This window comes from Macrotis lagotis, chromosome 5, assembly GCF_037893015.1.
Source record: "Macrotis lagotis isolate mMagLag1 chromosome 5, bilby.v1.9.chrom.fasta, whole genome shotgun sequence".
Lineage (NCBI taxonomy): Eukaryota > Metazoa > Chordata > Mammalia > Peramelemorphia > Peramelidae > Macrotis > Macrotis lagotis.
Genome location: NC_133662.1, coordinates 235,911,261 through 236,055,439, shown reverse-complemented (window position 1 = coordinate 236,055,439; position 144,179 = coordinate 235,911,261). Strand labels below are relative to the sequence as shown.

The window sequence follows — 144,179 nt, the reverse complement described above, 5'->3', positions numbered from 1 at the left end:
GTACTGGCCCTCTAGTCAGGAGGACTGCAGGGGTCCAGCCTCTGCAGGGTCCTTGGAACCTGACAGGAGGGGGATAGAGTTGGCAAAATGAGTTGAGTCAACACAGGGGTTAAAGGCAGGAGCAGGTTGACTGACTGTCTGTTGCTCAGATCTGTTTTTATAGTCTCAGAATCTTGTATGCATCAAGCAAGCAAGTTAAAATCATTTCTTTGGTTGCAAAAGTATACAGTTTTCATTATCAGTCATATAGTTCATATGGTTATAAGTGTGACCATGTAGTTAATTTTTATCCCTGCTCAGGCCATGATGACTTCAACCTTTCTGCTACCTAGTTTGTTGCTGAATTGTAAAATTGTTAATTCATTTAAAGTTGTTAATTAAGCAATTCATTTAGTGGAAAGATTCTTTCATATCTTCTGTGTAAGTAATGTTCTTTGATACACTTCCTTAACAATCTATAGTGAGGGTCTTTATGCTTGTCCACCCATCCATTAACTCTTACAATAACCAATTTTCCTTTCAGCCCTTGTTGGTAGAAACCACGGTTACTGTGAGTCTTTTATTCTTTTCCATGAAACTAAGGCTGTTAGAGTTCACATATTGGTTACCTATACTAACTATTCTCTCACCATCTTTTTCATATATTCTTGTGTATGGTAAGGGGGGGGCAAAACTGTTAATTTCCCTGGAATTCTATCTGACCCATCTTGTATCTGTTTTCCCTGTATATATTCTGACATTCTCCTTGGAATTCCCAGTGTTGGGTTTTCCAGAGATTTCATAATGTTGAAGCATTCTGTATGCCTCAGGGAGAGGCAGTCCTGTTAAATTTGGACAGAGTTGACAATCTGTTTTATTCAGGAAATTTCTCTGGAATCCTTTTATAGTCATTCCACTATTGCAATCAGTAATACACCTATAAATTCTGGTATGCATGGAATCCCTATACATATAATATGAAGGAAATGTTGTTCCATCAGGTGCTGTGACCGCCTTGAGCCTTCTTGCCTCGACTGTGTCAAGCATCTTAGAGACCCTGGCTCCCACCAGAGGACCTGAGTTCAAATCTGATCTCAGACATATAATGTGTGTGACCTTGGGCAAGTCACTTAACCTCACTTCCCTGCCCCCCAAAAAACTAAAAAAAGCTACTATAAATATTTTGTATATATTGGATCTTTTCTTTTATCTTTTTGGGGTTCAGACCAGTGATAAAATTTGGTCAAATAATATATACAGTTAAGTTACTTTTGTGGACATATATTACATGTTGCTTTCCAGAATGACCATACTAGTTCGAAGCCCTACCAAGAGTGGGATTCGATCTCAGGGCCTCTGACTAGAAGGCAGTTAGGTGGCTAGAGTTCTGGGCCTGGAGTTTGATCTTTGCAAGTTCAAATCTGACCTGACACTTACTAGCTGGGTGACCCTGGGCAAATCAATTAATCTTGTTCACCTCACTTTCCTCATCTATAAATAAACTAGAGAACGTAATGACAAATCACTCAGTGGTGTTTCTGTCAGAAAACTCCAAATGGGATCATGGATGAGCAGGACAAAACTGACTAACATAACATTCTGATTCCATGCCAAGGTTCTATTCATCGTGCCAGCTGTTCCCAGAGATGGAACACTGAAATACAAGAATAGAAATGTAAACTTTCTTTCTCAAGCATACCCACAAAGGCACAATATCTTAAGACAAATGATTAGCTTTTTTTAAAAAAAAGCTTTTGTTCAACATGCAGCAATAGTTTTCACCAATCTTTTTTTTTTTTTTTTTTTTGCAAGGCAAATGGGGCTAAGTGGCTTGCCCAAGGCCACACAGCTAGGTTATTATGAAGTGTCTGAGACCGGATTTGAACCCAGGTCCTCCTGACTCCAGGGCTGGTGCTTTACCCACTGTGCCACCTAGCTGCCCCTCACCAATCATTTTTTAAGAATATTTTTTAAAGGTTTTAAGTTTTAAATTTTTCTCCCTTCTCTCCCTCTTCTCTTCAGACAGAGCAATCTAATATAGGCTCTACATGTGTAATTATACTAAACATAGATTCGTATCAATCTTGTTTTGAAAGAAGAATCAAATCTAAATGAGAGGGGGGAAAAAAACATTATGGAGGAAAAAAACCGGCATAATATAAGACAACTTTTAAATATTGAAGCTAGTAAGCTTGGGTCTGCAATCAAACTCCACAGTTCCTTCCCTGGATATGGATGATATTTTCCAAAATTATTAGCTTTTATGGTACAAATCTGATCCATAAGAAGCTGAACTTTATTACTATAGAATTTGATCTCTGGGGCCTTTAGCCAAGTGAAGAGTCTATCCCTAAGTAGGACTACTGACATCTAGTGGTCAGTTCTAGAACCTCCCTTTGCTTAATTATGGAGTGGGTAGGATCCAGATGAGCTGTGCTGCTTCCAGAGCTTCCCCACTGGAGTTGCCCAAAAGTTAACCCTTTGGCACCTTTTGAGAGTTATTATTGTAGATCTAGACTTATAGACAGGAAGCACCTTGGAGATAGGAGCACAGTTGGAATCCTTTCTTTCTACCTGTGTTAGGCAGGTCACTTTATTCTCTGGGCCTCAGTACCTCCTCTGCAAAATGGAGAGAGGAACTGGACTAAGAAGATTTCTAAAGTCCTTTCCAGGTCCTGATCTGAGACTGTGTGATCTTGGGAAATCATTTTGCCTTCCCAAGAGTCAGTTTTCCTATCAACAAAATGGGCGATTTGACTTGAATGACCCACTAACTCGGTTCTTTCCAGCAGCAGAGTTTCCCCATTTGACAGATAAGGAAACTTGGAGAGGAGGTAGATTTCCTAAGGCTGAATAGATGGGAAATAGTAGAGTCGGGAATGGAACTTGGGTTCTATCTTTCTCTATCCCAAATCCCTTTCTCACTTTCTATCATTCTTACTTTCTATCACTCTATCATAATATAAAAGAAATGATCACAGGAAACTTCTTTTGTTGGAGCAAAAGCAGAGAGAGAAAGTACTATCAAGAAAAAATGGATACAACTTGATTAATATGACTGTTTTTGGGGGGAGGGGTTTGCAAGGCAATGGAGTTAAGTAACTTGCCCAAGGTCACACAGCTAGGTAATAAGTGTCAGAGGCTAGATTTGAACTCAAGTCCTCCTGACTCCTGAGCCAGCGCTTTATTCACTGTACCACCCAGCTGCCCCAACATAAACCTGTTTAGCATGATTATATATGTAGAGCCTATATTAAATTGCTTTTGGGAGGGAAGGAAGTTGGGGAGAAAAAGATTTCTCAAAACATTGCCAAAAAGTGAAAAATATCAATGCATGTAGTTGGGAAAAATAAAATATTTAAATATAAAAAAATAAAGAAGAAATAGGAGAAAATGTGACTAAAACAAGGATTAGAGAACATTGTGAGATGTGAAATGGGTAAAACTCTGATTACATTAAATTAAAAGTTTCTGTATAAAAATGTAACTAAGATTAAGAAGGAAAGCAAAAAACTGGGGAAGATTCTTTTATAAGAAATTCCTTGGATGAAAGTTGCAGATTTCAAACATATATAGAAATTTGTCAAATGTATAAGAATACGAGTCCTTCCCAATTGATGAATGGCCAAAAGACATGAACAAGTAGTTTTTTTAATGAAGAAATCAAAACTAAAATATAGTGTAAATCATTATTGGAGAAATACAAATTAAAACTACTTTGAAGTATCTTATATCTATAAGATTGGCAAAAATGATAGGGAAAAAGTTGGAGAGAGGTGGAAAAATTGGAGCATTAATTCACTGTTGGTGGAAAATTTGGAACATTAATTCACTGTTGATGGAACTGAATTGATTCAACTATTTTGGAGAGCAATCTGGAATTATGTCCAAAACTTCTATAAACTGTATATATCCTTTAACCCAGCAATATTACTGTTAGGTTCATTCTGAAGGTGATCAGTGAAAAAGAATCTGTATGCTCTAAAATATTATAGCAGTTCTTTGTGGTGGTAAAGAATTGGAAACTGAAAGAATGTTCATCAATCGGGGAATGGCTAAACAAGGTATGGTATATAATTGTGATAGAATTTTACTGTGCTATGTAGGAAATGATGAGCTGGTTGATTTTAGAAAAAACAGGGAATGATGAAATAATAAAAAGTCAAGTGAGCAGAACATAGAGAACATTACCATGTTTTAACAATAAGATTGTTCCAAAGAATAATTGTGAACAACCAAATTATTCTGAATACTAAACTCAAATCAACTGCAAAGGACCTAAGAAAGAAGATGCTGTTCACCTCCAGAGAAATAATTGATAAATAGAAGTATGCATAGAATGGTTTTACATATGTTTATAACTCTACATAAAATGGTAATCTAGTGCAGGGTGTGAGGAGTGATGGAGAGAGTGGAAATTAAACTGTAACAAATTAAATTAAATAAAAACAATGTAAACAATGATCACTAAAAGGAAGTTGTCATTTGGGCAATGGAAAAACCAATGAAGATCCTAAAGAAAAGAAAATGACACAAATTTCCTCATTCATGGCAAAGAGGTAGGGAGCTACTATGACCATGTGTACGCTGTCAGATATAATCCTGCATTAGCTATTTTTGCTTAGTTATTTTTCTTTGTCACAATCTAAGGAGTAGAGCATTTTGAGAAAGAATATGATTAGAATCAAAAGACCACTATAATGATTTAAAAGGAGAAATGTGAACTGGTGATGACCACTCTGTGGGCTACCAGTTCAAGGTAGAATATATAGTCACTTTTTTTTGTTGGGTGGGTAGGTATATACAGAGTAGACTTGAGGCAGGTAAGATGTTGAGTGCCACTTTTGAGACTGCTTGAGTGTATGGGCAAGAAAGTATTTAGACAAGAGTGGAAGTATGGATTTACTGTTGAGAGTAGGATTATCCCAATAGTGACTCACAACTCTCTTCTTCCAGCCTCTCCCCTCTCTAATCCCCATTTCACATACCTGCCAAATTAATATTTCTATAGCATGTCATCTTATGTCACTCCCCTGCTCATGTAGCTACAGTGACAATGATACTTAATGTATGTAAATTCCAACCTCATCCTACTCTTCCCATTCTAGTGATTCTCAGCTCCTACCTGACATTTTTAACCCCCATTTTCTATCTTCTCAATAACTGCCCCTTCATTCTTATCCCTTCCAAATCCTCTCGTTTCTCCATTGTTTCATTTTGAAATTATCTACTGTGCTCTCTGGAATGTCTTATCTATAGGTAACAAACTAGTTTTGTTAACATTTTCTTTTCTCACTCCATTCTCTTGATTTACTCCTGATGACATGAGTTCTCTGGCTACCTTTTCTATCACTGGTCACACTTTCACTCACTCTGTCTCCCAGTCCTTGTGGGGTAATTGGAACACTCCTTCCTCCTATGTCACTTCCAGTATCTCCTTATTGTCCCTATTGGCATTATCCTCCCTTCTGTTGAGGTATGCTTAATCCATACTTATCCCTTAATCGAGTCTGTTGTCTACTGACTTCCAGAATACTCTTTTCTTCTTTGGTGCACTCAGCCCTTAGCTCACAGTCAGTCCCATACTAGAGATCTCTGACATACATATTGATATTTCAAAACCCTCACCTTCCAATTCTTTGATTTACACAGTCATTTCCCATGGGTCATTCCTCTACCCCACCCCAGTTACATATAGAGATGGTCATAAGAGTGATCTTGTCATTACCCACCCATAAATGTTCCACTTCCATGTTGTTGAACTTTGGAGTTCCTTAATCTGATTGCAATCTATTATCATTCCTCATCCCTCTCAGCCTTTTGTCCCCTAAGCCTGTTCTTGAGCCTTGCTTTCAATTCCTCCTCTAAGATATTTCCCAGACTCTTGCATTGATTATATTCTACTCTATTTTATCTGGACCCTTTGATGAATTGGTTCTATACACTGTCCTTTTCTTTCAAACCCCTTGGCTCCCTTCTTATTCTATTAAATATCTTTACCTGCCAAATATCCACCTTGGATTATTTTTGCCATTCCCTATATCCTTCCTACTCATGTGTTGCTATATGAAACTGTGCAGAGGTCACTATAAATTTGTTACATCAATTCAAGTGGGCTTTCACAATGGCAAGGCAATCCTTTTACATCTCTCTAAAAGATTGACTTGCCGTCTTTCCATTGAACATCATCCAAATTTTTTCATCTCTCCTCAAACTTCCCATGGCTCCTTTTCCTGCTCTTTCTTTTTATTTTTTAGGTTTTTTGCAAGGTAATGGGATTAAGTGGCTTGCTCAAGGCCACACAGCTAGGTAATTATTAATTATCTGAGGTTGGATCTGTACTCAGGTCCTCCTGACTCCAGGGCTGGTGCTCTAGACACCCCTTCCCACTCTTTCAACTGAGAGCTTTGACTTAATTTTTCACTGAAACTATTGGGACCTTTTGCAGAGTTCCCTGTTCTTCCCTCCTCCTTTCACATATGATCCCCTTCTGCCACTTTCTTCTTCATTCCTGACTTACATATAATGAAAGAGGAATATTACAAGTGTTGGATTTTTCTCTTGCCAAAGCAACCCCCTTTACAAGCACAGATGATCTCATTCCATCCCTTCTCTAACAGGTTGTCTTTTGCATCTCCTCACCTCTCTTCAATCCCTCTCCTGTCGACAAACATGCCTACATTTCCTCATTCTCAAAAAATCCTCATTAGACCATCCCTCCCCACAAGAAATCGTTCTATGTGCCTGTTCCCTTTCATGGTTAAACTCCTCTAGAAGGTCATCTGCAGTGCCTCGCCTTTCTCTTCTTAATTTTTTGGGCTAAAGCTTTCAGCTGAATTTGCTCTCTCTAAAGTTACTAGTGATCTGTCAATTGACAGAACAAATGACCTTTTCTCAGTTCTCATCCTTCTTGCTTTCTTGGCAGCCTTTGACACTGTTAATTACTATCTTCTTGATACTCTGATTTTTCTGGTTCTCTTCCCACCTGTCTGACCACTCCTCAGTCTATTCTATTGATCATTCATCCAGAAGTGTCCCCAGGGCTCTCTCCTGGGTCGTCTTCTCTTTTTCTTCTCTCTCCATAAAAAAGTATTTTTTCTTGGTGATCTTAACAGTCCCCAAGGATCCAGCTGACGTCTCTATGCGATGACTTCCAAATCTATTTCTCCAGCTATAATCTCTCTCCACATCGCTAGCATTACATATCCAGCTGCTTATTGAGCATGTCAAACTGGATGTTTCACAAACATCTTTAATTCAACATGTCCAAAACAAACTAAGCAGCTTTCCCATCAAACTCTCCCCTCTTCCTAACTTTCCTGTTACTGTTGTGGATATTACCATTCTTCTGGGCATTCAGGCTCAAACCTAGATGTCATTCTTAACTCCTTAGCCTTTTCTTCTCTCACCCCCATATCCAAACAGTTGCTAGAGCCTGTTATTTCTCCTTGTAATATATTTCACACATGATCCTTTTGCTCCTCTGACATTACCACCACCCAAATGCAGGGCCCTCATCACTAATAGCTTGGTTAGTCTCCCCAAATCATGTCTCCCCTATTTCATATATTTAACATAATACACACATAAGAACTGGTATCCAAATCCCTTAACCATCCCAACATCTTAACTCTGATGGTCTTAGCCACTTCACTCCCTAGCACTCAGAATTGTTCCAATGATGGTGCTATCCTCTTATAGTAGTTACCCCCCCCCACCAAGAATGGAAAAGAACCTGGGCTTGTTGGGGAGATTGTAACCGTGGACACATGTTCCACTTGAGGGATACTGACAAGTTCTTTCATTTTTACTCCCCATGCAAGGGATTTTCCTTTGGAAGCATCAGATTTTTTTTTTCCATGTCATTCCCCCAAAAGGCTTCCTATGCAAGCCCTTAGTCAAACTAATGAAAGACTTTCTTTTTTAAAATGGTAGTAGCATTACATATGGATGATGAAACAGCTGAAAATTATATATATACTCTCATTCAATCTTTTTTATTTTTTTTAGGTTTTTGCAAGGCAAATGGGATTAAGTGGCTTGCCCAAGGCCACACAGCTAGGTAATTATCCGGTCTGAGACCAGATTTGAACCCAGGTACTCCTGACTCCAGGGCTGGTGCTTTATCCACTATGCCACCTAGCTGCCCCTCATTCAATCTTTATGATAACCATGAAGTAAGTGCTATTATTCTCAGTTTCCAGATGAGGAAACAGATTAGTAGATTAAATCATGTGCTGATTCTCATAGCTGGTAAATGTGGGATGTCTTGCTGGATCCATATCTAATGCTCTATCCACCATGAGACTATGTCTCAACCTAGTACTGCTTCCAAATGTACTGGAGATGAGACTAAAGTGGTCCTTGGAGACTGAAGTTACATGGTTGATGCCTGTGCCAATGGCAGAAACCCCATCAGAGATTTTGTGTAGAATATTGAACCTACCATCATGACTTTCTACAAGTGAATGATGGATTATTAACTGCAGAGTCTGTACACATGACCTTCCTTTCTACAGCATCCCTGGGGGGGGGATTAGAAACCCAGCAATTTGTCAGAGTAGGGAGGTAATGCCATGGCTTGCAAGAGAATTGGATTTAAATGAGGAAAGGGCTGTGCAAAAGTCTCACTTTTTCCTCTGGAGCTAAATGGTGTCCAGTGGCAAGATATAGATTAGGACAACTGGAGCCAGATGTAGGGGGAGATGTTGGTCTTTTTAAGTTATTTCTCAGGTCTTAGTTTGTTTGAGTCAACATCCATTCAGTGAAGGAGGCTAGGTAAGAAATGAGGCAAAGAATGACCTCTTTTACCTGGTCCAAAAAAATCATTCTGGGGGAGATTAAGACCCTCAGGGTTTTTGGCCAAAACAGAAACAATTGCTATTTACATTCACTCTGAGCCATGAGAAAAAAGATTCTTTATCAAGCTTAACATTGCTTTGTTGGCTATTTAGTAACTATGTCCTGTTACATAATAATTAAAACCATATTTTCTGCTTTGCATTATTGTAACCATATAGGATTCTTGAGGAGGGGGAGGCTTGCTGAAACTTGTCTTGATATGATCTGCATTTAGTAGATTTTCAAATTCCAAGCATGGAGCACACTCTTGCTTTGCTTGCATACATGAGAGAAAAGTTTACTGTCTCAAGAAAACTCAGTTGCAGCAGTGGTTCCCCTCACCTCCAAGAGGTATCCCAAGTCCAATTCCAAATTCTTGGGGAAGCAATGGTGCATCCTGGGGAGGTTGTTTCTATATAGAAATGTGTATCCACTGGAGCTAAAGAATCCATAGCTTTGATCTATGTTTTGTGGCTTACATAGGGACTATTAATCAAGGATCAAGTTTGATGGATATTGGCTTGAAGGAATTCAGCCTGGTCTAGATGCTTCCCTCACTCAGTGTTCCTCTGCTCTGGTTTCAAGTAACATTTAGTTTCCTTTGGGAATGTCAGTTTTTTTCATGTTCTCCTATGCAAACACTCAGACTAACAACCTATAGAACACAGGATGGATTTTACTTAACACAACAGAAAACATAGAGGATTCATACCCAAGTCCCTAAAATGTCATGCTATCTGAATTCTCTGGTTCAAGTACTCCTTGGAACCTATAGAAAGTATTATTGTTCCAAAGACAGTATTACTCTCTTGTCAACCATCCCTCCTCCCCCTTCCTTCACTTCAAATGAAAACGAACCTGGGCTTGTTAGAGACCTAATCTACCCTTCTCTGTGGAAGGTTCCATCTTTATTCAGGACCTAGATAGTCCCCAGGACTCACAGTACTAACAAGGGATGGATTCGGGTTATTCCCTCACAGCATAGCTTCTGCTCTTTGGATCCTTCCCTTGCATGTAGACTGATAAGTGTATCTTCTTCAGGTTGAGTGACATTGGTCTTCTGTTCCTCTTCTTTCCCAGCTCTAGAAAAGATTTTATCTTTTTGAGTCTCATCTGACAATAGCTCTTCCCCTGGGAGATTGTGCATCTGCAGGGGTCCCCTTTCAAGTCCTAGAGGATGTGCTATTCCATCTAAATCCCCATTAGTTTGTGTTTCCACATTGATAGAGAAAGATCTAGCATCTCAGATCTGACTTTGACCACCAAAATTCAGGCATCAACTTTAACTGGCAGGTATGAAATGGAGTAGAAATGAGGCTCAGAGGATACAGAATTTTAACAACAGGTGCAAGTTGGAAGCATGATTTAGAGTCAGAAAGATGACCCAAGTCCAAATCTTGGCTCTGCAACTTATAACATGGGTTACCCTGGTAAAGTCACTTAAATATTATGGTCTCAGTTTCTACATCTATCTACTAAATGAGAGAGTTGAACTGGATGCCCTTTAAGGTCACTTCTAACTCCTAAATCGATAAGTCAATCATAACCCATTCACTCGAACTGGACTTCCATGTTTATTCCTCCTATGACTCATTTTTTTTGATAGCAGCCTGGGACTCAGCACTGTAGAGAGCACTCTGTGTATATAGGGGTGTGTGTGTGTGTGTTTGCACACACTTGTATATGTTCAAATACTTATGTATTTTTCAGATTGCAATTTATTGAATAACTCATTCACTGGTAGCTGATGGCCATATGACATTTGGAGAAAGAGATCCCTGGGACCCAGAACTATGCTCCTATTGCTAAACTATTGATGCTTTGGCCCAGAGGTTTCCCTGCCTGGACCAGATTAAAACATAATGAGGAATAGTTGACAAAGAATGCCCTTCTGTGCTACATACCTTTTGCCTTCCTCTCCTCAAACTTCCCTCCCCTCTCCCATTTTGGAACTCCACACAGGGACATTGATTAGAAAATCCTCAAGGATTTTGCTTATGGGTAGCTAATAGTGGTGATGAAATCAATCCTGTGTTGGGTTCTAAGAATAGAAATCCAAAGGATTTTTCTTTGTTTTGATCATGGAAATGCTTGTAGCATTTATGTTAGAGTCCATATTGGGGTTGGAGTCAGAAAAACCCAAGTCAAAATCCCAACTTAGACACTAGCAGTTCTATCTAATGCCTTGGATTACTTTGGGCAAGTAACTTAAACTAGGCCACAGTTTCCTGTAATGTGAGAATATAAATAAAAATACAAAGAACTATAGATAATGGTAATATGTGGTTTTCTAAGTATAAATATGCAGCCTGCAAGGACGTTTATTTATAGATCAGTGGCCCCTCATTTCTATGTGATCCTGGTACCACTGCCTTGGCTCATATCCTGAAACTTAAACTACTTAGGGGAATCCCAAAGGTTCTCTTGGGATAAGGCCTACAATCATTCCCTTGGATATCTGCTTTGGTTAGAAACAGAGATCTGAGATTTCCAAATAGATGTGGTCTGGGGGCTCTAGGGCACCAGGATTGAACTGAGATCTTCCAGGACTTAATTGTCAAGTTTAAGGATGAGTATTTTTTTTTTAGGTTTTTTGCAAGGCAATGGGGTTCAGTGACTTGCCCAAGGCCACACAACTAGGTAATTATTAAATGTCTGAGGCTGGATTTGAACTCAGGTACTTCCAACTCCAGGGCCAGTGCTCTATCCACTGAATCACCTAGCTGCCCCTTAAGGATGAGCAGTTTAAAGATACTCTGGATTAGAAGTTGATCCATCTTGGTGAGAATCCCTGAGATTTCTTCCCAAATTCTACCAAATACTTTGGGGACTGGACTTGGTTTTGGGACCAGGAAATGAAGTATCCCTTTGTTTAGAAACTTCTAGCAGGAAATTAAGTTCCTGAACTGCATTGGTTAAATACCTGCTATCTAGAGCAGCTGTTTACAATGGTTTTATGAGACCAGCAAGTCTTGTTTCAAAGTTCAAGTATGGAATGGCTGAATGGGCTACGGAACATTAGTCTGGGAAATATAAACACTGGGGTGGGGCAGGGTGAAAGAACTGACTCCTGAGACAAAGGAGTTAGGTGGGAGACTTCCAGCTTCATGGTCTTTCCCCAATTCTCTCTGCTCCATTGGGATGGGTTTGAATTTGAAGAACAGGGTCTTGGTTGACACATAAGGGATTAGAGATACATGAAGAGCAAGGTGTGTATACCCTCCTCCCTTCTGCTTTGGACCTGCCCATAGGAACAGTGTTGGGAAAGTCTTAAGGAGCCTGCTTGTGGGTGGTGATGAGGGTAATGAAATGAATCCCATGGGTTGGGCTCTAAACTGAAACCCAAAGGATTTTTCATTATTCTGGTCATGAAAATGCTTCTGGTATCCAGGATCAGATAACATGTTGCAGCTTGGTGAAGTAGATAGAAGAGTTGATGATGGAGTCAAAATAACCCAGGTCTAAATCCTGACTTAAACACTTATGATTTAATTTACTGCCTCAGAAATCCTGGACCATCTGAATCTGTTTCCTTATTGGTAAAATAAAGGTAATAATATCCCTTTTAGAAGGTAGATTTTTGGTTAGAGTCAAGTGAAATTAGGTACATAATGTACTTTACAAATTTTAAAACACTTCATTATTATTTTAATAATAATTCTTGTTCTCTCTACTCCATTTCGATCTTCCTAAGCTACAGAGTCTTAAACTAGGGCACACAGAATCTCCAGAGATGTGGGTCTGTCAACTTGGATGGGAAATAATTTCATCAATAATTGGTTTCCTTTGTGATCTTGTGTTTTCTTTTGGATGCTTGTGTTTAAAGATCTTATTCTGAGAATGGAACCATAGTCCTCACTGGGCAGGCAAAGGAATCCCTGTCCCAAGTTCCTAACTTAAAACAATAGAGGTTTCTGTTGATTTAAAAGACTTTGCCTAGCAGGTTGAGGAAGTTGGTGAATACCCCCATGATAATAGCCAACACTTGGGTAGGGTATTAAGGGTGGTATTGGACTTCATACCCTTTCTCTCATTTGAAAGCCACAAACCCAAACCTGGGATATTGTCGGATCATGGATCCAGATCCAAAATTCATCTGGCCCAACCTCCACATTTTAGAGATGAGGAAACTGAGACCCAGAAAGATTCAATTATTTGTTCAATTTAGTGACATAAGTAGTTTTTTTTTGGGGGGGGGCGAGATATGCAGTCTACAATCTCAGCAATACAGGGTGTAATAGATGGTCAAATATGAAGCCCATTGGCTGAATGTAGCCCACAAAACTTCCAAAAAACCAGATTAAAATATACTTGGGAAATGGTTAACACAATAAATGAAACTAGAATAAAACAGATATTGTCTAATTTGAAAATTGTTGTTTGGTCATTTTTTAGTTGCATCTGACTCTTTGTAACCCCTTTTGGGATTTTCTTGGCAAAGATAATCAAGTGATTTTGCCATTTTCTTTTTCAGCTCATTTGACAGATAAGGAAACCAAGGCAAACAGGGAAAAGTGACTTGCTCAGGGTCACAGCTATTAAATGTCTGAGTCAGGATTTGAACTCAGTCTTCTTGACTCCCAATCTTCAGGGCTCTATCCCTTGAACTTTTGTCCCCTCAAGAACAATAACATACCTCATGGTCCAGCTGCCTTTAGCTATATCAAGATGATTTGTTGGAGACTGAGAGAAAATGAAACCTTTGCATCTCTCTCTAGAGATCAAACTTTCTCCAGTAGTGACCCAAGCTTGTTCCTTCTTACAGACTTCTTTCTAGATCTTGTCTTTCTATTTCTTGTCTTTTACTACCAAAGTTTTCATAGCAGTGTTTGCTGGTAGATAATAATGTTTGTCCTTCATTTCCAAAGAAGACCACGACATCAGGGAGATGATACCAATGTAAGCACATGAATGGGATTTGAGTGTGTGTGTGTGGGGGGGGTTGTCCTAAGTCACCAGCCTCACTTTCTCCTCCAGAACCATCTAGATCCAGTGGCCAGATAGGAATCAAGATGACTGAAGATGGCCTTGGATGTGAGGCAATCAGGGTTAGCTGACTTGCCCAAGGTCACACAGCTAGTAAGAGTTAAATGTCTGAGGTCAGATTTGAACTCTTGTCCTCCTCTTTCCAAGGCCAGTGCTCCATCCACTGTACCACTAAGCTGGATGTTCCTGAGCAAATTCATTTGATTTGAATCTAGGCTGTCTGTTTTAATTTCAGACCACTTCCTCTTATTTAGTCTTGCTATTTTTTATAATAATTTTAGTTTTAAGGTCACATCTTCCCAGTTCCCTCATCCTAATCCTTCATAGACTTTCAGAGAGTCATTGAGTTAACCACTTTAGCCCTCAGCCTTCCCATCTCCAGGCTAAAAAACCTAAAGCCTTTCATTTTTCCCCAGAGGATCAATTTTCCTTGCTGCTCTCCACAGGTCATTCAGGATTCCCATCCATGAACATTTTTCTCCTTAGGCCATCCTGATGATCCAGTTTTGAAATATAATTTGGCCCTTCATATTTTGCTTTGCTGCCCAAGACAGTTTCCCAAGAGAGCAAGGCATGCTGGGAAGTAAGCCATACTCTCTGGAAAACCTTGAGATGAGATGATGGCTGGGTTTATTTGGCAACAGGGGACATGGCAGAGATGCTGCAGAGCACCTTGTTTAGGCTGCTGGTCCCTGGGCAAGTCCCTCTTTGTGCTTCAGTTTCCTCATCTGTAAAATGAGGGGGTTGGAAGTGATGACTTCCAAGATCCCTTTCAACTCTAAATCTATGATCCCATGAAGTCTTTACTAAGCCCCCTTTGTGGGCCTCTAACCTCATCCCAGGAGTTTTTGCTTCAGTCTTGGGAATTTATCATGATTCCTTCTGTCAACCCAGCTTACTTCCCAGCATGCCCTGCTCTCTTGGGGAGCTGCTGCGGGGAGCAAAGCTCACAGCCGACTTTTCTAATCAGTCTGGCGTCAGTTTGGAGCCTGTTCACTTTTACTCTCTAAACACAAGATCCAGGAATGAATCCAGGAGCCTGCAGAACTGGGGTAAGGCTCCCCTCCTCTGGCTCTGTCTTAGCCCCATGGCCCAAGAGGGCAACTTCACTTTTCCTCTCCCCCACTCCCACCAAGGGCTTTGATGAGGGGACTTGTTCAGGGAGCTTTGCAGAGGTGAGCACCTTTTGTGGGAGACTGTGGTTGGGGCTGCTGCTAGTGAAGGCTGGGGAGGGCTCCTCCTCCTCCTGCCTCCCTGAGGGGGAGGGGGAGCTTGGCTGCTTGGTTGGATTGCTCCGACCCTTCCTTGCCTGGCACCATCGGAATAACTCACATTCCGATCCCACAGTGGCTCTTAAAGAACCAATCTGCCAAAGGAACTTCTGGGAGAGGCCAGAAGCTTCCCTGGAGAAGGCCAGGGATGGGTGGGGGCTTCTGGGAGAGGCCCCTCCTGGCTGGGATTTGATTGAGATGTTAGACATTCCAGGCTGTGGGGTCTGAAGTGGTCTGGACACTGCTGCCCCCCACTTCTACCATTTTTCCTGAGGCTCCCTGAGTCTTGTGGGTGTTCTGAAAAGATAGAAGCTTGGGGATATTGTAATTTTGCTTTAAAAAAATTCCAAAGTGGGAAGGGGGTGGGGAGAGAGAGAGAGAGAACACAGAGGAACAGAGAAAGAAAGAGTGAGAGAGATAGAAAGAGTAAGGGAAAGAAATGAAGGACAGATAGTGGGAGGAGAGAGAGAAACACACACCCAGAAACAGAGAAACAGAGGCAAAGAGGCAGAGACAGAAAAAAGTAGAGGAACAGAGAAATAGAGGGAAAGAGACAGACAAAGAGAAGGGGAGAGATAGAATCAGACAGAAAGAAAGGAAGAGAAGACAAAAAAGACAAGACAGAGACAGTGGAGGGGGGGGGGAAGAGAGAAAGGAAGAGGAGAGAATGGGAGAGAGAAAGACAAGACAGAGAACAGAGAGACAAAGAGAAAGATGAGGAGGGAGAGAGACAGACAGAAATAGAGAGGAGAGAGTGGGAAGAGAATCACACAGAGAAAGAAATAGAGACAAAGAGAAAGAGACAGAGAGACAGTGGAGAGAAAGAGACAGAGAAAGATAGGGAGGGAGAGAGGGAGAAAGACAAAGATAGAAATAGAAGGAGGGAGGAGAGAGAAACAGAAATAGAGACAAAGAGAAACAGAGGCAAAGTCAGAGAGTGAGAGACAGAAATGGAGACAGAGTGGAGAGAGATAGAGGCCGAGAGAAGAGAGAATCGGAGACAGAAAGAGAAAGGAAGAGAAAGATGAAAGGAAAGATAGGCAGAGAGAGAGAGAGACAAAGACAGAGTGGGGGGAGAGAAACACAGAAACAGAAGTAGAGAGAAAGAGAGACAGACACACACACAGAGAGAGAGAGAGAGAGAACACACTATAGACCACACTGGCTAGTTGGTCTGCTCTTTCTCTTTGCCATGGGGAACCCTCCTCCCCCACAGGATGAGGCATTTTGAGACTTAGGGCTATTACTTTCCTGGATGTTGGAGACTGACAGATTTATCTGAAGTGTGGGGGGTGGGTGGGAATTGGCAGCAGCTGGCCCACCCAGAGCAGAGCACAGAAAGTTGAGTACAGTTATGGAAGGGTTACTTTCAGTTATTCACAAGAGCTAGAAGAATCTTTCAAATAGGAACATGAGGATTAGAACATTTAGACCCTCCTGGAGCCAGAAAGACAAGAGTTTGAATCTCACAGTAGCTATGCCATCCTGGACAAATCACTTGACTACTTTGTGCCTTCATTCCTGATCTGAAAAATGGGGATAATAAATAACACCTCACAGAGTTATAGTAAAAATCAAATAAGATCACATCAATAAAATGCTTTGTAAATCTTAAAGTGTCATATTAATGGTAGCTATTATTAGTTGAAACTTTTTGATTTACAGAGGAACAAACAGACCCAGACAGGGCAGTGGCTTGCACAAAGTAACAAACTGAGAATGAAAAAGCACTAGGGAAGGATGAAATTTTAATCCTGTCAAGACCCAGAGATTGAGTTTGAATTCCTGGCTGGAAGCAATATCTGTTGCCCCTTTTTCTCCTGAGTCTCTTCAGCATCTGGTTTTGTGTTTTGCCTTTGCTCATGGACAAATATATGTTCCTTTAGTGTGGGGAAACATGTCTATAAGTTTTGACTTTTTCTCCTATTCTTAGGGTATCAAGCAAGACCAGAAAAAGACCAATCACTTAGGGTATCAGAGGCCTCTCATCAGTATTCCTAACAGTGTGGATTTCATTTCCTTTCTCTTCTTTTTTTCCCCCTTCTACTTCTGCCTTCTCACATTTTTCTTCTCTTATTCTGCTTTCCATGAGGATCCTATAATCATCAAGGATCATAGAATATTAGAGTTGGAAGGAACCAGAAGGAATAATGTCAGAATTAGAAGAGATCTCAGAACTTAGAATGTGAAAACTGCAGGAATCCTTACAACATTTTTTACAACATGCTGAAAATGAAAGAGACCATAGAACATAAAAGTTTTAAAACATAGTGTCAAAACTGGAAGAGAAGGGGCGGCTAGGTGGCGTAGTGGATAAAGCACCAGCCCTGGAGTCAGGAGTACCTGGGTTCAAATCCGGTCTCAGAAATTTAATAATTACCTAGTTATGTGGCCTTGGGCAAGCCACTTCACTCCATTTGCCTTGCAAAAACCTAAAAAAAAAACTGGCAGAGACCTTAGAACAAAGCAAGTCAGAGATGGAAAGGACTAGATTGTTAGAATTGGAAGAAATTGGAAAAGGAATGAGCACTTATTGTATCTTTATTGAATTATATCTTTATGACAATCTGGAAGGTTAGATTCTATTCTTATTCCCATTTTATACTTGAAGACTGAGGTAGATAGAGGTTTAGCGACTTTGGCAAAGGTCAGAGGTTAGATTTTATCTTCCATCTTCCTGATGAATCTATCCACTGTCCTATCTAACTGCCTAAGAATGAAAGATGTTAATAGTGAAAGATATCCTAGAAGACAGATGGTCAGAAGAGACCTAGATCAGAGGATGTCAGACCTAGAAGGTTTAAAATATTGGAGCAGAGAGGGCAGAGCTAGAAGAGCCCTTGAAACAGAGAACATCAGCTTGAAAGGATCTTAGAACAGTCTTACCACTGGAGAAAACATTAGAACATGGAATGACAAAGTTGGAAAAGATCTTAGAACACAGAATGTCAGAGATGGAAGGTGCCTTAGAGTATAGGCTATAAGTATATCATCCTGGTCAGAGTACAGATTGTTCACTGCTCAGTTCTGGACACTATTTTTAGGAAGGACATTGGTATTCTGGAGGATGGTGAATAGAGGGATAAATGCCCTCAAGTATGCCATACAAAGAGTTGGAGGAGTCACTAATGTTTTTTGTTTGATTTTTTTCCTTTCATGTGCTCCAATTGTTTAATATATATTGTTCAGTTGTATCTGATTCTTTGTAACCCCTCTTGGGGTTTTCTTGGTAAAGATACTGGATTATTATTTCTTTCTCCAACTCATTTGATACATGAGGCAAACAGGGTTGAGTGACTTGCCCAGAGTCACACAGCTAGTAGGTGTCTGAGGCCAGATTGGAACTCCAAAGATAAGTCTTTCCTGACTCCAGTCCTTATCACTGTGGTGCCACCTAGCTGCCCTTAGTATGTTTTAATTTAACACAGATCCTCTGCAGAAATGCTAGAAAAACCTGCCTTTGGACCTTTTTTAAAAATCTTCTTTGAACACCACTGGAACACGAGAGAGCAATCTGAAATCCTTGTTTGTAAAGACTCATTGATCACTTGAAAGAATAGACCTTAGAGGTCATCTAGTCCTAATTTGCCGATGAGAAAACTGAGGTCCAAGGAAGTTGTGATTTGTCCAAGGTCACACAGATACAAGAACCAGAGGGGATCTGAACCCTGGTCCAATGATTCCAGAGTTGGTATTTTTCTACTGTACTAGGCTTCTTGGCGTGTTCTTGCATATATATATATATATATATATATATATATATATATATATATATATATATGCATGCATTGCAATATAAGCATTGCAAGACTGACCAAACCCTTTGACTTACTGATTCATCCTCAAAGTTCTCAGACTGAAAGATTACCTCAGAGGTCATCTAGGCCAACCTTCTCATTTTACAAAAAAAAAAAAGAAAACTGAGGTCCAGTGGCGATGAATAACCAACAACTAAAAATGTAAACTCAAGTCCTGTGACTCCCACTGCAGTGATTTCCATGACTTTGGCACTGAAACTAGAAATTATTACCACTCTGAGTGGCAATTTCCCAGATGATATTTTTATTTTTTTAAATTATTTTTATTTTTATTTTGCAAGGCAATAGGGTTAAGTGACTTGCTCACAGTCACTCTGCTGGGTAATTATTAAGTATCTGAGGCTGAATTTGACTCCAGAGCTGGTGCTCAATCCATTACCCCACCTCGTTGTCCCGTCCCCCCCCTTTTGTGTACCTTTAAAGTGATTTTTTTTCTAGACTCCTGGAGAGTAGGAGGAGGTGAGATCTGAGAAGCAGAATTCACTTCAGTGGAAACATTTCAGCTCTGGGTAACACATCCTTTCCCACATTTTCATTCAGAGCAGTGTTGCTACAAATAAAATTTCCATTCCAAGTATGAGGAGGCAACCTAATTTAAGGAGTGAAGGACACTGGTTAATAAAGGGGAAAAAAACAACAGATTTTGACCCTGATTTATAATAAACCCTGTTTTCCCAGACTCTAAGGTTTTTCTGGAGGTCTTTAGGTTGATGGAACTAAACCCAGCCTGGAAAGGGGTAAGATGACAATATGTGGCATCCCCTATGATGCCATATCATCTGGAAAATATGACTAGCTATCACATTCTTTTCTAGAGCCGGATACATTGTATGTTCTTGAAAACATGTTTTGAAACCTTTTTTTTTAAATTACCTTTTGTTCTTATATCCTTCTCTATAAGAATGTAGCTTTTCCCTCCCATTCCTTCCTCCCTCCCATTCCTTCATACCTCACCCTGTAACATTACAAAAAAAACCGTGAAAAATAAAAGCATTTCTATAGAACGAACCCCAAACTGGGCAGCTGTCTCTGATAATCTATAGATCAGTACACTTTCATTTTTTTTTAATGAAGGGAAGGAAGTGAATTTCTTTTCAACTCCTCCCAGGACCAAGCTCAGTAGTTGTAATTATAAGATGCTAAGTTTCAAGTAATTTTGTTCTTTTGATCATTGGATATTTTATTTCTCTGGTTATACTTTCTTTACTCTGTGTAAGTTCCTACAAGTTTCCCCATGCTTCTCTGAAGTTTTCATTTCCATTGCTTTATACGATGCCATGATAATTGTCCTTCATTTTTGAAGAAGACTATGACATTAGGGACATGATATCATGATGTGCACATGAATTGAATCTGAGTAAAGGGAGTGTTGTACTAAGTCTCCAAACTCACTTTCTCCTCCAGAGCCATCTGGGTGCAGAGTCAGTGGCCAGATGTGAATTAGGAAGACTAGAGATAGCCCTGGATGTAAGGCAATCAAGGTTAAGTGACTTGCCCAAGGTCATGTAGCTAGTAAGTGTCTGAGGCTGGATTTGAACTCAGGTCCCCCTACTTCAGGACTGGCACTCTATCACTGTGCAGTCTAGCTACCCAAGGATGCCATAATACAGCATAGAAAGGACTGCTAAAAAGAAGTCTATATAGAAACATTTTTTATATATGCCCATTTGTCTTTAATAGTAGTCATCTCTAGAGTGGGGGAGGGAAGAAAAAAGAAGAAAAATGATCATTTTATTATGTATTTAAAAAGATGTGCAAGTTGTACAAAATAGATTTGCAGTTTCATGTGGAATTATTTTTTTATCATACTATGATATAGAAATGCTTATTTTATTCCACAAATTGAAAAATAAAAGTAATTACTAGTATTTAGATATTTATTAAAGTCACAAAATATTTTACACTCCCTATTTCATTTGATTCCCGCAACAACCCTGGAAGGTAGTTACTATTATTATCCCCATTTTCTAGATGAGGAAACCAAGGCACAGGGAGATTAAGTGACTTGTCCAGAGTCACACAGCTAGTAAATATATGTAAGGCTTGATTTGAACTTGGGTCTTCCTGATTCCAGGGTTGTACTTTATCTTTTGAACCACCATTTCCTTCGCTATTTCATAGTCAATGGGCTTATTCCTTGTATTCTCTCCTTTTCACTTAACTTTGGATTTAATATCTGTGCTTTGACTTTTTATTTGCTGTTATTTGATTTCAGAAATCTAACATGTTTTAGAGGAATTCCAGTATGTAACTGGTCTAGGACGTGCGACTTACAAGCATGGAAACTGTTGTGATTGTCGCCATTGGTGTGCTGGCCACCATTTTTTTGGCCTCATTTGTGGCCTTGGTGGTGGTTTGCAGACAGCGCTACTGTCGGCCCCGTGACCTGCTCCAGCATTATGACTCCAAGTGAGTGCCCTAAAGGGAGGAGAGAAGGATCGGAGATGAAGAGTTGAAAAATACCTCAGAAATCATCCAGTTCAATCATGTCATTTTACAGATGAGGAAACTAATCTTAGAGATTTAGTGAGTGGCTCAAGGGCATACAAGCTAGGCTATCTCTTGGTTCCTGGAAGAAGGAATATACACTCAAGAAACATCATGTTGCATCTATCCAGCCCAGAATTACACATTTCAAAGTATTATAAAAATATGTTTTCTGGCATATGATTCATGATGATAATCTACACCGATAAAGGATATATTCTGAGTCAGAGGATCTGGATTCAAATCAATTTGGCCATTTCCTACCTGTGTGACTCTAGGCAAGTCATGTATGAAAATTGAACTAGGTGGCCTCTGAGTTTTCTTCTAGCTGTTTATCTTATGGTTTGATTCACTTTCTGGGCCCCAGTTTCCTCATCTGTAAAATAAAGGGGTTGGAATAGGTGATTATTGAAGTTCTGGATCCAGAACCTATATTCTTTCCTTTTTCCTTTAGCTATCCAAGATTTTCCTACAAGATCAAAAACCAAAGTGAATCCAGTTTTTATCCAAACTTACGGGAAATTGAAAGTTGACTGTGGGATGGAGATAGGCAAAGGATGGCAAAGTTCTATTGCATCCTATTGGAACAAAACCCACTCTAATAGAAATATTTGTTAGACAAAAAGATGTTGGAACTTTGGTTAATGGACCAACTGAAGCAAGAACTACCCAGGACAACAGATTCCCAATGCCTTACTTTATACAAGTAAAGAACTCATGAAAAAGCACATGTCAACTGACTTACATGATCAAATTAGTGACTTACTATCTTTATTTCTGAAGATTTCCCAAATCCCAGTGGTGCCTATTCTCTCAATTCTAAATTCCATTCATTGGATCAGTCCCCAGGGGAATGTTGGAGTAGATTGTTACAACTTCAGTGTGAGATTTGCACCTTGTAACTCAGCAAAGGTGATTAAATAAATCAGAACTTGGTTTATTATTTTTCAGATTGTTTAGACTTAAGAAAGTAATGGAGAAAATGTTAATAATGCAGATTAAATTGTAAAATGTAACATGTATACATTTTTTCTCCTAGAAAACCAGTTGTTAAACATTCATCAGCACACCTGCCAACCCCCATTCTCCCAGCCTCTTGTATTATTGGTTCCTAATTTATAATTTAGCTATCTCTTCACAATCTCCAATTGGGGTTTTCTTGGCAAGGATGTGGTTCATTATTTTCTTTTCCAGCTCACTTGACAACTGAGGAAACTGAGGCAAACAAGGTTAAATAACTTGCCCAGGGTCACACAGCCAGTAAATATCTGAAGTTGGATTTGAAATCAGGAAGATGAGACTTGACTCCCCACCCAGTGCTCTATGCACTATGGTGCCATCTAGCTGCCTCCCAATTTATAAACAAACAAATGAATAAACAAAATGTATTATGGGAATCCATTTAAGAAATATTTATCACAGGAGTTCAGAGCTGGAACTAGAAAGGATCCCAGAAGTCAGCTACTCTCAACTCTCATTTTACAGATGAGGAAACTGAGGCCCAGGGAGAAATAACTTCCCTAAGGTTTAAACAGTTTGTGTCAGAGGCAGAGTTTGAACGCAGATCCTGAGTTTATATATAGGCAGAGAATATTTATGTCAAACACTAATTTATTTTTCTGAATGTGGATTGTCCCTTGGGCTTCAATGTAAATGAAATTTGCCTTATGTAGCTACTCACAACAGGAAACATAAGATTTCTAGGTTGAGGTAGAGAGGGACTAGCACAAAATGGGGTAAGTGTTTAAGAAGACAATTTTGAGGTCAGAATTAGGTGAATGTGAAAGTGGATTTAGGGGATTCAAAGAGGGCCTAGGAAAGAGAGAAGAGAAAGGGGAAGGGGGAGAAGGTGGGCAGAGAGGCCGTCGGAGTAGCATTTGATGGTGGTGTACAACTACTTGATCTGCTTTGGGGATTGTGAAGATTTTTGAATTAACTGTGGGTTTATGAGTTTCAGGTTTATCTGTCTGTCTGTCTGTCTGTCTCTCTCTCTCTCTCTCTCTCATTGCTATCCAGAAGGGGAGTTCCCTGTAAAGTGTGAGGCCTACTCTCAGTGGGATAACCAGATCTAGGACTTAAGGCCTTAGCTTTCTGTCTTTCTTACCTGTTTCCTTTATTCTTTCTCTGGCAGGTGGTCAGCACAAACCCTCTGCAAGTCATTTAACTATGCCCTTTCCTCATAGACCAATCGTGGATCTAATTGGTGCTATGGAGACCCAGTCCGAACCTTCTGAGTTAGAACTGGACGACGTTGTCATCACCAACCCCCACATTGAGGCCATTCTGGAGAATGAAGATTGGATTGAGGATGCTTCGTAAGATGACTTTTTCTACTAGGTTCTGCAGAGGTTAACCTCCCTGCCCCCTGGGGTGGGCTCCTGCAACTCCAGGCTTCTGCTTTCTCATTTATAAAATGAGGTGATCGGATTTGATGTTTTCAAAGATAATACCCAGCTCCAAATCCGATAAACTTTTCATCCACCAGGGAACACCACTATTTGATCAGCAACCCATCACTTTGTGATAGGTCTTTGTTAGAGGACTTAGAATCAGGTGTTCCTGGTTCTAATCCAAGCTTTAACAAGTTCTAGTTCTGGGCTCCTGGGACAGGGACTTCAATTAATCAAGCCTTACTTTCTTTTTTGTATATTCCCCAAATGAAAGCAATATTTTACATACTACCTATTTGATAGAATTATATGGAAAATACTTCATAAACCTTAAAGTCCCATAGGAATGGTATTCAAGCGAGTTCTGCTCTTGAAGTCAGATACCTGGGTTCAAGTCCCATCTCTAACACTCACCAGCTGTGTGACTTTGGGCAAGTCATTTAACCTCTATTTGCCTCAGTTTCCTTATCTGAAAATAAGAACAACTACAGCCTTGGCCTCCCAGGGTTCCTAGGAAGATCAAATAAGATAATCCTAAAGTACTTAGCATAGTAACTGTCACATAGAAAGCACTATATAAACATTAGGAATGATGATGATGTTAAAAGGGAAGAGACTTTATAAACTCAGAGGAGAGAACACGGATTTCTGGGAGGTATTATGTTGGGGAGGCATGGGAGGAGCTTCCACAGATAAGACCACTTGACCTTAGTCAATTAATTTATTCCATTTTGAATATAAGTGACTATTGCTGATAAGGGCAGTGAGGGGTACAGAGGAGAGTGCCAGGCCCAGATTCAGGAAGACTCATCTTCCTGAGTTCAAATCTCACTTCAGACATTTATTAGCTTCATGGTCCTGAGCAAAGCATTTAACTCTGCTTTAGTTTCTTCATGTATAAAATGAACTGGAAAAAGAAATGGCAAACCACGCCAGGATCTTTGCTAAGACCACCCCAAGTGGAGTCACTAAGAATCAGACACAACTGAAAAATGACTAAATAACAGCAATAAATAGCTAGGGGAAATCTGGCTGAAAACCCCATCCATGGGTCAGAGGCAGAGGAGGTAGGGACGCCTGGAGGGAGGGAGAAGGGAAGATGGCTTCTCTCTTAGTTACTGACAAGCTCTTTTTCCTCCCCCAGGGGTCTCGTATCTCATTGCATTGCTATTCTGAAGGTAATCATTATTCATTAGCCCATCTTGACCACAAAGACCACACATCATCCATGGAGTATAGTATTGCCTTTCTCAAAGGAATGCTTTGGAATTTGGGGAATGGCTCTGCAGGATTGAGCTATACTTGACTGGAATTGATAGAAGTGATCCCAGGTCTGTCTTCTACCCACCATAATTCTTTATGCCACCCATTTGCCCTTATAAATTAAAAAGAAAGATCTGCTCTCTTCTAAACCTCTGAGCTATAGCATGGCAGAGTAATTCTGGATACAACAGACCTGGTTTAAATCCCCCCTCTGGCAATGATCACTTGTGTGACCTTGAGCAAGTCACTTTACCTCTCTGGACCTCAGTTTCCTCACCCATAAAAAGACAGTTGGATTAGATAGACGCTGAGAGCTCTTCCAACTCTAAATCTATGATCCCTGCTCTGTCACCATCTGCCTGTCTATCCTTGTGGAAATCAATTAACCTCTCTGGGTCTGTTTTCTCATCTGCAAAAGGAGTATATTAGATTAGAAGATGGTTTTTCTACTGAGAGAACAAAGATCCTATTGTTTTTGCCAGTCCTTCCTATCTCTGGGATGGGGCATGGGGTGGGGGATTTGGGTATGGACTTGGCTCTTGGGTCTTGTTGATAAGGTAATAGAATGTTTATGTTGGGGTCTTGAGGGAATATAAGGTGGGGTTGGGAGTTAGGGAAGCTTTTGCTGAAGGTAAAAGTGTGGAGGAAAGATAAGGGTGAGGACTTTTTGGCTAAGCTCTAACTCTAAGGAGAAACTCAATCATATGATCTTTCTCAGTGTTTTTATTCCAGATTAGAGTTCTTTGGTCCAAAATTCCAACCCTGATCTCTGACTCTCAACCCCACCCTGTCTCACTTTGCATTTGATTCTTTCTGTTCCCCAGTAACATGCTCATTCTAACATTATGGCAAGCCTGAGGAATGTATAATGAACCAAGAAACCTAGTTAGGGGTTAGAGGGCTAGCCTGGGTCTTGATTTATATCTTCAAAGGAAGACAGAGATCATTGAGATGGAGAAATCATTGTCATTTCATAACCTCCTGCCTTCCTTCTCCATCAGATCTGCCATACGCTGACAGAAAAACTTGTTGCCATGACGATGGGCTCAGGGGCAAAGATGAAGACTTCTGCCAGTGTCAGTGACATCATTGTAGTAGCCAAGCGAATCAGTCCCAGGTAAGAAAGAAATAGGCTTTGGCTGTGTGTGTGTGTGTGTGTGTGTGTGTGTGTGTGTGTGTGCGTGCACGCGCACGTGCACGCACACGCAAGTAAGAGGAATAAGGGAAGTCCTATGTGGAAGGTGGGAGAATCTGGGTGGTAAAAAGGGGAGGGATGAGACATTCAGCTCTTAGGCACTCACACTAATGGAGGCATATTTTGGCAAGGAGGATACCCTTGTTCTTTTTTCTCCTTCCCCCAAATAAAAATCAATAACAATAGATTAGCCACAATTCTTTGTTACCTTTATGACTGTATCCCATGCTACAGTAGTAAAAGCATCAGTCTAGTGACCAGGGTTTCAGCCCTGTTTCAGTGGCAGCAAGGTGGTGCAGTGGATAGAGCCCTGAATTTTGGAGTCAGGAAGCTCTAAGTTCAAATTCAGCTTCAGGCACTTATTAGTTAGGTGACCCTGGGCATACCACTTCTTTGCCTGTCTCAGTGTCTTCATCTGTAAATAATAGCATCAACTCTTAAGGTTGTTGTAGGGAATCAAATAGGATAATATTTGTAGCATGGTTTGCAAATCTTTGAGGACTATATAAACGGCTGTTGTCATTTAAAATAATATATACAATATGCCATTATACATTATGTTAAATATACTATAATCTATTATATAATATATTGTGATATTATATTTGATATATATATAGATACCAAACAATATTATATTTGTATTGTAGAATGTACAAATTATATTTTGATGTTTACAATGCATAGAACACATATAAATATTTATTCACGATGTATGTATCACATATATGTGAGTGTGCTTATATACAGTTTAATATATGTATATATCAAATAAATATAAGCATGTATTCATTTAATATTACATGACAATGATGATAATTCTGATACTATATATAAGCTGTGTGACTATGGGTAAGTTACTTAACTTCTCTGAAATGAAATCAAAACACTTGGTCTGATTATATCAAAAGAATGTTATAAGGAAGGTGCTTTGTAAACCTTAAAACACTGGTTGCTAAGATTTTAAGACTTTTCTCCCCCCCTTTGAAAAAATAAATATTTTTCTTTATGTCCTCATATTTGGCCCTATCAGTTGATGCTCCCTAAGTTCTCATCAATGCCTTAGAAGCAGTTTCAGAGAGAAATGTCCTCTGTAGCTGTTCTGGCTGATTCATAGACTTGTGATTAAATTCAACTTTTGGTTAAATTTTTTTATGATGGACATTGTGTTGGGGTGGATGGAACAATGGATTTGGATTCAGGTGGGCATGGTTTCTAATTCCGCCTTTCCCTCTTAGTAGCTGTGTAACCTCAGATGAGTTATTCAACCTTTCTGAGTCCCATTTCCTCATTTCTGTAATGGGTCCTCTAATACCTGAAATAAGTATCTCGCACAGTTGTTGTGAAACTCTAATGAGCTAGATTAATTTGATTTACATACATGATCTCATCTGATATCCACAATCACCCTGTGACATAGGTCCTATTATCCCTATTATACAGATGAAGAAATTGAGTTTGAGAAAGGATTTTTCTTACTACTTCTATGATCTTGATCTGGGCCTTCTCTGACACCCAGTTTCAATTCTGTGAAATGGAGATCATTAGGTGGGAAGGGGTTAGATTAGATTGGGTTAGCAATCAGAGTTTCACAATCCTCCCAGGGATCCATGGATAGATTTTCGGGGATCCTTGAAATTGACTGGGAAATTTTGCATCACTGTTTTGACAATCCACTAATGGAAATTTGGCCTCTCCTTCAATTATGAATTTTTAAAATCCCCATCCATTATTTCAAATAGGGATGTATGAGTTCCACCTAAGTGATTGACAAAAGCTCCAGGACATAAAAATATTAGAATATCTGGTATTAGAGATACTTGAAGGTCTCTCCCATCTTAAACTTCATGATCTTAAGTGATTATGCACTTCTCCCTCCCCTTTTCTCCTGTATATATTCCATATGAACTCTCTTTGTTCCTCTCTGTCCCAACTTTCAAGGTTAGAAAAATGAATGGATAGGAAAAGGTCCAATACCAGATACTGAGACATCTGCTCTAGCTCTACGTTTGTTAACCTATGGGGTGACTTGACCTCCCTGAGCCTCAGTTTCCTCACCAGTTCAATAAGGGAATTGAATCACTTGTGGGTTTTCTTCCCTCTGAATCTATGATCTCTTCTGCCTGCTTTAAGCATCATAGAACCAGAGCTGGAAGGTCATCTACTCTAATTCTTTCATCTTCCAGTGGAGGAAATAGAGGCAAGGAGAAGTTAAGTAAGTCCTGCCAAGAGATGGGCATTTGAACCTAGATTCTCAGATTATGGATCAACTTCCCATGATACTATGCCAACTCCCTGCCCATTGCCTCAGTGGGGGTGGGGAAGGAAGAGTAGAGTCTGAATGCAACAGGAATTCCATAGATCTGGTGCCAATTTGATCTCAGTTACCAGCAATGCCCCTGATTAGCACCTGATAATTTGATGAAAAATGAAACCTGCTTCGTCCATGAAGCCTGTGGTGGCACTGCCACCTAGCGGTCATTTTGTGGATGTGCTTGAGTCATGAAATGCCTCATCCTGTTCTGTTTTGGTGGTGGAGCATGAACTTGGGTGTAAGAAAGCCCCGGTGGGAAACCAAGGCAGACCAATAACTGTTTGGCACTCAAAGTCCCTTCTACTTTAGTACCTGTCTCAAACTCTACTACAAGAGAGCGCAACTCCGATAGACTGGCCAGGTTGGCAAATCTATGCTTCCCCAAAAAGCTATTTTATGGAGAAGCCACATAGCACAAGTGTTCACATGGGGTCAGAAAGATGAAACAAGGTTACTCTCAAGATCTCTTTTGAGGAATTGATTTGCACAGGGAGACATTGGCACAGGACAACCCAGTGTGGAGAAAAGTGCTATGAGCAAAGCAGGATTGAAATAGCTCAAAAGAAATGCAAGGTGTGCAAATTTAGAGAATCTACCCCAAATGCTCACATGGCTTATTTGTGTCTAATCTGTACTAGGGCATTCCTAGCTCTTATTGGTCTGACCAGTCACAATCGGACACACTGTAACTTAACTCTAACATAGTGATGTCATTTTGGTCGTCTTTGATAATGAAGGACAATGACCAACCAGTCTTTCCAGTCTATTTACATCTAACTCCCCAACATGTATCCTTTCCAGTGACATAGGCCTCATGGTAGTTCCACAGACAAGATCCTCTATCTCTCAGCTCTGGGATTCTTGCTGGCCATCCCCTTGCCAAGAATGCTTTTTCCCTCCTCTCTGATGACTAACCTCCCTGATCTCCTTTAAATCCAGACTTAAAATCTCAGCTTCTGCAGGAAGCTTTTAAGCCCAACTCTTCTTAATCCCAGTGCCTTATATCTATTAATTATTATTTTTTGTAATATATGTCAAAATTTTCTTTATAAAATTTTCAATACTTTTTATAGATTACATTTTATTTCTAAGCTGTTTCTTTCCCTTTTTCCCAATCCTATCCTGGAGAAGGCCAACATTTGATACAAATACATCTATGTGTGAGTACACACATAGATGAAATTAAGTAATATATATATATATATATATATATATAAAATTTAGTATATCCATTCTTTTTCCAGAGGTCGGTAGCATCTTCCTTCAGAGAGCCTTTGTAGTTAATTTGAATTTGTTAATTATTTCCTATTTGTCCCGTCTATAGTTGTAAGCTCCTGGAGGGTAGAGTTTATCTTCTGCTTCTTTTTGTATCCCCAGCCTGGTACATGGTTGGTGATTAATCAATGCTTCTTGATTGATTGAATCTTTCAGAGTTGCCTGATCACTGAAAAGTTAAGTCATTTGCCCAAGGCTCATACCACCAATATGACTCAAGGGATGACTCCGACTCAAATATTGCCGGCTTTGAGACCGTCTCTCTAACCAAAGCTTCCAACCTCTTTGCTTTCTGCTTTGCCAGAGATAGAAAAACCCCAGTTCCTGGGAAAGATGCAGAATGCTGTATTTCGGTACTCTGTGTGAGCGCCAGAATTTCATTTAATCTTCTTGCCCTAGAGAGATTAGATAATACAGTTGAGAGACTGTTGAATTCACTGTCCAGGAAGACTGACTAAATCAAGATGACCAATTTTCTAGTAGTCCTTAACATTGACTGAGATTAGTCTCATGGGGGGAATATCAAAGGATTTGCCAGCCTGACTGCCTTGAAGGGGCTTGAGGAGGGTCAGTGACCATAGAGATGGTAAATAAGGGCCTAGAGACTGTAAGGAAGCAAGGGAAGAAATAGAGATTTTCCCTTTTGGTGTTGTCCCTAGCTCATGGGTTTCACCTTGCCCCCTAACTCCAAAGTGAAGACAAAGTCAACCATGGGATTCCAAACTGGAAGGAAAGTAGTAACTTGATATAGTCCAATCCCATCCTTGTCCTTTCACCTCTGACCTTGGAGACTCAGCTTTGCATGGTCTGCTCACTTATTTCTTTTCTTTCTATTTTTTTTTCTTTTTGGCTTTTGCAAGGCAATAGGGTTAAGTGACTTAGCCAAGGTCACACAGCTAGTAAGTATCAAGTGTCTGAGCCTAGATTTGAACTCAGGTCTTCTTGACTCTAGGGCTGGGATGCTATCCACTTTGCCACATAGCTGCCCTCTCACCTCTTAGTGACACTTCTCAGGGATAGACGATTCCCCACCCCAATCTACTTAAGCAGGCCAGGCAAGTTTCTCCAATACCATTACATTTGGCAGATAACACTAGGCACTGACATTTGCGTGTATAGAGTGTTTTAAGGTTTGCCAAGCATTTTACAATATTATCTCATTTCCCCCACACACACAACAATAACCCTAGAAATTAAATGCTATTATTATTCTCAATTTTATGGATGAGGAAAGGAGACAGGCAGAAGTTAAGTGACTTGGGCAGGAAAGTAAGTGTGGATGAGGATGAATTTGAATTCTTTTCTCAACTCAAGGTCCAGTTTTTTATCCATTGCACTGCCTTGGAATTTACTGTTAGGTTAGCTGACTGATGAAGATGAGTAATTCTAGGAATACATAGCATATTTGGAGATGACTTAGGGGATAAAGCTGGGATTGAGTTAATGAAGATTTCAGAAGTTGGCTTCTGCTCTCTCGATCTCCTTTCATCCTCTCAAAAACAGTAGAGGACACAATGGGATGTCCCCTGCTTTCATTCATATACTTACAGCTCTAGAATTGAAAGGCACCTCAGAGACCATCTAGTCCAACTGCCTTCATTTTACAAATGGGGAAACCGAGGCACATAGCAATAGAGTAACTTGCCCCAGGTCACAGAGACTATTAAGCATCAGGGCAAGGATTTGAAATGACACCCTCTGACTCTCCTCTTCACCAGTCCCTTTCCCTTTCTTCTTGTTGCTCAGTTCCTCATTCCTCAGCCTCTCTTCTTTCTTTTTTTTTTAAGGTTAAGTGACTTGCCCAAGGCCACACAGCTAGGTAATTATTAAGTGTCTGAGATCGGATTTGAACTCAGGTACTCCTGACTCCAGCACCATTGCTCTATCCACTGTACCACCTAGCCACCCCCAAATCCTCTCTTATTTCTATTCTTGTCCACTTACTCCAGGAATTGTATTTATCTTTTGTTAGATGGAGCAAAGTGGAGTCAGATTTGATGGCCCACAGAGAAAGCAAGGAGCTGACTAGCTTCACATCTAATTTTCTCAGAGGATGGTCCCAGCAGGCTGGTTTGAAGGCTCAGTGCTTTCTTACTCACCATTCAATAGCTCCTGGAAAACATTTGAATGGAATTCTTCCTCAAACATTTCTTGGAAATCAAACAATCAATCTTTCCTCCCTCCTGTCTGAGTTGACATCAAGGTGATTGTGGAGCAGAGTTTGGAGTTAAAGCAGGCCTCAAAGTCAACACGGACAACGTTCATTTATTGAACCTATTTCATTTTTAAATTGAACCCACCATCTGAACCCAAAGAATCATCAAGTGATATGAACTAGGATTTAACTTGCATTACACTCTGGTGCAGTGAAAAAAGAAACGCCCATTGAATCAGAGAATGTGCATCTAAATCCCCTTCTCTGATGTTGACCACTTGTGTGAAATCACTGAACCTCTCCTGGGGCCTTGGTTTCCCCAAATGTATAATAAGGGTATGTTTAACCTAAAGGAGTTCCAAGGTCCCTGCCAGCTCTAGATTGATTGTTTTTTGTTGTTCAATCCTCTCTAACTCCTCATAACCCCATGAATCCTTCTACTCTCCACTCTCACCTGAAGCCTGTCTATTGTTGCTTTCTTTACACTATCTATCCATCTCATTCTCTACTGTCCCCTTTTCCTTTTGCCTTCAAGGTAAATCCTATGATTCTAGAATCTGGGCTTTCATCAGCTTTTCATCATCTCCATTATTGCGGAATGCAGCTTCTCTTTGCTTAAGAGTTAATGTGGCCCCAGACTCCTGACTTTATAGATCCTTGATTTAGAGCTGGAAAGGACTTTCAAACTCATCCAGTCCACCCCTCCTCTTCATTTGACATTTGAGTAAGCGAAGACCCAGAGAGGAGAAGTGGCTGGCCATTCAGATTCATGGGCTTATATATTTAGAACTTGGAAGTAGCCTCAGAGGTAATCAAGTGCAATCTCTCACTTACCAAGGATATATAGGAAGTAATTAGTGGAACTGGGATCCTAGATTTATAGTTGGCAGGACCCTGAGAAGCTGTTTAGTCTGCCTCTTTATTCCCATATTTTACATGTAAGGAAACAAGCCCAGAGCAATGGAAAAATTGACCAGAAATTGCGTAACCATCAAATAATGGAATCAGGATTTGAACTCACGACCTTTGACTCCAAATCTGGTGCTCTTTTCAACATACTGCTTTCTCTCCAGCTTTAAATTTGTTGGACAAGCTCCTGGTGATGAGCCCTCCTCAAGTCTTTTGGGCTGGTTGTGGACAACCAGCACACGATCCAAGGATCACTGGCCTGTACCCAAAGCTCTTTGGCAGAATAGGACCAATCAGAACTGGCACAGCTTCAGAGCAGAAGACTAGGCTGGTCAGGGTACTAATGGGGAGGTGTACAAGTAAGATATCAATGGGTCAGTAGGAAGTTCAAACCAAAGCAAAACCAGGACACTAAAATAGTATTTGAACTGAACCGTACTACCTTTACAGTAGTAGCCCCTGATCCTGTGGATAAGCCTCCAGTGGATCCCCCAAAGATATATCTAAAATTAACAATATGATGAAAAAGGAGTTGACTTTAGATTCAGAAGTCTTGAATTCAAATTCTGGCTTTTTGATTTTTTTTTATTACTTCCATTATCTAGGCTCAGTCATCTTATTTCTCTGGACTTGTTTCTCCTTGTGGCTAATGAGAGAATTGAAGTTGGTGACCTCTAAGTTTCCTTCTATTTCTTTATGTGATTAAGCGCAACGTTGTAGGAGCATAGATTTATAACAGAAGGGACCCTGGAAGCCACTCAGAAAATGATCTCTAAGTCAAAGAGTAGCTGAATCCCAAGAGCTAAAATATAAGAGAGTAAAGTAACAATGAATTGGAAAAAATCAGAGGACTCAGTTCAAATTCTTCCTCTGAGGCAGGACCCTTTATTTTCATGGGTCAACTATCCTCTTGTTTTATAAATGAAGAAACTCAGGCTCTGAGAGGTTGTTTTGCCCAGGATCTCTCATGTAATAAGTATCGGGGTGAGGTTCAGCATAATTTTGTGAATGGTTGGAGTAATCAAGGGGGTTTCCACACTGGGAGCTCTTTTTGCTGCTAACATCCCAAGTCTGGGTCACCTCCCCTTCTTACACCCTGAAAAGAAATGGAAGTGCAGGGTAATGCCATAGGGCCATCAGTTAGGAGCAGGAAAAGATCCAGACGCCCTCTAGGTTAACCTCATTGTATGGATTAGAAAATTGAAGCATAAGTGGTAAAGTGACTTTTCCAGAGTCACACAGTCAGTGAGGGTGAGTGCTAGGACTCGAACTCGGGGATTTCTGCTGCCAAACCCAATGCTCTTCCCTTTGGATAATCCTGTATCAGCAATGGGTTAAAGGCTTGGGGGGGATAGAATGACTGTCACCATGAAAGCTGCCATTTATACTATGTTTCTTATAAACACGATCTCATTTCATCTTCATAATAACCTTGGGATATTGTGGTTATTATTATTGTCTACATTTTGCAAATAAACCTCCTCTCAAATGACTTTGTATGTTTCTTTAATAATAATCTCTCTCTCTCTCTCTCTCTCTCTCTCTCTCTCTGTCTATCTATCTATCTATCTATCTATCTGTGTTAGTGTCCATGCTGTTATCCACAACAGATTGTAAGCTCCTTGAGGGCAAGACACTGTTGGTTTTTTGTCTTTGTAGCCCTTTTGTTTTGCGTATTACCTGACTCATATCCAGGACTTGATGAATGCTTGTTGATTGAATTTCAAAGTTAATAGAATGTTTTTAAAATGTTTTCTCTCCATAGAGTGGATGATGTTGTGAGATCAATGTACCCTCCGCTGGACCCTAAGCTTCTGGATGCTCGGTGAGGGAACACATCATGACTTTTGCCCATTTACCAAAGATGGAGGGAGGTGAAGTAAACATTCAGGCAGTTGGGAAGTGAGTGAATCAACTACCCTGTAACACAGACACTGACTGGTCAGTTATCTAGTAACCTCTGTTCTTCCTAGGTTTAAGCCCCTCCATGGGAGGTAGTCATGTTCTTAGTCTTGAGTCAGGAGGGAGCTCCTTCAAGCAATGTGCCAGCAACAGGAATGACATCTTGTGATATTCCTAAGGCCACTCCAGCTCTTTCTAGATTCCATGGGACTATAGGTGTTTTTTTGGAATTTGGGGTAGCATTTATTAAACTTGAGGTTCTTGCATATTCCAAACCTATTGGGGCTAACCAATATCTCTTGTACTGACTTAGGGGTGAAATAATTCCATTCTAGGTTCCTTGGCAGTAGAAAGAGCCAGTCTGAGATTTAAATATCTAAAAATAAAATCAAGCCAGATCATGTCCTTATCCCTATCCCAACTATCCAATCTATTATCAACCCAGGACTTAACCTGGCACAAAGGAAGCACTTAATAAATGATTATTGATTGATTGATTGAACTTCATTGGCCATTCCACAAAGACTCACCTTCCTTGATTCTGGCCCCTGATACCTGACAATTTTTGGCATATAATCATAGGATGATCATAGGCTTAACAGTTGGGAAGGACCTCAGAGGGCATCAAGTTCAATGAGGGCTCAGAGAGGTTGACTTGCCCAAGGTCACACAGGCAGTAAGTCAAACTCAGACCTGAAAACTCCAAATTTTGCCCTCATTTCATAGTATCACACTTTCTCCCTTTGGGATTGGGACAAGAGTTTGACCAGGTCAACAATGAATGGTGGTAGCAACTGTGTCTTCCATATTTATCCCTCCCCATAACTACCGTTGTTGTTCTTCAGTCATCTCAGTTGTGTCTGACTCTTCCTGACTCCATTTGAGGTTCTCTTGGCAGAGATACTGGAGTGGTTTCCAATTTCCTTCTCTGGCTCATTTTACATATGAGGAAACTGAGGCAAACAGAGTTAAGTGATTTGCCCAGAGTCATACAATTTGTAGGTGTCTAAGATCAGTTTTGAACTCATGAAGATGAGTTTTTGTGACTCCAATTCTGGCACTCTGTACTTTATCACCTAACTATGCATTCTAAGCCCCAAAGTTAGACACTGCCTCCTTCTGGCATCCTGTGGACTTCACTTATGGCAGAAGCACCACCAGCTAACTCCAGGTCAAGTCATGGCTAGCTTGCATCCTTCTGTAACATCTATAAATTTATTTTAAACTGCTAAATCCTATTTTTCCCCCATTGACTTATCATGACCTCTTCAGAGATGCTTCATTTTCATTTTTTGATGGATCTTTAGGATACAGTGCAGAGGAACTGGGTTCAAATTCCACTTATTAATTGTGGAAAAGTCAAGAGAGCTAGCCAAGTGGTATCATGGATTTGAGTATTGAATTGGAATCAGAAAGACACAGATTAAAATCCTCCCTCAGACATTTACTAATCATGTAACCCTGGGCAATCACTTTACTATTACCTGCCTCAGTTTCCTCATCTATAAAATGAGAATAACAATAAATAATACTTATCTGCCGGGATTATTGTGAGAACTCAACAAGTTAACATCTGCATTTTACTTTGCAACCCTTAAGTCTCAATATAAATGATAACTAATCATTTTAATGACAACAATAATAATCTCATTCTCTTATTGGTTTTCCCCAGCACAACAGCCCTCCTTCTGTCTGTCAGTCACCTGGTGCTGGTGACCAGGAATGCCTGCCACCTGACTGGGGGTCTGGATTGGATTGACCAGTCCCTGTCAGCAGCTGAGGAGCACATGGAAGTTCTGCGGGAAGCAGCTTTGGCCTCTGAGCCAGAAAGGGGTCTTCCAGGTGCTGAGGGCTTCCTACAGGAGCAATCTGCCATCTAGCTGTGGCTGACTGCCCACAAGAGGGCAGGCCTCTGGCACGCCAGTGAATTTTCAATCTTTTTTTTAAAATTTTTTTCAGTAGGATTAGTTGATTTTCTCAGCTTGCGTGGTAGCTATTTGTGCATAGATGAGTAGGGCAGCGTGACCCACTGATTCTCGGCTACAGTGTACATTTGTGGTCAGTGGCAATGTGTTAAAGAGATTTCAGTGTCTGACTTTGGCCAACTCAGAAAATGATCATTTTTCTCTTGGGCCCCATCATTTGTTTGTTTCTTGTTTGTTTTTTGTTCTTGAAAAGGGCTATATGGTATCAGGAAGGTGATGTCATGACTTGCAAGTGAATTGGAACATTGGATACTCTGCTACCGTCTGAATCATCATACCTAGGCAATGGGCTGGTGGTCTGCACCATGAGCTTTTGCCTAAGTTCAGTTAACTGAGTTACATGAATTATAACATAAAATTCTGCAATTATGAAATGAGGAGTTTGGAAAATAACAAAAGAATAAGTTGTTAGGAGGTGTGTCTCTGTGTGTGTGTGTGTGTGTGTGTGTGTGTGTGTGTGCGCGCGCGCGGGAGGGGTACTTCTCAGTAGAGGACTCAATTAAAATTGGAAGACCTTGGTGTCTCAAGGACATATAATGGAGAATCAGTCATAAAAAATGGTTAGAGTTGGCTTTGGAACCAGGAAGAGCTGGGTTCAAGTCCCACCTCTGACATTCTGTGGTATAGTGACTCTGGGCAAGTCACTTAGCATCTCATCATCCTTGGCAATTCTCCAGTACCAAAACTTTCAAAACAATTTCTTTTTTTTAGGTTTTGGCAAGGCAATGGGGTTAAGTGGCTTGCCCAAGGCCACACAGCTAGGTAATTATTAAGTGTCTGAGGCTGGATTTAATCTCAGGTACTCCTGACTCCAGGACCAGTGCTCTATCCATCACCTAGTCCTCCCCAAAACAATTTCAAACCTGGTTTGAGGAGGGAATTTTTTCACAGTGAATTCCCTATTCCACCAAAAGAAGGAAGGGACAAAGTTTTTATTACACACCTAACTGTGCCAGTGCTATGCCAATGAAATCATAGACTTGTTAAAAGTTAAAAAAACTTTATTCAAAACCACTAAAGCAATAATTGATCAAGATAGGTAAGTAATTGGGAATCATGTGCATGACACACCTTTGTCTGCTGTTTGCTTTCCCCAGTCACTCTGAACACATGTCTGAAAACTGAGCTTCTGAAGACTTTCTCCCTGCTCAGAAATCCAGGTGAAGGTATAGAAGGCAGACTCAAATTATCTTGCTGGTCCTCAGTTTCTTTCTCTATAATCTGAAAGAAATTGGACTGGATGGCTTTTAAGGATCTTTCCAGTTCAAAATCTATTATCCAGGAAGTCATTTGGCCTCCTTGGACCTCAGTTTTCCCATCTGTAAGGTGGGAAGGTTGGACTATTTATTTCTAGATTTATAATCTCAGCAATCATTTAGCCTTCCCAAGCCTCAGTTTCTTTCTCTGTAAGTGGAAAGGGCTAGATCAGAAAGCCTGTGAGGTCGTTTCCAGTTTTAAATCTGAGATGCTGTTCTAAAGCAATTGATAGAATTCAGGAACATTCAGGAACATTCCTGAGATCTGTTTGGCAAATGACAAAGGATCAGTTGGTATGAGGGGTGGAGGGGGGTTCTTCATTGAAACTGGAAGACCTTGATGTCTTGGTATTTTTGCCATTTTATGAGAGAACCACATTTCTATTTCTGCTGTTTTTTACTGTGGAGGGGAAAAGAAGACTTTTCTTTTACCCCCCCCCCCCACTTACTGGTTGAGGGATGGAAACTAGTCCTAAAAAACTCTGCTGTTTATAATGTGGAAGTTGGAATCTATCTCCTTAATGTCTTGATCATAGGTTGAGTTCAGAACTGATCCTGAGAGATAAAGGCAATTTTGGAACCTTTTTCAAAGTATACAAAGGCTACAGTGTCCTGGTGTTCCAATTGGGAAGTTGTATTTTCAAATGATAGAAATTTAGAGGCTGGACCATTGTTGAGGCTGACTGGGGTGGTGGGGGAGAAAGGGAGGGTCCCTTATGGTCATCCATGAAATGCAAACAAGCAGTTACCCAGATTCTTATTGGGGAGCCAGGGGTCAAGGAAAGAAGACTGGATTTCCTTACACACAGAAACTCAAATAAGACTTATTAGTTTGAGTTCCAAAGATCCTCACTTCAGAGACATCTCTTTTTGACTTTCTGAAACTTAAGATAGGTGGGATAAGCTTGTGGTGATAGGGCCAGTCAATCCTGGGAAACTGCAGTGTTAGATGGATGGTGGCCCTTTTCTCTTACTTCTCATTTAGGTTCTTAGATCACTCTTCTTTTGTTTGAGCCCCCTGCCAAAAAAGTACTCTCAGGAAAGCATCTAAAACTCACTGTAGCTAGAGTGTAAATGATTGCTATGAGATGATCCAAGGACTTCACATTTTCATTTTAAAAGAGATCAGATCCGTAAACTAAAAAAAAATGAAGGCATGACATCAAATTTCACATCTTTAGTCAATTAATGAGAGAACTTATATGTATGGGGGTGGTTTCCAGTAAATCACACTACACCACAGAAGTATCATACCTATGGATGGCATCTTCAAGTAGGGTTCTGGGTGCCAACACAACCAAACCTAGATTGACTCATACCTGGGAAGGACCCTTGTTTCTCCAGATATAATGAATCTCCATGTCCAAATTTTGCTCCTTGATGCTGAATAGTTTTGCTTTCATTTTATATGTTGAATATGTAGCAATCATTCAATAAAATGAATACTTGTGAATGAAAGATGAGGACTAAAGTCTGCCATTTCTTCAATGGAGTCCCTTTGGGAACTGGATTCAGAAGATCCCTTCCTGCAGCTGTGATACAATTACCTGTGAAAAAACCAACTTCCTTTGGAGTCAACTCCCCTTCTTGGGAGGTCTATATTTGTCAACTCAAGGGAGGTGGAAGGAAAGGTTTTATGCTAGGTTGCCACTAGGAGACCTGGGTTCTGTCTTGGTTTTGCCATTAATCTGAGGTTTGACCTTATGTGGAACATTTTATCCCCCCAGGCTTCATTTTCTTTTTCTGTATGAAGTCTGGACCAGTAAGTCCTCAGCATTATTTCCAGTTCTAACTTTTTTTGGGGGGGGGTATTTATTGGGTGATACATTGGAATCAGAGAATCTGAATTCACAGGCTACAGTTGTCACTTATTTATCTAATAAAATAGAATACATCACTTAATCTCTCTGTACCTCAGTTTCCTCATCTGTAAAATGAGAGGGTTGAACTAAATGCTCTCCAAAAGCCTCTTCCAATCTGAATCTATGATGTTTTAATATAGGATCAATACAACTCTAATATTCTTTTACTTTAAGAGTACCCTAAGTTACCTGTAAGATGGAGAGGGAGACAACGGTCCAAAAAAATAAATGTTTGGTTGTAATTCCAGTAATTTAGGGTTGCAATCTCTTATCAACTTGATCCAGATTCCTCAAACATCATTCCTTGAAGAATCTCCTAGAGGGGGAAAAATCCCTATACTGGAGCAAGGATCCCTTCTCAAATTCTAATGTGTATTCTTACCTATGGAAAGCATAGTAATTGGTGTTATAGGACAGCAAATTGACCTCGGGCTCAGGAAGACCCTTCTCTGGCATACACTGCTTTTGTGACCCCAACCAATTTACTTAATCTCCCCTCACTCTTCAATAGGTAATTCTCTTAAGTCTAAGAGTCACAGCCTTGTTTTGGCAAAAGGACTTTCCTCATCTGACATCAAAGAAATCTCAGGTCTGGTCTTTAATTGTGTACTGACTGTTTTCTCCTACATCTCCAATAGACCATAAACTTCTAGAGGGCAGTCTTTGCATACCAGCAAATACCAGATACAGATCTTCTGGGAAGTAGATAAAGGGAACGTTATAGAATATCAGAACTGAAATAGACCTTAAAGCCGAATCAGCCAACTAGAATTTGTTTAGTGCTTACTGCCTATCAGGCGCTGTGCTGAGCTATGGGAATATAAAGGAAGGCAAAAACCAGTCCCAACCCACAGTTTAATGGGGAAGACAACATGCAAACAACTATGTACAAAGAAGCTATAAATTTGAAATAATCCACATAAAGGAGGCAATTGGGAGAGATTTCTTATAAAAAGTGGGACTTATAGCTGAAATTTGAGGGGACCTGGAGGGGAAGATGAGGAAGAGAACTTCAGGCATATGGGACAGTCCGTGGAAAGACTTGAAGTAAGAGAGACTGGAATGTTCTGGGAGAAGAATGGCAAGGAGATCCCAAAATGAGAGTTTTGTTTTTGTTCCTAAAGATGATAGGAAGGTCACTTTGACAGCTGAGTAGATCAGTAGGGAGATCAGTCATCAGGCTATTGGTGATGGTAGTGTCAAAGAAGAGAGAAGAGGATGTATATGAGAGATATTAAAAAGATAAGAACAAGAAGCCTTGGCAATTGATTGGGTATGGGGAAATGTGAGAGGGAGAAGTAGAGGATGAGGGGCAACTAGGTGGCTCGATGGATAAAGATTGGCTCCTGGGGTGAGGAAGACCTGAGCTCAAGTCTGGTCTCAGACACTTAATAATTACCTAGCTGTGTGACTGTGGGCAAGTCACTTAACTCCATTGGCCTTGCAAAACAAAGAAACAAACAAACCAAAAACCCCAAAGAAGGAGAGGATGACACCTGGGATGCTAGCCTGGGTTACTGGGAAGATGGTGGTGCCCCTCAGGAATAATAAGAAAGTTACACATGTTCAGTTTTGGGCATATTGAATTTAATTCTCTAGGATATCCATTTCAAGAACTTTGACTAAGATACAAGTTGAAGTCACTCATAAAGGTTAGAATTGGACAAACAGATTGAAGATACATTTATATAGTGATATCATCTACCACTGACTAGAGGTTCTTAACCTGAGATTCCGGGAGGGTCTGTGGATGGGTTTCAATGGAATTTCAGAACTTTATAACAGAAAAAAATACATCTAAGTTTTCACTAATCTCTAATTGAAATTCATCATTTCCTTCAAACATAAATGTATCACAGTCAATCTGATTCTGCTAAGGGGGCCCATAGGCTTCACCAATTTGCTAATGAGGTCCATGACACAAAAACCTAAAGAACCCTGCCTAATTCATCCTCTTCTTTTGACAGAAAGATCAGATAAATGATTCTTCTGGGGTCTTGCAGCAAGAACCACAGCAGGTTAGCCTGCCAAAAGGCAATCCCTGAGGTCTGAAGGAAAAAGGGGCTTGCAAGAATTCTTGCAGAGAATGGTTAATAGATTAGTTGGCGATTGCTCCTGGTATTTAGGGAAGGAAGCTGGAGGGCATTGAATGTAAGGGCAAAGAATTGAAGACCTGCTAGATAAGACAAGTCTGTTGGATTTCTGCTTTTTTACCCATTTTAAGAATTCTTCTTCCTTCTTCTCTTTGCTAGCATTTGTAAGCATCTTAAAGTTTGCTGTGTGCTTTGAAAATATCTCGTTTGAGATGCATACCATCTGTAGTAAGTAAGAACAAAAGTTAGGTAGCACAACTAGTGAATGTTTCAGCTTGGAGTTTTTTGTTTTGGAGGCGATGAGGGTTAAGTGACTTTTGAACTCAGGTTCTCCTGACTTCAGGACCAATGGTCTGTCCACCTAGCTTCCTCTTGAGATTGAATTTGAAGTCAAGTCTTGCTGCCTCCAAATCTGATCGTCTATTTTTTTGTATCATCTACTTGCTTTGTCTTTTAGGCCTTTAGAATCTTGATGCTGGTCAGTCGGTTCTCACTCATCTTCCTTATTATATCAAGACTACTGGGGAGAACACAAGGCTCCAATTACATGGTTCATTTTAGTAGAGAAAAGGAATGAGGAGTGTTTGTGTGTGTGTGTGTGTGTGTGTGTGTGTGTGTGTGTGTGTGTGTGTGTGAGAGAGAGAGAGAGAGAGAGAGACAGAGACAGAGACAGAGACAGAGAGAGTGAGCACATAAAGATATATTTCACTCCCACATGGAATGGGTGATTTTAACCTACTAGACTCAGTGCCCTGTAACACATTCTTGCCCTTTCAAGGGCTTTAGTTTTGGAGTTGAAAAGGACTTCAGTTCATCTCGTTCAGCCTCATCTCACCTCATACTACAGATGAGGAAACTGAGGCCAAGAGGCTTTGGTCAATATTCGTTATCCCCAGAGGTAGTACTTGAACTCAGGTCCAGAACTTTTGCAACTGGACCTCTATGAAGGTCAATCTCTGCATTTAGCATCTTGCTAGAAGGTGAGTTTTTTCCATTCTTTTTTTGGAAAGAGAAAATTCTGTTCCTGGAGGGACATGACTTGGGATAGAGGACTTGTCAGACTCCTGTGTGTCTTTTCTACCTCCTTAGAATAAGCAGATCATAGTGACGGAGCCGGAGTTAGAGTAAGCAGAGTGCTACCGCCCCCCATTTTATAGATGAAACCCAGAGTGAAAAATAACTGTGAATTGCTTTCATAATTAGAACTAGAACCCTAAATGTCCTGTCTTTCATCCTTCATCCTCCCAGCCCCAGCCCCCTCCTCATCCAAATAAATCCTCATTCTATTGTAGGAACCTTTAAACTACATCTTGCTTCCATGATTCTTCTCATAGTGTGTTTGGGGCAGTTGCTCTAGTGGATAGAGTGCTGATTTTTTTTTGTTTGTTTTTGTAAGGCAATGGGGTTAAGTGACTTGGCCAAGGTCACACAGCTAGGTCATGATTAAGTGTCTGAGGTCGTATTTGAACTCAGGTACTCCTGACTGCAGGGCCAGTTGATATCCACTGCACCACTGATTTTAAAGTTAAGGTGGCTGTGAATTCAGATCCAACCTCTAACACTTCCTTACTAAATGACTCTGGGCCTGACAGAGTTTTTTCCAGGATTATTAGAAGGATCAAATGAATTGTTTGTAGAATGCTTTGTAAACCTATAAATTCAACTTACTACCACTGCCACCACCACCACAATTACTTTTATTACTACTACTACTACCGCCACCACCATTATTATTACCACTTCCACCATTATTGTCACTTCCACTATTTCTCCTTCTTCTACTTCTTTTCTTCTTCTTCTACCACTACTTCTAGTACTTCTACTTCTTCTTCTTCTTCTTCTTCTTCTTCTTCTTCTTCTTCTCCTCCTCCTCCTCCTCCTCTCTCTCTCTTCCTCCCTCCCTCTCACCTCCTCCTCCTCCTCCTTCTCTCTCTCTCTCTCTCTCTCTCTCTCTCTCTCTCTCTCACCCCCTCCCATTCTTTGTTTTTAATCTATTTGCCTATCACTGAAAAGAACTGTTTGTAATCAATCACTGTCTTGGAGGCCCTGAAAAGGAGGGAGCATCCTTAAGAACACTCAAAGAGGGGCAGCTAGGTGGCACAGTGGATAGAGCACTGGCCCTGGAGTCAGGAGGACCTGAGTTCAAATCTGACCTCAGACACTTAATAATGACCTAGCTGTGTGGACAAGTCACTTAACCCCATTGCCTTGCCAAAAAAAAAAAACCCACTAAAAAAAAAGAACACTCAAAGACAGAACTTTTCTTATACAAAAATGGAAAGCAGAGAAGTCATCTTGGAAGCTACTATATTGCTCCCCATCCCCCAGACCCTCTTCCCAATCTGGGTGCAAATTTAGAGGATCACAAGACCTTCCCATTCCTTTCTCCAGTCCCTGTAACATCTCTTGATAAGTCTTTTTTTGGATACAAAAGTATTATCTGGGGGGGGGTCTTAATCTTGCTCCATTCCTCATAATCACCAAATTGCCCCATAAGCACTCAATAGATGAGGTCTTTGTTGTTAAATGTAGGAATTGGAAGAGATAGGAGAATTCGATGAAATTCCATCAAATTCACACAAAGAGTCATATGACCAGTGGAAGCAACCCCCCAGAGGTCATTGATTCAAACCCTCATTTTACAGATGAGGATACTGAGTCCCAAGGTCACTTGGCTAGTACATATTAGAGGCCAGATGAAAACCCAGGTCCTCTGTCTGGAGAGTCAGTGCTTTTTTCCACCATAGGACTCATGGTAAGAATAAGGGCTGCCCTGAGTGGGCCTACCCTTTGACTATTTGCAATGTTCCTGTCTTGAGTGACTTAGATAGGGATGGAGTTGGGAACATCAGGACAGGGATATGGTCATGGCCCCCAGAGGACCCCGGACAATCCTCCATGGAGCCTTCTGACCTGTTTGAGGAGGACAATGATAAGGGAGCAAACTGAAGATTGGGAGTTTGGACTAAATAATATGGGTGGAGGTGGGGAGGGAAAAGGCATCTGTCCAGTTTCCCTTTGCTGAAGCACTTGGGAGTTCTTTCTCCACATGCATCTGGAAATTTCAGGACTTTCCCTGAAGGGAATTCAGAGTTGGAGACAGAGGAGGTATCTATTATTATCTAGTCAGACATCAGAATGAATGATGTCTGTCTCTCTTTGGCCTGTGGCTTCTCTGAGGGCCAATAGGATTTTCAAAGAAGTAGCTATGTGGGTTCCCTTGTGAGGATAGTAGTGGGACTGTATTTTTCTCCCCAGGGCCACTGGGATCTGGCTTGATTAGCATGCACAATATACACCAGTCTATCAACTGTGCTTTGCTCAGTCCTCTGACCTCTGATATCTTAGCATGGGGGCTTCATAGCGGATAAGAAATTCCCAAGAGAGGAGAGAATTCTGATCCGTAAATCATTGACATGAATAACCTTTAATACTCTCCTGTCTGTGTTTATAATGTGTAGTTCCCTCCAAGAAAACAAACAAATAAAAACAAAAAAAAATCCTCAACCAAACCTTATTTCTCCCTGCCTAAAAATCTACCCCTCAAAGAGAATAAATTAATTCTTTGAGTCTCTTTCTAAGCACGGCATAGTTTTTTCTTCTCAATTTTTCAGATTGCCCTTCCTCTCTCCACAGCTCTCATATGATTGGGATGTAGATGCTTTCATTTCTTTTTCTATTTCTTCCTTAATATTATTCATCCATTTAAGAACTTATTAATAAATAATCAGTAATAATTTTACATTTTTCAAAATTTTGTGACATGATATAATCCCATTTATTATTCAAGTGACCGAACAGGTATCTAATCAAGATAGGGATGGTATATCTTCATCTTCATCATCATCATCATCATCCCCATTTTATAGATGACCAAACTGAAACAAGAGGGACTAAATCATCTAAGGTTTCACCACCAGACACTTGTAAATCAGGGCTGGAACCCAGTCCTGTGGCTATTCTGAGATCTATAAAGCATTTTATACACATCATCTCATTGATTCTCCCAAGTTCTCCCAAGAACTCTACTTATTATTGCAGAGAGAAAATGGAAGCCTAGGTAGGTGCTTAGTCATGTATCTGTGATCACACCACTTAAGTGCCAGAGATGGAATTCAAACTCAGGCCTGTTTTGATGCTGAGTCCAGTGATCTCTCCATTATATCAATCAATCAACTAATCAACAAATGTGAATTAAGCTCTCTCTATGTCCTAGGAGTTTGGGGCAGGAAGGGGAATGAAAATGGAATGGTCTTTGTCTTTAGAAAGCTTATAATCTACTAGAGAGAAAAAATGTACATAAATAATATAGCATCATCATCAACAACCACCACCACAACAAGCCCTTGTTCCTCAAATGGCCAAGCTGCAGAGCTTCACAATAACCTGTTAGCAGGGCTCATCCCAAGGAACCTCACAAAGATCTCCTCCGTGGATTTCACCTTTACAACTTACTATTTTTAAATCATTTACTATTACTATTACTTCTAGTTTTTAAAATGCACTCTAATAATCATCTAATACATATATTTATAATAGTATTCAGATGGAAAAGAGGAAAAAATTTGTTTCAGCAGTTTCTCTTAGTCTTCTTAAAAATATCACCGATCAGGTGCTAATTTAGTTAAGTACCTTTCAAATTTATCAATTCATAGAGTCATTAATCTTATTGCCCCTGGCATTTTTATACTAATCATAATAATTTATGTAGTGCCCACAACATGTAAGGTTTTTCCTATGTCTTAAATGTTGTTTTAAACTTTTAGTAATACTTAAAAGTATGTATTCTATAATTTCTTGTTTGTCAACATTTCATGCCAATTAAGCTTAGAATTAGAAAAAGTCCCTATAAATGGGATAACATTTTGTTCAATCATATTCCTACAAAGTCTAACTATAACAATATTCCTCTTTTACAGAAGCCAGGCACTATGGTAATACTTCACAACTAGGTGTTTTTCCCCAAGAAGCCTGGGAGAATAATGCAAATATTTTTTAATCCTCTTGTTCATACCAAAATTGATTAGATTTTCTAATTTACTACTCTTACAATATTTCCATATGATCAATTTTGTTTTTTAATGACTATTGGCAATGGCTAAACATTTTGTATGAGGTTCCATTATTTTTAGTTGACTTACATTCCAAAAAATTCATGGTGACACTCTCAACTTTCTATTACTGTTCTTTTATTTCTAGAATAACTTCCAAATCCAAAGCTGTTCTTTTAATTTTTCTAAGTTACTAATCATTTAGCATGACTATTTAAACCAGAGAAAAGAAATAATCCTTTCTCTCAGTCAATTAATTAAAATGCATTTTATGAAGCTTATTTTGTAGTCTTATGCTGAATGGGGAAGGAAGGCAGACATGCAGCAACTGTCCAAGGTCATTGCTTTCAAGAATTCCTAAATTTTTTCTATTTCTGTGGAATTTAGACCCTCTCTGAAATCTCCTTTTCAAAATTCCAAAACCCTTTTAGTTTCAAAACCTGAATTTACAATGTGCCATTCCAAACAGACTCAACATTCTTTACCCTTCTATTCTTCCTTAATCTTTCTTGTTTCCTTAGGCAAGACTACTGTCTCTTCTACTTGCCTAATTCTTGTAAACTCTGTTTTGATTCTTTAGTCATTATAAATGTACAATTCATTCCAATTTCTTTAAGAGCTTTTGGATATTAGAATTGGTTACGATCAAATAGTTCCAGTGATCTCTTTTTTTTCTTTATTTTCTTTCAAATCACTCAGAAATTAAATCCATGGTTCAAATTCCTCAATAGTGAGGGAGAGGCAAATAGACTAAAAAACAACTCCCTCACTCAACACAAGTTCTTTAGGTATCACAGATTTCTATAAGCAGGATGTCTTTGAAAAAGAAATCATCTATCTCTTTCTCAAAGTTAACAACCTCTTTTATTCTGGAAAATCATTCATCCAGCCCACACCCAAAGGGATTGTCCACAGCTCAATTATTGGCACAGGAATGTCATACCTTAAAAGGTTTTCTGCTATTCCTCTTACTACAGTAAATTATTATTACTCCTCTTTTCTTTATTATTCACTCTTTTTTTTTTTTTTTGCAAGGCAATGTCATTAATTGGCTTGCCCAAGGCCACACAGCTAGGTAATTATTAAGTGTCTGAGACAGGATTTGAACCCAGGTACTCCTGACTGCAGAGCCGGTGCTTTATCCACTTAGCTGCCCCTTATTATTTGCTCTTAATGAAACACTGAATAGTCTTCCTAACAGCAACCTTTGTTTTGGTGCTTGCTAACTATGATTCTAATTCCTAAGTGCCTCTTTTACAAAGTTTTGATATTTTGTAGGATTTTATTAGGAATTTTACTTTTGCCTCTTAAAAAAAAAGAAACTAATTTCATAATAGTTATAAATGAGCAGAAATATATAACTTTGAATTCACTAAAATGAAATAGTTCATTAATATAAATATACTCTCAATTTCTACAAAGGCCATCAACTGCCAAGATTCCAAATTTCAGGGCCCAACATCATCAATATGCTTCTGCTTTCATATATATATATGACAATGTTTTCAATTATATATATATATATGACAATGTTTTCAATTAGATCTTTTATTTGAAATATAGCAATTTCTTGACTTGAGTTTCTATTATTAAGACAGAATTTTGACTTAATATGTAGTTAACAGGAATTGCACTTCTCAAAACCATCTGATGGAGGTTATATTTTTCTGAAGGGCTCAGAGTATAACTTTTTTCTTTATTTTCTTTCAAATGACTCAAAAATTAAGTCAATTTTTGGGGGGGGAGTTGGGTTTTGTGAGATAAAGGGGTTAAGTGAATTACTCAAGGTTATACAGCTAGTAAGTATCAAGTATCTAAAGGCTAATTTGCTTTTGTTTTTGATTTTTTTGGTAAGGCAATGGGATTAAGTGACCTGTCCAAGGTCAAACAGCTAGGTAATTACTAAGTGCCTGAGGTCAAATTTGAACTCAGGACATCCTGACTATAGGGCTGGTGCTCTGTCCACTGTGCCACCTAGCTACCCCCTTAAATCCATTTTAAAAAACCTAACCTGTTGTAAGGTATCATTTAGTAGAGATTACAAATCACTGATTGTTTTATGACTTTGCAAGTTTTCAACTGATAAGAGTTTTATAATATTGTAAGTTTCCTTATTTATCCTATAAAATGTTTATTTGTTTTAAAATCATTTGCAAGTTATGTTTTCCCCTCTATCAGCATTTTATACTTTTATGAACATTTTAATTTGATCTTTTGTAATCTGAGTACCTTTGATCATTTATGACTATGATTACTTACTTGTGAACTGCTCAAAAGGTCTTGGGGTGGCTGAAATTAGCCCTAATATCATGAAAGATAGGAAGGATTTTTCTGTCTTATTAAAGAGTTACAGGGCTCCATGCAAGTGGAATCACAGGTCCTCTCTTCTCTTGTCACAGATGCAGTAGTATTGCCCCTTTTCTCTTTTTATGTAAATTAAAATATTCCCTATATTTTTAGGGTTTGGGAAATTTTGGTCCCTATCCTGAAGAGTCACATGGTTCAATTCTCTTCCACCTTTATGAGAGACTTCTGGAGATCTGGTCACAGACTTGTACAGTTTCATAAGACTAAGAAATCCTCAAGATGGCTCTATCTGGTGGTACCTTCTATTAGGAATGCCTGAACTTATTTTAAAATCTATATTTTTATTTTCTTGTTTAATTCTATCTTCAATAATTCTTTCCCAAACTTACTATAGCATTATTTATACAATTTGGATTTATTTTCACTAACCTATTGATTTCAAAACATGTTTTTGCTGTAATTCTAATTTACCTAAACAATTGATTTGAATTTCAATAGTATCATTAAACTTCACTAACCTGTGATTTATTTCTGATTTCAAAACTGGTTTTCGGGTGGCTAGGTGGTACAGTGGACAGAGCACCGGCCCTGGAGTCAGGAGTACCTGAGTTCAAATCTGACCTCAGACAGTTAATAATTTTCTAGCTGTGTGACCTTGGGCAAGCCACTTAACCCTGTTTACCTTGCCAAAAAACCTATAAAAAAACAACAAAACTGGTTTTCTTTTCCTGGGACCACTTTGGGATTCCCTTTCATTCTGACAGATACTATCAGGACATGTTTGGTGTCCTCAGGTTGCAGTATACAACAGAAGTGAAAATGAACTCCAATTCTAATCACCTTTATTCTTTTTTCAAGCTGGTCTAAGATTTCTTGGTTCTGCCTCCTAATAATAAAAATTCCTTCCTGCAACAAACTTATCTCAGTTTTAAGTGCAGTTTTTAAGTATACCTTTATTCTACAATAAAATTAAAATCTATTTCACAGATGGATACCCCACAACTTCAGACTTAAAAATTGTCTAACTGAAACTTTTTCAGGCTTAACAAATGGGTTTCCTTTTTGAATTCTGAATTGTGGAATTATTTAAGCTCACAAGAGCTTTATTCTAATTTCTCCTATAGCATTTCCTAAATTTGTCTTACTTTAACACTTCCCTGAATTCCTAGCTCACTTAATCTCTCCTGAGTATATCTCATAATTAATAAGATTTTTTTTTATATTTTTCAAGGCAATGGGGTTAAGTGGCTTGCCCAAGGCCACACGGCTAGGTAATTATTAAGTGTCTGAGGTTGCATTTGAACCGAGGTACTCCTGACTCCAAGGCTGGTGCTCTATTCACTGAGCCACCTGTTTGCCCCTTAAGATATTGCTTAAAATTAAAACCACAGCTTTAAATCGATCCCTCATCATTTTAAAGATTCTTTTTATGGACAATTAATCTGTGAAATTTGTTGTGTTTTTCATTAAACTCTACAGAGTCTGCTAGTACCCCATAAATTCACCAAAATACTTGGTAAAACATGCAACTTATTATTTAGAAATAAAAGTTAAATGATTTCTTTTTTACAAATTTGATTTCCAATTATTTTTAATATTTTAGTTTCCAATTAATTTCTGTATTCTCTCAGCAGTCTCTAACATTGTCAGTGTTGGGAACAAAGAAAATAGAGAGATTTGTCTTCTTTGAGGCCTTTTTAAAAAATTTACTTTTTTTTTGCAACTTGTTTCTTTTAATTGATTAAACAAAAAAGACAAGACATAGGTAACACATTTATTAGTTATGGATTAACACAAGGCAAGAATAAACATTTCTCACTCTCTTAAAGATTTTCTTAATGGTAGAAATCCCCCTTCTATTTGGAGTAAAGAACCCATTATTCCTAAATTCAGTTTCATCATTTACAAAATGAATACAGACAGAAGACAGACAGAGGGTATAAAAAAATACAACATTAAATCAGGCTTGAACTTCTGCCAAGTTTTTCTCCAGGAGATTTTGAGGTCATTATGTACAAAACTTATAACCATCTTGTGACTGGGGGCCTATCCCCAAGGATAATTTTTTTTAATGACTCACTTTATTTATTGATTGACTGATTGCAAGACAATGGGGTTAAGTGACTTGCCCAAGGCCACACGGCTAGGTAATTATTAAGTGTCTGAGGCCGGATTTGAACTCAGGCACTCCTGACTCCAGGGCCGGTGTTCTATCCACTGTGCCACCTAGCTGTCCCTAAGATAATTCTTCTGTTTCCTAATTATGCTAATACCTTTTAGAATCTTATCAATAAAACTTGTAATTTGGTAACCATACAAACTTCCGCCATGCACAAAGTGCACTTTGTATTTCCAGTTAAGTCCCTAATAGATAGAAAAGCTGGTTAAAGTTCCATTCCTTTAGACTTTTTCTCAAAGTTCTATTTCAGGAAGAAAAACTGAAGACTGATGGATTTAGCAGTATCAACTGTCCTTTTTGTTCTAAGCTGATTTGGTAAATTATTTAATAAAATTCCATAACTTTCTAAATGGTCCAAAATTTCAGCCTTTTGCCAAATCAATCTCCACCAAACTTTACATAGTTTGATAATTCTTTCTTTAGTCATCACTGAACAGAAGTCCCTATGTGGATCCTCTTATGCCTAGCCCTATTTCTCCTGGGGACATCTCCAACCAAGAGTGGTACTCCTTAGGGGACCTTCTCCTGACTTTTTGACTTATTCAATCTGAGAATCTCCCATCCACCTGACTTCTACCTATATGGGAATCCTTTTCCTACAGCGAATACTGTAATATTAAGTAATTCATTTTGACAAATTTTGACAAATTCTCCCAAACTTCTAATTCTTAATTTCTGCCCTTAACCTCTGGGGTCCCAAGACTGGTCACCTAGAGGCTCAAGGTCTTTTACAAGTGAATAGCCAGCAAAATTTATATCAACTTTCCTTTAAAGCTTACTAAGTCAGTGACTGACAAGCTTAAGAAAATAAAGACAGGAGGCAGCTAGGTGATGCAATGAATAGAACATTGGCCCTGGAGTCGGGAGGACCTGAGTTCAAATGTGACCTCAGATGTTTAATAATTACCTAGCTGCGTGGCTTTGGGCAAGTCACCTAACCTTATTGCCTTGCAAAAAAATGAAAGAATATAAATGCAAATAAGGGAAAAATAAGGGAAAAGAAAGGGGGAAAAGAAAAGTTGTAATTTTTGACTTTGCCAAAAGGAAGTTCTAGCTGCTTGCTAGCTGACTAAAAAAAAAAAAGGAAGAAAAATCATTTTTATTTAGCACTTACACTGCTAAATAGAATTTGAGTGCTCCAGAGTTTATAAATTTAGTCTGATGAATCATAAATTATAAATTCATAAATTCAAACAGTCCCTCTTAGCCCAATTGGGGATTCTTCTTTTTTTTTTTTTTGTGAAACATTAAGGATTAAGTGACTTGTGTAGGGTTATACAGACATCCCCAACCAAGCGTGGTACTCCTTAGAGGACCTTCTCCTTAGAGATTCCTGGGGTACTGACTTTCTTGGCTTATTCCATCTGAGAAATTCCCCACTGAAGATTTTAGAGACAGTCCTTTTTCCATTAGGGGTTGTGGGAGGCAATCTTCCATCCACCTGACTTCTGCCTATATGGGAGTACAGTTAACACTGTAACATTCAGTAAATCATTTTGACAAATTCTCCTAAACTTCTAATTTTTGATTTCTGCCCTTAATCTCTGGGGTCCCAACACTGGTCACTTAGAGCCTAAAGGTCCTTTATAAGTAAATAGCCAGCAAAATTTATATCAACTTTCCTTTAAAACTTCCTAAAAGATTTAACTCTGAATAGCAATGCAAATAAGGGGAAAAATAAGGGGAAATAAAGGGGAAAAGAAAAAATGTCATTTTTGACTGCCAAAAGGAAGTTCTGACTGCTAGCTAGCTGACTAAAAAAAATACAGTACATTTTTATTGCTAAATAGAATTTGAGTGCTCCAGAGTTTATAAATTTAGACAGATTAATCATAAATTCCAGCAGTCCTTCTCTTTTCTTTTCTTTTTTTTGGTAAGGCAATAGGGTTAAGTGGCTTGCCCAAGGCCACAGCTAGGTAATTATTAAGTGTCTGAAGCCGAATTTGAACTCAGGTACTCCTGACTCTCGGACCGGTGCTCTATCCACTGTACCACCTAGCCACCTTATATCTCATAATTAATAAGATATTTCTTAAAATTTAAACCATGGCTTTAAATTGAAACCCTTGTCATTTTAAAGATTCCTTTTAAGGACAATTGATTTGTGAAATTTTTTTTTTTTATTAAACTCTACAGAATCTGCTAGTACCCCATAAATTCAGGAACCTTTTTTAACAAAAATGAATTTAGGTTAAATTAAAGTAGATTCATTAGTGTTCAACTTAGAAAGACTATTCTCCTCAGGTTCAGAGAATTTGGTAACAGAAAGTGAGGGGAGTCCACCCTCTCAGGGCCAGTGTCTATGGTGGAGCCACTGATGAAAATTTGACCTGATGTGCATTTCCATTTTAGGTATCTTGCTGGGGCAAGCCTAAAGAGGTTAAGGCCCATACATAGCAGTCCCATCTGTGGGTGCTAACAAAGTGGGGATTAAAACTGTCCAACCTATAATAGAAGAGACTGAGGCAGAGCAATGGCACTTAATTTACTTTTGTTTATTTCAACAAAGATTTTATTTTATTTTTTCCAATGATATAAAAAAATAGTTTTCAACATACACTCTTTTGCAAACTTTTGAGTTCCACATTTTTCTGCCATACTCGCTTCCTTCCCAATTCTCCTTGACAGGGAACAATCTGATATGGGTTGTAAATGTACAATTATGATTAGCATATTTCCATATTGATCATCCAATGGCACTTTATTAAAGGGTTCCTACTTCCCTCTAATGAAGTAGATCTCAAATTTTCTTCAGAATCTGAGATATCTTATTCTTCCAGGATCTTATTTTTTTTTTTTTTTTGAAGTTTGATGCCAGATTTGATAGCTTGAACATTCTAAAAGGCTGTACACAAAGTACAGAATCCCATTGGTTGATAGAGCTTCCTTCACAGGTCAAAAATGACACATAAACTAGAAATGGCATGTTGGGGATGGTGGTCTTGGGGTGAGCGAAGCATGGGGCATCTCCACCAGCTAAGTGCTCACAAGATGATCCAGAAGAACAAAAATAAGGTGGGGGATTGTCCATGTAATTGTATCACCTCCACCATGCTTGGTTTGGTCACCATAACAAGATAAAACAAGGGTGGAGGTTTCTCCTTAAGTTTATTTTATTAAAAATGTGAACTTACAATCTATGACTCATAGCTCTGGGTCCTCATAATCATCAGCCCTCTAGCAAACTAATTAATATTGATTGAGATAAAGTAGAAGTCAAGTGAATTATTTCTCATAGATTGAGAGTCAATGGCAGAGTCAAAAAGAGCTGACTTCAGTCAGAAAGACTTGGACTTAAGTCCTGTCTCGACCATACTGGCCCTTTGATCCTAGAGCATTCCAGCCTCAAAGATGCCTATCTGCATGCATTGGGAGAGAGTGCTTAATCCTTTGCAAGTCCATTATACCAGGGAGTTCACAGGTTCTGATGAATTAAAAAAAATTATTTGTCTCTGTACCTGTTGTTTCCCTCTCTAGAATGTAAGTTATTTAAGAGTAAGAGTTGTTTTCCCTTTTGCTTTCATATTCTTGGGACCACCAGAGTATCCAGGATGCAGTAGGAGCATAATAACTTCTGGGAAATGGAAATGGGAAATGAGTGTATTTTTTTTTTTGGCAAGGCAATGGGGTTAAGTGGCTTGCCCAAGGCCACACAGCTAGGTCATTATTAAGTGTCTGAGGCCAGATTTGGACTCAGGTCCTCCTGACTCCAGGGTCATTGCTCTATCCACTGTGCCCCCTAGCCACCCCAAGGAGTATATTCTTCACCAGGGAGGGAAGAGATAGAGTACTGACTGGGTTTAGTTTCACTGGAATATAGTGAATATGAAGGGGATTAATGTGAATAATCTAGAAAGGCAGGTTAATGTCAAGTCCAGGAGTTTATCTGTTAGTATGATACAAAGTGGACAGCCAGGTGTCGCCATAGTGGATAGAGTGCCAAATCTGGAGTCAAGAAGACCTGAGTTCAAATTTGACCTCAGACACTGCTTGACTGTATGGCCCTGGACAAATTACTTAGCTTTGTCTGTCTCAATTTCCTCATCTGTCAAATAAACTTGAGAAGGAAATGGTAAAACCACTGTAATATTTACGTCAAGAAAACCCCAACTCAATAACAACAGCAATGTAGTACAAAGTGAGTAGAAAGATAACATGATGTAGAATTGGAAAGAGAGCAGATCTTGGAGACAGGAAGATGGGGGACAAATTTGTAACTCTGGAACATATAAGCTATATGATCCTAGTTAAGGTATTTAATTTTCCTAGTACTCCAGTGTTCTTTAAATTGGAGTGGTGACCAGCATTGGTTAGAGGGAGTCTGGGAATCTCCTCTGTCCATGAAATTCCAGGGTTCATTCCTATTTTTCCTTAAGAATTGAGTATTTAGGTAATGGGAAAGATGGAGGGGAGAAGGAACATAGAGTTAAGTTGGAAAAATTTACTGGAGAAAGTAAGTCCATCCTCTGAATACATGAAGTGTGGACTTAACAGTTCTGGAAATTAGACACCCCCCCCCCACCACATACTTTCCTCCTGCCCTTCTGGGTCTCTTTATAAATCTATAGGCTGTTGAGGTAACAGAAAATTCCAATGAGGGATGTTCTGGCTCTTCAGTAACTGTCTCTAAGCACCAATCTGAAGATAAAGGCATTTCATTCTTGTTTTGATTTTTCCTAGATCTCCAGAGAAAGAGGACCAATTCCTATAGCTCAGGGCTTTTTGATAGGTATGGCAAGATCTCCAGTTACTTATGTAAATCATCCTCCTTCTGAGGGAGTTGGAATCTGAATAATTTCCTTGTTGCTTGGACCAGTGAGAGTCCCTCTGCCATACACAACATTCCATTTCCTCTTTCCCCAGAGCTATAAAAGACAGGGTCTTTTCTACTTATTTGGGATACAGAGACAGAAGAGCACAGGTGAGATTCCAATTTCTTTCTCCATGGGGGTCAAATGGGTGCTTTGTTTTCAGGACTGTCTGGAGGGGGTAAATGTTAGTTAGCTGATGCTGAGGAGAAAGGAGCCAGGAGCTAAAATAAAGGATGGAAGATGAGATCTCATAGTCAAAGGAGAAAGGTAGTGCTTTAATAGTGGAAAAAAAGATTCTGAGGGGAGTGACCTTGCAACTCAGAGGTAGTGGGACAATCCTTCTTCTCTGCCTCCCATCCTTCCAAATCTAAGCCAAACTTGTCAGTGACTTGCCCTAAACCAATGAGGTCATAGGAGATCATAAGGGCAGAGATAGAGAGCCTGAAGGGACCTAGTCATCAATTCAACTCTTTATTTTATAAATGAGGGACCTGAGGCTTATAGGGGAGACATGACTTGGTAAAAGTCACATTAATAGTAAGAGGTAGACTGGGATTCAAACCCAGGACCTCTGATCTCTGAACTAGCAGCTCTTTGAACAGCCCAGAGCCTGTACAAACATAAGGCATCCTCATTATTATGCTGGGGTATAATGGCCAGAGTCATATTTAGAGTCAGAAGGCCTGGGTTCAAATTCTAATTTTGTCATCTACTTAGCTGTATGATGTGAGTTTGAATGATGTGACCTTGGGCAAGTCACTTCACTTCTGAACTACTAACTACCAATTACAAAGCAGCAGAGCCAGGATTAGATTCTTGAACTCAAAGCCCAGTTATATAGTACAGGAAAGGGCTACAGCGGATGACAGAAATAGAGAATAAGAATTGTTGAGAGAGTTGCTAAGTTTTCTATAGCTTACAGGGCAAGTGGGGTAAGTGGTCCCCCAGATTTGTTAACCTCAGACATCCCAAGTGAATTCTGATTCCAGGCCAGGAGGTAGTTCTGGGTCAGTCACTACTCTGCTTTGCCTTGGTGGAAGAGGGTTTGAGAGAGGGACTTGTGATAGGGAAGCTTAGGAGCAGGGAGATAGCAAGTAGGCTTGAGGAATGTAGGAGTTGAGTAGCAGACAGGTCCTGAGATTAAGAAATTGGATTTGGTAGAATAGTGAGTCATTGCTCCCTTCCCCCATGAGATCCAAAAACTTGGGCAGGAAATTAGAGACCCAAGACCGAGTGAGACCATTGGCAGATGAGACAAAGCCTTAGGTCTCTTTCCTAGTTGCATCCATGGTTGTGGGTTTTTCCTCGCTAGGTCTTCAGCCAGGCTGAAAGACCATTTTTCAGGTATGCTGAAGAGTGAGTATTGTTCCTATTTATGTGTAAATTGGATTGGAAGGATGGATGCTGCTGTCCCTTCCCATTCTGAGATTTTGTGGTCTTGTTAAGGAAAATTCAACCCTCCCAAATCAAGCCTCTCAGAGTAGCAGCTAAGGGCAATGGCATCCACTGATTCAAAACTCTTCTTCCCTCCCTTCACACAACTGGTAACTATCTTCTCTGGACCTTCTCTTTCAGCCATGGAGGTGCTCTGGATTCTCATGGCATGGAATCTCCTCCAGCCCTTGGCAAGGGCCTCATCGGGTATGCTCCCACCATTTACCCATATACCTTTACCCTCTTCTTCCTCTTCCCTAAACATTCCACCATTTTAAATTTCTAAGCTTTTGTTCACTTTGGACAGTTGAATTCATTAAGTAATAGCTCTAGAACTGGAAAGAAACCCTTCATTTTACAGATGAGGATGAGATACAGGGAGGCCAAATCACTTGTCCAAGGTCTCACAAGGAGCAGAGATGGGATTTGAACTCTCTGTGCCCTGACTGACTTCACCAGACCATACTGCCTTAGCCCTATTGCTCCCCATGTGGGGCACTGTAGTCCTTGATAAGCACCATCTTGGGACTTCTCATGGATTCCCAGATGGTAGTGAAAGGGTTCATGGTATCCTAGGATTTAGAGCTAGAAAGTCTCATAGACTTGATCTGGAAAATGGAAATAATAATAAAAAAGAATAACCATCACTAGCCATTTATAGAACATTTTAAGATTTTGAAATCTGTCACAATATTATCTTATTGGATGTCATAATAACCATGGGAGGTAGGGGCTATTATTATCTCCATTTTATAGATGAAGAAATTGAGACAAATGGAGATTACATGATTTATCCAGATATTAAGTGTCAGAAGCTGGATAGAAACCTTTGTCTTCCTTATTCCAAAATCCAACATTCTGTCTAATGCTTCAGGAAATAATATTTTTCACTACTTCCATTGGAGTTGTAGAGAGGCTGGTGGGTCAATTGAGTTTGGAGTTCTTAGCTGCCATTGGAGGTTCCATACTAGTTCCCTAGGGATGAGGAATATGCCTATCAGACTTTGGCTCAGGAACCAAATAGATCAGGTCAAAGATTCTATGCTCATTAGCAGTCTGTGAGTGACCCCTGTGCTTCTAGCCAGACAAGGTGATCCATCACAAATACAAAGAGAAAACCAACTTTGACCTGATACATGGCTTCTGAGTTCTAGAATTGTAATTAGGATTCAGATTCTTGGCCAACAAATCCAATGATCTGGAGCACTGTTTCTGGATAATCACTGGTTCGGCAGTTAGAAGGGATAAGAAATAGATCTGTGATTTCAGGAAACTAGGGAAATCCCTGGGGAGGAAAATCCTTCCAACCAAAGCCAGCTGCCACATCTCTGCAACATAATGTTTTAGAGTTCTCTAGAGGACTGAGATATGAGACAAGCTCAGGGTCAATAGCCAGTGAGTGCTGGGAGAAGGATTTAAATCAAGATCTCCCTGACTATGAGATCAGCTCTTTCTAACTACTATGCAATACTGCTTCTCAGTACAAGTAACACTTACAGCTAATCAGGGCTCTCTCCTTGATATAATGAGATCTTTGGAGAAAAGATTGCATTTTTTGATTCTGTGAATAGGTATCTTCAACTATTTGAAGGGTTGTCATGGGGAGGAGGGATTATTAGACTGAGGTCATAGGCTCAGAGAGTTATTTCAGGAAGGGATTTCTTGCCCTTTCATTTTACAGTGGAATAAAGTCTCTTAGGGTAAGTGATCCTTCTCTCAGTTTCTTCATCTATAAAATGGGCAGGGTCACATTTATCTCACCAGGGAGTTAAACTTCCTTGCCCAAAATCATCCCTTGCTAATAATTAGAAAAGGCAAGACTCTGAATAAGATTCTCTGCCTTCAACTCTGGCACCCTTTCTATCACCCCAACACTCTCTGATCTCTTTCCCTCAAATCTAGCTTTGATATAGCTGCCAAATGAATATTTCTGAAGAGGAGATCTGGTCATGTCACTCCTTTGATCAAAAAAACTTTAGTGATTTTTCCCTTACTTTTAGATTAAAATACAAAACTTCTTTGTTGAGAATGTAAAGCTGTTGGCTGGTCAGCTCTATTCTGTCTTTCTAAGCTGATTTCCTATTATTCCTCCTTGTATTCTGTTATGTACCAGGACAACTGGTTGACCTGCTTTTTCTATATGGGAAATCTGATATCCCTCTTGGGGTTTTTGTACACCCTATCCCCCAGGCCTAGAATTCTCTCTCTGCTCACTCTTATCTTGCTGAGTCCCTAGGTTCCCTCAAGGCCCCTTAAGAGTCACCTTCCAGAAGAAGGGAATAAGCATTTATGTAGCGTCAGTCACAGTGAGGTGTACTTTTTACAAATTTTATTTCATTTGATCTTTAACTGTGAGATCAGTGCTATTGTTATTTTTATTTTACACTTGAGGAAACTGAGGCAAAACAGAGGGTAAATGTCATGCTCAGGATTACACAGCTAGCATCTGAGATCAGGTTAGGACTTGGGTCTTTCTGACCTCAAATCCAGTGCTTTATTCAGTGAGCCACCTAGCTGCCTCTTAATTCTCCTTGTTAGATTCCCCCTTACCTCAATCACCCTGTCTATACATATATACATACCTACATATTTATGTAGGTATGTATATTCTTTTTTTTTTTTTTTGCAAGGCAGTGAGGTTAAGTGGCTTGCCCAAGGCCAAGCCACTTAAGTGTCTGAGGCTGGATTTGAACTCAGGTACTCCTGACTCCAGGGCCAGTGCTCTATCCACTGTGCAACCTAGCTGCCCCCTAAGTATGTATATTCAAACATATGCACACAAAAACAAAGACACATCTATTTATCTATGAGGGCAGTGTCTGTCTCTTTGGTTTTCTTATTTGTGAACATTTTATAGGGAGAGAAATGATTATTAATAATCTATGTTTTGGACATATCCAAAATTGTCCCCTTTTTCTAAAGTCCTGATCTTAAAAAGTTCAGTCTCTTGAAGGACATTGATGATGAGATTGGATTAACTTTCTTGTTCATGTCCAAGCAGAATAGCCATTGTGTATACATTCTTTGAATAGATTGCCCAAGGATGCAGGGAGTCTGGGTATAGAGATAAGTCTTTCTGTCCAAGACTGACATGAATCCTGCCATTGAACACTTCATAAGGCATATAAATTGTGAGCCTACCACCATGATTGTCACTGGTCTAAGAGAGAGACAGCTAAATGACCATTCTTTTATTAATAATGTGCCAGTATCATAAATTAAAAATCACCATCATTTTATGAATAACATGCTGGTATTATTATAAAGTGATAAAATATCCAGAAAATATGTCTAGTGAATCTTTTAAAAATTCTCTTAATATCTTCCCAGTAGAAAATAAGGTCCTTGAAGGCAGGTACAATGGTGTCTGAAACATTGTAAGCTCTTAATAAATTCTTGCTGGCTTATTCTTTTTTAGCCTCAAAGTGTAGAATGGAAGAAATAGAGGGAAGTAGATTTCACTTCTGTAAAGGAAATAATACACTGTATTGAGAACAAATTTTTGCAGATTTGTCTACTCTCAGAATGGGTTGTATGTTGGTAACAAGGGAGGCGCATCGCACTCTTGTGGAGTAGAGGAGCTGTGGTTGACCTAGATGGCTTGCAGAACTTGGGAATTAAGAGAGAGAGAGAGAGAGAGAGAGAGAGAGAGAGAGAGAGACTGAGTTAGGATGCCATTCCATTTTGCTTCCAGTAGCTTTAATTCTCTATCTCCTCTTCTAAGTAGGTACAAATCACCTTTTGTACTCTTTTTCCTTTTCCCATCTCCCTCATTCTCCCTTGAAAGGTCATCTACAGAGAGTGAGTTGGGTTTGGGGACTTAAGGAAAACTGAAAAGGTCTGGTTCGGTTGCTATGGGAAACAAGATAGTGTCAATTAGGAAAATGAATAGAAATGGATTGCTAAGAATCACCGAGATGACTTGATTAAGGTTAGGTAGAATAAGTTTATAGTGGAAATAATGGATTTGACTTTCACTAGTCATGCTCATCAGCCCGGGGTCAGAAGCAGACAAAAAAAGAAAACAGGGCTATTCTAGGTTCAAGGCTGGCAAGGGGGGTGGGCAGTGAGGAGGACATTGAAGCTGCCATTATTAAAATGGTCAACTGCTCATTTTGGAGCCAGGATGCCCAGATTTGAATATTAATTCTGCCATTAGCTGGGTGAACAAGAGTTCGTCTATTTAAACTCTCTGACCCTCAGTTCCCTCATCTATAAAATGGTAATATTATAATATTATCACCTTTATCATGGCATTATTGTAAGACAAGCACTTTGTCAGCCTTCAAGTTTTAGCTGTTGTTTTTATGGGTAAGTCAACACAGGGCAGATCTGATAGACTGGGAGTTCAGATGGAGTCAAAAATTTGGATGTCATTGTGATGGTTAAGAATGGATTCAGTAGGAGTAGAAGAACATTATCTACAGAAGAATAAAATATCACAGTCAAAACAGGGAATATCATAGTTTGAAATCTTGGGAATGGAAAAATTCCAAATGATAAAGTCAAACATATTGTCTCTTCTTCCCTTGTAATGAAGTCAGATGAAGATGAATGTCATCATAGTTGAGGACCAAAATGTCACTAATATCACTGGTGAAGTCTCTGAGGGCCTAGTATGGGAATAAGGAAGCCAGGAGCCAGGCCAACAAGACATCATGCTTGTTGAGTTCCTTGAGGAAGGTGGGCGTAGTACAAGAGATCGACAAGATGGAGAGAGGGAGGAATACATGAAAAGTATGGACTTTTGTTGTCTGAACATTTTATAAAAAGATTTTTGAATGTTTTTTATTTTTGTGTCACAAGCATTTCTGGAGAAACATTTCCTGCCTCCTTCCCTTCCTTTGTGAATCTTTCCTCCCCTAAAAACAACAACCAAAAAAAAAAAAAAAAAGAAAGAAAAGACTAAACAGTTCAGAAAAATCAAAAGGAACAGAGTTCAGATTAGGAATCAGGTATTTTTGACTCCAAGTCCAGTGCTCTATCCACTGAGAAACCTGGTCATCTCTTAATTCCCCAGTTGTTAGGCTTTCCCACCCAACTGTCCTGTGTCTGTGTGTGCTTACACACACACACACACACACACACACACACACACACACACACACACACACACACAAACACAATTATAGAAATGTAACATTTCTATAATTGTGTTTGTGTGTGTGTGTGTGTGTGTGTGTTGTATAACTATATAAAAATGCATGCCACCTTCCATACCTGTAATCCCTGCTTCTTCAATGAAAGAAGGAGGCCACATTTTTCTGTTTTCTTAACTCGGCACCAGGTCCAAGCTTGGCTGTTATAATTGCATGATATTTAACTTAGTTCTAATTTTCTTTTGCTTTGATATAGTGTGTGTATTGTTTTCCTGGTCTAAACTTTGCCTCAGTTCCTATAAATCTTCCAACATTTCTTTGAAGAGAATGAAACAATCATTTATGAAAGTGCCTACTATGTGTCATACATTTCTAATCATGTTGCAGATATGATTTCATTTAATCATTGCAATAAATTGTAGAAGGTAGGTTCTATTAATATACCTATTTTTACAGTTGAGGAGGCTAAGGTAGACAGAAGGTAAATGACTTGCCCTGAGTCACACCACTAATAAATGATTGATGTTAAATTTGAACTTAGGTCTTCCAGTTTCCAGGATTACTGTTCTATATTACAACATCCAAATGAGTTTGAATTCATTCTTATTTCTTACAGAGCAAGTAATATTCCACTGGGTTAATAAACCATAATTTGTCAAGTCATTTTCTAATTGTTGGCTATTTGTTATCCCCAAATGGTTCCTATGAATATCTTCCTACATATGGAACATTTTTTAAACTTTGGTTTATCAGGGGAATGAAAGTATGGGCTATTAAGAAGTGAAATTGTTCCAAGAAGAGAGCCAGATATCTAAATATGTGGAGGTAGCAGTGGTTTGCCAACCTCTCTACCTGGTCCTATATGTCAGTGCAGTGACAAGAGTGGCAGTTTATGTAATTGGGGTAAAGTTAGATTTTGGTTAAGGCACTTTGAGGAAAACATCAATGTTATAATATCACCATTTTATAGATGAGGAAACTGAGGGTCATAGAGTTTAAATGGCCGAGCTCTTGTTCACCCAGCTAATGGCAGAATTAATATTCAAATCTGGGCATCCTGGCTCCAAAATGAGCAGTTGACCATTTTAATAATGGCAGCTTCAATTTCCTCCTTACTGGGACCCCCTTGCCAGCCTTGAACTTAGAATAGCCCTATTTTCTTTTTGCTCTTGTTAGAACATTGATTTCATCAGGTAGAGTAGAAAGGCTTAAATGAAAATTCTGATTTTTCATTTCCTTATCAAAATTTGGATTGCATGCCATATTGGTTCATTACTCTCTGATTTGGAAATCTGGCACAGATCTTTTGGAATCAGAAGGCACAGAAAATGTCTTCATAGGTTGGGTATTTTCATACCTTTATCCTAAAGATTCTTGAATCTTTTAAACCCTTTATTCCATTCCTCAATCTCTCATATACTACTTTGTAGCCCAACCCTGACACCAATGCATTTTTTTTTAGGTTTTTGCAAGGCAATGGGTTAAGTGGCTTGCCCAAGGCCACACAGCTAGGTCATTATTAAGTGTCTGAGGTCAGATTTGAATTCAGGTCCTCCTGACTCCAGGGCTGGTGCTTTATCCACTACACCACCTAGATGCCCCACCAATGCATTGTTGATGGAGTTTTGAACTGGTTCAACTACTCTGGAAATCAATGTGAAATTTTGCTCAAAAAGTGAGCATAATGTCTACACTGCTTGATCTAGGTCCGGATCTCACTGCAAGGCTCTGCTCCACAGGGGGCCCCAAACAGAAAGGACTGGAGCTTTTTGCCTTTCTTTCAGTTGATAAAATTAGAACGATGCATTGCATCCTTTCAAATTTTTTTGCCCAGTTCTTCTACTTAGTTGCAGATAGTTTGCCAAGAACCCGGCCCTCATTCCTTCCCCCCATCTTCCCCCATTATTTTATAGTTACTTTCTGGCTCTAATTTACTTCTATACTGGGTTCTCCTCACCTAATCCTGGCCCCTGTTCTTCAATCACAAGTTGCCATTATTTCCTGAACTGACTTCTCTCTTAGGTTAACACATTTCTCATTATTTCCTGAGAAACGATTCTTTCCCAACCAGCCTGTTTGCATTCTGGGGTGGTGCTCATGCCTTACCTAATCCTTCCTTTCTTTGCTCTTTGACTTTTCCCTTACTTCTAATCATCTCCTGACTGAGAAGTGATGGACTCAGAGGGTAGAATGAGAGATATACAGTTTTGGCCATTGCAGGAACTTGTTTCACTTGACTATGCATGTCTGTTTCAGGACTTCTTCTGTTTTTCATTAAAAAAAATCAGCTTATATAAGTGTATGTATGTATGTATGTATGTATGTATGTATGTATGTATGTGTGTGTGTGTCTATGACACTGTAATCCCATGTTCTACTTTCTTTTATTGTTTCTTCTTGGACTAGATACTACTGCTTACCAATTGACCCACAAGGACCTGATGAGCAGCATAGAAGAGGCAAAAGAATTGATAGATTCAATCTATAAGAGGTAAGGTCCTAGGAACAAGGCAGGAAATACCTGGGCTCCCTCATACCCAACCCCAAGAGCTGAACTCCCGCCCCCCTTCCTGATAGAGGGTGGGATCTGATGCTTGGTAGAGTCCTACCCTGAGTCGAGACTAAGGAGAGGTTATATCTTGGAAGACTGACCATGAGGAAGTTGCAGAGGAAGAAGGGAAGATGAAAGGGCTTGAGCTTAGACTAGAAGGGATGGATACCAGAAGGCATAACCGAGGACTGGGTCACATAGAAGTTGTTCCTTTTCCCTTAAAAATTCTTTATTTATTGAATTAAAACATAGCACTCATTGATATCAGTGTAAGGTAGAAGACAGGGATACCCTTAGAGTAAAAAAGACCCTGATTTAAAGTCTTATCTTTGTGTGGCCAAGGGCAAATCACGTAACCACTCTTCCCTGGGTAACTCTGGACTCATCAGATTAAAGATCTAGACTTGGGAGGGATTGTGGAGGCCATTTAGTCCAACCCAGTCATTTAACAGATGAGGAAACCGAGGCCCAAAATGATTCAGAGGAAGTTCATAAATTTAAATTGAGTTCAATTCCTTTATTTTATAGATGAGGAAACTGAGGCCCAGTGAGGTGAAGTATGTAAATGTATGCACACATTGACATGCAACTCACATATATTCAGTAAGGAAAAGGTTATATATTATAATAGTTTTCTATCAGGGAACATTAATATATTTTCTATATATAAATGAAAGGCCATTAACATATACTTGTATAAATATATATTAATGTTCATTCAGAAATTTCATTCTAGGTCCAATAAATTTCCTTTTTCCCACATCACTTTGTTCCTTTGGGTAATTTAATTAAAGAATCTCAAACTAGGGCAGTCTTGCCCCAATATTGCAGCCATCACATGGTCCAAGCTGTCAATCCTATTAATAACTACACTAGTTCTATGGCTAAGAAACAAGCAAAGGGACATCATTGATACCCCAGGGATATGAGTCATGCTGTCACAGAGGAAGGAGGACTGGGCAGAGAGCCAGAATCCGGGGGACTTGAATCTCCCCTTCACTCATCCCATGTCTTTGGGTAAATCTGCCCCTTTGTCCATTTTTCCATTTTTAAAATGATGGGGGTTGGAACAGATGGTTTCTTATGTCCTTTTCAGGTCTTGGCATTCTCTGGGATGTATGACTGGTCAAACACACTTAACCTTTTGCCATTTTGTATAAGTGAAAAAAAATTGTACAAGGAAAAGCAGAAAACCAGAGGGGAAAGGCATTACTACTCATGCACTAAAACCCCAATCTAGGTACAGTGGAGGCTTTAGACCAAATCTGAAAAACTGAGATAGAGGTCAGAAGAGAGGTTATCCATCAATCAACAAGCAATTATTAATCATCTCTCTTAGATAGTGTGTTGGCCACTAGAGTTACAAAGATAACAATGAAACATGCCTTTTTCTTAGAAAGTTAACATTTTTTTCTCCAGAGAAGACAGCATATAAACAATATTTGTGTGTGTGTGTGTGTGTGTGTGTGTGTGAGAGAGAGAGAGAGAGAGAGAGAGAGAGAGAGAGAGAGAGAGAGAGAGAGAGATCCAACAGTCTCAGAGTGACCAGGTATCATCGAGATGAGTTGAATTTCAGCCAGCAGAGGGCAATCAGGATGGGGAGAGGACTCAAGGAGGATTTGTTGGAGGAAGCTCTCCTCCTTTAGTTAGTTGAAAACTTTGGGAGTGAAGGTGGGGAGGAGTGGAATCTGATCCTTTATCTTTCAGAAAGAAAGATCAGATGTGTTTTACTTCCTCTCAAGCTAGGAGCAGTAAGTTTGAATTCCAGAGAGGCGCATCTGGCTTGGTGTAATCAAATTTCTTTTTTTTTTTAAATAAAAGAAGGATTTTATTTATTTTGAATTTTACATTTTCCCCCCAATCTTGCTTCCCTCCCCCACCCCATGTAATCAGATTTCTTAAATTCAATGTAAGACCTCTTCTGATCCCCCCATTCCCATTTCCTCCTTCCCCAATTATCTTATATGTGATTTTTTAAATTGTTTTTGAATTTTACAATTTTTCCCTCAATTTCACTTCCCTCCCCACCCCCCATAGAAGGCAGTCTGATAGTCTTTACATATTTCCATGCTATACACTGATATAAAGAGAGAAAATATAAAGAGAGAAATCATATCCATAAGGAAAAAAATAAAACATAAGAGATAGTAAAATTACATAATAAGATACTTTTTTAAAAAAAATTAAAAGTAATAGTTTTTTGGTTTTTGTTAAACTCCACAGTTCTTTCTCTGGATACAGATGGTATTCTGTATCACAGATACTCTAACATTGTCCCTAAATGGTGTGCTTATGAAATGAGCAAGTTCATTAAGATTTTTTTTCAAGGCAATGGGGCTAAGTGACTTGCCCAAGGTCACACAGCTAAGTAATTATTAAGTATCTGAGGTCAAATTTGAACTCAGGTCCTCCTGACTCCAGGGCCGGTGCTCTATCCACTGCACCACCTAGCTGCCCTGCAAGTCCATTAAGACTGATCATCACCCCCATGTTGCTGTTCGGGTGTACAATGTTCTGGTTCTGCTCATCTCGCTCAGCATCAGTTCATGCAAATCCTTCCAGGCTTCTCTGAATGTGATTTTTCTTTCAGTGGAAATCAGCATTAAATGACTTGCCCAGGGTCACATAACTAGTTAGTGTTTGAGACTGGATTTGAACTCAGGGCCTCCTGACTCCAGGGCTGGTCTTTATCCACTGCACCACCTGGCTGCCCTTGCATGAATTTCTTAAAAAGTTTTTTTTTTTTTTTTTATGTGTTTCTGTTGATAAAATGTAAGCTTTTTGAGAAGTAGCATGATGCATTACAAGTAGCTTTGGACTGAGAATCAGAGCTTGGTTAAAAGTCTGTCCCTGGGACAGCTAGGTGGTGCAGTGGATAAAGACCAGCCCTGGAGTCAGGAGGACCTGAGTTCAAATTTGACCTCAGATACTTAATAACTACCTAGCTGTGTGGCCTTGGGCAAGTCACTTAACCCCATTGCCTTGCAAAAATCAAAAAAACAAAAACTCACTTAAAAGTCTGTCCCTGCCCCTCGATACTATCTTTCTAGATCTTACTTTCCTCATTTGTAAAACAAGTGGTGGAATTTTGTTGGCTCCTTAGGTTTTTTCTCTAGCTGTGAAGCTGGGTTCTCTCTGTGCCTCAGTTTCCTCATCTATAAAATGAGGGGACTGGATTTCAATGACCTCTGAATTATTCCCAGCTCTGAAATATGTGATCCTGTGACCAGGAACTTTTATTTTTTGTTGTTGCACCAATGAATGGTATACCATAGGTGCTTCATAAATGCTCAGAGATTGATTAATTCTCTGTGTAGAGCTATCCCCAAATGAGAGGGACTGTGTCAGGAGGGAGGGGTTTCTCTTTATGAGAGGTCTTCAGGGAGAGGCAGAATGACCACCTAGCATCAGTGGGGATCCTAGATCAGATGGACCAAGCGATTCCTAAAGCCCCCTCCAACTCTGGGATTCTGGGATTCCCACTTCGATGCGGGGATGACAGACATGACTCCTTTTTCCTTTCAGAGCCAATGACGGCCTGGAAAGTCCAAAGGTCACCCCTTCTGCTTTCATAAAATACCTGAGACAACCCACGGAGGAAACCGAGGCAGCCATGCTAGCAGCTGATTACACAGAAACCACTCTGCAGATCTTGAAGCAGAGACTGAAGCCCACTCTGGGGGATGTGAATATCATAGGTACTTCCAGCCCTGGGGATGGGGGACCACCAGGGTCTTGAGCTGCAGGAAACAGTGGGGTAGGGGGAAAAGAACACTGAACTTGGAGTCAAGGGACATGAGTTTGAATCCCTGCTTGTCTTTTCCTGGCTGTGTCACTTTGGATAAGTCATTTTAACCTTTCTGAGACTCAGTTTACTTGTTTGCAAAATGGGGATAAAACTGTTGTACTACCTATTACCAGGGTTTTTAGAAAATAATTAGTACTGAATACTTTTTATTGCTATTATTGTTATTATGCTGCTCTGCCAACACCCCAAACACAAGGAGTCATATATTATGGACAGAGTTCAAGACGTAAACTATAACGTGCTGTAACAACACAGGAGATTCAAGATGAGATCTGGGTTTACATGAAACAGCAGGGCATCAGACTTAGTTTTGGCCCACATGAACTCTCCCCACTTGATTGGAGCACTGCTCTTGGGTGGAGGTGTTGGCAGGGAAGGTAGGAGTGATGGGAAGGAGAAATCACTCTCTTGAGATTATGAAGCAAAGTTGATGCAGGGCTTAGGTGCACTTACCAGGCAATTTCATCTCACAAATACTCACATGTACATGTATGTAGATAGTAGATAGATCTATGTAGATAAATAGATCTATGTATGCATATTTTTGTACATATAGATCTCTCTCCATATATATAGTGTGAGAGAGAAGGGCAGGGAGAGAAAGGGGGAAGGGAGAGAGAGAGAGAGAGAGAGAGAGAGAGAGAGAGAGAGAGAGAGAGAGAGAGAGAGAGCAAGAGATCTATACAAACACATATTCAAACACATGGCTTTTTAATTAAAAAACTTTAAGAGCTTCTAACATTATCTCATTTCCAAAAATATCCACTGCTCTCATATCTAAGGTAGCCATCCATTGACGCTTAGTCAATAATATTTATTAAGTACCTACTATGTCCAACACTACTCTGCAAAATTTAGCGGAGACAAAGAAATTCAAGGGACAGTCCTTGCTTTGGTGGATCTCACAATCGAAGAGGGGAGGAGAAAATATGAAAACAACTATGTACAAACAAATTCTACATCAGGATAAATTGGAATTAGTTAATAGAGGGAAGGTACTAGAATTAATCTCTCTGTTAACCGTTTCCAATTTACCTTGGCCTATGCTGGGACTTGAGAGAAGCCAGGGAACCCAGGAAGTAGGGTCTAGAGGTAGAGGATTCCAAGCATTAGTGACAACCAGAGATAATGCCTAGAATTTGGAGTGACAAAGAAAAAAAAGAAGGATGGGGGGTGGTGGTGGTGGTAAGCATTCAGCAAACCTAAACAATCTATCAACCATGCCAGTTAACTGTTCCAAACCCATAGTACCCCACCTCTGCTAAGACGGTAGAGAGGTACATTTTCTCATCTCTTCTTCAGAATCAAGCTTGGGCATTGTAATTATAGTGTTTAATCTCAATGTTTTTGTTCCCATCATTCACACTGATGTAGCCATTGTAGATATTGTTTTCATCTCACCCTCATTTTCAATTGGGTGTTTTGGATGTTGCGTCCTCTCATACTCCCATGAATCATGGTGGCTGCCAGAGATGCAGGATCATAGCTCACCATTTCATAGTTTTAAAGCTAACAGAGACTTTAGAGGTCATCTAATTCAATCCCTTCATTTTGTGATGAGGAAACAGACTGAAAAGTTAGGTGATTTGTAACAGTCACATAAGAAGAGCCAGAATTCAAACCCAGTTCTCCTGATGCCAAATTTGAAGACCTTTTTACTCTACCACTGCTTATGGTTCTCCAAGGTCACTTAGGAAGGAACCATAAAATAGATACCGGTTAAAGCAACCCTTGCCAATTGTTCTCCTAAGTCCAAAATAGCAATTTACATTTTTATCATGCAGTAAAGTTCAAGGGGATCTACTCATGGTGCATTAGGTAGAGAGCCATCCTTGAAACCAAGAAGATGGCTTCACGTACCAATTCTGAAGTTTGATTATAATAAAAGCTGGCACTTATATAATGTCTACTATGCTTCAGATATTGTGCTAAAGACATTACATTATTACCCCATTTTATCCTCACAGTGACCCTGAAAGGTAGATATTAGTATATTATTAACCCCATTTTATAGATGAGGGAACTGAGGAAAACAGGACTAATTGACTTGCCAAGGTCACACATCTAGCAAGTATGTGAGACTGGATGTGAACTCGGGATTTCCTAACTCCAAATCCAGGGTCCTAACCACTGTGCCACCGCTATTTTGTTACATGATTTTTGATAAGTTAATTAACCTCTTAGTTCCCCAGACAATTCTCTAAGGCAGCACCTTGCAAAGGTACATTGATAGAAGGAATTTTCTCATTTAGTATCAATGAAATCACAGATCAAAGCCTTGTTCCTATTCCTTATTAAACTTTATAGAGCACTTTATTCACTGCAACTCTTTCAGACAAATAGTACAAACTATTATTGTTCCTTCCTTATCAGTAGGGAAACTGAGGTTCAGGTTGGCTAAATGCCTAGGGTCTATGATCATCAGAGCCATGTCTCAAAAAATCTGTCTTCTGACTCCATACTCAGCCTTTTCCATTTCACCTCTAGTGGATATTTGTCTTTTTTTCCATGTCTTTCTTTTCTTCCCACCTTCCTCTTGTCTCTTTTTTCTTTCTCTCCTCTCTATTCCCTTTGCTTCTTCTGTTTCCTTTTCTTCTATTCCATTTTTTTCTCCCTTTCTTACTGCCTATACAATCTACATGACAATCCTAATGGGGGTTTTTCAGAACTACAGAGTTAGCCAGCTCCTATCAGAAGATAGCTGAGAATGGGTAGGTGGGTGGGTGGTTGGAAACTCTGGCTGATGCCCCATTGTATTTAAGGAATGTGACTTTCTGGTTAGCCCTTAGCATTGGCCTGGGTAGTTATCTCATGGATGTAAGTGGATTTGGTTTAGGAGATAAGAGACCCAACCCTCCTAACCCTAAGCTATTAATGGTTTCCCTACAGATGTGCTAAGTCCTCTGCAGAAGGGACTAATTACTCAAGCCACAGGCTGTGACTCCTACTTCCAGCCTATGGAATGTCCAGATAGCAGCTCTTATCGAACCAGCACTGGAACATGCAACAACTGGTGAGAATGATAGAGGATGGTGGTCACTTGGAAGTGGCTACTTCCAAGGCCACTCACCCCCCACCCCCACCCCATCAGATCCTCTAACCAGAGATCAAATAGCAAGAGCCCTGATTATTCCTAAATTTACCCGGTGATTTTAACCTTTCAAAGTGCTTCATGGGTTGGGAGCTGTCTACATTTGCTTCCTTGTGACCCCAATGAAAGAAGCTTCCACCAGGAGATGGTGAAGTGGAACTGAACTTGGGGTTAATAGTGGAAAGAATCAAGCAAACAAGCACCTATTGTGAGATAAAAGTAAAATCATCCCTATCCTCAAGAAGCTAACATTTTATATTAGGGAAGTAAGGAAGAAATAAATACCTATTAATCATCTACTAAGTGCCAAAGTACTGGAATACATTTAAAAAAAATAATCTTAGATTATCACAAAAATCTTGGGAGTGGGTTTTATTTCCACTTTTATTTATTATTTTTATTTTACAGTTGAGGAAACTGAGATAAATAGTAAAGTGACTTATGCAGGGTCACAGTCATGTCTGAGGCTAAATATGAAGTCAGGTCTCAAAGGTCGATACTTTATCCACTGAGTCACATTGGGGGTAGAAGTGGGGAGAGACAATATTTTTGTAATCAACAATATATGCCACATGTGCATAAAGTAAATTTTGGGGGTGAAGGCACCAGAAGCTGAGGGGAGGAGCATCCGGAAAGATTTAACATGCTTGAGCAGAGTTCTGAAGGAAAGGAGTGCTTTTTTTTATTTGCCATGGGGAACTAATAGGAAGGCAAGTTTGTACTAAAGAAGATGGGAAAGGAAGTAATTCAAAGCAAAAAAAAATAGTTGGAAAGGAAAATTGGGGTTGGTTGTGAAAAACTTCAAATGTTACACAAAGAAGTTCCTATCTGTTGGTGTATTTTATATGAACATAAAGAGTAAAGTGGAAAACTAAGTACTGCTGGCAGAACAAAGGAGAGGGGAGAGTCCCTAAGGTGGAGAACTGGGGCATTGCGGGAAGGTATCATGTCATCAATAGAAATGGGGAAATTTTGAGGAAGGGTGGCTTTGGGAACATAGATGTAGGTAGTTAAAGACTCCCTATCTCTTATCTCATGAGCTAGATATCACTATCTTTCTATTTCTATCTCCATTTTTCTAGAGAAATCTATCTATCTACCTTTACAGATAAAATCTCTCTCTCTCTCTCTCTCTCTCTCTCTCTCTCTCTCTCTCTCTCATGAATCTGGACATTTTGAGTGGTCTTTGGAGATGCCTATCAATCATCTGGCATTATGGATTTGACCTTCAAAAGAGACACTAGGCATAGGTATCCAGATTAGGAAGACATTTAAGAATAAGTGCTTGGTTGATCCACTGATTGGTCAGAGAAGTGTCTTATCCAGACACTAAGTAATCGAAGGAGATGCCAAATTACAGTTAGAGGTTAGTGAAAAATAAAGATGTAATTTTTTCCCCAATGCAGGATGGTGTACCCCTTGAAGTCTATCCATAGATTCCATGTGGAGAGGGGTTCATGAACCCCAGGTTAAGAACCTACAAGCTAGATGATCTCAAAGGTTCCTGGCAAGATAGAGGAGGGGAAGAAAAAGGGTGGAAGAGGGAGAAAAGGAAAGAAGGTAGGGACAGAAAGAGTAAAGAGTAAGTGGCAGAACTAGGACTCATTTGTTTCTGCACCCAGAGTTCTTTCCATCATGTTGTGTTGTCATTTGGACTCTCTTGATTCTCTTTCTCTCTTCTGTGGCAGGATGCATCCAATGAGAGGAGCCTCCAATAGAGGATTTGCTCGATGGCTCCCGGCCGATTATGAAGATGGACTATCTATTCCTAAGGGGGCTACTGAAGGAAAACTTTATAATGGATTCCCTCTCCCACTGGTAAGAATGGTGTTGTGATCCACTGTACTTAGTAATAGAAGCAATGAAGACATCAGTGACTGTTCAGTAAACACATTACTGAATGCTTATGGGAGGGAATGGAAAGGAGACAGAAGACAAGTCTCTGCCCTTGAGATGCTTGGGATCTATCTGGGGACCAAAAATACATTAAGCAACCACATGTGTAGAATAAAAATGGAAATGAAAACTGGACAAAAGAACATGGGGAGTAAGAGGATGATCCAAGCAGGGCAGCGGTCAGTCCAAACATTCTCCCTGGAGAAGGTAGATTTTGAAGAAGAGATTTTGATTGATAGAGTGGTGAAGAGCGTATTTCATATAGGAGGGAAGCTTTTGGAGCTGCAGTTTGTCTAATTGGTGCTGAGCAATCCCTAGTTGGGGAAAGGATAATAAATAATAATAGCTCAGATTTGAGGCATTGGTGCACAATGATCTGACCTTGGAGGAAGAAAGATTAGGGTTTAGATCCTGTCTCTGTTATATCTCTCTGGGCTTCATAACTCGTTTTCTTAAGACTGGCTCTGGAACAAGAAAGAGAAGGATGGGGGTTCAAATCCCACCTCTGACGTTTACCTTCTGTGTGAGACCAGGTGAGACATTTAACGTTCTGGGCCTTGACTTCCTCATTTGGAGATTGAAGAAAGTGAACCAGAGGCCCTCATGGTCCTTTTCAGCTCTACCTTAGAAACTCATTAATCTTTGAGCCTATTCCTATAAATTACAAAAAAAGACTGGTCTGCATTGGAGGGAGTCTCTATATTTGGAGTTCATCATGCTGATAAAAATCTTGGGACAGGATAACAAAACAAACTAAAACACCCCTTCTATTTCTATTGTGCTTTAAAGTTTTTACATTTTATATTCTATAAAGTTTCTATATTTTGTAAAGTATTTATTATTCTTTTAAAGTTTCCTCACCCCTCCCTGCCAAGTATGAGTATTATTATTCATATTTTATAGATGAGGAAACTGAGGGTCAACCTGGTTTTATGACTTGCTTAGTCACATAGAGTAAGTGTCAGAATTGGGATTTTGGAATTCAGATCTCTCTTGACTTACTTTTATCAGGGTATTTCTTTTACAATGGTATTTCTTAGGGATATCGGAATAGGAAGGTATGGGAGGGAGAGAGAGAGCATTAAGGGAATACTAGATGGCAGACTATAACCGGATGGAAGGAGCCCAGGTACCTGATGATTACTGAGAAATGGACAGAAAGCTTACATCCAGTCCTTTCCATCACTGTCTCTGCTCCCTGGGCAGGTCCGCCAAGTATCCAGTGAGCTGGCGCATGTTTCCAATGACAAAGTCACTCAGGACCAGAACCGCTCACTCATCTTCATGCAGTGGGGACAGTGGGTGGACCATGACTTGGTCTTTTCGCCATCCACCGATGCCAACCCCAGAAAAAAGGAAGGATCATGTGAAACCAACAGTTGTGTTTTTGACCCCCCCTGCTTCCCTATTAAGGTAAGAACACCACAGCCTTTCCCTGGCATTGCAGTGAACATCCCCTTTCCCCCTCATAATGGGTCAACTTTGGTCCTCGAATATTATCCTTGAGGGAGGGATAATAAAAGTTTTCCCCTTACCCAGACTTTCTCTCTTATTGACCTACTGCCTCAAATTCCCAATATGAATGAACTCCTTTGGGTTAGGGAATTAGAAGCTACTATTTAAATGTAAATATCTTATCTGGGGTAGGCTTCTAGCCCTCATTTCCTTGCCCAGATATAAACTTTTTCTTTAATCTTTCTGTCCCTACCTTCTTTCCTTTTCTCCCTCTTCTACCCTTTTTCTTCCCCTCCTCTTTCTTGTCAGGAACTTTTGAGATCATATAGCTTATAGGCTCTTAACCTCTCTTAACCCTTTCCCACAAAGAATCTGTGGATAGACCAAGGGGTCCATCATCCTGCATTGAGAAAAAAATTGCATCTTCATTTTTCATTGACCTCTAATTGTAATTTAACATCTCCTTCAATTATTTAAAAATGTAATTCTGAGAATTCTAAATCCACAGATTTTACCAGATTGTTCCAAAGGGATTCATAATGTTAAGAACCCCAAATCTAGCTTATCATTATTATTATTTTTTCCACCTGCCTTTACCCTAATCATAGATCTGCCAGTAGCTTCCTGGGGGCATGGGGAAACAACTGGGTTGTCATTGGTGAGCATTGTGCAATCTATAAAGCCTCAGACCTGCTGAGGCCAGGACTGAGATCTCTGGGTATAGGACGGTTGCTGAACATTGTGGTAGAAGAAAGAGAAGATTTTTTAGAATGTTCCTTGAAGACCTTGTGGGAGGGAGTGTTAGAGTTTGGATAGGGGGTGGGGGAAGGAAGCTATGAAGAAGGAGAAATAAGGTATGAACACCTGGGGGTCTGAAGATATACTTTTTTTTTTGTTTTTTGTGGGGCAATGGGGTTAAGTGACTTACCCAAGATCACATAATTAGCGAGTATCACACATCTATGGCTGGATTTGAACTCAGGTCCTCCTGACTCCAGAGCTGTGTCCTGAAGATACACTAGGAAGAGCTTGGAATTAAACAATGAATTAATACATATTTATTAAGTCAACAAGCACCTTTTGTGCCAAACAATGTGGTAGATGTAGGGGATAAAAGTGCAAAGAACAAGAAGTTACTATTCCGGAGGAACTTACATTTTAATGAAGGAGATGATAAATTCATACAAAAATGCATATAGTATGAAGATAAATTAAGTAAATGCAAATAGGGGCAACTAGGTGATAGTGGATATCCAATACTGAGCTCCAATCTGGTTTCAGAGACTTAGGCAAGTCACTTATCCTGTTTGCCTTAGTTTCCTCATCTGTAAACTGAGAAGGAAGTGGCAAATCACTCCAGTATCCCTGCCAAAAAAAAAACCCAAATGGAGTAAAACAGAGTCAGACAGGACTGAAAGGACTTATCAAATGAAAATATATGTAAAGTAGTTGAATACAAACTATTGGGAGGGAGGGAGTTGGTAATTGAGGGAATCAGGAAAGATAGCTGAAGATAGTCTTTGAGATATATCTTTTAGAAAGAGAAAGATTCTGTGGAGTGAGAGAGTACATTTGAAGCTTCAGTGCAGTGGGAGGAGATGGGAGAGGGTTTCATGTGTGAAGAACAGAGAGAAGACCAGTTTTGGGGTAATCTCATGGTTGGGGGGAGCCCTCCTCATTTCACTACTTCCTTCCCCAATCAATGAGTAGGTAGAAGGTTGTAAAGAGGAGGCCATGACTCTTGGGACCAGGAAATAAACAGCAGTCTCTTCCCCTAGTTTCCTCCCAATGATCCCAGGATTGGAACCCAAGACTTCTGCATGCCATTCGCCCGCACGTCCCCGGCCTGCAACCCTAACACCTTTGTCCGGGAGCAGATCAATGCCATCACCTCCTTCATGGATGCCAATATGGTGTATGGCAGTGAGGAATTCCTGGCCAACTTGCTTCGCAACCAGAGCAGCCACCTAGGTCTCTTGGCCGTCAATGAGAAGTTTCAAGATGAAGGACTTGACTTCCTGCCTTTTGAAACCAGAAATAAAAAAAACCCTTGTTTACTCACCAACAAGGAGGCCAACATTCCTTGCTTCAGAGGAGGTGAGTAGAAGATGTTTGGCTGCTTTTTGGGAATCTTCCCCCTTTCTTCTAAGCTTAGGCTCAGGTATGGTCCCCTTCACGGAGAGAGGCCCTTCAGAGCTCCTGCTGCTAGAGAGGAAGGGTGGGATGAACACAGAGCTGTAATAACACTATAATAATAATTAATAACAATAATAATACTTGAGGGATGAGGTGGGGTAGGGTTGTGGGAATATCTCAGCGGTAGACTCTCAAATCATAGGAAACAGGATTTAGAGTGGGGGCCTCTTCTGTTCCCTTACCTTGGGCCCTCCCTTTCCAGGAATCGTAGATCTCAAAGGCATATAATGCAATCCACTCATTTTACAGAAGAGAAATCTAAATCACATAGTAAATAAACTTCAGAGGTTAGACTCTGACTCCAAGACCAAGATGTTTTCTTTTTGGAAGAATTAGATTATATGTAGAAGGAATGCCACATATGGAGCTCTTTTTAAAAATAAATAACTTATTTTTCCAATTACATGCAAAGATAGTTTTCAACAATCAGTTTTCACAAGGTTTTGAGTTTCATGTTATTCTCTTTCCTTCCTTTCTTCTCCCTTCCCCCAACAGAGAGCAATCTATTATAGATTACATATATATTATAGATTATATCATGTTGTGAAAAAAAAATCAGAATGGGAAAAAAGCATTAGAGAGGAAAAAAACATAATACATAAGACAACTTTTAAAAATTGAAGATAGTAGGTTTTAGTCTGCATTTAAACTCCATGGTTCTTTTTGGGATATGGGTGATATTTTCCGTCACAAGTCTTTTAGATTTGCCTTTGATTATGGTACTATAGAAATGATCAAGTCCATCATAGGTGATCCTCACCCAATAGTGCTGTTGGTGTATACAATGTTTTTCTGGTTCTGTTGGAGCTCTTTTGATCCCTGAGTCCATTCATTTAATCAAGGCATTAATTAGGCTTTGGGGATAGAATGGAAAAAAAATAAAGCAGTCTCTGTCTGCTAGAACTTACTTATTGGTTGTTGACCACTGTCCTTACATCTTGCCATCTTGCATTTGTCTCTCCAGGGGACATGAGGGCAAATGAGAACTTGGGCCTCATGGTGTTCCACACTCTTTTCCTTCGGGAGCATAACCGTCTTGCCATGGAACTTAAGAAGCTAAATCCACACTGGGATGGGGAAGTATTGTACCAGGAGGCTAGGAAAATCATCGGGGCCATGATTCAGGTAAGCTCAAGGATTCTCCAGGACCATGTTTCTCAGGAATTGACCACTATGGAGTGGTTAGTTCCAAGGACTCTGGGCAAGTCACTTAACCTCTTTGCCTCAGTTTCCTCATCTGTAAAATGAGGATGATGATAATACTATCTCCCAGGCAGGTAAGAATAATTAAAAAGCACTTAGCAAACTGCCTAACAGTTAGTGTGATATCAGTCTTTTTTATTTATTTATTTTTATTTTTTGCAAGGCAATGGGGTTAAAATGGCTTGCCCAAGGCCACACAGCTAGGTAATTATTAAATGTCTGAGGCTGGATTTGAACTCAGGCATTCCTGATTCCAGGGCCGGTGCTCTATCCACTGTGCCACCTAGCCGTCCCTGTTATAGCAGTCTTATTGCTGTTGTTGCTATTATTTGAACCCAGAACTAATCTGTCCAGTGAGATGCAGCATGATGATAAATAAATCATCTCTACCTCTGAGACAAACATAAAGAGAGCTGTAGATTTAGATTAAATGCAGGTTAGATGGAACACTTAACTTTGAGTTGGGAAGACCTGGGTTCAAAATCTGCCTCAGTTACTTTTTAGTGTGTGACCCTGGATAAATCACTTAGCTTGTTTGTGTTTCAATGCTCAGTTCTGCCATTTATGACACTGAGTAAATCATGTATTCTTTGAACCCGAAATTCTTTTTCTATAAAAAGAGGGGTTTTGGATCTCCAGGGTCTCTCCATTACAAATCAATGATGCTCAAGTCCTTTCCCCCTCACTTTGTGTCCACTATCTACCCCTCCTCTTCATTTCCCTCTTTCCCTGCCAGTCTTATTGGTAGTAATTGAAATTTCTCTCTCTCCCATATTCGATGATTCATGGACTAATCTATCCAAATTGACCTTTATCAGGACTTTGCATTGGACAACCTGACTCTCAGCAGGTCTGACCAGTAGGGCTGCCAGTCTTCTCTCTCTGGGGGCCTCCAAGGTCCCCAAACTCATATTTATTAGGGGCTTTTATTATGGATTGATCAAGCCAGAGTTCTCCCAGGCACAGTAACATATTTACCATGCTTTGAAATGAGAGCAGTCTTAACTTGTATTTTGGGTAGTGTTTTATACATTTTCAGAACATTTTCACACCTATTATCCCATCTCATTATGATAATATTTTTATTTTGAATGGTATTAGCCTAGCATGTTTACTTATTTATAATTCTTATCACACCATCAAAGAAGCCAACGGAATTTCCATAACCATCACATGCTGATTTCTTATAAATTTAAATACATATTTTTGTCTTTCATTTAGCTGTTTTAACCTTGTTTCTGTATTTATTTTGTTTGTATGTTTTCTGGTTTTTCTTTACAAGTACAGATCTTTCTTTCTTTCTTTTTTATACAAGGCAATGGGGTCAAATGACTTGCCCAAGATCACACAACTAGGTAATTATTAAGTGTCTGAGGCTGGATTTGAACTCAAGTTGGTGCTCTATCCACTGCACCACCTAACTGCCCCAGTATGGTCCTTTCTCTTTGCTTAACAAAATATTGATAATTTCAATTTTTAAATCAACTTTAAAATTTTTTTTAAATTTTATTTTTTTTTCCAATTACATACAAAGGTAGTTTGGAAGTTTGCAAGTTTATGAGTTCTACATTTTTCTACCACCTTCCCCACCCAGGCAACAAATAATCTGGTTTAAATTGCGCATGTTCATTCATTTTAGCATTTTTATATCATCTGTATTTCCAAATTGCTCCTTCCTCATCCCCCACTCAATGAACTATACATACAAAAAAAAAAAAATAAAAGAAGCAAAGGAAAGCAGTTCAGCAAAATTAGTTAACAATAGAATTTGACAGTAAGGTTATCCCTTCCATATAGTGAATAGTTAAGAGCACTACATCCCTGCAAACTGGAAAATTCTTAAAACTTTTTGATCCTCCCTTCATACCAGAGAAGAAATCTGAATTATTATGATTTTAAATGATAAAATATGTTGATATTATATAATACATGCATATATTTTATGCATTTCTGGGTTTCTAAACTTTTTCTGTGTCCTCTGCAGCTACTGCAAAACTCCCCCCAAATTCTCATTCTGAGATGGGAAAGTTGTGATGTGGAAGACAACATTGGAAGACAACCCCCATAGCTCCTAATTCATCGAGTTGGCCTGGCTCTCATTCTTTGTCATAACCTTTCTGTAATTTGTTTTCTTTTGGATCTTTTTAAACTTTTTTCCTCTTCTAGCCAGATTTTCTGGTTCATTTGCACATTTCTACGTCTCTTCGTCCTTTTTTGGAAATTTTAGCCCCAAGGATATGATTTTGTTCTTTTCTCCTTCACTTCATCCATCATGATTTCTCCTCCCTCTCTGCCACTCCCTCTCTCTCCCACAATCTTGGCTAAGTAGCACAAAAAAGTTTTTGGTGTAGCCCGGAGACTGTGGCTGTGTTACTGTGTCTCCCTCCCAGCCACCTACCTTGGACAGTTCCTTTTATCCTGGGGCTTATTTTTGCCTTGATCAGCATTTTGTTGCAGACAACTCTGCTTTGCCCCAGTTTTATATCTAGAAGTTTCCTAAAGATCTCTGTAATATCCTTATCCCCAAATCCATCTATTTTATAACCATAGATGTCTTTGAATGTTTCTTTGGATCGTTCTTAGTTTTCCTTTTTTCAGATCTGTGGCTTTTATCTTCCATTCTCACGTCTTAGAATCATAGATCTGGAAAGAACTTCACAGGCCACTTATTTCATTTTGTAGATGAGGAAACTGAGGCCAAAGGAATTTAAAAGACTTGTTCAGGGCCACAGGGGTGATCTTTGAAGTTGCCAGTACTCCAGATGGCATACTATAAATGGTATTTTCCTTTAATGCCAGTGTTTGAGTTTGGTTGGGATGGTTCCTCACTCAATGAAGGCTAGTGAAAGGAATTCTGATTGGAAGTCAGAGGACCTGGGTTTGAATCTCAGTTGTGCTACTGACTTGTGTCCCTAGGTAAGTCATTTCTCCTGCTCTGGAGCTTTCTAATCTGTAGGATGGGAAGTTTGGATTGGGTGGCCTTCCAGCTCTAAGCTGTGAATTTTAGCTTTCAGAGGAAATTAGTTTACATAGCATTCTAGTTTTAGAGATGGAAGGGACCCTGGAGGCCTAGATATATCATATAGCCCACTCCCCTTCATTTTGCAGAAATAATCCCATGAAATTAAATGACTTGTTCTAGATCATTCAAATAATAAGGAGCAGAACTGAAACTGAACTCAGGACTTTTGAATATCTAACTATGCTCTTTCCACTTTACAACAATAGTTTAAGACCTTAGTTCCTTTTTTTTCCTGTTGCTAATAGAGATGGAACCACACGGCATGATTAGATCTCAGCAGTAGTTTCCTACATGGGCTGCCTCACCTCTCCCCACCTTGCCAGTTTTATATCTTTTCTCAAGCACTCGCTGGGCCAGGGAATGTTGATCAAATGGAAAGGCAATGTCTTCCTGTTTATCAAATGCCTACCTGACAAACTCCAATGAACATTCTCTATGTGACAGAAGAAATCATAGCTTGTCAAACACATGATTCTTCCAGATAAAGAGATAGTCACTATCTTTCCTCTCTCCCTTTTTTTGGTATTTTCTGAGATTTTTCAGATCATCATTAGCCCATGGTGGTTTATACCAAGACCTGTGCCTCACTATTTCCACCAGACTTAGCAACTGAATTCCTGCAGGGAGTTTGTAATCAGGGTTTGGTAAGGTCAACGGCTTCCATTTTCAAAGTCAACACTCTTCTTTCTAATATTTCATTGTTAATGTCTTTTTGTTTCATTGTGCTAGTCACGTTACTCTTTCCAGAAAAACATATAAAAGTCCAAGGTTGGTTTAGACTGCCCTAGAGACCCTGTAGATATCCTCAGCACTGAGGTTGTTAAGCAGAATTCTTCTGTTCAAATTGTTCATGTCATTAATTTCCAAAAAAAATAGATAAAACCTTTTAAATTTGGGATAGCTAGTTGGTGCAATAGATAGATAGACCAAGAATTAGGAAGATCTGTTTAAATTCTGCCTTAGGTACTTACTAACTGTGAGACTCTGAACAAGTCACCTAACCTCCATTTGCCCCAGTTTCCTTATCTGTGAAATAGGGATTTTGCCTACCTCCAAGGGATGTTGTAAGAATAAAATACCCTATTTGCAAATCTTTAAGTGCAATATAAATGATAGATATTATTAGCTTTTGGTTTTATACCATCCTTTATTTCATATTATATATCTTCCTTCTCCTTCCACCCTTAGAGAAATATTCCATATAACAAAAAAAAATGAAAAAAGATGGGAAAAAGAAAATAATGCAGCAAAACCGACCAACAATGAATCAATCATGGCAGTGTATGTGATGTTCCATACCCGTGGTTGCCCACCTCTAATGAAGGGAGGGAAGTATATTTTTTCAACTTTTCTTTGGAGAGAAACTTAGTTGTTATAATTACATGGTGTTCAGTTCTGTTACTTGTTGTTTGTTGTTTCCAATTACGACACTCACTTTTCAAGCTGTGAAGTCTACTGTTAGATTATTTGCTTTTTTCATTCTCTGATTAGAATGCATCCTGGCATTAGCCCAGATGGCTTCCCTTTCCTCTAGAGGTACCTTAACTGGCTTATGAAATGTCTCTCCCCACCAAAACTCTCACAGATATTTTTGGGGTAGGTTTTTAATTTGTTTTTCCTCTGTTAAGCCCAACCCAGTTCATCTTCTCTCTTTATTCCTTATTTTTTCGAAGAGATCTCTATCCTTGTTTGACTTCCTTCCCTCATCACCTTTCTCCTGTTTATGCAAACTTCTCTCATTTGATCTGTTTCACTGTTTCCGCTCCAGTTTCTTCACCTTGGTTTTTACTCTCCCTGTGCCCTCTATTATTCACTTCTGCTGCTGCTGCTGCGAATACTTATTTTGTTCTTTAAAATATTTTGGTTTCACTTCTTCCCTTGAGAATTTACTTCCCATTTAAAAAAAATTAAGGAACGGTAGGACAGTATAGTAAAAGAGAACTAATGTAGGATTACATGCATTATGCTACATCATAAATTCCCATTGTTTTATTATGCTGATCATGGAACTCTTTCCAGGGGGGAATATAATAAGCTCAAGGTTGACTTAGCTTTTTCCCAGAGACCTTTGTGTTATAGGAATTCTATGGTTCTAGATCTAAAGCTGGAAAAACTTCAGAGAATACCCAGTGCAACTGGGGAAACTGAGCTCTAAATTTTAGCAGATAGTAAACAGCATGGATAAAACACCAACCCTGATGTGAGGAAAATCTGAATTCAAATCCAGCCTAAGACACTTAATAGATGAATGACCCTGGGCAACCCAATTGCCTCCCCCTCCAAAAAACCTAACCCAACAGAATTTGGGATTTGACATAATGTTTTCTGACTGCTTTTAGCCCAAGAAGTAGATGACATGAAATCAAACCCCAGCTCTGTCATTAGTGAACTATATGACATTGGAACAGTCATTTCTTCCCTTTGTGTCTCAATTTTCTCATTTATAAAATGAGAAGAGGGGGATTTTTTTCTCTAAGGTCATTTCTAGTTTAAACATTATATGATTTTGATGTCATCTGGTTTCTTAAAATGGGAGTAGAATGTTTTTCTTCTGTATTATTCTTCATATTTTCTGCCTCTTTCTATTCTGACCAAAATTTGTTCATCTTCTCTAAGCCTCTATCCATTTCCCTAATGTTTAAATAATCCTGGCTATTTAAAAGCTTGGCCAGAAAAGTGGCATCTTTCACTGATGTCATGACCTATTTAGCTTTGCCATCCCCACATCAAAGAAGGCTCTGTGCTCCATCAATGAAGCAGAATTGCATTACTCAAAAGAAATGTGAGATGCACAAAATTAAAGACATCTTTACTCCAAATGTTCACATCAACTGTGCCTGATCCATGGTAGAACCTTTCAAGTTCCTATTGGTCTGATCAGTCACAGCTAGACATAATGTACCTTGACCCCTACAAAGTGATGACATTTTGGTTCTCTTCAAGAATGAAGGACAGTAACCAATGAACCATACACAAATATCTTGTCAAATCTACCAGCAATAGATGCTTCTCTTTTTGGTAATAATATTCTAGATAAAAAGAAAGTTGGACCTCCAGGGTGTTGCCACATGAAGAAGTACCACCAGACTTTTTTATCTGCCCTGAAACAGAACCCTCCTATATGTGTGTTGTTTTCCTTGATTAGATGTGCTCTGTCAGATAAGGAACTAGCTTGTCTTTGTTGTTGTATTTGCCACCTCTTAGTAAAGTTTGTTACATAGTAAGCATTTTATAAATGCGGTTCCATTCATCCTTTTATTCATTCACTAGAAATATCTAAGATGGCACAAAATTCTTTGATTGCAACATTTTTTTATTTGAAATTTTTTATTTGTTTGTTTTTGGAGGTAATTGGGGTTAAGTGACTTGCCCACGGTCACATAGCTATGTGTCTAAGACTGGATTTGAACTCAGTTCCTTTTGACTCCAGGACCTGTACTCTTTCCACTGTGCCACATAACAGCCCCACTTGGAATTTTTTTTAGACCATTAAATGTTTGGCTTCACTTTTGAGCCATTTTCCCTCCCTATCATCATTCTCAGTTTATATATCTCTCTCCCAACAGTGATCTTATTTTGTGCCTGAAGGGTACCTATTTCAGATTTATTTGAAGGAGTATAAACATTCACCAGTCTGATCTGTTCTTTCTCCAATTTTCACAATGATACAAGTTTTAACTTCAATCTTTTATCTTTTGGAACCCATATTGAATGTGTTAAAGAAAATTTCTGCCTCTGTATTGGAAGCAATGTAATACAGTGGAAAGAGTGTTGGATGTGAGGGTCAGAAGACCTGGCTTTAGAGCTTAGCTTTGCTATGTACTATCTAGGGAAGGGATTTTAGATGTCATTGAGTCCAAATCCCTTTTTTTATAAATGAGGAAACTGAAACCCAGAGAGGTCACAGGATCACAGATCTTGAGCTTAAAGAGACATTAGAGAGGCATTAGAGCCTTTTACTAGTCCAATTCTCTCATTTTACAATTGAAGAAAGTGAGAGGTCAAGGTCAAATAGTTAGTCTCAGAATTGGAATTTGAACCCACATCCTCTAACTCCAAATTTCCAGTATGATGGACAAGTCATTTCAATTCTTTGTAATTCATCAGCAAAATGGAGAGACTGGATAAGATAATAGTAATAGCTAAAAGTATGATAATCCCTGGTTCTGTTTCTCAGCTGGCCAGTGAAGATAGGTGAGGATGCTTGCTGCAGAATTCTGTCAGCCTGCAGAAAACATGATTCTCTTTTTCATTTCATTTCAGATCATCACCTTCAGAGACTATCTGCCTCTTGTTCTAGGAAATGAAATGGAGCAATATATCCCTCCCTACATAGGCTACAATGAGTCTGTGGATCCAACAGTGGCAAATGTCTTCTCGTCGGCTTTCCGGTTTGGTCATGGCTCCATCCCTCCCTTCGTGTCCCGCTTGGATGCAAAATTCCAGCCAAATGGTCCAAATTCAACAGTCCCTCTCCACCTCACCTTCTGTGCCTCTTGGAGGATTATCCAAGAAGGTAAACTGAGACTGATGGGTAATATGGGAGATGATGCAAAAATGTGGAAAGGATCTGACATAAAAGGAAGGAAGGAATCAAGCTTTAATTAATTGTCTACTATATGCTAGACACTGTGCTGAGAGCTTTACAAATATCTCATTTGAGCCACACAACAATCTTGTGAGATTGATGCTATTCTGATCTACATTTTACAGTTGAAGAAACTGAGGTAGGCAGAGATCAAGTGACTTACCCAGCGACACAGAACTATTTGAACTTATTTTCCTGAGTTGAATCCCAGTGATAAATAGATTAGGCCTTTTTAGTTTACAAAGGTAAATGTTCTCATGGTGTAGTGGAAAGAGCACTGAGTTTGTAATGATGGGACCAAAGCTTGGTTTGCCACTTACCTGCCAAATGTGACTTTGGGCAGTCATTTAACCTCTCTAGGCTTCAGTGGCCTCATCTGTAAAATAAATAGCTTGGACTACTGTACTTCTGAGACCTCTTCAAGGTCTAATTCTAAGCTAAGCAAAATCTTTAAAACCTTGATTGATGAAAGGACCATAGATTTGGACCTGGAAAGAACCTTGGAGTTCATCTTCATTTTGCATAAAGACATTAAAGCCTAGAAAGATGGGAGAGATGGGATGGTTTGGTTGAGGTCAAATAGAAATAGAACCCTGGTCTCCTGATTGCACTCTGTTGAATGATGGAGCAATGAACTATTAAGAGAATAGCTTAACTATTGAGAGAAGTGGGGATATACTCATCCTTTAAAGGCTGAAGACAGGAAGAGTCATCTTATGCTCCTTCACCATCACCTTGAGGTTTCTTTTGGCAATAGAATTCTAGTATAGATGGGCTAAGGGTCTTATCCATCAAGGTGACTCCCATTTTCTGTGTAAGGTATTTGTCCTAAAACTCCCTTGCTATCCCCATTATTTATTCTAATAAATGGATGCTGCTTGCAAGATGTTAGCATGGTTAAGAGATTCGTAGAAAATGGGAAGGAATGAAATCTTCTAGAATCCACTGTCAGGCCAAATTATAGAAGTTCAGAACAGAAAGAGAATGTTGTACAACTGCCTCATTTCACAGAAGAGGAAAACTGAAGTCAAGAGAGAAAAAAATGCCCAATATCACAGAGTGAGCCAGTTCCAGAGTTGGTACTAGAACTTATTCTAAGTTCAGGGTTGGTTCTGCTAATATAACTCTTCTATCTGACTTTCAAAAATCTTGTTTCATCTCCCTCTGTATTTCATATTTGGCCCTTTTTTAAAACTAGAAGTTTGTGCAGTAAAGTGAAAAGAATCACTGACCTCAGCTTCCTTCTCTATAAAAAAGAGGGAGTCAGAAGAATTGAAAGCTGACATTCTGTAATTCTCAATATATTCTATAATATAATATAATTCTATAATTCCATAAAATCAATATGCCAGTTGAGGGCAGATCTATAATTGCAGAAATAATTGATTCTTCCTTTAATCGGGTTAAAAGAGATTTATATTATAAATGGAGCTGAAGTTTGAATCACTCAACAATTTCTTGTCCACTCAGCTAATCCATGTCTCAAATCACTCATTGTTCTGGTAAGTGATAAGAGGTCTTTTCTCCTTGTATAGCCTCATTCAGGATTTCCCATTTGGTTAGCCCATTTGTCAGGTCAGCAGTTCTATCTGATGACCCGGGTCTTCTGAATATCATCTTAGCCAATAGTTACAATCAGCATTTTTAGCCTTCATATAGAAAGATGGCGCTATTGACCTATGTCTGTCAGGCCTGCACTCTCTGGGTTGTTTCTAGCCTTGAGGGGGAGGTGACACATTTACATATTTGAAGTCTGTCAGACTTGTCGTCTTCAGTGCCCACCTGTGAAAGGGGTGCTTTGAATGGGGTGAGCTGTGTAGTCTACGTGTCATGACATACAGAGATAATGGGTAGCCATCGACATTTTAAAATTAACCAACCAATCAAAAAGCATTTAACCAGTATTGAGTATCTGCTAAGTCCTGGAGATAGTGACAACATAGAATTATCCCTACCCTCAGAGTTTACATTTTATCAGGAGAGCTAAGATGCTTCTAAGGATTTATTTTAAGAAATGAAGGATTATGTAGAGGGACAAAATTTGTATTTTCATTGAAATTGGAAACTCTTAGATGAAGAAACTCCTATCAAGGTCAGAATCTTTTATGAAATATATCGTTTTAGGGAACTGTCTGGGACCTAGAGATGTTAAATTATCATCCAGAGTCACATAGACAGTCTGTTTCAGAGGAGAGACTTGAACTGACCTCTTCTTGGCTCGGCGAACAGTTCTCTAACTATGCTGCTATGCTGTCTCTCACTCTATAGAATAATTGATTTAGGAGGAGGAAAAGGTGCTTTCAGGGTTTATTCAAGATAGATTTCATGTAAAAGTAATGTTTTCACAGAGTTTTGTGGGGAATCTAAGTGTTTGAAGGGAGGAAAGAGTATATTTAAGATAAGGGAGACCAGTGCAAAATCTGGGAGGTTGGAGATAGACTTCTATTGGAGGAATAAGAAGAAAGTCCCTTTGGCTGAACCATAGAGTGACCAAAGGGAGTAATGAATAATACGTCTGGGATGTTGGTTTGTCCCCAGACTGTAAAGGGATTTAAATGCTATTTTGTTTATTTGATCTTGGAGACAATAGAGAAGAGTTTCCTTGATAAGCAGAGAATCTAGCTGTTCTGTCCATTCCTACCTGTGTCAGCCCAAGGAGTTTGTATTATGTTCATCAGGAGCTTCTGGTAAGGAAGATGTTTGTTCTTCATTCTTGAAAAGATCATGATATCAGTGTGGTGATGCCATGGCAAGCACATGAATTGGATTTGAATGAGGGGGCACTGTGCTAAGTCACCAGCCTCAGTTTCCCCTCTAAAACCATCTGGCTTTAGTGGCCAGAAATGAATCAGAATGACTGGAGATGGCCCTGGATGTGAGGTAGTCAGGGTTAAGTGACTCATCCAAGGTCACACAGCTAGTAAGTGTTGTGTCTGAGGCTGGATTCTTACTCCTTTCCTTTTAACTCCAAGGTCAGGGCTCTATCCACTGTGCCACTGAGCTGCCCCAGAGGAGGGGCAGGGTCGGATCCATCTGTCCATTAGGAATTTGTCCAGGAGGACTGTGTATTCTAGCATCATCTCCATGGAAGACTCCAAGTGATTAAGAATGAGAAACTAGTGAACAAAAAAATGGTCCAGGGCTGGAGGTCAAGGGGAAATCTTGTTCTCTTTCTAAAATTAGCCACCTCCTTCCTATTAAGGATGAGGACAAAGGAGTGGGGGGGAACCAGAGGCAGAGACTAGGCAAGAAGTCATAAAGGACTAAATGAGATTGGCAGTAATATGGGTGGAAGAGAGGATATTAAACAAAAGATATGAAAAAAAAGAATTGGACTTGACCTGCTGGACTTTAGGAAGGAGATACTTGGATTTCACTCCTGCCTCTGATCCTAGCTGACAGTGAGTAATACCCTTAATATTTCTGAGTTTTGATTTCCTCATCTGCAAAATGCCTGTGATGTCTCATAGGGGTGTTGTGAGGCTCAGATGTAGCCAAAGTACTCTGTCAATCTTACATCTCTCTGTACAGTCAATTATTTTTAGTGTCAGCTGATTGAATGTAAGAGGTTAGAGAGATGGAAATATCACAGAGAGATGGGATTTACTGAGAAGAAGGTAGTACCTGCAGTAGGAAAAAAGAAAAGTCATGAGAAAAGGCAAGTTTAGGAAGGAGAGTATTATATGGTCAATCTTGATGTAGAGATACTTTAGGGAAATCCAGGTAGAGATGTGCAATAGGCAGTTGGAAATGCAGAATGGAGCTTAGTTCTCTGCAAAGAATTAGATTCACCAGAGTAGATAATGTACATCAAGAGTAAAGGTTTAGGAAGGGAAGGAAGAATGACTTGGAATCAACGGATTTAGAGGAACCCATGCTTAGGGAGTGGAGGGAAGTTGCCCAAGATCATCCAATCATCTGAATAACTGACAATTTGAAGGCAGGTTCAGTGTAGATGCTTCTATATTCCAGAATTTTTTAGTGCCAGCATTCTAGGACCCAGCTTTAAGGAGTTACTAATCCCACAGACTCTTCTATGAATACCATATTTCAGAAAGGAAATTGAGAAATTGAAATATCCATATTTTGGGGGGCAAGGCAATGGGGTTAAGTGACTTGTCCAAGGTCACACAGTTAAGTATTAATTGTCTGTGACTGGATTTGAATTCAGGTCTTCCTGATGCCAGGGCTAGTGCTCTATCCACTCTGCCACCTAGCTGCCCCCTAAATGGGATTAATGAATTTTTTTCTTTTTTTTTGACATAATTTGAGTTATGCCAAATGAGGATTATTTGAAGGAATTAAGGATGCTTTGTCTGAAAAAAGAGAATACTTGGGAGACTGGGTTATTGTACTTGTTCTCAAATATATGAAGTGTTATCATTTGGAGAAGTGTTAAACTGGTTCTGCTTGGGACTAGAGGGCAGAACTAGGGCTAGTGTATGGAACCTGCAAAGAAGCACTTTTATATATAAATTTTATATATAAAACTTCCTAACAATTAAAGACATCTTCAAATGAAATGAAAACAGTAGATTCTATCTCCTTGCATGGTTAGATGACACTTTTGCAGAATGTTCTAGAAGAGATTTTTGTTTACAATGGGATAGATGACTCCAGAACTCACTCCTAATTCTGAGATTCTGTGATCACCTGGTATCTTCCCTTTTTCAGGAGGCATCGATCCAGTCCTTCGAGGACTACTCATCAACCCATCCAAAATGATGAAACAGAATGAGATAATGACTGAAGAGGTCCAAAACCGACTCTTTGAACAGACTGAGGTCATGGGCTTAGATCTGGCTGCTCTCAACTTGCAAAGAGGAAGAGACCATGGAATCCCAGGTATGTCCCTCCTGCCCCTGCTCCCCCTAAGAAGGCATGCTGTAAGGTAACCAGAGGAAGAGGAAGGGTTTGTTAGATTGACTGCTGAGTTAGGGAGGAGTCTTGAACCAAGGATAGATGTGGCAAATCAGAATTAATTGACTACTTTCAAAACTAGGAGTCAACCTATCTTAGCAGTATTCTATTCCTCCATGATTTCGGTTCCATAAATGAGTGATGCCATCTCTGGGGATTAGAAGGGATGGAGAGACTCTTGAACAAGAGTTTTGCAGTGAAACCTCTGACTCTAAGGGGTTCTGGGTAGGGATTCAGACAATTGCTTTGACTGAGCAAGAGGGAAAGAGATGTGCCTGCTCCTTGTATGCCAGCAAGAGATCCTCTGACTCCAAATCTGGTGCTCATTCTGCGAATACATGTTGGACAGTATAGCTCTTAGGATAATAGCTAGAAGGGCCCTTTAAGGCTAACTAGTCCAGGAGTCAGCAAACTATGACTTTGAATGCCCTTCCCCATTTTGTATAGTCACGTTCAACCCTTGCATTTTACAGATGAGAAAACTGAGGCCAGGAGAAATTAAATGCCTTTTCTGTAGTCACAGAGTAGTAGTAAATAGTAAATAGAATAGTAATAGTAAATAGAAATTTGAACCCCAAATCTAGTACCCTTTTTGTTATAACAAGTGATAACATTATTCTCAATGGAGCCTGGATTAACTTGAATGAATGAATGTCAATTGGCAAACATTTATTAAGCATCCACTATGTGATACATATATAAAGGAGATAGTTCCTGGACTCAAGGAACTTACATTCTCCTTGGGGTGTTTTTTTTTTGACAAGATTCTTGACAGATCCATTGTTTATTATTGTTTTTTAAAAAATCAACTCTGGAATTAGTCTGACTCACTTGGAACATACTTGGGTTTGTTTGTAATATAAGAAAATATATTTGTGAAGGGAAACAAAGGTGATAGCCAGAGAAGAAATAGTCATAAGCTTCTCCTGAATTACATAGAAAAGATATGAAAAAATGAAGTGACTAAAGAAAGATTTTTTTTTAAGTTTTTGCAAGGCAAATGGGGTTAAGTGGCTTGCCCAAGGCCACACAGCTAGGTAATTATTAAGTGTCTGAGACTGGATTTGAACCCAAGTACTCCTGACTCCAGGGCTGGTGCTTTATCCACTGTGCCACCTAGCCTCCCCTTTTTTAATTTTTTAAAAAATTAGTGAAATAATTTTTAAAAAGTGGAAAGACAAGTGAGGGAAAAAATACTTTCTAAAGATATCTTCTAGTTATTTGAAAAAGGAAGTTTGGAAAAGGAACTTAACTTTATTAATAAATAAGAAGTCAGAAGTGATAGCAGTGGAGCTGTGATTTCATTGCTGTAGGGACACGTGTAGAAAGAAACTTTTCCCACCAATTCAGGTTGATATCTTCTCTAAATGTTTAGTCTTAGAGAGTTGCCTTGAAACCTAGGCCTTTATGGTCTCAAAGTCAGTTCCCTATTTACTCTATTATACCCTGTCTCTTGAAAAAATCATATATTATAAATAAATCCATAAGTTATGAAGAAATACAGTGGAATAGTTATGGTCATTCTTGAGGAATGATAAATTTGGGTGATGATCAAATGTCCCAAGATTCAGAGATTCATATAATACTTCCATGAGTAACTGTAACTTTGCTGTCCTTCCATGTTGGTCAGAAGATTGAAGTTGGAGATATAGTCACAGGATGTGCCCTGTCTCATCAATATGCCCCTTTTAGTCTATTCTTTTTTTGTTTACTTTCTCATTCAAGATTGTCCTTGCTCCTTACTTTTAATTCAGCTGGAAACATTGAAGGTGAGGGGTTGCAGTGTGACTTTCCTTGGGTCTTAAACCATCTCTTGGAAGGAACTTGGGAACAAATGAATCCAGGAAGATGTTAATTTTTTTTTAAATTTGAAAAAAATTTTCATATCTTCTCTTTTTATATGACCTTCATTTCTGAATAAAGCTGTCCCCCCCATAAAGAGAGCAATTATTTATAATTAAAGTGAGGAAAAAATTTAGTAAAACTAACACATCAATGGAATCTGATAGTATGTATGATGTTACTCCCCTGTAGAGCCTCTCCCCCATCTCTCCAAATGTGGGAAGTGAATATTCTGATCTCTTCTTCAGGGCTATGCTTGTTCATAATCATCCAGTATACATTTGCATCATTTTTCCTTCCCATTTACATTATTATCATCATTGGAAAGAAGTAAGTTTTGCTGAAAAGAACAGATATATGGATTGGTGGAGAAAAGCTGGGAGGATCTTCCAGGTTTTTTTGGTGGGGGGAGAGGGGAGAATGAGATTGGGGCTTTTATGCAAAATAATCTTGGAGGCAGAAGTAAGTTAGCTAGCTGTATTAGATAGCAAGCATCCATAGGTTGGACTGGAGTGGCCCAGAGGGAGTGGGAAGAGATGGGAGAAGAGTGATTTGGTAAAGGTGGGGCAGAAAGGTCAGTGAATGGTAAGCTCAGAAAGGGAGTTGAGACAGCTGCTCAATTATCTTTCCATGCTATTGTTCTAGGGTACACTGCCTGGAGACGTTTTTGTGGTCTCTCAGAACCCCAGACTGTGGAGGAACTTGGTGATATTTTCCAGAACATAAAATTGGCCGAGAAATTTCTGGCCCTGTATGGAACAGCAGACAACATTGACTTGTGGATTGGGGCTGTGAATGAGCCTTTTGTTCCCGATGGGAGAGTGGGGCCTCTGCTTTCCTGTCTGATTGGACGACAGTTTCAGCAGGTTCGAGATGGGGACAGGTAAGATTCAAATCCATGGCTTTGTGGCTCCAAGCCTAGCATTCTATCCATGATGTCAAGTTTTCTAATTCTGGAATGCTGAGTAAATGTCACAACATTTGTGTTAAAGCAAAACTGTGGAACTTACCCAAAAGCAATGGTGGATAGTGGGGTCAGGGACAGGAATCAATAGAAGAGCCTGGGCACCCTCAGAGGCTGGGAGGTAAGAACATTGAGTGGTACATGCCAGACAAATATTACCTCCCTCCATGATTCTGTAAGCCCTCCTTGATAGGTGCATGAATGAGATTGCATCTTCTTATTCCAGTCAAAACTAAAGAGAGTAGAGAAGGATCAGTGTCAGGTGAAGAAGGTAGATGGGGGTGGATGGTTTGATTGATATTCCTTGGGAATTGTGCTTGGTTGATGCCTGACCTCGTCCATGAATGGAACCTATTAAGAAAGAAGACTTTTGAAATGAAGGTTGTATACTTGACTGGTCTTCTTCTCTTCCTCCCTATAGGTTTTGGTGGGAGAATCCAGGGGTTTTCACAGATGAGCAGGTAGAATCCTTGAAAAGTGTATCCTTGCCTCTCCTGTTCTGTGACAACAGTCACCTTTCTGAAGTGCCCATAGATGTCTTCCAAATCAACAGCTATCCCAATGACTTTATAAATTGTGCAGAGTTTGGAAAGCTGGATTTGTCTCCCTGGAAAGTCCAAACTGAATAGAAAGGTAAGGCTTATGTTTCTCTTATCCTTGTCTCCTGTCTTACCTTACCCTGATATCCTTCTAGATTCCGATGACTCAAAAAATGGTCCAACCAGGACTGGAGTCATCTGGATGAGACCTTAGAGGTTACGTAATTCAACCCCCTCATTTGACAAAGGGAAATGACTTATCAGAAATAACATAGTAAAGTAAAGGAAGAAAGGAGGCCAGAATTCCCTTCTTAGGAGTTCTAGGGTGAGACATTTCCATGAAAGTGAAAAGAGCATTGGGAGTCAGGAGAGAACTGGGTTTTAATCAATCAATCAATAAACATGTATTTATTACTTTCTTGTGATAGGTAATTTTCTATGGGCTCAAAGTTACATGGAAAAAGAATAAAATAATTCCCTCTTATAAGAGCTTATATTCTAGTCCAGTGGTTCTTTGCCTTTCTTAATTTCATGAATCTCCTTGGAAGCCTGGGGAAATCTGAGGATCATTTCTCATAATATATTAAAAAAATACATAGAATTATTTTTTAGTAAAATAAATATTTTATTTATTTTGAATTTTACAAATTTTCCCTTAATCTTGCTTCCCTCCTGTTAAAATATATGGGTTATAAAGGAAATTTTGTTTTATTTTTTTCCCATACAGGTCCATGGATTCCTTGAAATCTACACACAAATCCTAGATTGGATAAACTCTGTTCTAATGTGAAGTTTCAAATCAAATTTACTGGTTGTGTGACCTTGGGCAAATCATTTAACCTCTCTGAGGTTTGGTTTTCTCGTTTGTAGAATGGGGCTAATAATATTCTACCGACTTCACAGGAATGTTGTGAGAAACATTTCTTCAGCATTTTCCAGACCTTAAGGCACTATCTAAATATGAGTTAATATTATCACATCATTTTGTAGTTTGCCCACCTTTTGGTTTTCCTGGAACCAGTGATCTCTTTAATTACTTGATTGTTGACAAGTCCCATTTTGTATTTCCTTTTTTCTCCCCAGGCAGCTGTAACTTTGAAACTTAAATACTTATCCGTGACGGGGGTTTGGAGAAGAAGGCAGCTGGTGTTGTGCTTTAGACTGAGACATGGTTGTTTTCAGCCTAGAATTAGCTGCTGTTGAGAACTGAGGAGAAGAGTAGGATTAGGAAACTGGATAGTTTTTTGGCTTCTCTTGAAGGATCCTTATAGGCGAGTAGACAAACACTTATTCAATAAGTAAAAGAGATCAACAGTAACACATTTTCAAAGCCAAATAGGACTGTTAGATTGGCCACCATTTTGGAATGCCTCGACCATTTTTCCTTCCCATCGACTTTAAATTTTGCTGAAACACCAGGGCTGATGGATCCTTTTTTGTCTTTATTGTCTTCTTGCTTACAGGGAGGGAATACTATTACACTGCCCTAGAGATCCATAGAATGAGAGCCTTCTTTGTTGCTATTGCCTGATTGTTTGGGTATTTCTTGACAAAAAAAAAAAACCTGGAATGGTTGGCCCTTTCTTTCTTAAGCTCATTTGACAGAGGATGAAACTGATGCAACGAGGGTGAAATGACTTGCCCAGGGTGACACAGCTGGTCTGAAATTAGATTTGAACTCAGGAAGGTGAATCTTGCTTTTTATCCATTGCAGCAGCTTATTGCACTTGAGAGTCTTCTACTCAACTCCCAATTGCCCTCCTTGCCCAGAAAAGTCTCTGGGCATCATCAGTAGTTCCTAGTTCAGCATGGTCTGAACACCATGGGCACTACTTAACTACTTTATATTGAACTATGACTGACAAGACTGAGAAACACTTACAACCACAAGACCAGGGTTATGAGACATGGAATTATTATTCTCATCCTTTGGTCATAGCATATTTTGACCAAAGGATGATAATAACGATGATAATAATAGCTAGTGCTTAAGGTTGACACAGCACTTTGCATTTGTTTCTCCTTTAATTTTCACATTGGCCATGCGAGGTAAGCGGGGATTATTATCCTCATTTTATAGAAAGCAGGTTAAGAGAGGCCAATGGACTTGTTCCCTGTCACATAGTTTGTTAAATGTCTGAATCAGAATCTGAACACAGATCTTCCTGATTCTAAATACTGAAGCAGTTTGCCATTTTCTTCTCCAACTCATCCGACAGATGAGGAAACTGAGGTAAGGGTTAAGTAACTTGCCCAGGGCCACATAGCTAGAAAATGTCTGAGGCCAGATTTGGACTCGGGAAGATGAGCCTTCCTGACTTTGAGTCCTATGTCTGGACAATATGACACCTGTCTCTGCATATTAATTATTGTTTGGATCTTTGAATTCCCCTTTGACCTTTTACACTGTATATGTCAGTGCCCTTGAGCATACTCTGTAATGTAAACAAGGGTCACCAGGCAGATAAGGTATTGGGACTGGAATCAGGAAGAGGAATTCAAATTCAACTGCAGATTCTTAGCTGTATGATCCTGGTCAAGACATTTCACTTCTATCTGCCTCAGTTTCCTCATTTGTAAAATGGGTTTAACTATAGGAACTCCCTCCCAGGGTTCTTGTGAGTCTCAAGGGAGATAACATTTGTAAAATGCTTTGTAAACCTTAAACCACTTAAGAAATGTTATTTGTTATAATAATAGTAATAATGATAATAGTTACTGTTTGTATGGTATTCACTATGTGCCTTTCACTGTGATAGATACTTTAGGATTTTTAATCTCATTTGATCCTTCTAACGATTTTGGGAGACAGGTAATATTGTTATCCCCATTTTAATCTAGTAAATGTATGAATCTAGATTTGAACTCAGGTCTTCCTCTATCCAGGTACATCTTTCTAATCACCGAGCCACCTACGGTGTTCATTTTTAGGTCTGGGTCAGGTTTGCTCCTTCTATACTTATGTTACTTCATCTCTGAGAAACCTGGGGAAGGGGATATGAGGCAGCCTCTGAACTCTCCTTCCCCTCAAGTCTTTCTCCGAACAACTCTTTGAGGGCCAATCCAGAATGTTCACGGTTGACTTGATTTAATAGTATTTTTGTTCTCTTCTCCCAGGGCATCTCGGGAGTTTTCCTCAGTGGCAGAATCCGTGCATCTCTTTGGATAAGTGGAAGAGGCCAGAAGAGGAGGAAATGTTCCTTCTAACCCAGAACCCAGCAGATACTTGTCCCTCCCATCTTTTAACCCCAGTAGTTCTCGGTTTGTGGTCCATAAGAAAGCTTTCAAGGGACTTGGAGTCAGCTGCCTAGAGCATTGGTGTTTACAACAGAATGATGTCTATGCTTTTGCTTTGGTCATGGACGTCAACCTACGAGCTGCTCTGTGGACACCAGTTTTCTGGGGGGAAGATGTACAACCCACTCACAGGAGTGGGAAGGATTTATTGCCAGGATGCAGCAGTTCCCACAGAGATAGGCAAAGAAGCACAGTCATTCAAGGTTTCCCCGTCCTTAGGGTCATGCAGGATCTGGGCAGCTAACTGAAGGATTGACAGACCTACAGGGCTTAGCTGGCCCATTCCAAATGACCCATGTTGCCCTCCCTAGTCAAACAACTAATGAATTCTCTAGCAAAGGCCTTGACCCATCATTTAAGGCTCTTCACAGTATGGCTCCCACCATCCTTTTCAGCGCTTTCCAGTTCCACCTTTCCTTCCATAGTAATGTCTGTCAAATTTGACTAGACATATTTGTTTAAGGGTTTTTTCTTTTTCTTTTTTTAAAGGGGTTGGCAGGAGAGGGAGGGAAAATGGATATTTGTTAATTGAAAACAAATGAAATTAAATTTAAAAATCCATAAAATCAATTTTTGCTCTTGTTTCATTCTTCATTTTAGTCAAACTGGGCCTGCTAGCTGTTTCTTGAACCTTTACATAGTTTACACTTTCCCCTATGTCTGGAATGCCCTTTTCCCCCTCATCTATCATCCTCTTCCCTTTCCCTCCTCCCTCTCTCTCTCTCTCTCTCTCCTTTTTCTTTTTCTTCCCCATTCTCTTCTTTCTTCCTTCACTCTCATCCTCTGCCCTTCCCTCCTCCCTCCTCCCTCTCCTTTCTTTTTCTTTCTTTTCTCTCTCTCCCTCCTTTTCTTTTCCTTCTTTCTCTTCTCTTCCTCTCATTACTCTCTCTCTCCCCTTTCTCTTTCTCTTCCCTTTCTCTTCTCTCTCCCTCCTTCATCTCCCTCCTTTTCTTTCTCTTTCCCTTTCTCCTCCTTCCTCTCCATCCTTTCTTTTTCTCTTCCCTCACCCTTCTTTCTCTTCCCTCTCCCTCTTCTCTTTTCTTTTTTTCAAGCATTGCTTACATGTATCATCCATTAATGGGGATGTTTCCTGATTCCCTCCTCCCTTGTCAGTGTTCTCTAGCTCTTGAAATTATCTTGTACACACTATAATAATAATTTTTGTTGTTATTTGGTTATTTTGTTCAATTTTCATTACCCTATTTGGATTTTTCTTTGTTGAGCTACTGGAGTGATTTATCATTTCCTTCCCCAGATTGTTTTACAGTTGAAGATCCTGAGGTAAACAGGGTAAGGTGACTTGCTTAGGGTCACACAACTAGTAAATGTCTGAGATCAAATTTGAAATCACAAAAATTGAGTCTTCTTGACTTTGGTTAGCTGCCCATAATAATAGCTAGCATTTATATATTATATTACATTTATATTATATACCATAATAAATACTATATATTCATAAACATGTACTATATTATAATTTATAATATTTGACACAATATTTTTATGTTTAATTATATAATTTATAATGCATGACTTATATATAATAGATACTTAAAATTAGTATACTATATAAATATATTATGTAATACAAATATGCATTATTTATACTATAATCTATACTTACATAGTATACTAACTTTAAGAAACTTTACAAACCTTATCTTATCCCTACAACAACCCTGGGAGGAAGGTACTATTATTGTGCCCATTTTACAGAGGAGGAAACGGGGGCAGGCAGAGGTTAAATGACTTGTCCAGGGTCATACAGATTTGAACTCATGACTTCCTCACTTCAGGCTCAGCCTTCAATATGCTGAGAGCTAGGTACCTGTGTATTGCTTCCCCTTCTCCAGTAAAATATAAGCTCTTCCGGACAGGGACTGTTTTCTTTGTGGTTGTTACATATTTGTCTTGTATCTCTCAGGTGCAAAGGGCATCACACATGATTGGTGCTTCTCTGTCAAAAGGATTTGATGAGGTTTAATCCTGTTGTGGAAGAGAGAAGCCTTAAGTTACCTGGAGGGAAAAGTCCCAGAGGTGGCAGGTGCATCTAAAAGACTCTGCTAGGAAAGGAAGGAAGAAGACTTGAGGGAAATCCAAAACCTGAGACCTTCTCCCCAAGAGCTAGGGGTTCTTGTAATGAAACACTTGTTACAGGGGGGTTTAGGGATTTATTATTAATAATGTCATCCTCCTTGATGGCTTAATACTCTAATTAAAAAACAACACATCAACACCTTCCTTCCTTACTAAGTAAGGTGTTTGCTTAAGGAATCAGGAGGTTTTTGTAATGACAACTTCGGGGATTAAGTGATACCATAGTACACAGAGCAGCAGGTTTGGAGTCAGGAAGACTCATGTCCCTGAGTTCAAATCTAGCCTCAGACACTTACTAACTGTGTGACCTTGGGCAAGTAACTTAACCCTGTTTGACTCAGTTCCCTCATCTGTAAGGATGAAGAGGAAATGGCAAACTACTCTGGTATCTTCACCAAGAAACCCCTAAATGAGATCACAATGAGTTGTGAAATGACTGAATCATGAAGATTAGCTAATGTTAGGTATTACTATTATTATTATTATTATTATTGTTGTTGTTATTAATTATTGGCAGCAATGGAACAGGTGGTGTGTGTGAACTTTGTTAGATGAGTGTGCAAATCAGCAGTCACTGAGCATCATTGCTTTGGGGTCTATTATTGCAACTCTGAGAATGGTATTGAGAGGTGGTGGGGCTAGGCTTGGAGTGAAGAGATCTCATTTGAAAACTCCCTCAGACTCTTACTATCCACGTGGCTCTCCTGTCTCCTGCCATATAACTTAAAGACCCACAGTTTTTAAAATCTCTAATTGAGGACAAGATACTTGTTTTATTACCCTCTTGGGGCATTATCAAGGAAACACCTACTTTAGAAAGCATAGGGCAAGAGACACAAAGAAATAGAACAAGTACGTTGTTCAGAGTTGTGTTCCACTCTTTGTGACCCCATTTGGTGGTTTCTTGGCAAACATATTGTAGTGGGTTGACCATTTCCTTCTCCATTTTTACAGAGGAGGAAACAGAGTGAAGTGACTTGCCCAAGGTCACATGGCTAATTAGTGTCTGAGGCCAGATTTGAACTCAGAAGATGAGTTTTCCTTCCTTCATTCAAGCACTCTAACTATTATGCCACCTAGCTGCCACATTCTACCATTTTAAAATGTTTACGTAGTCTTAGCAAGTCTCCATCCCTCTCCCCTCTTATCTCAAGGGCTTTTGACCTGGGAGCTGAGAATTTGTTTTTAAAAATATTTTGAGGATTCTATTTTTAATTTGTGTTTTTGCGAATCTATTCTATTTTCTGTAATTAAAGAAGAATTTTTTAATTCTGAGAAGCATTCATAGATTTCATCAACTTGCCCAAGCAGCAGTCTGGCACTTGGGACACACAAGAAGCCATCTCTCTTTCTCTCTCCAGTTCCCCCTCTCCTCTCTTTTTCTCTCCATTGATCCCTCTCTTTTCTTTCTCTCTCTTTCTCCTCTTTCTTGTTTCTTTTTATATTTTTCTTGCATCATTGCTATGATTCCACTGGTTTGGGGCACTCTCAGCGAGGAAGTTCTTTATACATTACAGATCAGCACCTTCTCTTCAACTACTAGTCTTAACAGGGTAGCCTAGATACTGAGAAGCTAAGTCCCTTGCCCTGGTCACACAGCCAGTCTGTGTCAGAGCCAGGACTTGAACTCAGTTCTTCCTGGTTCTGAGATCAACTCTCCAGCTGCTGCCTTTCATAAGTATTAAGAAACAAAATCTATGGCAAAAAACTCAGAGCTTCTTACATAATCCTTTTTCTTGTACTTTGAATATTGAAATGTTTACATTTATGGGGTTATTAAGGTCCCCAAAAAGAAAAATTTTGAAATCTTGGAGGATTATATCCATATGAATTATGATTCTCTTGACTCCTATTTGGATAGAGATGGGCATGTAGGATGGCCTGGATGCTGCATTGTCTTTGCTCTCCATTTTAGAGGAAGCACTGTGCCTTTCCAGGATGTCAGTGAACATTGTCATGCTTCAAAGTGATTTCTGAGCAGTGTAGAACTTTCATTAAGGATTCCAGGAAGTCAGAGACTCTTGCATAAGGTGTGAATCATAGCCTAATCCTTATATAGCTCTTTGGGAAAGGGAAAAAAAGTTTCTTAGCATTGCAATGCATTTTCTCATTTGAGGAAATTGAGTCTTGGAGATGTCAAGTGACTTTTCTAATCATGAAGGATAGAAAAGAGATAGAAGGGAATGAGGAAGGAGTGGGAAGAATGGAAGAAAAGATGGGAGAGAGGGAGGAAAGAAGGATGAGAGGGGGAGAAAAGGAAGAATGGAAATAGGAAAAAGGAAGAATGGAAAGAGGGAGGAAGGAAGGAAGGAGGAGAGGAATAGAGGAAGTAAGAGGTAAGAAAGGAGGAATGACAGAAAGAAGGAAGAGAGAGGGAAAGTTGAAGGAGGGAGAGAAGGAACAATGGAAGGAGAGGGAGGGAGGAAAAAGGAGGAAGAAATGAGGGGAAAGGGAAGGATACAGGAAGAAGGAAGAAGAAAAGAGGACTGGAGGAGTAAGAGAATAAGGAATAAGGGAAGGATCAGATTTGTATACTTTATTGTATACATTTGTATACATTATTTAGATACATTGTATACATTATTTCATTTGATCTTCACAACAACCCTTGGGTAGGCTTTATAAGTGTTATTAGTCCCATTTCACAGATGAGGGATCAGCGCGTTAGACCAAATTACTAGCCCAGAGTCACATAGGTAGGTGGTGTCCAACCTCTTGAAGGTAGAGTACCACTAAACTGGGCTAAACCATCCTTTATCATACAAGCCCTGAACCAGCACCTATGGAAATCGGTCTAGAGCAGGGCTTTCTATTCTTGGTGAATTTCAAGCAACTTTTTGATCCCTGTATTTCAGTGTTTGGTTTTCTTTGTAATCCCTGTATTTTATTTAATTTTTTTTTAAATTTAAAAACATTAATCTGAGAAGCAGTCTTTCCCAGCTTTTCAAAAGGACTCAGGACCCCCCTCCCCAATATGAAGAATCTCTGATCTAGGAGAATCAAGGGCAATTTTTTGCACGCCCTAGTACAGCTGAATGGAGGCCAAATGGAACCTCTAAAGCAAACAGCCTGTAAGAAGTGGAGGTCTGTCTTCAGATAGGCTTTTTTTTTTAAATTTTATTTTTTTAGTTTTTTGCAAGGCAAATGGGGTTAAGTGGCTTGCCCAAGGCCACACAGCTAGGTCATTATTAAGTGTCTGAGACCGGATTTGGACCCAGGGACTCCTGACTCCAGGGCCGGTGCTTTATCCACTGCACCACCTAGCCTCCCCCAGATAGTCTTTAAGAGGAGTCTTGGGACATTCCTAGAATCCATGCTGTCATACCATTGGGGTGCCACCAGGTAGACCTTTGCCTTCATTGCCTCTGCATGGTGGATAAAATGATAGACTTGGAATCAGAAAAAGTTGGTTTTGAATTTGAATTCTTCTTCAGATTTTCACTGACCATGTAGCATTGTTGGTTCAGCTTTATTTATTTTAGCCTGTCATTATTTTTTTTTTTTTTGGCAAAGCAATGGAGTTAAGTGACTTGCCCAAGGTCACACAGTAAATATCAAGTCTGAGGTTGGATTGGAACTCTGGTCCTGATTCCAGGACTAGTGCTTTATCTACTGCACCATCTAGTTGTCCCTCTGTCATTTTTTAAAAAAGTTTTTGCAATGCATTGGGGTTAAGTGACTTGCCCAAGACCACACAGCTAGGTAATTATTAAGTGTCTGAAGTCGAATTTGAATGCAGGTCCTCCTGACTCCAGGACTGGTACTCTATTCACTGAGCCACGTGGCCACCCCTGTCATTTATTTTTAAACTGTTCTTTTTAAAAATTAAAACCTGTTGTTTATTTTAACAAGTGTCAACCTCTCAACCTCAGTTTCTATGAGTTTCAAATGAAATCTCTGTTCTATCTGAGTTTATCTATATCTATCTATCTATCTATATATATATATATATTCATGTTTATTTGTATACATATGTTCATACATAAATATATGGGCAAATATGAGTATATTAATCATATGAGTATATACAAATTATATATGGGTATGTGATAGTTGAAAGCCTTATATAAGTCACCTATTCTATTCTATTCTATTCTATTCTATTCTATTCTATTCTTTCATCCCCTCCCCTCCTAGATCTTGAAATATCTATTATCTATTATTTTAAAAGCTTTTGATGATAGCATCGAATGTTAAGACCACACAACAGGGATTCACTAAGGAGGAGAAAATCTTTGTTTTTCTTTGGATTTTTAGAAGCTGGAAATTTCCAATTTAGGTACCAACTCTAGCTTGCACCTAACTCATTTTGGCAGAATCCCAAGGGAAACAGCTGTTCAACTGCTACCATGGGATTTCTCAAAGCTTCCTCCATTGCCTGTGATACATATTTAAAACATAATTATTCCATAAAAAGGCCCTGTGTAAGATTTAGCAGCTACTGCCAAAGGAGCACTGTGATGACCTCCACCAGGCCAAGCATTCTGGGAACATGTGTGGGATGGAGGAGAACCTGACCAGAATGCCAGTCTTTTATGTTTTCAAATTACTGTATGTGCTGGGGAAAGGCTTCTGCATGTCCACTTATAAACTGGATACCACAGAATCCCAGCCGGGTAATATATTAGATGTGAGCAGAGCTCCAGCAGCAGCCTAATCCAATCCATACTCTAATAGAATCACTACTATAGCACACCTGATAAGGGGTCCTCTAGCATCTGCTTGTCGATCTCCAGGAAAAGAAACCATCACTTATTAGGAAGCTTATTCTCTTTTGGTTAGGAAGTTGGTTAGGCTTAACATCAACCCTAAATTTGTATCATGGGCAACTTCCACTCAGAGGTCTTGGGTAAAGGACACAAAACTTAATCTCTCTTCTGCTGACAATCCTTCATATACTTTATTTTTTTTTAGGTTTTTTGCAAGGCAAATGGGGTTAAGTGGCTTGCCCAAGGCCACACAGCTAGGTAATTATTAAGTGTCTGAGACTGGATTTGAACTCAGGTACTCCTGACTCCAGGGCTGGTGCTTTATCCACTGTGCCACCTAGCCACCCCCCTTCATATACTTTAAAGCTACTGTCACAGCCCCCTGACTCTTTTCTTCTTTTAATCTATTAACGATTTTCCTTCTCCCTTCAAGTGATCTTCTTATGATCATCTGCTGTTCTAGTGGCCACTGAATCCATGTTATGTGGTCTTGACATTTGATGCTATCATCAAAAGAAGTTAGCTTTTAAGATAATAGAGATTCCATCATCTAGGAGAGGAAGGGATGAAAGGGTAGAATAAGTGACTCTTATATAAGGCTTTAAAATATCACATATGCATTGTCATTGTCTTTCCTAAATCAAGACGTTCAGAGGAAAACACAAGACCACAGAAATGGTCTGATCAGGCTATAGTACTTGGGACTATCCCTTATACTAGAAAGTAATCATTCTTTTCTTGTATCTCATGATTTCAATAATTTTTTTGGTTGCCCCATCAGATTGTTGTCTTATATTGAGCCAGCAGCCACAAGTTCCCCACCTCTATCGCCAACCCATGTTTTTGAAATAGGCTACTGTCCAGCTATTCCTCCCTCATTTTATTCTTAAAATTTCTGATAGACTTTCCCCCCTCACCTCTCAAACTAAAACAACCCTTCTATCCCCATTCACCCCAAATCATCATGTTTCTTATACTTTATTTCTCTTTCTGTTCGGTAAATATTTTGGTTTGATTTCCAAAAGGCAAAAAGAAAAGTGTGGATGATTATGTGGATAGGTAAGAAGATAGAAAGATAGATAGGCAGGGGAAAAATAATTAACAGACTAGGAGATAATAAGAGAACATCAAAAAATTTCTGAAAGATACAACACCCTTCATAATGCAGCCCAAGATGACATTGGTTTTTGATGCTTTTGTATTCTTAGCTTATATTAAACTTGCAGCCCATTAAAATCCCCATATCTTTTTTTTTAAAGACAGAATATCTTACCATGCCCTCCCCATCTAGTATATATGAAAAAAGTTGATTTGGGGGGGGCCCAAATGTAAGATTTCAATTTATCCTTATTACCTTCCTTTTTATTTAATTTGTCTCAGTTTTCAACCCATCAAAACTTTTTAGCATTTTTGATAACCAATATGCTAGTTAAATCTCCCAAATCAGTGGTACCTGCATATTTGATAAGCACACCATCTATACTTCTATTTTAATCACTGATAAAAATGTTAAACAGCCTTGGGTCAAGGCTGATCCACTGGTTTCTTGCCAGGCTGATTATGAGCCTTTTGCAACTACTCTTTGAGTAGATTCTTAATCCATGTAATTATGCAATCATCCAGTCCATATCTCGATGTCATTTTCAATGTATAGTTGAAGATATTTTGACAAGTTTTTCACTCCAATTTAGATAAATTATTTCTACATTTCTCCTGATCTACTCATTAAGTAATCCTGTCCAGAAGGAAATGAGGCTAGTCTCTCTCTAGCATGACTTATTCCTGATGAAGCCCTGCTGACTTTTCATGATCAATGATAACTTTTCCAGATATTCATAGCCTGGACTTGTGGTCTTAGCTTTAATATTTTTACACTTGCTGTATTGCTGGATTTGGATTCAGAGATGTTAGACTTTCAAGTCTGATCTCTACCTGTTGTTGGCTGCATCATTTGCCAGCTATGAGTTTCCCCACCTATAAAAAAGAGGATGATAATAATAAAAAAGGAATAGGCATTTTCTGTCCCAACACTATTGCTCCTTCTGTTCCTCCTTCTTTCAGTTAGGACCCACCAGAGGTCATGGTTGAGAGGAGCTAAGCCTCCTGGGCTGTGTACAAAATGTGACCATGATGATGAGGTGATGAGAGCCCAAACTCAGATGGTGGCATAGAGGGAAGGGTACCTATTCAAAAGATGGAAACAGAATTGACAAGACCGGGCCATTGTCAATCGTCAATAATAGTCAATAACCATTTATTAGGGATCTACTATGTGCTGTATTAAGTGCTGGGGATACAATTATGAAATAGACAGTTCCTGTTCTCAAGAAGCTTGCAACTTGATGAGGGAAGATAATGCACCAACCCCCCCCCCCCCAACAACTGAAGAGCAGGGGATGAATAAAAATTTAAAAAAAAATAAAGTGAGGGCAGCTAGGTGGCACAGTGGATAGAGCTCTGGCCCTGGATTCAGGAGGACTTGAGTTCAAATCTGTTCTCAGACACTTAATAATTGCCCAGCTGTGTGACCTTGGGCAAGTCATTTAACCCATTACCTTAAATAAAAATTAAAAAAAAGAAAATCGGGGAATGGGGGAGCTAAGCTACCTTGTTCAGTCATGATAGAGAAGTTAAAAAAAATAGAGGGTAGTTTGTGGACGGCAGGGATTATCTTTCTTTTTGCTTGTGTGTATATTCCTTCCTCCCTCCCTCCCTTCATCCCTTCCTCCTTCTCTCCCTCCCTCTCCCTTCCCCTTTTCCTCTCTCCCTCCCCCCTCCAGCAATATGAGAGGAAACAGGCATTAGGAACTGGGGATACTAGGAAAAGGTGGGAGTTGAGCTAAGCTTTGAAGGAAACTATAGAAAGTGAGAGGAAAAGGTGAATTTGGACAATGAACATTCTTCATTTACTTGTCTTTCCTCTGTGGATGATTCTCTTCCAGGAGGCTTTTCAGTGTCCATGGATTAGGGAGATTAGCTTTACAATTTGTAAAATCCTTTTAGAATCAATTTTGATTTGATCCTCTCATTAACTCTCTGAAGTAAAATGTTATTGCCACCTGAAGAGGGTTTTCCCTAGACTAAACTGTATCTAATTTAATTGGATTTGTAGTTGGAATGGACAATTCTATTAAATTTGTACATGGGGAAACCAAGGCTTGGAAAATGGGTCATGTACTAAGAATATAACAGAGTTTGAATTTGAATCATGATCTTCAGATTCAAACTACAATGCTCTTTATGTCATACCACCTTTGTCTACCTAGAATCAAATGGGGCATCTTGCATTTAGCAGCCACTTTCTAAATGTTTCTTAAATTGGATTGAGTTGAGCAATCTAAATCTCCCTGATCTCTAAAACCCAGTTTAAGATATTCAACCCAATCCTATCTTCTTGACCAATGAATCAGTATTTATCTAGTGCCTGCACATTCCTAGGGCACTGGCATTACCAGGCCCCCCCAAAACCCCAACCCTTTTCTTCAGAAGCTTATATTCTACTTGGGGATTGGGAGGACTATATGAACATAAGTAATAAGGTGTTGTGGTACAGTGAGTACTAACTGTACAGTAAGAGAATTTGATTTCCCTTTCTGATCCTTACAATGCAAATGGTCTGTTAGAAATTGTGATAAATGCATCTTTGTTAGGACCTCAATCCTTCTCTTTGCTTTGGCGTCATTATATGTGACCTTGAAAAAGTCAACTTTTCTTGACCTTAATTTGTAAAATGATGGGAGTAGATTAGCTGGCTGATGAGGTTTATGATCTATGAGACTAGTCAACAGTATAAAAATTATAGTGATCAAGTAATTGGGGAATGTGTGTGTGTGGGGGGGGCAAAAAACAATTGGGGGCATCAAGAAAGCTCTCTTATAGGAGGATGAGCTAAGTTTTAAAAGAAGCTAAGGATTCCAAGAGGGGGAAGTGAGGAGGTTGGGTATCCAAGCTTAGGAGATACAGTCTGTGCAAAGTTACAGAGATGGGATGCCAGGTTTGGCTCGATCCCATCCAAGCAGTTTGGCTAGAATAGAGAGTACATGAGGGGGGATTATGTGAAGCAATTCTGGAAGAACAAAGCAGCACCAGATCGTGGAAGACTTTAAATGACAGGCAAAGGAATGCTATATGATCCTAGAGGAGAGGAGTCTGTGGCTAGATTTCAGAAGGTCTGTCAATATGTCTAGGAAAAAAAAATCATCTTCATTTTCACTAACCTTTCAGTGAAATGGAGCCTTTTCTTTCATTAAGAATGCAGGCAATGCACTTAGAAGGGGGTCACTGGACTTCACTGGCTTGCCACAGGGGTCCATTACACACACAGAAAGGTTAAGAACCACTGTCCTGGAGGCAAAAGAATAAAAGTCATTCATTCAGCATTCAAGAAACATTGTGTCTGCTGCTTACATGAGACTTTGCTAGGGGCTGGGGACACAGATATTTTAAAATGATAATTCTCCCACCGAGGAGTTTATTATTTACTTGGGCAGAGATTCTCAAACTTGTTGGTCTCAGAATTTTTTTATATATTTAAAATTATTGAGAACCCCTTCTCCTCAAAACTTTTGTTTGTGTAGGTCACTTTCCATAGTTTCCTTCAAAGCTTAGCTCAACTCCCACCTTTTCCTAGTATCCCCAGTTCCTAATGCCTGTTTCCTCTCATATTGCTGGAGAGGGGAGGGAGAGAGGAAAAGGGGAAGGGAGAGGGAGGGAGAGAAGGAGGAAGGGATTGAAGGAGGGAAGGAGGTAGGGGAGGGAGAGAAAGAGAGAGGGAGGAAGGAAGGAAGGAAGGAAGGGATGAAGGGAGGGAGGGAGGAAGGAATATATACACAAGCAAAAATATGTAGGATATTTATTATATTAGAAATTTAAAAATTTTAGTATTATTATGAAAAATTTTGACCTTGAGGACCCTATAAGGGTCTTGAGAATTCCAAGGACCCTTGGGCTACATTTCAAGAACCACTGGATCCACAAATCTGGGCTTTCTGCTGGAAGAACTGATGCCAGCTGTAAGAAAGAAGACAAGCTAGGTTTCTTCCCAGAATCCTGAGCATATACACAGTCTGTTGTTACTTTAGCAGGAGGAGTCCCCCAAAAGCAGGCAGGCTTATTGAAATCTTTCCTTAACACATACCTCTCCCCTAATGCTGGTGGTGGGGGGAGGCCCTCACTCAGCTCACTTTGCTTTTTATTTCTTCCAGGAAATTGATAATGCCAAGCTTGGGACAAACCAAAGAGTGATCTCTGATCTCAAATCACAGCCCTGAGCTCAGAGCTAACACAGGGCCTCAAGGGGCCCATCTGAATGGAGCTCAGGGCCTGGTTGTACCTGCCAAGAAACAGGGTCCTTGCAGTTCTCTCTGATCAGCTACTTTCCTGTCTCCAGTGAAGCCAAAATCTACAGTTGGTGTGAAATTGCCCATCTGCTTTAACAAAATGGACTTCATGGATATTGGGGATATTAACTGACTATAAGCTCCTTCTGTTCCTTCCCCCACCTTCTCCACCACCAGACATCGGGGTTCATTTGTACATCTCCCTCCTTCTTTCTCAATGACTTCTCTAAGAGCTTTGTGCTTGGGGGGGATGAGAGATCCCAGAGCACTATGCTACATATCAGTTAAGCAGGTAACTAACTTGGTTTTGAGATGGTACCTTAGAGATTAGCACATCCAACCTTCTCATTTAGACAGAAAGGGAAACTGAAGTATTTGGAAGGGAAGTAGGACCATAGGATTGTATATGAAGAGCTGGAAGGGGCTTTAGAGACCATTTAGTCTTAAGCCTTAATTTTACAAGTGCAGAAACTGAGGCTAAGAGAGATATTAAATGACTTGCCCAAGACCCTAAGGCAGTAATCTATAGAACTGGAAATTGCACTTAGTTCTTCTGATTCCAAAGTAGGATTTTTTACGCCTTGTCTTCCTTCCCTAGACTGAGCTACTGAATTGGTTTAGCCTCTGTCCATGGTCCTCACCTACCTTTTAGGCCCAGAATGAGGCTTTCCCTAATTCTCTCAGCTGTGGAAAGATGGTACCTTCCTTGTTAACTCTTACAGGTCACCCTGTTTGAACCCTTTCATGCACTGTCTAATTTTCATTATGACTATGTCTTCTGTCCTAAAGCTTATTTCAACTTCCCCTACAATGCCTCCAGTGTTCCTTTTCCCATAAGGGACTTATTTTGAAAAGGATCCTATAATTCAAAGCTTGAAGGTATTTTGTATATCATCTAGGCCAAAGGTTCTTAATATGGGGCTTATGTACTTAATTTTTATTAAATATATTTTATAGTTATATTTCAAAATAACTGTGGACTTTTTTGGAAATCCTATAATTTTATCTAATGTATTAAAAACCTCATTCTGAGAAGAGGTCCATGACCCAAAAAAGTTTAAGAAGGAAGGTAGGAAATAAGTGTTTATGGAGCACTTATGTGCTAAGCATTGAAAATAAAAAATATAAGCAAAAAAAAAAAGACAATACCTACCCTCAAAGAGAGTGCATTCTAATGGAAGAAGACAAAGCACAAAAGGGGAGGTGAAAAGGAATGGAAGGAACAAGCAGCAGGAAATGATGAAGGTACCTGGTACTGGGGCGTGGTTTGGAAGTCAGGAAGTCAGGAAGGGAAATGGAGGGAAATGAAGAGCGGTCTGGGGCCCTACACAAAGGGAATGCCCTAGGATGCCCTAACTCACCAATGGGAGAAAGAGGCAAGTCTTACAAAGATATGTTCTACAGTTAAGACACATGGCTAGTTGGATGTTTCTTTCTCCTTGTCCTCCCCCTCTCATCAATAACCAAACTTTTATTAAGCTACTACTATGTGCCACACACAGTAGTAAGTAATTGGACCAGGAAGATAGAAACAAAAGTAGTCTCTGCTGTCAGGAACTTTACCTTCTATAGAGGTAGATATCACATACATATATAGGGTGACCAAGCTATTTCAGCTTAAAACTAGTGACTATTGAAGACTATTGAAATGGTCTGTGTAAGAATTGCCCAGGATATAAGTACATGTATATAAATGCAATAAATATAAGGCAATTTGGGGGAGTGGCACTAATAATTGGGGGAATTAGGAAAGATTTCATGCAGAGTTTTTTACTTCATTGAGTTTTGAAGAAAATAAGATATTGCAAGAGATGGAATTTGTTAAGTCCTGAAATAAATCAAATCTATGAGTTGAGGAATAAAACACCTTTAATTGATATAACAGGTTAGCACACTTGCCACCCTGGGGACATGTCCAGTAGATTTCCCACCTCCAAGAACCATGCAAAGCTTTTTATAACTTTAAAATGAGAGGAGAGAAAACGGTATGAAATAGAAAGGCCTGGTCATGAGACCCTAGTGGACATGCAAAGCCATTTCATTTTGGCTGTTGTGTCGTTAATACCAATGGAAGGGGGCAAAGACACTAGGAGCTGAGAGCCAATTTGAGTTGAGTTCCCCCACAAGGTAAAATTCCTGGGTAGGAGGAAATAGAGTGTGGTTCAGCTCAACCTAATCAAAAACAAATATTTTAAAAGAAACATTGTAAGGACATTACTGAAATTCTGACATTGCAAGGATCATTTAAGGATGATCATTTTGGTGTTAACAATTTCTTTCATATTAAAAATTTTCTGCCAAGTTAGAGAAGGAGTGCACCTCATCTTTTGGGGAAACCTCCACCTTTGAGATGGGAGGTGGAATGGTATGTATGATAGTCAGTTTAGCTAGAACACATTTTATTTCCTATTTCCCTACAGGTTGGTCATCTTTTGTCTACAGTGACTCTCTCTCAGTAGAGGGATGGGTTACTTCTCTCTGGCTCATCATTTGAGACCTGTTACTTTCTTTTTTCTTACTCTCAGGCGGTCAGACCAGTTTACTATGCCAGCAGCTTCAATATGGCAACCTTGGACTATGAGACTGGTAGGAGCATCAACAATGGCATCTTCCAGATAAACAACCATTGTTGTTGTAATGACAGCCACACTGTGTGGTGGTCAACAAAGGTAAAATTTACTGGTCTGGACCATGATGAAGACCACTGACTCTCTCTTAGCATCTCTAATTTCCATTCCCCAGGCTCTGTCCTTGGTCCTAATCTTTGCCCCAGTTTGAATTTAATTTGATTTTCCTGGTTCTTCAGAAATCTATGCCAATGCTTTTCTCCTTATCGTATAATTATGTGCCACTATACCAATATAACCAAAAAAAGACAATCCCTGCCCTTAAGGAACTTACATTCTAATGGAAAAATGTAGAGCCCAAAAGGGGAGCTGTAAAGGTTTGGGGACTAATGAAGTAGGAAATGATGAAAGTACCTGATAGTACCTATACCACCTAACCCCTCCCTTTTTATTCAGCATCCCCCCTGTCCCTTTTCCTTTTGGCCAGACTCATGATTCTACCTGTTTGGGAAGCATTCGATAGGGAAACTTCCTCTACCAATGCAAAAATCCCCCTCCTCTGCTTGAATATACAAAGAGTTAAATGACTTGTCCTGGGTCACGTAATCAATATGAGTGAGAAATGAAATTTGAGTCCTGTTTTTTTGACACCAATTTCTGCTCTCTATTCACTATACCATATTGCCTCTTTCTTGTCTCTTTAATCTCCCTACCCATATCTCTGTAGGATGAATAGGAAGAAATATCAAGGAAGTTTTTGATAGGGGTGGAACAGGAATAAGGCACAGAAAGGGGAAGCATTTTTCAAATTCAAGTTTAGAGTTTCAACTTCTGGCATCTCTGAGAGGGAGTTGGCCCCTGCATTAAGAGAAGGGCACAAGGTAGAGGAGAAAAAGCTCCAAAAGATCTGGCCTTGAATCATCGCCTGTCCCTTCTTGGCAAATCACTTTCCCTTTCTGAGACTCAGTTTCCTCCTATACTATTCCTGGACAAAGATCAAAGCTTCTTTGTAGTCTAGACATGATTTGATGAGATATCATGAGGCTCTTGGGGGATTTCATTTACTTTAGACAGGGATACTCCCTATCCTCTCCTGCTTTCCCTCTCATAAAACATCAGTTTCTAAAATGACCTAAATGGCACATGGAGATAGACTGAAGGAGGAATTATAGGACCAAAGAATTTTGAACCTAGAAGAGTCCTCAGGCATCACCTCATTCAACCCCTCCTTCCTTTACAAAGGAGGAAATTAGGCCTAGAGAGGGAGACTGAGTTGTCCAATCTCACCAGGACAAGAATTCAGTCATCCTGTCTTTTAGTCCAGTGTTATTGCCCATCCTCTCACCTACCTATCTCCCCTGCCCCCCAATAATACTGATTGGTCACTGGTCAATGATTTAAACTTAAAGTTCAAGGAGGATGTGTTTGTGTGTGTGTGTGTGTGTGTGTGTGTGTGTGTGTGTGAGAGAGAGAGAGAGAGAGAGAGAGAGAGAGAGAGAGAGAGAGAGCTATGTATAAAGAGTGACAGGGACAGAGAGACAAGGATAGAAATAGAGACAGAGACAATGAGAAGCTGGTCTCCTAGCTCCCATCCAGATTTTGCCTTTGTTTTATCTTTTTGCCTCCCACACAGCAGACTTGCTTAACAGTGACTTGGAGGCTGATATTGCTTGTGCCCTGAGAATTGTGAGGCACCAGGGTCCAACAAACTGGGAAGTGTCCCTTGGGTAGAGAAACATTTGACACCTTAGGGTGGTGGGCTGCTTTTCTGCTCACTAAATCACTGGTCACTTAGGCAAGGGAAGTCAGATTCTTTTTTAGGTTTCTTTGTAAACAGAGAAAGAACTAGGAGAATTGTAAGTGAAGTGGAAGATGTCTCTCAGGCAGACATCCTTGGATGGATGGTGGAAGTCATATAAGTGAAAGGTTTCTCATTTCCGAACAAGTCACTTAAACTAGAAAACCATATCATGATAATAGATAGAGGAATAGTTTTGGAATAAGGAAGACTTGAATTTAAATTCTGACTCAGAAGCTAAGTTACCCCTTTCTCATCAGTACCAGCATCATCATTTTTATCATCAACATTCGCACCGCCTCTCCCAACACCACCATTATCACCATCATCAACTCTTTATCCCATTGATGGAGGTACTATTATCACCATTTTGCAGAACAGGAAATTGAGGCAGGCAGGCATTAAGGGGCTTGCCCAGGTTCACAAGTTAGTAAATATTCATGGTCAAATTTGAAGTCTGCATTCTAGATCTAGCTGACTCTCTGGATCCCAGTTTCCTCATCTGCTAAAGGCAAGATTTGGAGTCATTCATTTAGGAGGGACCTCTCAGCTCTAAATGAGAGAGAGAGAGAGTCAGACAAAGATAGAGACACACAAAAAAGACATAGAAACAGAGACAGAGAAAGATAGAAAGGGAGACAGAAAGAGAAAGACAGAGACAGAGATATCCAGAGACAGACAGAGAGATAGAGACAGAGAGACATACACAGAAAGAGAGCCCAACATACAAGGGGCAACTTAGTGAAATACATAGAAGGTTAGTCTTAGGATTCTTTATGTTCAAAGATCAAATCCTGATGTGTATCAGAACTATGTCACTATGGTTAAGCTACTTGGCCCCTCAATGTCACATGAGGCAACATGATAACACTACAAGTTGCAGAGGAATTGCTGGTATACATTGTCAGGAATTCCCCACGCTGATGAAGTCTTTGATCCGCACCAGTGGTGTCAAACTGAAATAGAAATGGTGGTCACTAAACTGTACATAAAGATCCCTGTGGGAAGCATATTGACTTAGGAAAGCACACATGTTTACCTCTCTTTAAAGTTTAAAAAAATACACCAACACATTAAAATCACATAGAAACTGCATTTTAATCAGATTCAGGCTGCATACAAGAATGTTGTCAGTCAAATGTGGCCATATTTCACACCTGCTATCCAGAGTTAATAATAATAATAAAACCATGATCCAAGAAATAACTCTTGGAGACTGTTGCCTGAATAAATGGCCACCTGGATTTACCTTCTAGCTTTGCCACCACTCAGTTGTGTGACTGATCTCTTTGAGACTCATTTTCCTCATCTGTCAAATAGTCATCTCTAAGCCCCTTCTGGCTGTGACACTCATAAGAGTATAGGATCATTGATCTAGAAATAGAAGAGACCTTTGTGGTCATCAGTTCTAACCAATGCCATCAATTGCCCATGCAGATGGAGCCCAGGGAGCACAACACTTAAATGAATTTTTGAGGCCAAATTTAAGTTCTGCGTCATCACACAGGGAATAGAATAATCCCTGATGAGCCCATTCCAAAGCTAGTTGAGTGGTGATGATTCTTTACCTGCTAAATTGGAGGCTCTCCTTTGAGACCCAAGCCAAATAGTACCCTTGGCCCTTTTCTTTAATTGGCCCTGAACTCATTCACTAATCAAAGAACCCTAGGGCTAAGGGGTTCCCTTCCAAGCTTGAAAGAGGCAGTTTTAAGGAAAATCAAAAGGAAAAAAATACACAATTACTTTACACAGCAGGTGGCAAATGTAGGCAACTCATTAACCAGCAAGTGGTGGTTGAGCCAGAAAATATATGTAGGTTCAAAAAGGGGCTTCAGAAATTCATGGCTTCAGAAATTCTATTTAAAGCCACCCCAAAACATTTATTAAGCTTCTTCTGCATGCAATGCATACACTATGCTAATGATTGACATGCAAAGATCCAATTAAGGAAACAAGGCCATTATATGGCCATTATACAGATGTACTTAGCTGCAGTAGTTTATAGAGAAACAGTAGCATGTTATAGTGGCTAGAGATTGACTTCAAAGCCAGGAAGACTAGAGTTTCAGTCCAGCCACAAAATGGCTTCATAATTGTGGGTGAGTCACAGTCCCTTACTGCTCTAGGCAACGTCCCTTTTTTTTTTTTTTTGCAAGGCAAATGGGATTAAGTGACTTGCCCAAGGCCACACAGCTAGGTAATCATTAAATGTCTGAGGCCAGATTTGAACTCAGGTACTCCTGACTCCAGGGTCAATGCTCTATCCACTTCGCCACCTAGCTGCCCCTCTAGGCAACTTTCTAATATTCTAAGTAGACAAGGGTTGATCTTTAACTGTAATGTCTGTTTTACACAAGAAAAAAACCTGACAATGGAACCTGTCCATTGAGGTCTAGACTGCCCAAGGAGTTAATGGGTTCCTCATTATCAACAGTCTTGAATCCAAGGAGGAACGATCCCATGTTGAGTATGTGGTTGAGAGTATTCTTGTTCAGGTTCAGGTTGAACTAGATGGTCCCTGAGGGTCCATTCTCACATTGAGATCCACCACTCTGGAACAAATAGCCTATTGTGGTTGATATCAGAGGGGAATGGTCACGCCTTTCCATCACATGTGGCTTCTTGTCCTTGTCAGGGAAAAGTCTAGGTGAAATGTAGATCCAATTCCATGTGATATTCCTTGGATTTCCAACAGAAGAACCTGTTTTCAACATGGTTCAGTCTATTGAAGATGGATGAAATCCCACTCCTGCTCTTCTCTCGGATTCTCTTTTTAGGCAGGTTCACTCTTATTCCTGGAGTGGAAAGGAGGATGCCCTGGCCACTGTTTAGAACTTTGGAAAATCTTGGGGGGCCAGGTTGGACTCAGGAGCAAGTGCAGGAGTTCTTATCTTTGGGTCTGTAGGTTTGTCTATATGTTTTTTGCTAACTGTATTGCAATATAATTGATTTCCTATGTAATCCTGGATTCTCCAGCTTCCTTCAAGTCTTAACTAAAATTCCACTTTCTACAGAAAACCTTTTCCAACCCCTGTTAACTCTGGTGCCTTCCTTTTCAGAGGCCATTCCCTGCCTCATTTTGACCTAGCCTTAGTCACTGAAGGGGCATTGCCTCAGTCGAACCATTAAAGACCTCAGCTTAAAAAGACCAAGGAATCCCATTGTATCCAGGGTTATCTCTAGTCATCCTGATCTATTTCTGGCCAATGGACCCAGATGATTCTGGGAGAGAAAGTGAGGCTGGTGACATAGCACAGCCTCTCTCACTCAAATCTTTTCATGTGCATGTCATATATCACCTTCCTGAAGTCATGGTCTTCTTTGAGAACAAAAGACAAGCAACAATATTTTTATGTACTTGTCTGTATATATTTGTTACTTAAAAATTCCCTTCAGTGAAACTCCCTCCAGTCCAAGTCTCTCTTCACAATAGCTCCCTTCCCTTTATCTCAGTGTTAGAATGGACCCTCAGGGACCATCTGGTCCAAACTGAACCTGACCAAGAATGTTCTCTACCACATACCCAACATGGGATCGTTCAGCCTTGGCTTCAAGACTGATGATAATGAAATACTCATTAACTCCCAATGGACAGGTTTTATTGTCAGTTTTTTCCCTTATTGAGAATAGGACTGTTCTTTCTCTCTCTTTTTTTTTTTGGTATAACTAGAAGATGCTTAATAAATGCTCATTAACCGACTAATCCTATGCATTTTATTTTAAGTTTTGAAAACCTCATTATGAGAAAGGGTTATTAGGCTTCACAAGACAGTCTGAGGGGTCCAGGGCACAGAGAAGGTTAAGAATACCTCCAGCCTAGAGGATCCAAGTACAACTGTCTATTTTGGTCCTATACCAGCCAAGCCCTGGACATTCCCCTGAGGCCCCTCTCCTTGCAGCAATTCAGTCCTTCCTCCTCTTTAGGGCTAGTCTCATTATTTAAAAAAAAAAACTTCACTGAAGCTCCCTCCAGTCCAAGTCTCTCTTCAAAGTAGCTCCCTTCCCTTTATATCCACTTCCCTGTAAGACTACCAAGAAGGAGTGTTTACCTTTATAGACTATTTTATCTTTTATTAAGTGCTTTATATGCATGGGAAAATCCTGGTAGAGAGATCCCTCTCCTGTTGGGGCAGTTGGGTAATTTTGCTTGTTTCTTTTTGTTTAGAATAGGGAACTCCCCAAGGAGGAAACTCCTGCCACAGAGGATTAGGGACTGCTCTACAACTGTGGTATTAGAAGGTTGCTGAAGCTATTGAGGGATTAGGTGACTGGTCCAGAATCACACAGCCAGCCTCATAGTATGGTGGGCAAGGTCTGGATTGAGAGTTAGAGGTTTACTAGTCAATCACCTTCTTTGAATCTTAGATTTTGAAAAAAAGGAGGGAAACTGGATTCATTTGAGCTGTCTGTCTCAGTTTTCTCATTTGCAAAATGGGGATACTAACAGTTCCCCCCCCCCCTTTTTAAAAAATCTAAGGTCCAAAGAAGGTGACCCTCAATTGCTTCTTCTTTGATAGTGAGCTTCAAACCTGGTCTCCTTATTCAGTTGTGAGATTTTTCTTGCAGATCTTCCACGCTTCTTCCCCTCCTTGTGGCATCAGTCAGAGGACATGAAGCTGCTCCTCCCCTTTCCTGTATGAGGTCTGTCTCTATCCTTTTTGCCCTTTTCTTTCCATCTATAGGGAGACCTGAAGGGACAACTGCCAAGAGAAGGGTCTCAGAATCTGGATTCATTGTTGTTTATTTCAAGAGCATCTCCTGATTCCTGATAGGCATCTCTCTGTAGGCTGGGGCAAGGGATGTGGTTTCAGATTTAGCCATCAGATCCTTCAGCTTCCTCATAAAGTTTATTTAAAGATATTCCCAGGACTTGGTGTCCCTATGGTGTGAGACCATTCTCCCTCTAGAAATTTAGGGTCCATGCTTAAAATTTCAGAATATTGATGAAACTTAGGGAGAACCATGGAAAGCCACAGGGTTACAGCATGGCATCAAAGAGTATACAATCAATGACTTTGTGAATAGGTAGATTAGATGTAATATGAGAGGTATGGAAAATCCTCTCTCCCCATTAAGTATTTTTTCATCTTTTCTCTACTTGTGCCTGAAATTCCCACATTAGAGTTTCGTATCTTTGGAGTAAGCATTGTTCTCTCTAGAGTTCACTTTAAGCTACAAATTCTCTTGGTAAAGATTAATTATGAAGCCCTTGACATATTAACATAAACTAATGGGAGAGTCCTTTGATGAGAGTGGACAGATTCCTGCTCTCTGCAATAAACTGTGCATATCTGTCTATGATTCAGCAGTAGCTGCCATACTTGGGTATATGAAGGAGTATTGGATAGGAACAAAGTCTTTGAGTATTTGGGAGAGGAGAATTTGACACTGTGAAGGAGGCTAGATGGTCCAGTAGATCGAGTGCTGGGCCTGGAATCAGGAAGACTCATCCTCCTGAGTTCAAATTTGACTTCAGACACTTATTACTTATGTGACCCTAGACAAGTCCCTTCACCCTGTTTGCCTCAGTTTTCTCATCTATAAAATGAACTGGATAAGGAAATGGCAAGCCAATCTAATATCTCTGCCCCCCCCAAACCCAAATGGTGTCATGAAGAGTCAGAAAAAAAGGTTGATCAAAACAATTACAGTGGGCGTATGTGAGGAAACTAGTGAAGGGAAAAATGAGAATAATAGGAAGGAGATAACCAAAATAAATGTTATTTATTAATATTGTCTATAGTTGCCTCTGTGGAGGAAAACATGATAATACTGAATAAGGAAAGCACTATGGGACAGTGGGAAACGTATCAGGTATAAGGTCAAAGGATCCAGTTTAAACCCCTACATCAGCTAAATCTATGTGATCCTAGACATGTCATTTATGTTGTCTGGACCTCAATTTCCTCATTTGTGAAAAAAATAAGGTTGGAACAGGTGTCTCCTTAGATGCCTTCCAGTTGTAAATAAAGTTTCCTATGTACATGTCAACTATTTAAATACAACTAGATATACCCTTGGCTTGAGTCCTGCCTTAATTACCATCTCTGAAGTCCCCATATGTAGAGAATATAATGGGGAGTGAGGGAAAAATATCCTGCTGTAAGGTTTTACTGAAGGGTTAGTACAGACATCTCATTTATAGATTAATATTTGACTGCAGTTGACTGTACTCTGATCAACTTTGAGTCATTTCCAGATAGATCTTTCTCCACCAGAGCGAGTGAAGCTTTGTTACAAACACTTCAACAACTATCATCACTTCCCCAGACAAATTTCAGCAGAATTTAAATGGATGACAGCTTTCCTACGTCAAAGGCAAGACATATGGGAAGTAGGAAATGTGAACTTTCTTGATCTCTTCTACCCCACCTCACCTCCGAGATTGTCTCCAATTTTCCTTGTATATATGTTATATTAACCTAATTGTTTTGTATGCTGTCTCCCCCCCCCCCCCCCATTAAATGTGAGTTTCTTGACCGCAGGGATGATTTTTGACTTCCTTTGTCTTTCCTTCCTGGTCTTCAGTATGGTACCTGGCCCAAACTAAACCCTTCATAATGACTTGACTTATACAACAATAGGCCACCCTGAAGAGCTGTTTTGCCCATATGAAAAAAAAAAAACTTCTAGAAACCTGTGGGAATCAACTCATTTAATGCCTCTCAGTTTGGGTCTAAGATGATTGTTTCATTTCTTCCATCCCCAAGAGGTCCATCTTGGGCAGCCCCAAGGCTGCTATGTTCACTGTAATTCTCAATCAGCTCCATTGGTGATAGCTTCTGAGTATTTCTGTAGGACTAGACAGTGAAACTACTTGAGTTGAATTCCCAGAGAGTTCTGGTCCAAAAAGGCTCCATTTTTTTTCAGATGAGAATTAGTCTTCATCACTATTTTCAGACTCCACACTGTAGATGTCTGGGACAGATTAGAAAGAAGAGATGTGAGTACATCAGTCTCTGAGTTTTTATTTGGGAGAAGAATAGAGTGTGCTACTTGGAGCATCCTGGACTGAAGCAGTTTATCTTCTTTTATTTTCTCTCCATTTTTACAAGCTGTCTCTCTCACATAAAGTGCTTGGTTTCTTTTATCTTTGCTCAAAAACTGGATGTTCTCTTTTTATCTATTATGGGACTAGAGGATTTATAATGATGTGGTCTTCATCACTGGGACATTGTTTATATGGTCACTAGAATCTGAGCAGCTTATGGTAGGAGAATACAATATATTTTCTCCTTCTTAAACCTTCTGAACCTGCATGGGGAGAGAAAAAAAATGGGGAAAGAGACTTTCAGGAGCCCAAGGTTTCTGTATGGACACAGAAGCAAAAACCTATATGGATAGAGGTGACCCTAGCCCCCAGGTACTGAACTAGAGGGTTGACTGAAACCATGGAGCAGATGGCATCATATCCAGTTTGAAGGCTGAGGAGAGGAGTATGAAGCCTAGTTTATACCTTAGACTGAATAAATCAAAGTCTGGACTTTCTGTATTTACATTAATTGAGGTGGAGGATACAAATCCCCACTGTTGTAATAGGATTAAAGATTTAGAGACAGAAGAAACCTGAAAAACCATTTAGTTTTACTTTTCTTTATTACAGGTGAAGAAACTAAGGTTCAGAGAGGGTAAATGACTCGCCTATGGTTATACAATGTTGGAAACAGAATTTCAACCCAGGTATTCCTGACATTGGGGTCAGCACTCTCCGGTCACATAGGTGGTAAGCATCAGAGCCAGGATATGAATCCACTTCCTCTAATTCCATGCCAATGCTCCTCCCATTCCCCCACCACATGGGTCATTCATATTAGAAGTGAATAACTTCTGTGTTCTCTGGGATTTCATTTGGAGAGAGGAGGTGAACAACTGGTGATGAGCCCTAAGCCTTGTTGGGTAATCTACCTGTTTCCTCGCACCTTCATTTTCTGTGGGCAATGGTATCATCTCCATTCTCAATGGGCAGTAGTGCAGTGCATGGTCTTGGTGCCAACGTATCATGTTAATGTTGAGTGTGTTTTAGTTTAAACATAATTCCTCTTGAATATGAGCTATAAAAGTGTGAATTACACTAAAAAGAATGAGCTATAAAAGTAATAAGTTTGCCAAATGAAATACTAAACTAACTTCAGAAGACCCAATACGGGAAGGGCAACATGAAGAAAGCCAGGACTGGGAGCAGCGGCTACCAGTGCATCATGGTGAATCATCGTCAAGGGGCTAACAAGTGTATTTTTTTTTAAACAAGCAGAGCACTGCTTAGAAGCTAATGAGATGTCAAAGGAACAGCATGCTGGGGGATGTATGACAACTGGGCAGCATTTGTCATTTTCCCAGATAAGGGTTATGTGTTCCTACAAGCATCTCTGTAAGCCCCTTTGTCCCCTGGCACCAAAGCAAACCTTTGACTGTGGATTATACTGTAGCTCATCATCAAACTCTGAAGCATCTAGCTGGCATACACCCAAGGGTGTTTTAGAGTCAGCTTGAGCTGATTGTTAAATTTTCGATGTGAGCATTTACACCTTGGAAATTGGCAAACTTTATATCTTGGAAATTGGTCATTTTTTTTCAAATCAGGATTTGATTTATTGTTTTGTTGATTGTCTTAAGAGATGGAGAAAATGTGAATAATGTAGTTTAAAATTAAAAGTGTGTTGACATACATTTCCAGAGAATAGGTTGCTAAACATTTTCCAGTATACCACTGCACATACCCCATCTTTCAGCAAAGGATGATGTGGTTGAAATGGTTTTATTAAAGATAATCATTTTTTTCCTGTCTGTCTCCTCATTTCCAGGCTTTTTTGTGGATATTATGATTTCGATAATTTGCATTTGCATAGGTTTACACATTTTTCTTGCAGTGGACCATGAGGTAGGGATGGCAAATAAATACTTTTTCACCTTTTGCAGGTGAGGAAATAGATTCTGAAAGATTAATGACTGACTATAAGCAGATAAAACATTTATTTTTTAAAAGTTTTATTCACTTTGAACTTAAATGCAAGAAGTCAAAAGAGGAGACTATTTCTCATATTCCCAGCACAACATAAATAGAATATTCAATATAAAACCATGAATTTCTATTTCAGACCATTTAGTTTTTTGAAAACTATGTAATAAATACTACACATCATTTTCAAAGCTACCTTACTTTTCTGTACTTCTGTTTTCTTTTGATCTCTGTTGTGTACTTTTTTCTCCCTCCCCACCCTACCCTAGAGAAGGTTACCATCAGACACAAATATGTGTATATATGCAAAACCATAATATATATATATATATATATATTTCTATTTATCATTTCTTTCTCTGGACATGAATAACATCTTCCTTCATATGGTCCTTTGTAGTTGATTTGGATATTTAATAAATTAGTTCAGAATTATTCTTAGAACAATATTGCTATTACTGAGAACAACAATCTCTTGATGCTTCCCATTTCACTCATTTCGTGCAAGTCATTTCATGTTTTTTCTAAAATCAATCAACTCATCGTTTCTTATAGCATTACTATAGTATTCCATCACATTCATTAAGGGCTTGCTATTTACAAGTACTGTGATAAATGTTGGACAAACAAATTCAAACTAACAAGATGGATTCTGTGCTTAAGAAAAACATTCTAATCTAAGAAAAGACCAAATATAAAGGAGAGCTGGAGGGAGGGAAGGGAATTCTTGATGGAATTCAACTGGAGGACAGTTGGGCAGGATGGGGAAGAGAACTGAGCTGGGAGCAAGAAATGGTGTCCCTGGGTAGAAACTCATGATTCAATGAGTAGGCTTCGGGGCAGAGTCATCTCTGGCTGGGAAAGGAAGCTAGTGGGGAGATGGAGCAGCCTGTAGAATAAGTATGAATTGTTTCCATAGTTAATGACTATTTGCAAATCACCTTCATTATCTGAATCTCAAATTCTTTTTTAAAGTTTTTGCAAGGCAATGGGGTTAAGTGGCTTGCCCAAGGCCACACAGCTAGGTAATTATTAAGTGTCTGAGGACAGATTTGAACTCAGGTACTCCTGACTCCAGGGCTGGTGCTCTATCCATTGCACCACCTAGCCGTTCCCAAATTCTTTTTTTTTTAAAGGAGTTGGGCTAATTTCTGGAAGATTAATCTTTTAGCTAAGTATGTACTTAGGCAAAGCCGACCAAGTTGAGGATAAATGTCCAGCCTGTGTCTTCTTTCTTCATAACTTCTCTGAACCTAAGGCTCCTCTGACTCTGTGCCTTGTCTGTCAGACATGATCTCCACCCCTCCCCCACCCAATTCTTTCTGGCATTTTCTCAGGCATTGACAAATCAACCAACATTATTCCTGGGAAGGTCATGACTATCTGTTGTGCTGATTCCACTAAGAATCCCTGTACTCCTGTATTATGTACATACTTGTTTGTTTCTTGGTTTTTTTTCCTATTGGAATGTGAGCTCTTTGAGCTCACATATTTTTGCCTTTTTTGTACCTTCATTGCTTAGCACATTTTCTTGCATATAGTAAGTGCTCAATTAATACTCATTACTTGACCATCATTCTTTTGCTCCCTTAAATCTGTCTATATCAGACTGATCCCTTTGGTATTCTTAGCAATACTGTCTTCCACATTGCCCTTTGCAATCCCTGTTCTATAATTAACACATTGCCCTTCCTATTCAATATTATTAATATTATGCCCTTCCTATTCCCTGAAATTTTATATTTTCTTGTACTGTACATGTTGTCTCCAGTCCCCAATAGAATATAAGTTTCCTGATATTTTATTTTTATATCTATAACACTTAGCAGCTGGTGGTTCTCAATAGATGTTTTTTGAACTGTATAAACTATCTGAGGTTCCTTCCTATCCTAAACCAAACAATTCCATAGGGTTTGGAATTGATTTTTGGGATTCTTATTTTCTAACTCTAAATCCAATGATTTTCTGTGCCATCTCTTCCCTCCACTTCATAAAAACAGTTTGCTGAATATCATTATGTTCCTCCTCCATACCTGCTGTGCTGCTGATGGATGTCTTTCTCATCTCTTCAGTTCTCAAGAAGCTCTGGTACCTATTGTTCATAGCTAACTTCCATTAGGAAGAGAAAATTGGAAATTTTCCTTTGGTTGATACCTTGGTTCTCAACTCATTAGTTAATTTCTTAAAACATGCAGATAGATTTATTTTGTTCATAGTTCCGGGTTCTCTCTTTCACTTACCTATTTCCACTCTGTTCTCGTCCTATTTTTCTTGTCTTATTATCTCCAAGGAACTTATATTTCTTAATAGATTCAATAGTTAGCCTTAGGAATAAAAATCCAAACAGGTGCACAGATATATCATTTTTAATAGACTCAACAAGTTAGTTGAATTGAATTAAAAGAGAAGAACTCAAAAGGAGCTATTTATTAAATATACATGCTCTTTGTTGAAGAAGCACCAATATAGAGACAAAAATGCAGAAATTGACTTATCTGTGGACACCAGAACCTTGAAAAACCTTAATTATATGTGCTTTTCTCTTTCTTCTGCTCTTTGTTCTTGCTTCCCTATAATGTTTAGAATTCCATCTAGAACACGCTTTATTTCCTCTCTCTCACTTCTATCCAATAATTACTGTTTGCTGCTGGGATAGGACCAAAGTGATAATTCAGTGGGGATAAGTGAGAGCAACCCACTGTATGCAGAACCCTGGGGTTCAGGAGGACTCAGTGACCATCAGTCAACCAGAATGCGGAAACTGGTTGGAGGGACACTCAGAAATACTAATGAAACATTGCTACTGACCAAGTCCCTACAGGGTTATTCCTGTTTTTCAGCTGGCTCAGTTTTTTAGGTAGATACTGGTTCATCCTGATTTCTAAATCTGCTTCTAGGTCACTTAAATAATTTTTTCCTGGTTATATCTGCTTAATGAATACTCTTTTATTTCATTTTTGACATTTCCAACTCACTGAAAGTATGGGACAGTTTTTAAATCTCTGCTAACTTGGGATCCCCAAATACCTAATCTTTGAGTCAACCTTTGAGTCATCCTTGAAACTGGAAAATATTCCAGAGCCTGCCCCAATCCAATGATTTCCTATTCCCTGGGTTTCCCTTAGGCTATATCTATACTGGTGAGAAAAATGACATGGACTTCATTGGAATTCAGTTCATTTGGGAGTTGAAACAGTCATGCAGTTACTGATCAGGAATTGATCCCTAACTGTTGCTTGACTGAAGTCAACAACTCTTCCCCTCATCACTTTAAATTAGTTTTTGTGTATTGTTGAATGACCTGAATCAAACCAAACCCTCAGTCCTTCATTCTTTTTTTTTGTTTTTTTTTTAGTTTTTTGCAAGGCAAATGGCCTTAAGTGGCTTGCCCAAGGCCACACAGCTAGGTAACTATTAAGTGTCTGAGACCGGATTTGAACCCAGGTAGTCCTGACTCCAAGGCAGTGCTTTATCCACTAGCCACCTAGCCGCCCCACCCCTCAATCCTTAAGTATAAAATACAGCATAAATGTTCTGATTTCTGAATCAAATGAAAAGAAATATGATTTTTCTTTTTTAGCTAGCAAATTGAGCTAGAATCTTTCTTAGGGGAAAAGCATAATTAATTTTTTTCTTTTGGAAACTCCCCCCACTGATACAGGCAACTCATTATAACTTAGGGAGTTGCCTGGGGTTACGCCCTTTAGGCTAGAGGAGGAAATTGGCTTTCCTCTGACTAAGATCAGTTCTCTGTTCTCTATGGGATTATACCTCGCCTATATCAATGTATGTAGCCTATAGACTTACATGTTTTCCTCAAGCTATCGTTTTTCTAAAAATGGAAGCATAAGCATATTCTCCAGTCTAACTGCAGATCTAACTACTTTTTAAATTCCCTTAGGGTTCCAATGTGAGCACACTCACAATACAATACAAAATACAAAGAGGAGTTCTCTCCTCATAGTTATGGGGTCTAAGCCATATTTTCCAAGCTGTCCTTGGCTTGATCAGGAGACTGCCTCAGGAGACTGATCTTCAAAGTTCTGGCAAAAAGAAATAATCTGGTTCCCTCTTCCTCCTTGCTTTAGTAGAAGGCTCTCGGCACAGCAGGATTTGTTTTCCACTGTGCCATGTTTAGCATCTCACTTACAAATGGTTCTTTTTGTACTTTGAAGAAAACAACACAGTATAGTGAGAGGAGCACAGGACTAGGAAATAGGAAACTAGTCCCATCTAGGTCTTTTGACTAATCTTCAGTAAAAGGTAAATTGCAATGGTAATTGCTAAAGGTCCCTCCGCACATCATCCTGCTGTGGAATGTACTTGGTCACTCACTAAATTTAGGCAGGAGTTCACCAAATACAAGACTTCTAGTGATATGACAGCCTCTTTTTGTTCTATTGCTGAATTCTAAAGATCATTCTGCCTAACTATTTGATAATTGTACCCAAAGGATCCCAGGCTCTTGCCATTAACATTGTTCATGAGCCCTAAGGACTATCAGGTTATTCCCTTAGCTCTGAAACTAGGTGGTCCTGTATGTATGTCTTTGCCCAACTAGAATTCAAGTTTGTTGAAATCAGGGTCTGCTCACTTTTCTGTTTTTATTCCTGCAATTCTCAGTATAATTCGTAGTAAATAGGTATACAATGAGCTCTTAGTCAATGCTTTTGAATAGATTGTCTAATTCTTTGAGGGGAAAAGACATTTTTGTTATTCTTTTCATTGGTTATCCCATTTGGCCCTCATGTCCACCCTGTGAAGTAGACACCCCACATAATATTGCTGTAATGGGGACTTCTGCAATAATGTTTCATCTCTATGGGCACATGAAGGGAAAGAAAGTTTTTAGAGAAGAAAATAGAATTTGTGATACATGTAGAATTAAGAGAATGCCAAACTTTAGTAGAATTGAGAATATACAGGGAAATTGGACTGTCCCAATCATGCTCTGTGGAAGGAAGCCATGAGATATGGTGTAAGGAAGTGATGGGATTGGGAGCGTACATGTTAACTTCCGGCCCCCCCCCATTATTGAGGTTCTAATGTTTTGATGACTATGTTGGGTGACTGAGACTCTCAGAGACAGTATAAACAAAGTTTTAAAAAAATATTTGCTTTGATCTGCAGTTAAACTCTTATCAGTTCTTTTTCTGAAAGTGGATAGCATTTTTTTCATCTTAAATCCTTCAGAATTGCCTTAGATTATTGTATTTCTGAGAATAGCTAAGACATCCATAGTTGATCATTGTGTTATATTGCTGTTATTATGTTCTCTTGGTTCTCTTCACTTCATTTTGCATCAGTTCTTAGAGTCTTTCCAGATTTTTCAAAAAGCATTCTGTTTATTTCTTATAGCACAATTAGTATTTCATCTCAATCTTATACTATGACTTGTTCAACTATCCCACAATTGATGGATATCCCTTCAATTTCTAATTCTTTGCTGCCATAAAAAAGCTGCTAGAAATATTTTTTGTGGGGGCGGCTAGGTGGCTCAGTGAATAGAGCACTGGCACTGGAGTCAGGAGTACCTGAGTTCAAATCTGGCCTCAGACACTTAATAATTACCTAGCTGGGTGGCCTTGGGCAAACCACTTAACCCTTTGCCTTACAAAAACCTAAAAAAAAAAAGAAATATTTTTTGTATGTATGAGTTCTTTCTTTCTTTCTTTCTTTCTTTCTTTCTTTCTTTCTTTCTTTCTTTCTTTCTATCTATCTTTCATTCTTTTTTTTAACATTTCTTTGGGACATTAAAAAAGGGCTTGCACATTTTTATATCCCTTTGGGCATAGTGCTAGATTGCTCTTCATAAAGACTGAATCAGTTCACAGCTCCAGTAACAGTTTATTTTTGCACTTCCTTATATGCCTTCCAACATTTATCATTTTAATTTTTTATCATATTAACCAATCTGATAGATATGAATGCCTCAGAGCTGTTTTATTTTGTATTTTTCTAATCACTAGTGATTTAAGTCATTTTTTATATGATTATACTATAGTATTGATTTCTTCTTCTAAAAACTGGATTCATATCCTTTAACCATTTATCAATTAGAGAATGCCTTATATTCTTTTAAATTTGATTCAGTTCTCTATATCTGAGAAATGAGGCCTTGATCAGTGAATTTGCTATAAAATTTTTCTCTCCCCAGTTTTCTGCTTTCCCTCTAACCTTGGCTGCATTTGTTTTGTTTATGGAAACTCTTTTTAATATAGTGTATTATATTGTGTAATGCTTTCTATATCTTGCTTATTAATACATTTTTCCTAATACATAGATCTGGCAGGTAAACTATTCTTGCTCCCCTAATTTGCTTAGGGTATCTCCCTTTATGTCTACATCATGTACCCATTTTGATCCTGTTTTGGTGAGATCTTGGTCAATATTTAGTTTCTGTCAAATTGCTTTTCAGTTTTCTCAGCAATTTTTGTTAGTGAGTTCTTGCCCCAAATGTTTGAAACTTTGTTTATCAAACACTACATTACAATGGTCTTTTACTACTGTGTATTGTGTTCCTAATTTATTCCACTGCTCTAATAATCTACTGTTTTGATGAATACCACTTTGTAATACTGTGAGATCTGGCACTGTAAGACCAAGTTCTATCACACATTTTTTTCATTGATTCTCTTGATATTCTTGACCCTTAGGTTTTTCAGATGAATTTTATTATTTTTTTCTAACTTTATAAAATATTTTTTTTGGTAATTTGATTGGTATGGCACTGAAGAAATTAATTTAGGTAGGAATTATTTTAATTTATTGGCTCAACCTACTCAAAAGCAATGAATATTTTTCAATTGTTTAGATTAGATTTGATTTGTTTAAAAAGTGTTTTGTGATTATGAACATAGAGTTCCTGGGTTTATCTTGACAGGTAGACTCTTGGTTTTTTTTGTTTTTTTTTAGTTTTTGTGGCTTGCCCAAGGCCACACAGCTAGGTAATTATTAAGTGTCTGAGGCCGGATTTGAACTCAAGTACTCCTGACTCCAGGGCCAGTGCTCTATCCACTGTGCCACCTAGCCACCCCTGACAGGTAGACTCTCAAGTATTTTATATTGTCCGCAGTTATTTTAAATGGAATTTTTCTTTCTACCTCTTACTGCTGAACTTTGTTGGTAATATATAGAAATTTTCAGGATTTTTGTGAGTTTATTTCATTCTCTACAACTTTGCTGAAATTGTTAATGATTTCAACTAGTTTTTAGTTGATTCACTAGAATTCTCTAAATAAACCATCATATTGTCTTCAAAGAATAGTAATTTTGTTTCTCCATTACCTATTTTCATTCCTCTCATTGCAATGGGTAGCACTACAGAATAGCAGTGATAATGGGAATCCTTGCTTCATCCTTGGTCTTATTGGGGAGGCTTCTAACTTATCTCCATTTCAGATAATGGTTGCTAATGGCTTTAGATAAATATTACTTACTACTTAAAAGAAAGCTTCCTTTTTACCTATGCTGTCTATTTTTTAAAAAAAAATAGGAATAACTGCATTTTTTCAAGTCTTTTCTACAATTAATGAGATAATCTTATGACTTTAGTTGATTTTGTTATGGATATTGTCAATTATGACGATAGTTTCCTAATATTGAATCAGCTCTGCATTCCTGGTATAAATTCTGTATAGTATGCTCTTAAAAAGTTATATTGATGCCTAAATATATTACTGACATTCCACCCCCCCCAACCATACACTTAATAATTTTTCCAGCATTTTTCCCAAACAGGTAAAGACAGTTTTCAACATTCATTTCTATAAGATTTTGGCTTCCAAATTTTGCCCCTCTCTTTTTTCTCCCCTGCCTCCAAGACAGCAAGCAATCTGATAGAGGTTATAATTGTACAATCATGTTAAACATATTTCCACATTAGTTATGTGGTGAAAGAAGAATAAAAAAAAGAGGAATATCGCAAGAGAGAGAGCGAAAAAAAAATCCAAAGTCAAAATAGGATATGTTAATCTTTATTCAGACTCCATGATTTCTCTGGATGTAGACAGCATTTTCCATCAAGACTCTTTTGTAATTGTCTTGGATCATTACTGCTGAGGAGAGGTAAGTTTATCATAGTTTATCATCATGCAATGTGGCTGTTACAGTGTATAACGTAGACAATACATTGAAATTCTGTTAACTTCTTTCAGCATCAGTTCATGTGAGTCTTCCCAGGTTTTTCTGAAATCTGCCTGGTCATTATTTCATATAGCATGACAGTATTCATATACCACAACTTGCTCACTTACTCCCCAATTGATGGACATCCCCTCAATTTCCAGTTCTGTGCTGCAACGAAAAAGAACTGCTATCAATGTTTTTGTATATGTGGGTCCTTTTCCATTTTTTGTGTTTCTGAAGTACAGACCTAGTAGTAGGATTGCTGGATCAAAGGGTATGCACAGTTTTTTAACCCTTTGAGCATAATTCCAAACTCCTCTTCAGACGGGTTGGATTAGTTCGTAACTCCAACAATGATACATCAGTGTTCCAATTTTCCCCCGTCTTCTTCAACATTTATCATATTCCTTTTCTGTTATATTAGTCAGTCCAATAGGTGAGAATTTTCCCTCCTTCCCTCAAACCATAGACTCTTCCTTTACAATGGAAAAAATACATTTATGTAAAAGGACGAACACATTGGCCAATATTGGACAATATATGTCTCACTCTGTCCTTGTAACCCCGCATATCTTTACTTCACCAACAGTTTAATTGAAATCATGATTCATGAATCTAAACATGCTTCATGATGCTTTGTTTCTCATGCTATTTTCATTACATTAGACTGGTAAAGTGGAGTTTCCTTTCAAGTAAATTGTGAAGGTATGTCCACATTAGAATGATAAACATAATGCTTTGATGCCCCACCCTTTTCAATCCATTACCCTCCCCTTTTTCCATCATCTTCTCCCATCTTCCTTTCCCTAGGAAGTCAGCCAGTCTTAACTGGTTAGCCTATGACCAGTGGCATTTTCAACTTGGTATTGTTTCTTTACCTTGTGGTGCCCTTATGGTTGAATGAATGAATCTTAATAAGATATTTAGAGGCCCTTCATAGTCTTTGTTATTGGAACTATTGAATTAGAATGCGAGTTGCACATCAATTGGAAAAAGACTCAAACAACTTTCTTTTCTGAATTGAATCCACATTTCCAGATGGCCTGGATCCCTTTTCATGTTATAATAGCTGTTCTTTTTACATCATGAGCAGATGCAAGGAGCACCTTAGAATGAATTCACACATATAGCCTGGCATGAGGTACATCATGCCACAGCATGAAATCTGGCCTAACACTTCTCAAATAGCCTTTGGTTTCTGTAGTCCAACAAGACAGGGACAAACAAGCCTGGTTTTTGGTTTTCCAAGATTTGAGCAATCTTGTTTCAGGGCCAGTGAATAGACCTAGGGAAATGTCAGCTCACAAACTCCTTTAGTATGCAATCTCATAAAAAAAAACAGTTTTGCATCTCTGTCCATCTCTAACAGGACAGGCAAACATTGTGCTTTCAGTAACTTTGAGAGCTTTATTCTTTTTCTTTCAAGCTGAGTGTAGACCATGAGCAGGACCAAAGAACAGATTCTCCTTTTCATATTGGGGGGTGGCGATGGTCATGTTGCTGATGAGATGGGAGTCCAGGGAGGTCAAGGCTTTCAAAAAATTTCTAAAGCTCAGTTCTAGGAGGTGCTGAGAGAACTCAGGGCTACCAGAAGAGCTGAGGGTTTGGTGCAGTTGGAACAAGAGGATGCAGCCTGGGGCAGCTCTTGGATTGCCAACCCTGGGCACACTCCTCTGGCTGCAATGCTTGAGGCCATGGCCAACAGTGTAGGACATCAGCATGTCTGGAAAACAGGTTACATGGAGAGATTGCTGTGGGGGCTAAGGAGAGCGAATATGAAAGTGGGTCCAGCTGGAGAGGAAATGGTCAGCCTTGGATGGGCTTCATTGCCAGAGAGGCAAAGACATGAAATGCAGTTTGGCATTTCTTGGAGAGCATTTGCTCTCCATGTTTACACAGAGATGTGATGAATGACTTGAGGCAGGTCATGAAGATTCATTCTCAACAGAGGATCCTTTTAACTAAAACAGAGAATATTCAATGATGTCATTTTTGAATATCGTGGAAAAAGAATAAATTTCTTCCCCCAATTTCTTAATATTTACTTATCAGTATATTTATTACATCTCCAACAAACTACACATTTCAGATCAAATAGGACTTCAGTTTCTTAAGAATAGAGGTTGTTTTCTTTTTTGTGTTCCTAGAACCTTATGCAGTGGCTTTGCCACAAAGCTCATCCTTAATAAATCCTTTGTGAGTGGATTTCCTTCTCTATTACCCCCAAATAACCAACTTGCTCCCCTCAAAGGAAAAAAGAAACAAATAGTATACTCATACCGACTGAAAACTTAAAACGAGAACAAAGAAACCAGTAAAAGTGATGGAGAGGATCAGAGACATTTGCAAAGAGAATATTTTCTAGGTGCATTAAGATGGTCTCTCATCAGGTTTATAAAATAATCCCTCATATTGGTTTAAAGTTGAGCAGTGTTTAAAAGAATTTCCACATTTGATTCTCAAAATAACCCTGAAGTAGGTATGGTTATTAATTCCATTTTAAAGATGGGATAATGAAGGTTCAGAATGCAAAATGATTTTCCCATGAACACATTGCGAGAAGACCAGACACATGATTATCTGTTCAGCATTCTCTTGATTGCACTGTCATCTCTGAAACACTTTATTTTTCAAGGTATTCAGGGTCAAGTGACTTGCTCAGGCTTAGTTAGATACAGTCAGTAAGTATCAAGTGTCTGAGAGGATTTGAACTCAGGTCGTCCTGACTCCACTGTGCCACACAGCTTGCCTCTTCTGAAACATTTTTGATAATAAAACTCTCTGGTTCAACACAGCCAATTTCATGAGCCAGACTATATCTACAGTATCCCATGGACTGTAGTGGAGACTTACATCTTCTGTGAAGTCAGTATTTCTTTCCAAGCTAGAATATATCATCCTTGAGGATAAACAAGGTTTCCTTCTTGTTATTCAATCTCCAGGTCCTAGCACAGCATCGGGTACACAGTAGGTACTTAATAAATGCTTATTGAGTAATAGAGACATGGTTGATGAGTAGATGTTGGAGGATGGATCTGTGGATATAAGGCAGAAAGTAGAGGATACTAACAAAAATTATACTCCTTTAGCAACTAGAAACAACTGAGCTTAGTGCCTCATTAAAGTAGGAAACTAGCAGAAGTTTCTTTCCTCTGACTTCCCTTCCCCCAGATAAACTTCTGCCCTTTTCCCTCCCCACTCCCCCTTCTTCCATGATGGACCAGCCTTGTGTCCTGGAACCTCAAATGAATTTGTAAAAAAAAAAAATTGAGGTGAGGTCACTTTCCATTCTACTTTTCTCTGGCCAGATTTTCCTGGATACATACAAGAAAATATTAGTTAAGGTTCTATTCTGAAGACCGGATTATGTTGTTATCAACATATTAGCTAAAGATAAAGGTTACTGCACAGATTGTATATTTTAGTGAGCTGCTTATTTTGTGGCATGTCCCAAAAGTCGTAGTGCAGTTTTAAGGCTTAATAGCTTAGCTTTATGTTTTAATTATTTAAGGCTTTTGGGATACCCTATATGGTTTTCCATGTGGAGAGCTCCACTAGCACTCTCGGTTCTTGTGTATGAAACTTATGAGAGAAAGTTTGGGGTGACCTTAGTATTATAAATATGGAGCCAGAAGAGATCTCGGGGGTCACTGGGAGGTCATTTTTTTTTCAGTTAAGTCCATAGGAATAGAATGACTTGTCTAAGATCACACAATGTATTAAGTAGCAGAACTGGGGTTTTGAACCCAAAGCTATAACTTCTCCCACTGTATCATGTTGACTCTTGGTAGCTGATCCATGCCTGGAGCAGAAGTACGGTCCACATTTCATGTCTCATAAGACAATTGGCAGTCCTTCCTGGAGATCATATTTTGAGAATTATCACTTCTGGGTCAGTGCCTAATATCAGTAAAAGATTTCTTATCATTATCTGAATCAGGGTGTTCCAACTCATACTCCATGTTTAAGGTGAACTAAGGCATTGAAAGACTAGGCGAAAATACCAAGACCATTATCTGATTTCGTTTATCTAGTTTATAGTGGCATCCTAAAGGAAAAGACATAGTGAAATAAACTTCAATGAGCAAAGGTCTTAGGGTCAAGAGAGTGCTAGAAGAGATTTTTGAAGTCATAAAGACCAGCATCTTCATTTTACAGATGAGGGTGTTAGAGCTCAGAGAGGAGAATCATATTTCCCAAGGTAAGACAGTTGAATAGTGTCAGGATTCCAAAGCAATGGTTATTCTATCCTACTAAGCTGAAGGCATATGGAGTTAGAAGAGACCTTAGAAGGTTATCAACTATATCCCCTCATTTTACAAATGAAGAAACTGAGGCTGAGAGGTTATTTGACTTTCCTAGGTCTTCCTGATTCCAAGTCACTGTTTTATCTATTATTCCATACTGCCTCCAAAGATAGGATAAGACCAGTAGAGAATTATAAATAGTATGAGAGCATGGGTGCTGTTTAGGATTGTGTGTGTGGTTGCCTTGAGGTCCATGGAAAATCCAAAACAGGGGAGTGGATCAAATTTGCCTTTTTGAGTACAATTCTTGCTGAAACCTCATTTACTGTAGAATAAGCAATTGAGAGCCCTCATCAACAGGCCTGCCAAGTAGGACTGCTTTAAATTCTGGGTTTCTGAAACAAATGCATCTCCTTGGTCAGCTTCCAGACCATCCGCCCCCTTTATGTGATAGCCACTGACCAACTGTGCCCATCATAGCCAGTTGGTTCCAGTCTGTTCCTCTGGGAAAGTGACTAGGCTTTAGAGACAAAGCAAAAAGAACACAGACTGGCCATTTCCACAAGACCAGCTTTAATATGATTGTGATTTGAAGCACAGAATAAATTAACGGTAAAGAAAATTCCAAATAAACAAAATCCCATGAAAGCTTTAAAAAAAAATGAAGAGAAAAAACAAAACCAACCAACCTTTGCCTTTCCCATTTCAAAGGAAAGGGACCAGAGTGTACAAGCTACATGACAATAGAAATACAACAGAGAAGTCATGAAGAGATCTTCCAGGTCACTGAGTCAGTTCCAGGCTCCCTGGGCAGCTGGGAGCTGGTCCCCTTTGGTGCTAAGGACCCCATGGGGCCAGCTGGGGTTTAGGGAGGAGGGCATGGCCATCACAATGCTTGGCCCTTTCTTGGAAGAACCAGTGAAAACTACACAAGGACAAAAATGCACTGGAGGGTCTGTCAGATTCATACTTGGTGGCTTGGTTTTTATTCTCATTCAGGCCAGCAGAGTTAGTAAAGGTGATTTTTGTCATCGGGGAAAGAGGTCAGGGCTTGATCTCGATCCACCAGCATTCGGGCCTCAGAGTGAAAAACCAGAAACCGCAAAGAGAGGGACGTGGCTTAGAAAGACAGAGATGGACACGGCGCAGTAAAAAGGGCATGCATGCAAGTATTTTATACATTTGGCAGTAAAGTAGGAGAAATGGCGGGCTTTGTTTACGCACAGTTCCAGAATTGGAATTCTCTTCTAGAGAAGAGAGTCACACCCCATGAAGAACGAGGACGGAATCAAGTCAAAGGTGGCTCTTGCTAGATTTTGGCAGATTTTTTTTGTCTTGTTTTGTTTTGTTTTGTTGTGTGTATGTGTGGTGAATATATATATATATATATTTATATATTTTTAAATGCATAGCAATTGACTCTTTTCACTGGGTTCAGCCCTGAGCTTGCCGTCCCCTTTCTTGGTTCTCAGGGTCTCCAAGTTCTGTTTTGTTCCACTGGGGTGGGGGACGGGGCCGTCCTCGGAGCAGGGGGTGTCAGCAGGCAATCTCCTCCAGGGTCCCCAGAGTCGTCTGCAGGGGCACGTTCACAGTGTGGCTGATGGTTTCAGAGTGGTTTGGCATTGTGTCGCAGGTGCTCTAGGAAAGGAAAAGCAGTGGAGCAGACTTATTGCACAACCTGAATCCTCCTTTGGTTGAAAGGGTGCTAGACAATATGCTGATCTTATTCTGAACCTGAGAAATCTAAGCCTGGGGAGGGTCTTGGAAAGGTCATTGAACCAGTCCACTAGTTTATGCCTTCATTTTACACATGAAGAAATGGAGGCACCCAGAGGCCAAAACTGCCCAGGACCATACGGGATTTGACCTCAGGCCTTAGGATAATAGAACTAGAGCTAGAAAGTCCTCAGAGACCATCTGATCTAATCAACCCATTTATCAGATGAGATTAAGTGACTTGCCCAAGGTCACACAAGTAGCCAATCCTTTAGGTTGGATTTGAACCCAAATTCTTTGACTATAGATTCAGCGCTTTTTCTATCATATCACTCTGTCTCCCTCTGTGTTACTACAAAGTCTCTGTATGGACCCATGGTACATAAAACACCGGGTCTGATATCAGGAAAGCCTGAGTTTAATCTAGCTTCAGACTCTTACTAGTTGTGGGACCCTGAGCAAGTCACTTAAACCTGTTTGCCTTGGTTTCTTCATCTGTAAAATGAGACAGAGAAGGACATGGCAAGCCACTTCAGAACTTTGTATAGCAAATCCCAAATAGGGTTAAGAGAGTAAGATGTGACTGAAACAACCGGACCACAAAAATAAAGCAGATGGAGGTAGGAGGGCCATTTAGGCCCGGAGTTGGGAGAGGGGGTACCACAAATATTGTGATAACTCTAAGACTAGGAAGTACATGGCATATGAAAGTAATTAAAGAACATTTGTTGATTTTATCTCATTTTACAGATGAAGAAACTGAAGACTAGAGTGTTTTAGTTTCAGACCTGGAATGCATTTCAGAGACCATCAAGTCTAGCCCCTTTATTTTTTGTTGTTCAGTCATGTCTGACTCTTCATGGCCCTATTTGGGGTTTTCTTGGCAAAGATACTGGAGTGATTTGCCATTATCTTCTTCAACTCATTTGATAGATAAGGAAACTGAGACTAACAGGATTAAATGACTTGCCCAAGGTCACATAATTCATAAGTCTAAGGCTAGATTTGAGCTCAGGAAGATGAATCTTTCTGACTCTGAGTTCAGTGTACCACCAAACTGCCCATCTTTATTTTACAGATGAGGAGATTTTGGACAAGGGAGGTAAAAAACAACAGCAACAAAAACACAATACAGCATGATATTCTCTGACTCCAAATCCATGGCTCATTCCATAGACTGAGAGGGCTTCACTTGCAATCACCAACTTGGCCCCGCCTTGGCTCCCTCCATGGAGCTCCATGGAACAAACTGTTCCATTGTTTACATTTCTAGAGAAGATTCCTTTATTTTCAGGCCCCTGAGAGGTTTCCATGACCCAGCTTGCCTCCAGGGTCTTTGGCAAAACTGAATTTTATCCCTCCAGTCTGCTCATAGCTATCTGCAGTAACAATCATGGGGTTTTGACAACCCAGATGCTGTCCATGGTAACGGGAGGGAGGAAAGATGGACTTCCTGGCTGATCTCAGAGCACTCAAAGGCTGAGGTCAGGCATAAAGTAGGGATGCCAAGATGGATGACAGCCCTGAACAGAGAAGGAAGAGACAGAAGGCTGAATAGGGGAGAGCTGGGACCATCATCCTCTGCTATTCAGTTTGTTCCAGCTTTTCCACATAAAGATAGGGAGATGAATTACTGGAATTGGAGTCAAATGACAATGGCTTGAATCTTGGCTCTACCACTTTAACTATATGACTCTGATCCTTCTGGATCTCAGTTTCCTCAGTACAGTGGCTCTGATCCTTATCACCTATGTAGCTTCAGGCAAGTCACTTAACTGCTTGATGCCTCAGTCTCCCCATCTGTAAAAAGATGGGATAAGACTAGGTGACATCTGAGATCCTTTAAGGGATAAAAGATGTATATAGTATCTATGATCATATGATCTATGGGAGGGCATTCAAATTAGGTTGCTAGGAATTGGGATAGACTGTCTTGAGCAGTAGTCATCTCTCTCTTTTGTCTATGTCTTTTCTCTATTTTTCCCTTCCCCTTTTCTCTTCTGTTTCTATCCCTGCCTCTGTCTCTCTCCTGTGACAATAGGGACTTGTATGCGTGTGATGGCTGGATAGAGTGATGGGTACATGCTACTGTCATACCAGGAGTAGGCTGAATGCAAGTTATGGGAAGAACTCATGAAAGCCTGAAAGAGGCATAAGAAGGCATTATAACTATAAGAGAACAGAATCACAGGCCAGAGGGTTAAAGATTTAGAGCTTAGTTCTCTTATAGATGAGGAAACTGAGGCCCAAAAGTTAACACAGGTAGTAAGAAGAACTGAGATATTATCCTCTAATTCCCAATATACCTAGTCCTTCCTCTCGGCCCCCCTCCCCATTATGGCTGTACTACCAAGAGGAAACAGAAGCCCAAGTAAGAGACTTGCCCAAGGTCATATGATTGGAAGTAGCCAAGTCAGGATTTGAAGTTTGATTTCAAATCCAGTAATCTTTCCTGTACAGCATTTCTAAGAGAAGACAATGCCAGCAGAAGAGAGAGGATGAAGAGAAAAGCAAGAGAGGAGCAAAGAAGGGAAGGTTGACACTATTTATAATTCTGGAAAATTGTCTCTAGTTTCCTCTGGGGAATTAATGAGGAGCCCAGGTCAATAGCATCCAGAGGGATGCTATTGATTCAAACCTAAGATCACTTTCTAAAGGAGATGAATGATAGAATAAATTGTACATCTGGTGAACTGAGTCAATGTTCTCATGAAAGGGATGTACAAGATGAAAGCTCCTTTGGGAGAGCTCTCCAGGAATCCAGGGATCAGAAGAAAAGGTGACATTGAGTTTCGGGAAGGCTGTGGTAAAGTATGAATGTTTGTAGGTAGACTTCAAGGTAACAAATAACAAACCCTTTCATTGTATGCCTGGGCGGTGGGAGCCAACTTGGAGTGCTATGTTGGTTTACAGTTTCCTTGGTTTCAGAATAAAAAAGTACCCTATAGTTTTATGATCCTCATTAGGTCAACTTTGGATAGAGCAGGGCAGGATAAATGGGTGGTAAAACTCCAGCAGGAGCAGGTGAGCATAAATCACCTGACTGGTCCTGTTCCTCTGTCTGCTCAGAGAAAACATTGAATGTTTTGGGAGAGTACTTTGTAAAAATAAAGCTTGAGGGAGGGAACCCAATGAGGTGCTTCAGGAAGGGAGAGTGGGGGCTAGGTGGTGCAATGCAGTGGGAGACTGTGCCTGGACAACCCAACCAGCACTGAAGGACCCATCTGACTGAGGGGGCCCAGGGCTAGATCAGGGCAAGAGGAAGCAGTGAAGGGAAGAACGAAAAAGAGGAGAGAATGGAGGAGAAAGAACATAGGAGAGGGATAAAGGAGAAAAAGGAATATTTGCAAATAAACATGGGATCTTTGAATTCCAACTTTGTACATGGTGCTTGTGTGGTGACTAAGATGCCTTCATCCACTCTGCAGTCTAGGTGGGGAGACAGGATGAATAGACATGTAGCAAACCAATTAAGCTATAAGTTATGTGATAATAAGTACAATAGGAGTTCAGAAAAGGGAGGAGAGCGTGTGTGTGTGTGTGTGTGTGTGTGTGTGTGTGTGTGTGTGTGAATCATGGAAAGCTTTCTCTAAGAAATAAGATTTGCTTGAAGGAACTGGGCGTGTTTGGAATGGCAAAGAGAGAAGATTTAAGGGTGGGGCTGTGAGAGGGTGGTCACAATAGCTTTCTCCTGTTATATGAAGGATTGGGACAGCTAGGTGGGGAGTAGATAGAGCATGGGCCCTGAAGTCAGGAGAATCTAAGTTCAAATCCGGCTTTAGACATGTAGCACTCACACTTCACTGTGTGACCCTGGACAAGTCACTTAACCCCCAATGCCTCCAAAACCAAAACAAGACAGAACCGGGGGTAGAGATGTGAGCTTAAATAGAATATTTTAGGCTTTAAATCTAACAGTGAATAAATAAGAGCTGTCCAAATGTTGAAGAAGAGGCTACTTCAGGAAGTGGCAGGTTCTTCATCATTAGAGATCCTGGTATAGAGGTTGGGTGACTACTTGCCAGGTATGTTGTGGTGGGGGCTCCTTTAGGGTTTGAGTTGGGTAAAATGAACACCGAGGTCCTTCCTGATTCTCAAACTCTCTGCTTCTGTGGTTTGAGTTCTGAGTGGATCTTGAAGGATGGATAAGATATGAATAGTTGGAGGGGAGAAGGGAGAGGAAATGTGTAGTTATAAGGAGATTGGCCTGGGTGGAGCAAAGGGTGGATGTTAGGGAAAAGTAAAGAAATATGGTGGGATAGATAGTATGAGGCTAGATTAGGGAGGGCTTTGGAAGTTGGGTTGAGGGAGAAGGCCTGGTGTAATGAAAAATGCATTGAATTTGATTTAAATTGTTGCTCTGTATATAAGAAACTTATTGAACCATTTCTATTTTAGAGAAGAAAAGGTCCAAAGAAGTGACTCACACAATCTCGATTTGATTTGGTTGGATAAAGGAATAATCATGAGTAGGGGAATGATGGGATCTTAAATTGCAACTTGGGAGCCATCTCATACAACTCCTTCATTTTACAGTTAGGGGAAACTGAGGCAACTTTGTTCAAGATCACAGAGGTCTTGTGGCACAATTGAGGTTCATATCCCAGTTCTTTATTTCCAAATCCAGTGCCCTCAACCAAAGCCTTCATTTTCTAGAGGAGGAAACCGAGATCTATAGAGATTGGACAGAAGTCAGAAGAAAAGAATTTGAACCTAGGCCCTCTGATTATAAACGGAGCCTTTCCATTTTGCTGTGTTACATAGATATTGTTGGTAAGGAAATTGGTTTGGCAGTAGTGTAGAGGATTGTCAGGGATGAATAGCCAGGAACGGGATGAGATATGAGTCCAAGAGACTAACTGCGAGGCTGCTGTAGTATTCCATGCTTGAAACGAGGAGAGTTTGGACAATAGTGGCGGTAGGAATGGAGAGCAAGGAATGAATCTGGAAGACAACCCAAAGGAGAAATCATAGCACTTAGTGCTGCCACAGACAGAGAAAGAAGAATCCAAAACGAACCCTAGATTTCGAGCCCACGATTCTGGGAAACACCCTGGCATTGAAATAATTGATAAAAGGTAGCTGTGGTGGAGAAGAGGAAGGAAATGATGATTAATTCAGCTTAGACATGCTGAGATTGAGGAAATCATAGTTTAACAGGATCATAAGTGTCTACCTGGAAAGGACTTAGAGATCATTAAGTTGACCCCACCTTTAATTTACTGTTGAGAAAACTGAAGTTCAGAGAGATAGATTGTCCAGGGTCACAAAATTAGTGTAGGTCTGAAGAGAGATTTGTATAACTATTATGTCTGAATTCAAGGCCAGTGTTCAATCCATTATGGCATGATGGGGCATCTAAAGCTGTAATTTAACTATATCTAGGGCACAAAGTGACTGGGCCTTTGTCATAGGCTGAATTTTGAGAGTTCTTTTTAGCAATTGCTGTCATCTAGCAGCCTAGAAATAAGGATATAGTATATCTATCTATCTCATAGTACATATATATGTATATATACACATATATAGGGTATATTATATATAATATCATAGTATAGATATATTTATTATAACATAGTATATATATTTCATCATATATATAAACTATTAGGAAGAATAATGAATTAGTATAGAAAACTATTGGATGGTACAGTTGTCTATGCTAGAGAAGAACCTTTCCAGTTGCGCCTTTCATGCTAGAAGACATATTTGTTGCTGTTTGCCATGGGCATAGCTCATACTACTTGCCCTAGGTTAACAAATTTCTAGTTATTACTCTGGTGATGGTTAAATCCTTGATAATAGATTAACTTTTAAGAGAAAGAATATTGAACATTAGATCAGAAGTCTATGGATTGAATCTCAGGGAAGAGTGTGTAATGAGGGAACATTCCTAAGTAGGTTAGGGAGATTAAGATAGGAGGTAAGTGGAATCATGGAAGCCAGGACTTTTCCTCCTCCCTCCCTCCCTTCCATAATTCCTTCCCTCCCTTCCCTTCCTTCCTTCCTTCCTTCCTTCCTTCCTTCCTTCCTTCCTTCCTAACTTCTTTCCTTCCTTCCCTTGATTCTTTTCTTCCTTCCCTCCTTCCCTTGATTCTTTTCTTCCTTCCTTCCTTCCTTCCTTCCTTCCTTCCTTCCTTCCTTCCTTCCCTTGCTTTTCTTCCTTCCTTCCCTTGCTTCTTTTCTTCCTTCCTTCCCTTGCTTCTTTTCTTCCTTCCTTCCCTTGCTTCTTTTCTTCCTTCCTTCCCTTGCTTCTTTTCTTCCTTCCTTCCTTCCTTCCTTCCTTCCTTCCTTCCTTCCTTCCTTCTTTCCTTCCTTCCCTTGATTCTTTTCTTCCTTCCCTCCTTCCCTTGATTCTTTTCTTCCTTCCTTCCTTCCCTTGCTTTTCT

General features: G+C 39.5%; 3 protein-coding genes across 4 annotated transcripts in view; 2 read left to right on the top strand and 1 right to left on the bottom strand.

Moving 5' to 3' along the window:
• Positions 1 to 11,910: 11,910 nt before the first annotated feature.
• On the top strand, positions 11,911 to 39,478 carry TMEM98 (transmembrane protein 98). Of its 2 annotated transcripts, none has more exons than XM_074188953.1 (7): positions 11,911 to 12,029; positions 21,111 to 21,304; positions 23,566 to 23,697; positions 24,917 to 24,950; positions 26,037 to 26,152; positions 34,649 to 34,708; positions 36,458 to 39,478. In XM_074188953.1, the coding sequence occupies exons 2-7, from the start codon at positions 21,174 to 21,176 to the stop codon at positions 36,663 to 36,665; spliced, it is 681 nt and encodes a 226-aa protein (XP_074045054.1). In that variant the 5' UTR covers positions 11,911 to 12,029; positions 21,111 to 21,173; the 3' UTR covers positions 36,666 to 39,478. The 2 variants fall into 2 exon arrangements, with proteins under 2 accessions (XP_074045054.1, XP_074045053.1); XM_074188952.1 differs by lacking the exon at positions 11,911 to 12,029 and adding an exon at positions 14,718 to 14,858.
• Positions 39,479 to 57,907: 18,429 nt separating this feature from the next.
• Positions 57,908 to 98,746, top strand: LOC141490142 (myeloperoxidase-like). The gene is made up of 13 exons (XM_074190398.1): positions 57,908 to 57,970; positions 65,269 to 65,353; positions 68,939 to 69,111; positions 72,111 to 72,234; positions 74,001 to 74,130; positions 75,415 to 75,621; positions 77,442 to 77,760; positions 78,824 to 78,984; positions 86,348 to 86,600; positions 91,347 to 91,517; positions 94,080 to 94,317; positions 94,820 to 95,031; positions 98,055 to 98,746. The coding sequence occupies exons 1-12, from the start codon at positions 57,928 to 57,930 to the stop codon at positions 95,025 to 95,027; spliced, it is 2,112 nt and encodes a 703-aa protein (XP_074046499.1). The 5' UTR covers positions 57,908 to 57,927; the 3' UTR covers positions 95,028 to 95,031; positions 98,055 to 98,746.
• A 37,901-nt stretch (positions 98,747 to 136,647) lies between these two features.
• LOC141490141 (acid-sensing ion channel 2-like) overlaps positions 136,648 to 144,179 on the bottom strand; it is a 349,550-nt gene continuing 342,018 nt past the window's right edge. Inside the window, exon 11 of the mRNA XM_074190397.1 lies at positions 136,648 to 137,712. Within this exon, the coding sequence (XP_074046498.1) occupies positions 137,611 to 137,712 (102 nt within the window). The 3' untranslated portion in view covers positions 136,648 to 137,610. The remainder of the gene's footprint in view (positions 137,713 to 144,179) is intronic.

Excerpts from the sequence above, each read along its gene's own strand:
- TMEM98 (XM_074188953.1), top strand. The coding sequence starts at position 21,174 with ATGGAAACTGTTGTGATTGTCGCCATTGGTGTGCTGGCCACCATTTTT. Across the intron at positions 23,698-24,916 it reads GATTGGATTGAGGATGCTTC|GGGTCTCGTATCTCATTGCA; the intron begins GTAAGATGACTT and ends TTCCTCCCCCAG. Across the intron at positions 26,153-34,648 it reads GCCAAGCGAATCAGTCCCAG|AGTGGATGATGTTGTGAGAT; the intron begins GTAAGAAAGAAA and ends TTCTCTCCATAG.
- LOC141490142 (XM_074190398.1), top strand. The coding sequence starts at position 57,928 with ATGGCATGGAATCTCCTCCAGCCCTTGGCAAGGGCCTCATCGG. Across the intron at positions 65,354-68,938 it reads ATAGATTCAATCTATAAGAG|AGCCAATGACGGCCTGGAAA; the intron begins GTAAGGTCCTAG and ends TTTTCCTTTCAG. Across the intron at positions 86,601-91,346 it reads TTGGAGGATTATCCAAGAAG|GAGGCATCGATCCAGTCCTT; the intron begins GTAAACTGAGAC and ends TCCCTTTTTCAG.